The sequence below is a fragment of the Phyllobates terribilis genome, unplaced genomic scaffold (assembly GCF_046119375.1).
Source record: "Phyllobates terribilis strain yellow unplaced genomic scaffold, ASM4611937v1 Scaffold_11__3_contigs__length_659146591, whole genome shotgun sequence".
Classification (NCBI taxonomy): Eukaryota; Metazoa; Chordata; class Amphibia; order Anura; family Dendrobatidae; genus Phyllobates; species Phyllobates terribilis.
This window is the reverse complement of record NW_027362771.1, coordinates 162,151,585-162,295,763: the sequence shown is the minus strand read 5'-3', so window position 1 is coordinate 162,295,763 and position 144,179 is coordinate 162,151,585. Positions and strand designations below refer to the sequence as shown.

Sequence of the window (144,179 nt, the reverse complement as noted above, 5' to 3'; positions counted from 1 at the left end):
GGTATGAGGGCCCGACGTCCACAGATGGGGGTTGTGCTCACAGCCCAACACCATGCAGGATGCTTGGCATTTGCCACAGAACACTAGGATTGGCAAGGTTGCCACTGGCGCCCGGCGCTCTTCACAGATGAAAGCAGGTTCACACTGAGCACGTGACAGACATGACAGAGTCTGGAGATGCCATGGAGAGCGATCTGCTGCCCGCAACATCCTTCAGCATGACCGGTTTGGCAGTGGGTCAGTAATGGTGTGGGATGACATTTCCTTGGATGGCCGCACAGCCCTCCATGTGCTCACCAGAGGTAGCCTAACTTCCATTAGGTACCGAGATGAGATCCTCAGACCCCTTGTGAGACCATATGCTGGTGCGGTTGGCCCTGGGTTCTTCCTAATGCAGGACAATGCCAGACCTCATGTGGCTGGAGTGTGTCAGCAGTTCCTGCAAGATGAAGGCATTGAAGCTATGGACTGGCCCGCCCGTTCCCCAGACCTGAATCTGATTGAGCACATCTGGGACATCATGTCTCGCTCCATCCACCAACGTCACGTTGCACCACAGACTGTCCAGGAGTTGGCGGATGCTTTAGTCCAGGTCTGGGTGGAGATCCCACAGGAGACCATCCGCAACCTCATCAGTAGCATGCCCAGGCATTGTAGGGAGGTCATACAGGCACATGGAGCCACACACAATACTGAGCCTCATTTTGACTTGTTTTAAGGACATTACGTCAAAGTTGGATCAGCCTGTAGTGTGTTTTTTCACTTTAATTTTGGGGGTGACTCCAAATCCAAAATTTGATTTCCATTGATGATTTTTGTGTGATTTTGTTGTCAGCACATTCAACTTTGTACAGAACAAAGTATTCAATGAGAATATTTCATTAAATCAGATCTAGGATGTGCTATTTGAGTGTTCCCTTTATTTTTTTGAGCAGTGTATATATATTAGTAATGAGCGAGCACTAAAATGCTCGGGTGCTCATTGCTCGAGTCGAGCAAATCGTAATGCTCAGGTGCTCGAAGCGAGCAATGAGCCCAATGTAAGTCATTGGGAAACTTGAACATTTTCCCGGCGGCACCCCCCCTTGAAGTCTGCAGGGGGCCTAAAAATTGCCCAAATCGATGGGAACAGTGCTGAAAAGACATGGGAACAGCATGTGGAAGACCCCTGAAAACATCTCTGACTCCCAGGTCACTGATGTGAACAATGTTGTCAGAGTATTACGCTACTTTTACGGACTGACAATAAAACGTACAAAAATAAAACCAAAATGGATTTTCCTGGAAAAACAGTTTTAGGAACATTCTTTCTAGGGTAATGACTTGTAAATGAGGCCAAAAAAACCCCACAAAAAATGCTCCTCCACACCGTGGGCTATGTTCACATGGAGCATTTTTATGCCTTTTTTGCACTTTTGCATTGCTTTCAACGGTGAAAAATACATTCACCGGTAAATGTCATTTTAACATTTTACTACCTTATCTGCCCATGTGGTGTGGGAGACATGATCAGACACATACGGTTTCATTTATGAAGGAGGGACTCTGAAAGTCACAAAACCTATTTTTACAGGGCTATCAGGTGGCCCTTACTATTGTTAAAGTGCCAGCAGTCGGCCCTCACTATTGTTAGAGGGCCATCAGCCCACTATGCTTTGTTGTTCCCATTGTTAAAGAGTAGGTCTTCTATATTGTTATTGCGTATGCAGTGACTGCAAGGGATGGCAAAAATATGGATGCACCCCAATGCCCCTTTGAAGAGAGATAAAGGAGGGGCTCAGTAAAAAAAAATGTTCCCATTATAAAGGAATGGGTCGCCTATAATGGTAATGCCCATGCAGTGACTGCAAGGGCAGCCAAAAAATTGCACGCACTCCAATACCCCTTTGAAGAGACCATAGTTAAGGAGTGGGTGTTCTATACTGGTAATGCCCATGCACTAAGTGAATGGGTTGAAAAACATTTACACCCAGGGGTATACATGAACATACTGTATAACATACAGAGTGTTAGAGGTAGGTCTCATTAACACCCTTAAAAAAATTATGTGTGTGTTGCATCACGTTCACCCTGGTGATATGGTGGTGGAGGATGAGGAGGGGAAGGAGGAGGACAACAGAAAATAGACAAAATCAGGAAGCATATACCCATGTGTGGGTGTGAAGAGGTGCATGGGAATAGACCCCCCAAAATAAAACACTGGATTTGACTTTATGTTTCGCTGCTGTCATCCGGTGGTGTTGAGAAGTCTGGCCCAATCCAGCCCTTATTCATTTTATAGGAGTCAGCCTGTCAGCATTTTCAGTTGACAGACAGTTATAATACCCCCGGCGCCACTAAAAACCCGCTCTGACAAAACGTTATAGGCAGGGCAAAACAGGAACTTCAAGGCGTAGAGAGCCAGTTCATGCCACGTGTCCAGTTTGGATATCCAATAGTTATAAGGCACAGAGGAATCATGGAGGATGTTGGTACGGTCGACAAGGTACTCCTTCAGCATCTTCCAAAACTTTTCCCTCCTTGTGACAGTACTCCGCGCATCAAGGCCTGCGAACTGAGAGGGGCTGGGAAAACTGTCCCAGACCTTTGACAGTGTTCCCCTGCCTTTGCTGCATCGTATTTGTGTCTCCCTCACCTATACTCCTTGGTTGTCCAACGAACTGTGACCCCTGCTGCCAGCGTTTTCAGATGGGAATTTTTTTAATAATTCCATAACAAGGGCCTTCTGGTACTGCAAAATTTTATTAGACCTCTAGGCCACGGGAAGGAGAGATAGAAAGTTCTCCTTGTAGCGTGGGTCTAGAAGTGTGACCAACCAGTAAGTACTGTGACCCAAAATGTGTACAACGCGTGGGTCACGGGAAAGGCAGAACATAAACTCAGCGATGTGTGCCAGACTGCCAACAGGCAAGACTTCCCTGTTCTGACAAAGAGGATGACTGTCCATGCTCTCCTCCTCGTTCTCCCTCTCCTCAGGCCATCCACGCTGAACAGACAATATGACAGTTCTGTGGGTAGTACCGTCTGTAGTGCAGGAAACCAGCTCCAGTTGCTCCTCCTCATCACCCAATCCACGTTGGGATGAGATGAGGCTAGGCTGTGTGTAATCACCCTGTATGGTTCCTTGCTCCATCTCATCGTGCTCCGCCTGCAATGCCTCCTCTTTAATTGTGAGCAGGGAGCGTTTCAGTAGACAGAGAAGCGGGATGGTGACACTAATTATGGCGTCATCACCGCTCACCATCTTGGTGGAGTCCTCAAAGTTTTGGAGGACAGCACAGATGTCTGACATCCATACCCACTCATCAGCTCTTATGTGCGGAGGCTGACCTGAATAACGACGGGCGTGTTGAAACTGGTTCTCAACAAATGCCCTCTGCTGCTCACAAATCCTTTCCAACATCTGCAATGTTGAGTTCCAACTTGTGGGGACATTGCACATCAGTCTGTGAGCTGGAAGCTGCAAACATGACTGAAGCACGGTGAGGGTGGCGGAAGCTGTAGCTGACTTTTGAAAATTGGCACACAAGTGGCGTACTTTGACAAGCAGCTCAGGCAGATCCGGGTAGGTTTTGAGAAACCGCTGAACCACTAGATTGAGCACATGGGCCAGACATGGTACATGTGCAAGCTCGACAAGCTTCAAAGCTGCCACCAGGTTCCGGCCATTGTCACACATGACCATGCCTGGCTGTAGGTTCAGCGGTGAGAGCCACAGATCTGCCTGCTCTTTTACAGCTGTCAACAACTCTGCAGCGGTGTGCGGTTTATCACCTAAGCATATTAGCTTCAGTAAAACCTTTTGTTGCTTGGCCGAGGCAGTACTGCAGTGCTTCCAGCTTCTGATTGATGTGATCATTTCAGAGATGGAGGCCGAGGAAGAGGTGCAGGAGCAGTCGAATGTAGGGGCAACCCTGATTGACCCAGGGCCCGCAATCCTCGGTGTTGGGAGGACATGTTCCGTCCCAGGGTCCGACTGGGTCCCGGCTTCCACTATATTAACCCAGTGTGCCATCAGCAAGATGTACCATCCCTGGCCACAAGCACCTGTCCATGTGTCCGTGGTTAGGTGGACCTTCTCAGTAACTGCGTTGTTGAGGGCACGGGTAATGTTCTGGGACACGTGCTTGTGTATGGTGGGGACGGCACACCGGGGAAATAGTGGCGGCTGAGGACCGAGCACCGAGGGATGGCCGCCGCCATCTGGTTTTCAGAAAGATTCCATCTCCACGAACTTAAAAGGCAACATTTCAAGTGCAAACATTAAAGAAATGTGTGAATTTAGTAGAGTGGCCTGTGGGGCGTTGGCTGTGTATTTGCCCTTGCATTCAAAGGATTGGGGTAGGGACAACTGAACGCTGTGCTGGGACTAGGACATGGACGTGGTTGCTGATCGTGGTGGTTGCAAGTGTGCAGGGCGGGAGGCATCTTCACCTACGCCATGGACAGGGGATTGGCATGCCAGCACAAAAGCGGAACAGGCAGCGGTGTCACTTGCAGACACTGTTTCTGAACCCTGGCATTTGGCCCAATTAGTTGGGTGCTTTGCTGTCATGTGCCTGAGCATACTGGTGGTGATCAGGCTGGTATTTTTGCTGCCCCTGCTGATGTTGGCATGGCAGAGGCTGCAAATGGCCTTTTTGGGGTTATCTGGACAGTCTTTAAAAAAAAGCCAGACTCTGGAAGACCTAACAGTTGGACTGGCAACTTCCCTCGTGTTGGTGTTCCGGGGAACAGTTGCCCGCCTTGTGTCTGTGGCCACCCCACTGCTTGTTCCTGCCTGTTATGGTGCTATGCCTTCCTCCCCCTCTGTGCTGCTGTCCTCGATATGCATGTCACCTTGCCAAGTTGGGTCAGTGATTTCATCGTCCACCACATCGTCTTCCACGTACGCACCCTAGGCTTCCTCCTGACTTGGTGGCAATTCTGTCTCATCATCATCCACCTCTTGCGACAGTAATTGCACTTTTCCACTGTCACCTTGTATCATCGTGGCTGCTCATATATTCGGGCATCGCTACAAGTAATCTCCTCTTGCCCTGTTTGAAGCGGGCCGGGCGAGAGGCCCGAATCTATGAATGGAAAAGTGAACAGCTCTTCGGAGTGTCCAAGTGTGGGATCACTTGTCCCCGGGCACTCAGCATTAGTGATGAGCGAGCATGCTCACTACTGCTCGGTGCTCGCGCATCTCACTGCTCGAGATACTCGGCGCTCGCCGAGTATTTCCGGGGTTGCTTGGTGGGAGCTCGGGTCTCCACCCTGCATGTTTAGCGCTCTTTACAGAGCCAATGAACATGCAGGGATTGCCTGCCACTCATTGTAATGCCATAGCCATGTTGGTTGAGGCATTACAGTGATTGGCTGGCCGCACAGCATCATCAGGTCTATATCAGACCTGGCACCGCCATGCTCGTCACAGTCACTCCGGAATCAGACAGTGTAGGGAGAGGAGCTGCTGAGCTAGGGAGAGATTTGCTTGTTTCTAGTTAGTGTAGGTGTACCAAACTATATTAGAGACACATATTCATCTCAACAAACAGTCCTTCTGAGGACTAATCCATCTGCAGAGATATCAGGCAGGCAGTGTATATAGGCAGGCAGGCAGTGTATATAGCAGACTGCAGTGCATATAGCACAAGAGGCTCCATTCTAGTTTTGTCTGCTGCTGCTGTTAGATATTTCTAGAAATAGGCCCAGGTCTCAGGGGCCAGGAATAATTTTTTTTGAATCTTAATCCTCATTATTTGCTTAAAAATCAATCCAGAGAACACCGTTGTTCGGCGCCATTTGCTTGTTGGCACTGCAGAATACAGCCAGGTCCTTTCGATATTTCAGCACTAAAAATCCAGCTATTTAAAACTGTGGTTTGTCCGTCACACGGATCACATATAATTGCGCTGAAAATACGGCCATTTCTGGCCTCCATTAAATTTTTTTTTTCAGTGTGTCAATGAAGCAATTGACACCAGTTTGCTGTTCAAAATAGTTAACTACAGGCCAGGTATTTAAAACTGGTTTGTCCGTCACACGGATCACATATAACTTCACTCCAAATTCAGCCATTTGTAGTGAGCATGGAAGATATTGTCCTCCATTTAAAATGGGCAAGGCGTGTGGCAAGGGACGGGGAACTGGACGTGATGGTAATGGTGCATGCAGAGGCTGAGGCCATGGGCAAGCTGAAATTGTGCCACAACAAACACTCACATCTTCTCACCCGACCTTCCTGTCCCAATTCCTAGGGGACTGCAGCACACCACTATTGAACCCAGAGCAGTGTCAAATGGTTATTGGTTGGATAGCGGATAATGCTTCCAGTCACTTTGCCACCATTACCACCACCATCCTGTCTTCCACACGGTCAAGTCTCAGTAGCTGTGAGTCTGGACTGCATATTCCTCCTTCCTCCCACCATGCCGAGTGCCCGGAGACAACTGATCCCACACTTGGCTTGGACACTCCGAAGAGCTGTTCACTTTTCCATTTATAGATTCGGGCCTCTCGCCCGGTCCACTTGAAGCGGGGAAGGAGGAGATCACATGTAGCGATGCCCAAATATTTGAGCAGCCACGGTCACATGAAGGCGATGGTGGGAAAGTGTCACAAGAGGTGGACGATGATGAGACACAATTGCCAGAAAGTCAGGAGGAGGACCAGGGTTCGGAAGTGGAAGATGAGGTGATGGATGATATAGTAACTGACCCAACCTGGCAGGGGGACATGCAGAGTGAGGACAGCAGCACACAGGGGGAGGGAGGCAGAGCACTCCAACAGGCAGGAAGAAGCAGATGAGGTTCTACAACTGTTCCCAACAGCCGGAGGACAATGTTCGGGACTATGCCTGGTGTCTACAAGGGGCCCTGCGGCCTCTGAGACAGGTTAGTCCGACCAGCATCGAAAATGAAAATAAAATGCTGAAGGAACAGTTTGTCCGGGGACTGAGGTCTCCAGAGGAGAGCAGGACTGTGCGTTGGTGGTCCTTAGATCATCCAGATGCCACCTTTGACAATCTTAAGGACATGGCTATAAAAGGACTGCAGCCCCTGGAAACAAATGCCATCCAATGTTACCAGGGTGGGGCTACCCCAGTGCCTGCTACACCCACCTTTTCCCCAGTGGCTGCTGAAGCCAATGTTCCATCAACGTCCCCTAGAGAGCTGGACAGTCTGCGCTCTGAAGTGCGCCAGTTGAGCAAAACCCTGACCACTGTGCTGAGTGCTCTGCAGCTGCGGACGGAGCCCGAGGAAGGAGGGAAAATCCTGTTAGCCGAAGCCCTGAGGATGTCCCCTGGATGCGAAGGAGGAGGAGGACAACACCACCCTCTACGAGGATCAGTGACCAGCGCCGTCCACAGAAGGACCCTACCTGCTACCGCAAGACCGGACACACCGTCCAGAATTGTCCTTTAAACGAGAAAACCCTGGGGCTGAGGGCCGACACCCAGGAGTAACTCAGCCAGGCCCCTCAGACTGGTACAACAGGTTCGTCGGAGGAAGACCTTTCCTGTCCATTGTGCTGGACGGCATCCCGACGCACGCTCTGCTGGACAGAGGATCTCAGGTAACCATAGTGCCTGACGTCCTCTACAAGAGGTTCTGGTCCATGGACGACCTACGTCCGCCAGCTCCACATCTTTCTGTTTATGCCTCAAATGGACTCCCCCTTAACCTAATCGGGGTTAAGAATGTGACAGTAAAAGTGGGGAGAGTGGAGCTAAAGGACCAGGGACTAATTGTAGTAGAGACTAATCCTGATGATACCAATCCGTATATGGTACTAGGCACTAACATTGCTGGTAACTGTTTGGGAGAAGTTGTGTTCTTGCTTCAACAGATAGCTGACACTGCCAGACCAGGACAGAGGAGGGCGCTGCAGAAGGAGATCCGAGTCCTGATGTACCAACAGCAAGTAAGGTTAACAGATGGTGAAATCGGTAATGTGCGGGTGACGGACCCCATACCCATTGTGATCCCCCCAATGAGTGAAATGCTTATCTGGTGTAGAGCTGCTATAGGTCTTAGAGGACAGAGCTACCAGGCGGTAGTAGAACCCCTTTGCTCCGAGCACAGACCCACGCTCTTAACCACCAGAGGAGTGGTAGATGTACGCAATGGGAGGTTGCCCGTCCGTCTTCTCAACTGTGGGGAAGATGAGGTCAGATTGCCACGTTATGCCACTGTTGCCAAACTACATGCTGTAAATAACAACTGCATTCACAAGGCGGAGTCCTTAACCTCACCAGACGAAGTGGAGGATGATGACCCTGCAACCCGGGTGGAGGATTGGTGTCAACAGCTCCGTGTTGGGACAGACACCACTCCTGCCCATCAGAAACAGGGTGTACACCGGGTGGTTCAAGAATATGCGCAGGTGTTCAGTAAACATCCACTTGACTTCGGGAGGATTAAGGGGGTTCAACACCATATCCCCACAGGTGACCATCCACCCATCAAAGAACGTTACAGGCCTATACCACCAGCACACTACCAGAAGGCTAAGGAAATGTTGCACGACATGAGAAAGGCGGGGGTAGTAAGGGATAGTTGTAGTCCCTGGGCAGCTCCCCTAGTGCTAGTTAGGAAAAAGGATGTGAACATGAGAATGTGTGTAGATTACCGACAAGTAAATCGCATTACACATAAAGATGCATACCCTTTACCACGCATAGAGGAGTCCCTAGCTGCCTTAAAGTCTGCAAATTACTTTTCCACCCTTGACCTCACTAGTGGGTACTGGAAAGTAGCTGTGGCTGAGGAGGATCGGGAGAAGACGGCCTTCACTACCCCGATGGGACTCTGCGAGTTCAACAGCCTGCCGTTTGGACTCTGCAATGCCCATGGAACGTTCCAGAGATTGATGGAGTGCTGCCTGGGACACCGCAACTTCGAGACTGTGTTACTATACCTGGATGACGTGATAGTGTACTCCAAAACATATGAGGACCACCTGAAGCACCTGGCAGAGGTATTTGAGTCACTGTCCCGGTACGGGATGAAGTTGAAGCCCTCAAAGTGCCACCTGCTCAAGAGAAAGGTACAGTACCTGGGGCACATTGTCAGTCCAGAAGGGGTAGCACCAGACCCGGAGAAGGTCACTGCCATCCAGAAGTGGCCGGAGCCGAAGAACCTCAAAGAGGTGCGTCAGTTCTAGGGACTAGTAGGATACTACCGGAGGTTTGTAAAAGACTACACCAAGAAAGCAGCTCCTCTGCAAGACCTCCTGGTAGGGCAGTCCCCCAAAGGCAGAAATCCCCCATTCCACTGGGGTAAGGAGCAAGCCGAGTCGTTTCAGGAGATGAAGGAGATCCTGACAGGCAATGAGATCCTAGCCTACCCTGACTATAGCCAACCGTTCCTGCTGTATACTGATGCCAGCAAAGAAGGACTGGGAGCTGTCTTAAGTCAGAAGCAGAATGGCCAAGAGAAAGTGATCGCATATGCAAGCAGGAAGCTCCGCCCGACCGAGAGGAACCCAGAGAACTATAGCAGCTTTAAGTTGGAGTTCCTGGTCTTGGTCTGGGCCATCACTGAAAGGTTCAAGCACTATCTAGCCTCCAGTAAGTTCACTGCCTTCACTGATAACAACCCCTTGACCCATCTTGAAACAGCTAAGCTAGGAGCACTGGAACAACGATGGATGGCTCGGCTGTCAAACTATCAATTCACAATTAAATACCGGGCGGGTCGCAAGAACGCCAACGCCGATGCCCTGTCCAGTATGCCTCACCAGTCAGACACAGAAGAAGAAGTGGATGACCTGGAAGAGATTGAGCTACCTGCCTTTCACCGGAATGGGATGATCCACGAGCAACGAGCCTCCAGGAGGCAGCGTGGAAAGATGTTAAACCCCCTGCCTCACCACAGCTGGAAAGAGACCCAGGATAGTGAGCCGGTTGTCAGCCGCATTAAGGAGCTGATAACCCAAGAAGGTTCCTCCCTGGAAAAAGAAGCATCTCTGCAAGCAAAGCAGCTGTGGAAAGAGAGAAGCCGGCTGTTTATCTACCGTGAGAAGCTGTGCCGGAGGTACGTCAATCCAAAAACCCATGAGATGGTATGGCAGATAGTGGTCCCCAAGACAGACATCCAAATGGTGCTGGAGGCCTACCACGATCAGGTGGGGCACTTTGGCTGGAAAAAACTAGAGACCCTGCTGAAGTGTCGATTCTACTGGGTAGGAATAAGCAGCTCCATTGAGCGGTGGTGCCGGGACTGTGGACCCTGTGGCCTCAGAAGAAAAGACTACAGCAGCCAGAAGGCACCCCTGCAATCCATCAAGACGACCCGACCCCTGGAGATCGTGGCCCTGGACCATGTCAAGCTGTCCCCCAGCAGGTCAGGGTACTCTTATGCTCTGACCATGGTGGATCACTACTCACGTTTTCTGGTGGTCGCCCCCGTCAAAGACCTGACGGCAGAGACAGCAGCAAAGACGTTCCAAGCGTATTTCTGTAGACCCCATGGTTATCCTGAGCAGGTGCTGACGGACCAAGGCCCGGCCTTTGAGGCTGAGTTGTTCAAGGAGTTCTGCCATCTATACGGGTGTAAGAAGATAAGAACTACACCGTACCACCCACAAACCAATGGTCTCTGTGAGAAGATGAATAACATCATCATCGACCTGCTAAAACCATACCACTTGAGGAGAGAAATCAGTGGCCAGACCTACTACCTCTGTACAATCACATACCAGTAAGTTCCACCAACTGTACTCCGGCATATCTCATGTGAGCAAGGCCAGGAAAGCTGCCCATGGACCTGGAGCTTTGTGTTGTAGAACCAGAAGCGGATGTGACCACTGAGGACTGGGACGCGACCAGACAGGAGCAGTACAGAAGAGTACAAGCCTGTGTTGAAGACAGTCTCACTCGGGTGAGGGACAAGCAGGAAGCTCAATACAACAGAGGTGCCCAAGCAGAACCCTTCACACCTGATGAAGTAGTAATAAAAAGGAAGAGAAGAAACCACAAACTTGATGACCAGTGGGAGAGGGAACCCTACACTGTTTTGAATTCAAGATTTGATAAGAAGAAGACCTGCATAATTAGTAGAGACGGAGGAAGGACGACTGCAACAGTATCCAGGGATCACCTAAAGTTGTGTCCAGACCTGCTAAAGCCCCAAGGAGAAGTGCCTCTCATTATCCCGGAGGAGCCTAAAGAAGCAGTAATACACACTGACTTAGGATATTTCACGGCACATTGGCCTCTACTAGGAGGAGCAGTAATCATCCCTGTAATCACCTTCTACCCAAAGCAAGAAGAGCCTGAAAGTGCTGAAGAGGAGCCAGCTCAAGAAGGATCCCCGGCAGGAGAAGAGCAAGAAGGCCCAGCCAATGGTGAACTTGTCAGTCCTGTAGAGAGGTCAATGCAGCCTTGTAGCCCCTCCACACCTAGTACTGACAGAAGGGGAGGTAGTGCACCTACTAGTGCTTCATGCATCCCAGTTTTGCGCAGATCAACACGTACCACGCGAGGTCAACCCCCTGTCAGATATACTGTGTAAGATAGCTAAACTCTGACAAATGTAGATAGTTACACCTGGGGTATTGAACTGTATTTCTCTGTGTTTTCATGCATATGTATATTATTTTGTGCTTTGCTTTATTACTGAACAGTTCAAGTTATATGGACACTTTGCCTAATGACTTCCTTATTTATCTAAGAACTCAGTAGCTGAGGACTGTGTGCAGCCCAAAAACTATTTATTGTAAATATTTGCACTCCCTGGAGTGCCCTCCTAGGTGACCTCAGAAGTAAAACCTGTCTGGAGTGGCTCTACTGGAGGTCCAACTCGGGATCTTCATGCCCTGCAGCCACCCCAGGGTCTACGTTGAGGGTTTGGGACAGGTCCCTCAAACCACCAAGTACTCTACCCTGTGATATGGACATCCTGTCTGGGAACCTCACCACAAGAGACTTGAATTCTGAGGACGCTTTGTACCTGTGTATGTTATTATGCAACGTTTAAGAAATGTGTCTCCCATAAAGGGAAGAGTTATTGCATTGTTAATGTTTACTATTGTTGTTTTAAAATGTACTTCAGCCCGGGAGTGCTGAGCTTTGCTAGGGGGGAATGTGGTGCCCAGCTGCGCTTGGTACCACAGATCCTAGAAGGGTGCATTAATGGAATCCTCCACAAGAGGCCCCCATAAACATTCACACATCTCCACCTTCCACCTCAGACCACCAGAGGGAGCCCGTTAGGGATATAAATAGGGAAGGTGGAGCTAGGCAGTTAGTTCCTCTGGAGAGTTCACTAAGTACAGACCTGAATACAGAGTCGAGCTCAGTTAGTCTGGAGTGCACAGAGAGTGAAAAGCTGTGTGTGCGGAGAAGCACGTGGGTTGCTGTGTAGGCAAGCTAGGCCTCCAGCGGTCCTGAAGCCCAGTCTAGATTCAGGAGCTCAAGTAAGTGAGCCCAAGGTGTGCCAACGCCTGTAAGAGTGGTGAAGAGCGGCAAGCTGCCGTTAGTGTGAGTAGCCTAGTGAGGGCCCGAGCGTGGCCAAAGGCGAGTGGAAAGTGAGTAGCAGTGGGGGCAGAGGAGCTTACCCAGCTCACCCCGAAACATATACCGGACACCGGGTCCGAGCTTACCGGGATCTCTACGACCCAGTAAGGCATAACCGGAATCCCTGGAGAACTACAGGTCCCAGGTTCACCAGAGAGCTGATACGTAACAGAGCCAGGAGACACATAGGCCCCGTAAGCTGGGAGCGTGCACTCCAAGAGAAGGACCTACCAAAACGTCAGCCGGTGCAGGACAGAGATAAAGTTAGGCCTAGCTTCAGGCAGGTCAGAAACTTACTACGCAGAGGCAAGAAACAGGAGGCCCTACACCCGCTCATTGGGGAGGATCCTGATATGCACCCTTCACCCTACAGTGCTCCGGGATGTGCCTGAACTACCACCAGTAAAAGGTACTAAAGTGACTACCGTGTCCGTCCCCGTTCTTGCTCTGACCCGGCTGTGTCTTGCCTGTCCTGCATCCCCCTCTCCGTACGCTGCCCTGAGGCCTAGCTCCACCTGTGGGGAGCTATACCATCGAGCTGCCTTGTCACCGGCCTCAGTGGACTGCCGCAGCGCTGGTGATTCTCACCAGAAACCATAGGTGGCGTCACAAACTTTCATAGAGTTAACAAATAATCCCCTTTTAAAAGCTGACCCCAGGGTACGGGCCCGGGAGCCGACCACCGCGACATCCCCAAGGCCAGGCAAAGGCCCGGGTACCGAGTCATCCCCATCCCCCTGGGCGTGTCACGTCCACTTCCCCGTCCCTTGCCACACGACTTGCCCATTTTAAATGGGCTGTAAAGATTTGGCATACTCCAAAAAATGTGACGATTATTACCGCAGTAATATGGGATCACATTTGATGACCACTGTTTTAGGCAGTGGCCTTATAGATGTGGTATTGGTCAGTGACCAAGTGTGAATAGGTTGAACAACACACAAATGGCATACTTTAACTGGAGTGTAATATTTGGGACGCTTGAAAAAATGTGACGATTATTACCGCAGTAATATGGGATCACGTCTGATGGCCATGGTTTTAGGCAGTGGCCTATTAGTATGATATTGGTCAGCGACCATGTGTGAATAGGTTGAACACAAAACTGGCAACTGAAAATATGTCTTATATTCTAGGTTCTTCAAAGTAGCCACCTTTGGCTTTGATGACTGCTTTGCACACTCTTGGTATTCTCTTGAAGAACCTAGAATATAAGACATATTTTCAGTTGTTTCACACTTTTTTGTTAAGTATATAATTCCACATGTGATAATTCATAGTTTTGATGCCTTCAGTGTGAATGTACAATTTTCATAGTCATGAAAATACAGAAAAATCTTTAAATGAGGTGTGTCCAAACTTTTGGTCTGTACTGCATATATATAAATATATATAACAATCCAGGGGCAGACACTGACAGCTTGAGGCCTCTGTGCAAGAAATGTGTCTGGGCCCCCCTTCATTTTATGGCGACAAAGCAACAGATATATACAGTATATACACTACTCAAAAAAATAAAGGGAACACTCAAATAACACATCCTATATCTGAATGAATGAAATATTCTCATTGAATACTTTGTTCTGTACAAAGTTGAATGTGCAGACAACAAAAACACACAAAAATCATCAATGGAAATCAAATTTATTAACCAATGGAGGCCTGGATTTGGAGTTACCCCCAAAATTAAAGTGGAAAAACACACTACAGGCTGATCCAACTTTGATGTAATGTCCTTAAAACAAGTCAAAATGAGGCTCAGTATTGTGTGTGGCTCCATGTGCCTGTATGACCTCCCTACAATGCCTGAGCATGCTCCTGCTGAGGTTGTGGATGGTCTCCTGTGGGATCTCCTCCCAGACCTGGACTAAAGCATCCTCCAACTCCTGGACAGTCTGTGGTGCAACGTGACATTGGTGGATGGAGCGAGACATGATGTCCCAGATGTGCTCAATCGCATTCAGGTCTGGGGAACGGGCGGGCCAGTCCATAGCTTCAATGCCTTCATCTTGCAGGAATAGCTGACACACTCCAGCCACATGAGGTCTGGCATTGTCCTGCATTAGGAGGAACCCAAGGTCAACCGCACCAGCATATAGTCTCACAAGGGGTCTGAGGATCTCATCTCGGTACCTAATGGCAGTCAGGCTACCTCTGGCGAGCACATGAAGGGCTGTGCAGCCCTCCAAAGAAATGCCACCCCACACCATTACTGACCCACTGCCAAACTGGTCAATCCTCCCATGATTCTTCCTCCCAGCAGCGGGGCTCAAAGTGCAAGCGCCGGGCAGATTCAGAACGCTATTAACCTGCAGATTAACTCCATATCTGCAGGTTAATACAGTATTTTTCACAAGACATGTTCTCTTTAAATTAATAAAATCATTTTTTTGGAATCTTTTCCCACAATAAATTTATATCAATTAGTTCAGTTCCTCCTACTCTATAACATCATGCAACACATGAAAGGTTGCACACAGTTTTCCAAAGAATTTTTAGAACAGAAACTCCAAATCCTCCTTAAGAGGAACTGGTCACCATGAAATGCAGTCTAATCTCCAGGCGCCATTTTACAGAGCAGCGGAAGCTGAGTAGATTGATATATAATTTTGTGAGATAAGTTTAAGCATAACTAGTTTTAGTCCTTTCAATCTCCGCTTTTTGTAGGATTTTCAGGCCAGTGGGCGGTCCTATCAGTAACTGAAAGCTTTCTTTGTTGTGTGAATATACAGATAGCTGTCAGTTATTGATAGGACCGCTCACTGGACTGAAAATTCCAGAAAAAGCAGAGGATTATATGAATAAAACACAAGTTATAGTGAATATTTTCTCACAAAATTCTAAATCGATATGCTCAGCTCCTCCTGCTCTATAACATGGTGCCTGCAGATCGGACTGCATTTTCGAGGTGACAGGTTCCCTTTAAAAACTGAAAAATCCTCGAAAGCATGGATGATCTGCTCAGTTTCTGTTCTGAAAATTTTGCAAAAAGACTTCATGTGCACATAGTCTCAAGGTATAGAATGCTGAAGACAATAACAGACACTGGGACTCGGCCCTGGACCTGAGGAGGGTGAGTAAAGCTCAGTTTCTTTCTTTTTTTTTAAATCAAACTACAACTGGGGAAAAGTAGTTTTCTCAAACATGAAAACCCTTTTAAGGCTATGTTCACACTTTTTCTTCACTTTTTGGGTATTGTAGGTCTTCGGTATTCTCTTTACGCTCACACAGTGATAATAGTGTGGTTCAAAATTGCATCAAGAAGAATTCCTGTATAGAAAATCTAAAACTCATGTCACTGAATAAATTCATAGTGGTTTTCACGTTTTTTTTAACTAGTGGTCATTTACAAGTAAATGAATATGTAAAGCAGATGCGTATTCTAGGAAAAGACGCGTGTGTTCTTTCAGCTTCTATGTCACATCTAAGCTATTTGTTTCCACCACCTGCCAATGTTTCATAAATTATTCAGTGTTACTGGATGATTTATGAATTACTCCCAATCAATTAACACCGCACTGATTCTCCGTAGGTAGGGCACTGTACTTAAATGCCATAGTTTCTGGAAAAATAAAGCAAAATCCTTTATCCATCATAACGGGCCACGCTGCTCAAGTCATTGCTGCAAATGTAACAAAGATAAAATGTCTAAAAGCCTCTGGGGAAAGAATTAAAATGATGCCGCATAGGTTAACTCCATTATCTAAAGGCCCTGCTTGGGGAGCTCGCCCAGAGCTGACAGATCCCTCCTATACATATTAAAATGAATCAGCACCAGTTAATCTACATAATAGTGCCGCTCTTTTTGATCTTCCCCTTAACAAAGGCTTTATCCAGTCTCATTATCTGCTATGTAATGTGACAGTATTTACTACAATTTTTGCATGTATGGTTTATAGTAGAATCAGATAATGGATATTGATTTATCTTGTACTGCTGATATAATTGGGTTGGATTTGTGAGTAGGAGTAAATCCTTCCTGCTTGGTGGTCTCCATTTACATGTCTTGCTCCAGCAGCTGAGAGGGTATCATTAATAGAACTGTAATATGTATGCATATAGACTGCGATATAGGAGGGAGATCTGTTCTTCCAGATACTATGAATTTAGGATTATACTACCTATGTAAAAATTACCTTAGGTAACAAATACTCACTTTATCATTATAAATTATTTTCCACTATGGATGTCTGCATTAAATTCTTCTACGTAACATGGAATTACATACAGCCATGTGCCTAAATGACTGCATTATCAATAGTTCTTTAATATATACGAATTCAACGTGTAGCCAATGTGTTCTGCAGTAGATCTGATGTTTGCACACATGTTCTGTTTTTGATCTGCAAAAAAGAAAAATCCCAGATGTCTGATGTTGATCCAATTTGTGGATCAAATTCGCCCATTCAAATAAATTTACCAGCAACAAAAAATGGACAGCATGAGGAAGCCATCCGAGTTGCATTCCTGTTGCTTTTTCATTGAATAATGGTAAGAGAAGCTTGGTAAACCTCCATCAGTTTTTCTTTTTCATAAAAAAAATATGAATGAAAGTTAGATCCAGAAAACTAATGAAAATCAGTGTTTTTTTTGTGAATGAGAAAAAAAGATGTGTCAAATTGACCTTAAAGTTAGGATTCAACATTCCTGTTTAGCCATATTTTGGGAAGGTTATACTTTTAAAAGGGGTTGGCCACAATTAAAAGTCCATTTACAATGTACGACAAGTGGCACTAATCGACCACTGATCGGTAAACAGCGGCGGTCATTTAATAGCCTGCTTACACTGGCAGACCACTGTAGACGAAGCGCAATGAGCGATTTGTAATAGATTGTTCTCGGGGAGAGTCCTGTGGCGCCCCCACTGTTCTGCTGTTTTTAAGCCCTATGGCCAACAAAAGAACACGGTACGGAGCCAGAACATTACAGCTCCGTGTACCGCGTTAGTCTCAGGTACTGCAGAACATCCGCTATTGAAGTTTTCATTCCATTGGTAGGCAAATTCTTTATATATGACCTAACAATAGAAATAAAGGTCCGATATGCACAGCAAGAGACTGATGTTTGACACCAAAATACAGACATTTATTATTCTTCAATAAAAACTTAATTTATGTAGTGTACTGTACACAGAACAAAATACATTGTCAATAAGCAGTAGGACAAGGTAGATGTCATAGAGACAAATTAAAATTCATACAGACATCTCCAGAGAGGGAACATATCACCCTCACATTGAACATATGGGATTAATTATAACTGGGGAAGTGAGAAAGAACTGACACTTCAACCTCCATTGAATTAGAACTTCTTACTGAACATATGGAATTAATTATAACTGGGGAAAACAGAAAGTAATTATAACTGGGGAAGCGAGAGAGAGCGGACACTTCAACCTCCATTGAAGTAGGGACTCATGTAGTGACCAGGTAATTACCACAGGAGTTCGGCTCTGGGAACCAGCCACCAGGACATGGATTCCTTTATGCAGAGGCGGAAAAGTACACTTCCCAGGGAAGAGCCTCCTCTGATCAAAGCACTGTTCTGACACTTTTAGAACCAGTGGTCAGTGATGAATATTGGGGTTAGCAGTGATCCGATATTTATGGGAGATATGATTTTGGCATTGTAGTGAAGGGATGAACATAACGCATTCACTCACATCACCGTAAGGCGATACTAACCCCTCCAACTTAATTTTGGTCTGATGGATGAAGCTATCCATATCATGTTTCATCTCTATAGAAAGGTAAAATCGCAATATGAAACATGATGACAATATCTACCACCTGGGACCTCTAGGGGTGAAGATATCCTGAAAGTTAGGGATCGCATAAAATTCTAACAGACCTAGCACATCCCACAACCAGCCCCCATATGAGCTCACCAAGGGTAGGTATGTGGGTGTAACCATGATCTAATAAAAATGAGAGTTTTAGTGTGTCGTCGTTTATTCTGGAAGACATAGTTCGCTGTGAGTGTTCCATTTTCTAATCGGAGCGCTTCCCTCCATAAAGATAAGAGACAATCCTGCAACATCAGGTTTAGTACTTCTCTTTTGTTATTCCTTTTTATTCTATGTAATTGTATATACCGTATTGTTTTATTTCCATTTCGTATCATCGTTGTATATTTTTCATAAACACTGCCTACCTTTCCGGTTTAATTGAATAGCTCTGTTCCTCTTGTGCTGTATTCCTCACTCTTGAAGCCATATGCTACCTGTAACCAGTGTCCAATCGGCCTGTATAAACGATTGGTGGTGGCAGCTAGTAGCTCATTTTGTTATCGTGGAGTTGGCAGTGACCATAAGGTGTGTGTGTATATATATATATATATATATATATATATATATATATATATATATATATATTCCATGAGCTGGAATCTGAAGTGTATATACCATACAATCACTGTGAGTTCCCTAATAACTGGCCTAGTAGTGCAAGCAGCCATGGCTGTGTCCACCATTTGTCAGTCGATTGCGTGACTGCCTTAATGATTGGAGGCAGCGGAGTTGCGCCCCCTGACAAACTAGTGATGGCGGTGGGATCTGTGTGATTTCCCTGGTGGTGCCATCCGTGACAAACTGGTGGCAGTGGTGGGATCTGCGTGCCCCTCCCCTTCCCGGGCTGTCCTCTTTGACAGTAGATATTGTAGTGGAATAGTGTAATGTCCACACAAGTAAAGCTGGCAGAGACCTAGCTACACAGACTCAATGATCCCGTCATGTATGGGAACCATAAGAGAATACATGATGTTCAGTGGAAACAGTCTGAGCTGCCTATGTTCTGTTCTCAAGATCTCATGGGAGCTCTGTGGAATTTTCAATTTTCTTTGTTTCCCTTCTGTAATCTAATCAGAAGTAACATAATCACTCGTATTATCACACGTTTAGAGCGGTATTGATTTGGAAATCTTTTACACAGTAGACATTGTAGATAGAGCAAGTGATTACATGCAGGAAAAATTACCTGAAAAATTTGTAATGAATTTCACATTGATTTTTATAAGTCTCTTTTGTTCTGGTGACCAGTGTAAAAAAAGTAGTGAAATCTACTTTACATGTTGTTGCATAATAACACACAAAAATTACAACAGGTAAAAACATTTATTAGGCAACGCACACGCCAGAGCCAAAACAATACAAAGAGTCAATTAATATGTTGGAAGACTTTATTTAGATCATTCACTTTTATTAATAACCAAAACAGAATTGAAACCTCATTTTAGATGGTGGTTGAAGATGTGTCAATTGTTCCTTTATTCCTCCCACCTTAAGCTACGTTCCCACGATGAGCCTTTGGTGAGATTTTGATGTTGCAGATTTTCTGCACATATGAAGTTAATTACGTTACTTGCGGGTTTTTTTACATAAGTTTTTATCGTGTTTTTGACGCTGCGTTTTTTGTTTCTTTTTGGTATGTCATATTTTATACAAAGCTGCTTTGTTTTTGATACATCCTGGTATTTGGCTTTCACAAAACTTTACTGATACAGTCATGGGCAGATTACATGCTTTTTTGTTGTGTTTCTGCTGTGTAAATGTACTAAAAACAGATGTGTATTTTTACCTGCAGATTTTCTGCATCTACTGCAAGTCTATGGGGAAAATCTGCACATAAAACGCAGGGTATTTGCAAGAGAAATTGACATGCTGCAGATCTGAAACACGCTCCGCAGGTCAGTTTGATGAGAGAAAAAGAAGAACAATGGGCAGGAGATTTTTATAAATCCCATCCACTTTAATGGAACTGTAAAACGCTGCATTTTTGATGCAGCAAAAATATGCAGCGTCAAAAACGTACTAAAAACTCACCGTGGGCACACAGCCTTAGAGGTCATACACTAGCGCACACACACAGACTTCAATTATGGCTTGTTAGTAATTCTTAGTTATATATGGACACTATTGCTACGAGATGTAAAAAAAACTTTCATGGCTTAACTTACATAGCTTCTTTTTATGATTAGTGGGGTCTTAGTGGTAGGATCTCCAAATATCATACATATAATAGCACCTATATTGTGAATAGGAGATAAATGTTGTTCATGGTCTGACCCTTTTACTTTAAAGCCTATTCTGCAATAGAGCGTGAGAGGAAAATGGAGTGCCTAATAGTGATGAGCGAGTATGTTTTGTTAACCCTTTCGCCGAGTATGCTCGGCCGAGCACTGAGTAGTTACAGCTGCTCGGTGATATGTTTGAATCACTCCCGTGTGAATAATTTGCGACTGTTTGACAACTTTAATACATGTGAGGAATGTGTAAGAAATAGACAATCCTCACATGTATTAAAGCTGTCAGTCGCAAATCATGCACACGGGAGAGATTCAAACATATCACCGAGCAGCTGTAACTACTCTGTTCTCGGCCGAGCATACTCGGCGAAAGGGTTAACAAAACATACTCACTCATCACTAGTGCCTAAAGAAACACAAACAAGCATGGGTAGAACAAATGCATTCCCCGAAGAGGTTGTACACAGAAGATCATCTGCCATACACTGTACCAGTAATAGTGCTATACAATGTCCAGATACATACAGTACAAGTCCAACCACCCAGCGAGATCAAACCGCACAGTAGATAGTTACATGGCACCGCCTCCATTGGCACACCTGAGTTTAGTCCATACAGCATGTTTAGTTTGGCATTTACCCAGAAGGCAAGTTTCGTAGACATTTTTTTGCAGCTAGATGCTGACCTGAATGCTTATGGGTCAAACAGAGTAATTTCCACTGAAACAAAACCTTATTAATTATTACGTGATGACTAGTGATGAGCGAGCATGCTCGCTACTGCTCGGTGCTCGCCCAAGCATCTCACTGCTCGACATGCTCGGCGCTCGCCGTGTATTTCCGGGTTGCTCGGGCAGGAACTCTGGTCCCCTCCCTGCATGTTTGGCGCTCTTTAGAAAGCCAATGAACATGCAGAGACTGCCTGCCATGCACTGTAATGAAGTAGCCATGTTGGTTGTGGGCATTACAGTGATTGGCTGGCCGCACAGCGTCATCAGGTCTATATCAGACCTGGCGCCGACATGCTCGTCACAGTCACTCCGGATCAGACTGTGTAGGGAGAGTTTCTGCTGCATCAGTGACAGATTTGATTGTGTATTAGGTAGTGTAGGGAGAAAAACCGTACATTACACATATCCATCTTAACAAACAGTCCTTCTGAGGACTAATCCATCTGCAGAGATATCAGGCAGGCAGGGTGTATAGGCAGGGAGTGTATATAGCAGACTGCAGTGAATAAAGCACAAGAGGCTTCATTCCAATTTTGCCTTCTGCTGCTGTTAGATATTTTTATACGAAGGCCCAGGTCTTAGGGGCCAGGAATACTTTTCTTTTGATCTTAATCCTCATTATTTGCTTAAAAAGCAATCCAGAGAAAACCATTTTTTCTGCGCCATTTGCTTGTTGGCACTGCAGAATACAGCCAGGTCCTTCCATATTAGAGGGCTAGAAATCTAGCTATTTCAAACTGTGTTTTCTCCGTCAAACGGATCACATATACGTTGTCAGAAAATACTGCCATTTCTGGCCTCCATTAAAAATATCCTTTAGTGTATCATTGAAGCAATTCACACCAGTTTGCTGTTAAAACTACTTACCTACCGGCCAGGTATTTAAAACTCTGTTTTCTCCGTCAAACGGATCACATATACGTTGTCAGAAAATACTGCCATTTCTGGCCTCCATTAAAAATTTCCTTTAGTGTGTCAGTGAAGCAATTCACACCAGTTTGCTGTTCAAACTACTTACCTACAGGCCAGGTATTTAAAACTCTGTTTTCTCCGTCAAAGGGATCACATATATGTTGTCAGAAAATACTGCCATTTCTGGCCTATATTAAAAATTTCCTTTAGTATGTCATTGAAGCAATTCACCGCAGTTTGCTGTTCAAACTACAGTACAGACCAAAAGTTTGGACACACCTTCTCATTTAAAGAAATTTCTGTATTTTCATGACTATGAAAATTGTACATTCACACTGAAGGCATCAAAACTATGAATCAACACATGTGGAATTATATAGCTAACAAAAAAGTGTGAAACAACTGAAAATATGTCTTATATTCTAGGTTCTTCAAAGTAGCTACCTTTTGCTTTGATGACTGCTTTGCACACTCTTGACATTCTCTTGATGAGCTTCAAGAGATAGTCACCGGAAATGGTTTTCACTTCACAGGTGTGCCCTGTCATGTTTAATAAGTGGGATTTCTTGCCTTATAAATGGGGTTGGGACCATCAGTTGTGTTGTGCAGAAGTCTGGTGGATACACAGCTGATAGTCCTACTGAATAGACTGTTAGCTGCTTTTTTCTTGCCATAATACAAATTCTAAGTAAAGAAAAACGAGTGGCCATCATTAATTTAAGAAATGAAGGCCAGTCAGTGCGAAAAATTGGGAAAACTTTTAAAGTGTCCCAAGTGCAGTTGCAAAAACCATCAAGCGCTACAAAGAAACTGGCTCAATGAGGACCGCCCAAGGAAAGGAAGACCAAGAGTCACCTCTGCTTCTGAGGATAAGTTTATCCGAGTCACCAGCCTCAGAAATCGCAGGTTAACAGCAGCTCAGATTAGAGACCAGGTCAATGCCACACAGAGCTCTAGCAGCAGACACATCTCTTCAACAACTGTTAAGAGGAGACTTTGTGCAGCAGGCCTTCATGGTAAAATAGCTGCTAGGAAACCACTGCTAAGGACAGGCAACAAGCAGAAGAGACTTGTTTGGGCTAAAGAACACAAGGAATGGACATTAGACCAGTGGAAATTTGTGCTTTGGTCTGATGAGTCCAAATTTGAGATCTTTGGTTCCAACTACCGTGTCTTTGTGCGATGCAGAAAAGGTGAACGGATGGACTCTACATGCCTGGTTCCCACCGTGAAGCATAGAGGAGGAGGTGTGATGGTGTGGGGGTGCTTTGCTGGTGACACTGTTGGGGATTTATTCAAAACTGAAGGCATACTGAACCAGCATGGCTACCACAGCATCTTGCAGTGGCATGCTATTCCATCCGGTTTGCGTTTAGTTGGACCATCATTTATTTTTCAACAGGACAATGACCCCAAACACACCTCCAGGCTGTGTAAGGGCAATTTGACCAAGCAGGAGAGTGATGGGGTGCTACGCCAGATGACCTGGCCTCCACAGTCACCAGACCTGAACCCAATCGAGATGGTTTGGGGTGAGCTGGACCGCAGAGTGAAGGCAAAAGGGCCAACAAGTGCTAAGCATCTCTGGGAACTCCTTCAAGATTGTTGGAAGACCATTTCCAGTGACTACCTCTTGAAGCTCATCAAGAGAATGCCAAGAGTGTGCAAAGCAGTCATCAAAGCAAAAGGTGGCAACTTTGAAGAACCTAGAATATAAGACATATTTCCAGTTGTTTCACACTTTTTTGTTAAATATATAATTCCACATGTGTTAATTCATAGTTTTGATGCCTTCAGTGTGAATGTACAATTTTCATAGTCATGAAAATACAGAAAAATCTTTAAATGAGAAGATGTGTCCAAACTTTTGGTCTGTACTGTACTTACCTACAGGCCAGGTATTTAAAACTCTGTTTTCTCCGTCACACGGATCACATATAAATTCGCTCCAAACTCATTTGTAGTGAGCATGGAAGATACTGTCCTCCATTTAAAATGGGCAAAGCAAGTGGCAAGGGACGGGGAACTGGACGTGATGGTAATGGTGCATGCAGAGGCTGAGGACAAGGCCGTGGGCAAGCCGAAATTGTGCCACAACAAACACCCACATCTTCTCGCCTGACCTTCCTGTCCCAATTTCTAGGGGACCGCAGCACACCACTATTGAACCCAGAGCAGTGTCAAAAGGTTGTTGGCTGGATAGCGGATAATGCTTCCAGTCACTTAACCACTACCAGCACCACCACCCTGTCTTCCACACGGTCAAGTCTCAGTAGCCGTGAGTCTGGACAGCATATTCCTCACCCTGATCCTCCTTCCTTCCACCATGCCGAGTACCCAGAGACAACTGATCCCACACTTGGACACTCTGAAGAGCTGTTCACTTTTCCATTTATAGATTAGGGCCTCTCGCCCGGTCCACTTGAAGCGGGGCAAGAGGAGATCGCATGTAGCGATGCCCAAATATTTGAGCAGCCACGGTCACACGAAGGCGACGGTGGAAAAGTGTCACAAGAGGTGGACGATGATGAGACACAATTGCCAGAAAGTCAAGAGGAGCACCAGGGTGCGGAAGTGGAAGATGAGGTGGTGGATGATATAGTAGCTGACCCAACCTGGCAGGAGGACATGCAAAGCGAGGACAGCAGCACACAGGGGGAGGGAGGCAGAGCACCCCAACAGGCAGAAAGAAGCAGTGTGGTGGCCGCAGACAGAAGGCAGGCAACCGTTCCCCGTAACACCAACACGAAGGAAGTTGCCAGTACAACTGTTAGGTCTTCCCGAGTCTGGTTGTTTTTTAAAGACTCTGCCGATAACCCCAAAAAGGCCATTTGCACCACCTGCCAGGCCAGCATCAGCAGGGGTGGCAAAACGACCAGCCTGACCACCACCAGCATGATCAGGCACATGGCAGCAAAACACCCGACTTTGTGAGCCGAACCCCAGGGTCCAGGAACAGTGTCTGCGGGTGGCACCATTGCTTCTTCCACTGTTGTGCATGCAAGCCAATCCCCTGTCCATGGTGCATGCGTAGACGCCTCCTGCCCTGCATGTCGTTGCATACTCTCAAGTAGCAGCATCAGGAAGCACGTCCATGTCCTTGTCCAAGCGCAGCGTTCAGTTGTCCATACCCCAGTCCTTGGAACGCAAGCGCAAATATGCAGCCAACGCCCCACAGGCCACACTACTAAATTCTCACATTTCACGACTGCTTGCGCACGAAATGTTGCCTTTTAGACTCGTGGAGACGGAAGCATTCCGCAACCTAATGGCGGTGGCCGTCCCTCGGTACTCGGTCCCCAGCCGCCACTATTTCTCCCGGTGTGCTGTCCCCACATTACACAAGCACGTGTCCCAAAACATTAGCCGTGCTCTCAACAACGCAGTTACCGGTAAAGTCCACCTAACCACGGACACGTGAACAAGTGCTTGTGGGCAGGGACGGTACATCTCGCTGACGGCACACTGGGTTAACATAGTGGAAGCCGAGACCCAGTCGGACCTTGGGATGGAACACATCCTCCCGACGCCAAGGATTGCGGGCCCTAGGTCTATCAGGGTTGCCCCCAAGGTCTACAGCTCCTGCACCTCATCCTCCTCCTCCTCTTCAGCCTCCATCTCCGAAATGACCACATCAGTCACAAGCTGGAAGCACTGCCTCGGCTAAGCGGCAACAGGCTGTGCTGAAGCTAATATGCTTAGGTGAAAAACCGCACAGTGCTGAAGAGTTGTGGACAGCTCTGAAAGTGCAGGCACATCTGTGGCTCACACTGCTGAACCTACAGCCAGGCATGGTCATATGTGACAATGGCCAGAACCTGGTGGCAGCTCTTAGGCAAGGCGAGCGCACACATGTACTATGCCTGGCCCATGTGCTTAACCTCGTGGTTCAGCGGTATCTCAAACCCTACCCGGAGCTGCCGGATCTGCTTGTTAAAGTACGCCACCTGTGTGCCCATTTTAGAAAGTCACCTACAGCTTCCGCCGCCCTTGCCGTGCTTCAGCAGCGTTTGCAGCTTCCGGCTCACAAACTGATGTGTGATGTCCCCACGCGCTGGAACTCTACACTGCAGATGTTGGGAAGGATTTGTGAGCAGAAGAGGGCAGTTGTTGAGTACCAGCATCAACAAGGCCGTCGGTATTCAGTTCAGACTCCACACATAAGACCTAAGGAGTAGACAGGGATGTCAGACATATGTATCATCCTCCAAAACTTTGAGGACTCCACAAGATGGTGAGCGGCGATGACGCCATAATTAGCGTCACTATCCCGCTTCTCTGTCTTCTGAAATGCTGTCTGCTCACAATCAAAGAGGATGCATTGCAGGCGGAGCACGATGAGATGGAGCAAGGAACCATACAGGGTGATTACACACAGCCAAGCCTCATCTCATCCCAACGTGGATTGGGTGACAATGAGGAAGAGGAGGAGGAAGGACAGGAGCTAGTTTCATGCACTATAGATGGCACTACCTGCACAGCTGTCATACCGTCTGTTCAGCGTGGATGGCCAGAGGACAGACAGGAGGAGGAGGAGAGCATGGTCAGTCATCCTCTTGGTGAGGACACGGAAGTCTTGCCTGTTAGTAGTCTGGCACACATGGCTGAGTTTATGTTACGCTGCCTTTCCCATTACCCTTGCGTTCTCAAAATTTTGGGTGACAGTCATTACTGCTTGATGACACTTCTAGACCCACGCTACAAGGAGAACTTTATATCTCTTATTCCTGAGGCGGACAGGTCTACAAAAATGGGGCTGTACCAGAAGGCCCTTGTTGCGGAACTATTAAAGAAATTCCAAGGAGTATAGGCGAGAGAGACACAACTTCAATCCAGCAGAGGCAGGTGAACACTGTCAAAGTTCTGGGAGAGTTTTCTCAGACCCTCCCATCGCACAGGCCCTGAGTCACGGGGTACTGTCACAAGGAGTGCAAAGTTTGGGAAGATGCTGAGGGAGTACCTTGCCAACCGTACCAACGTCCTCCGTGATTCCGCTGTGCCTTATAATTATTGGGTATCCAAGCTGGATATGTGGAATGAACTGGCTCTCTATGCCTGGGAGGTCCTGGCCTGCCCTGCCGCCAGAGGTTTATCAGAGCGGGTTTTTAGTGCCGCTGGTGGAATTATAACTGATAAGCGCATCCGCCTGCCAACTGAAAATGCTGACAGGCTGACTCTTATAAAAATGAACAAGTGCTGGATTGGGCCACACTTCTCAACACCACCGAATGATAGCAGCATAACAAACTCAAATCCAGTTTCTTTTCTTGGGAGGTGTATTCCCATGCACCTTTTCACACCCACACATGGGTATACGCTTCCTGATTTTGTTTTTTTGCTCTTGTTCTCCTCCTTCTCCACCACCATATCACCAGGGTGACCGTGGTCCATGATGCAACACCCACATAATTTTTTTAAAGGGTGTTTGTGATGCCCGTAAAAAAATTTTTTATACAGTATGTTCATGTATACCCCTCAGGGGTAAATGTTTGGGCATCACAAGTATAGGAGGCCCGCTCCTTTCTAATGGGAACATTTTTTATGAGGCCCTCCTTCACGTCTCTTCCAAGGGTCATTGAAGTGCCTCCAAATTTTTGGCAGCCCTTGCATTCACTGCATAAGCCAACACTCTCTCCTTTCTAAATGGAATTTGTCGTTACTGTGGCCCTGCTCTATGTGTCTTTAAATTCTTAGTGGGTTTTTTCCCAAATTTTGGCAGCCCTTGCAGTCACAGCATGGGCATTACCATCCGCTCCTTTATAATGGGAACATTTTTTTTACCAAGACCCTACTCTATGTCTCTTCAAAGGGGTATTGGGTTGTGTCCAAATTTTTGTTAGCCCTTGCACTCACTGGATACGCAATAACAGTTTAGGAGACCCACTTGTTAATAATGGGAACAACAAAGCATAGCCGGCTGATGGCTCTCTAACAATAGCGAGGGCCGACAGCTGGCCTTTTAAGAATAGTAAGGGCCGTCTGATGGCCCTATAAAAATAGGCTTTATGACATTCAGAGTCCCTCCATCATAAATAAAACAGGATGTGTCTGATGATGTGTCACACATCACATTGCCAGATAAAGTTGTAAAATGTTAAACTGACATTTCCCGGTGAATGCATTTGTCTTAAAAAATAACGTAAAAAAAACAAAACAATATAATCTTTCTTTAGTATAAAAAACAGCATCACCAATTTAACAACAATGTAATCACATTATTCAGCTCATGCACCTCCTCCTCCATCTCCAAAATGACTACATCAGTCACAAGCTGACAGCACTGCAGCATTGCCTTGGCCAAGCGGCAACAGGCTGTGCTGAAGATAACATGCTTAATTGACAAACCGCCCAGAGCAGCAGAGTTGTTGAAAGCTGTAACACAGCAGCCTGATCTGTCGCTCTCACCACTGAACATACAGCCAGGCATGGTCGTGTGTGACAATGGGCAGAACCTAGTGACGGAGAAATGACAGCCGGGGTAGATACGGTTTCCCTCTATGCCAATCCTTTCACCGAACTAAACAATATGGCTGTGGTGAAATACAACTCCCACTGAGAAGCTGTTTCAGATTGAAAAATATTGTGCCCACCAGAGGATTTGATTCTGTGGGATAACCTTTCTCACTCGCTCAAGAGCCCCATAGCAGCTGCAAAGTTAGCGCTATCATGAACTCTCCTGAGGTAGAAGCCAAGACACACCAGAGGATTCTCTGGTGGGACCATTCAACCCTGACGAGAAGCAGTCCTTGCTAAGAAAAGCGTGTGGGAAGGTTCCCCCCGGACACTCTATGGCTGCTTTTTTACGGAGGAGGAAACACACGCAAACACGGGGAGAACATACAAAGTCCTTGCAGATGTTGTCCTTGCTGGGATTTGAACCCAGGATCCCAGCGCTGCAAAGAGCTGAAGATAGAGTGGCAGTAGGTGCAAGTTTCTCCAGCCTGTTAGATATTAGAGGGTGAACTGCAGCACATTGGATCAGTGGTTAGCACAACCACTGATCCAATGTGCTGCAGTTCACCCTCTAATATCTAACAGGCTGGAGAAACTTGCACCTACTGCCACTCTATCTTCAGCTCCTTTGTGAGAAAATGTATTTGGGCAGCCACTCAGTCTACCAAATAAAATTCCTGAGAAGGAAATTGGGGATGGCTTCACTACTGGTACTGGGGGCAGTGCTAATACCATGGTGTTGTACCATAGTTTGCTGGAAATATTCCAGGCTGGTAGGAGGCAAGCAAATTCTCACAGAAAAGTACCAGCAGTAATGTTCAGGCCACATTTCAAGTGCAAGCAGTTTCAGAGGACTTCCTGGGAGAAATGACACGCAGGGTAGATACGGTTTACCTCTATGCCAATCCTTTCACCAAGCTAAATACAACTCTCAACAAAAAAAGTTGTGGACTGGCTCCGTACCGTCCCTGGCCACATTCACCTGTCCACGTGTTTGTGGGTAGGTGGTCCTTCCCAGTAAGTGCACTGGGGAGGGCACGGGTAATGTTGTGGGACCCGTGCTTGTGGAAGGCGGAGGCGATACCGGGAAATATAGTGGCGGCTGGGGACAGAGTATGGACACCCGGCTGCCGCCGGCATGAGGTTGTGAAAAGCTTCCACTTCCACGATCTTAAAAGGCCATATTTCAAGTGCAAAGAGCTGCCCAGAAATCTGGCAGTATAGTATTGCAGCCTGTGGATGGGTGGGTGGGTGGCTGTCTGCATACTTGCGCTTGTATTCCAAGGAATGGGGTAGGGACAACTGAACGCTGCAGTGGGACAAGGACGTGGACGTTGATTGTTGAAAGTCTGCAATGACAGGTGCATGGCGGGAGGCATCTTCGCATACGCCAAGGATCACTTATGATGGGCACACCTTTAGTCGGTGACCTGGGAGTCAGAGATGCTTCCAGAGGTCTTCCCCATGCTGTTCCCATGTCTTTTCAGCACTGTATGCATGTATCCGATGATGTGTCATACACCACAAGGCCAGATAAGGTTGTAAAATGTTAAAATGACATTTCCTGGTGAATGCATTTGTCTTGGTTGAAAGCAATGCAAAAGTGCAAAAACGCATCAAAAACGCTACGTGTGAACATAGCCCAAGTTGTGGAGTATTTTTGTTTTTGGTTATTTATTTTGCCTTATATACAAGTCATTACCCTGGAAAGGATGTTCCTTAACATATTTCTCAGAAAAATCCATTTTGGTTTTGTTTTTGTATGTTTTATTGTGAGTCCGTAAAAGTGGCGTAATACTCTGACCACGTTGCTGACAGCAGTGATCTGGGAGTCAGCGATGCTTCCAGGGGTCTTCCCCATGCTGTTCCCATGTCATTTGAGCACTGTTCCCATCGATTTGGGCAATTTTTAAGCCGTCGGCAGACCGCCGGGGGGGGGCACCTGAAAAATGCTCGAGTTTCCCATAGACTTACATTGGGCTCGTTGCTCGGGTCGAGCATCCGAGTATTCCAATTTGCTCGACCCGAGCAACGAGTACCCGAGCATTTTAGCGCTCGCTCATCACTAGTGATGACCTAACACACTCTAAATATAGGGAATAGATTAAGAACATTCAAATCCAAAGAAAAAAAAAAACAACAAAATATAAAAAATCCTGTATCTGACTGCAGCTGCTGCTGCAAAGGGTTAATACAATTGCTTACAAATTCATGTAGGGGATTTTCTCATCATTTGCATTAAGTCTTATTTCCCCAAAAGATGACTTTTTCACACTTTGATCATATATAGCAATTAGTTAGAAGAAAGGAGACTACCGCTCTAGTTCTATGTAAGATATGAAATCTTCATGTCTTATAACAGCAAAGAAATGTCTGACTGAGCTGCCCTGCTTCAGTGTGCCCTGCAAGTAGGTGATTATTTTACATAATGACAGCATATTCATGTGGTAAGAGTTTCTGCTATCTGTTACTCACTGATACTAATGGTTTTACAATTACAGCTAAAATATCGGCTCTCTTGAAATGTATCACACAGGTTAGGTTTTTAAGGCATTAGTATAAAACTTTATTTAACCAGTTCAGGATTAGACTAATTCCCTGCCTTCCTGACAATGCACATTTTTAGGTTTTATCATACATGCGATTTTAACAGTCTAAAATGTTTTTTCATTCGCATATTAAAATAATATTTTCCTCTTTTTTGTCGATACATGGGACTTAGTTTTTATGTTCCTTTTTTTTATATTATCGGGGGAAATTGTAAAAGAAAATAGGATATTCGTATATTTTTCCCATTTTTTATTTTACTATGACGACCACAAAGGGATGTTAAAACATTTTAAATTGTGTTTCCCTTTCCATAGAAATTATTTTTATATATTAGACAAGCTGCTCACTCTGCAGTGACATTTTACATCAGTGCAGAGTAAAGTGTGGACCGTCTGTACGTTTATAACCGATGGTTGGTACACAAGTAAATAAAGAGGTCGTTCATATGCGAGGACTGCAGGGAAGACTGGCTGACCCGCCACTTCCCTCAGCAAAAACAGTTGTTAAGGCAACTCATTTTACCCCTGAGTTACAAGAAAAAGCTGTCCATACACATGAGATAAATGTCAAACAACAGTCCAAAAGGTATGGATTGCATTGACCGTATGGGTGAATTCATTCAAAAAAGCATTTGATTAGCACTATTATATTATCTACTGCTGCGGTCAATCTATTACCACAATTAGGACATTCATTTTGGAAAATGGCAACTTCATATGTGGATTAAGTGATGGTGATCAGCATTTGCAGTAAGCTCAACTACAGTGGTGACCAAAAGTTTTGCATTTTTTTTAAAAGTGTGATTACTTCTGTCAGGTTGTTGTGATGTCATTTTCCTTGTGATTTTAGTAAACCGGAAGCAAATGGTTGTCAGTTACAAGGACGAAAATAGTGTTTGACATTGTTTTATCCCTTCATGTGTTAGTTTTCAACATTTGCTGGGCCAAATGTTTTGCATATTTTATCATGCGTAGTCGAATTTTGCCTAAAATTTTTTTTTTGTGCGTGTGTGGGTTTTTTAGGTTAAAACATGACAAAGACAAAGCCAAATTTATCACCAGATGTCAGGAAGCTTATTATCCTGAGAGTGAAGTCAGGCAAAAGCCAAACAGACGTAGCTATGGAATTAAACTGTTCTCAGAGTCAGGTGCCACATAGAGAAAGAAAAAGGTGGTTATGGAACAACTGACAAACCTAGAACTGGACGACCACGGAAAACTTACTCCAGAGTTGATTACATCATTATTAAGAAAAGGTCAGTATCTAATATCCATAAAGTGTTGTACAGATTTTTCAAGAAATGAACGAAGATTATGGGGTCAAAGTGAGTCGCGAAACTGTGGTGCAACGGCTAAGAGCAGTAGGGTTGAATGCACGAGTTCCAGTCAAGAAGCCTTTCATCTCTGCAAAGAACCGGAAGGTCCGACTTGAGTTTGCCAAAGAACACAGCCAATGGAAAGAGACAAATTGGTCTAAAGTGTTGTGGTCGGATGAATCCAAGTTCAATTTGTTTGGTAGTAATGGCAAGCACTATATATACCGCCCAATTTGAAAACAAAATGATGTAAGGTACCAAACACCTACAGTGAAATATGGTGGTGGCAATGTCATGGTTTGGGGCTGCTTTTCCGCATCTGCCATTGGCCCTCAGCATAGAATGGATGGAAATATGAATGATACCATGTTCAAGGATATACTGGAGAATGTAATGCTGCAACATGGTAAAGCCAAAGTAGGCAGAGGGTGGAAATTCCAGCAAGACAATGATCCTAAGCACACATCCAATTTAGTCAAAAATTGGTTAGCAAAGAAAAATATTTGCCTGTTGCAATGGCCAAGCCAATCACCTGATTTAAACCCTATAGAGCACCTTCGTGATGAGTAATGGTGATGAGTTTGGGCCCATACCCATAGCAATAAAGATGAATTGTTTGCAGATTTGCAAATGGAATGGAGCAAGATCCCTTAAGATGTCTTGAATACCCTAGTGGGTTCAATGCCCCGCCGGTGTAGTGCAGTAATTAAAGCAAGAGGTTATGCTACAAAATACTAAGTTATGGCATTGTAAAAAATGAATTACTCTCTATGTTGTGATCAATAAATAGTATATGCAAAACTTGAACTGGACTGGAAGCAGGTGGCTACAAGGAGAATATAATTTAATTTTCTCTTTGTAGTCTACCGAAAGCCAGCCAGGCATGACTGAAACACTATTTACCTGCAAATTAGCACTATATCTACAGGTAATTAGCATTTCTGGAGGGTACAGGTTTCCTGTAAAAATAACAGTATAACTCTACATCAATTAAGCTTCAAGGATATCAATATTTCCAACTTGGAAGCATACACAATTGTGAATCAATTTCACCTGTTTTACTGCTAATAAAAGTGACAGCAGATGCATTAGAGGGGCAACAGCAAAATAACCCTCAAAGAGGGAATTCTTCTCTAGATTAGCATTTTTTCTAGTGTCTTTGTCACTACTGATTGCATGTGCCGAAACATGCAGTCAATTCAGATTGCATAGGTAATCTAGCATCTCCAGGATGGCACATCCATAGGAAGGTTTGCAAAGCCATACAGGTCCGTAGATGGGCATCAGTCCAGCCGCAGGACCCATACCTACTCTTTTCTGAGAGGATAAGCAGGAAAAGAACTGTTAGAGCCCTTACAAATGAACTACTGAGGGCTACTGGTGCTCGCCAAACTGTCAGAAACAAACTCAATAGTTGATGAACTGTCATCCTGCAGTGGGGCATAGTGCTTACAGCTCAGCACACTGCAGCTTGTCATTTACCAGAGAACACCAGAAATGGTAGGACAGCCATTGGTGTCCCTTTCCATCTACATATAAGTACAGGTTCACAATGAAGGCATGTGAAAGAGTCTGGAGACGCCATAGTGAACATTATGTCGTCGAAAACACTACTGACTGGTTTGGCAGTCAATGATGATCTGGAGATGCATATCCTACATATTTCTGTATGTTTATTAATTAGTTTAATTAAAAACAAGTTCAAGGTTGACAGTGCTGGAAGTTTTCGTTTTTCAAAATCACGTGAGACAACATTGGCCTAAATTATAACAACTTTTTTTTGTAAAATGAACACGATAAGTTATGTTAAATGATATTTGAAAATATTCTTAATAGTTTTTAGGCTCAGAGCAAAAAAGTATTAAAAATATTAAACATATTTTATTCACATTTTCTAAAGTCACCATGAAAGTCACCAGAGCGGGCGTCGTGTATTTATTTACCCTTTTACCAAAAGCAAAATGATTATTTTGAAAAAAAATATTGTTTTCTAACACTTTTCTTCCACTCAAAGTCAAAAATAGAGAGTTAAGTGCGAAGTGTTGAAAAATGATAACAAGATGCTTGCATACTAATCAGCTACAAAATATTCCACAAGTATAACAAAATACACATATTTAACAAATTTCTAACAATGCATAATGTAAATTTGTTTCCATTTAACAGTAACAATATTTGCACATTTGACTTTGTTCTTCATGCTAACACATGCTCATTCATATGATTTATTCAGGCTTTCTGCCAAATTACTGTAAGTTATAAGATTACTTTTATCTAACAATAATCACAACGTTCGCGAATAAATGTTCGGTTCTTCATTTTTTTCAACAACAGAAAACAATGTTGTCCTTCCAAAACTAAATCTAAAAAGGGAGTCTGTCACCCCAAAAATCAATATTAAACAATTTATATAGTAATACACGGGCCCTATAAAATCATACTAGCACTGTACCTTGTTAGTGGTTCAACGCCTGAAAAAACAACAACTTTTATTTTGCATGAACTGTTACGCCCCCTCATTTTGCATGTTAAAGGCCTTCCACGGCTTCTGATTGATCTAACTTACTTCCCAGAGCAAGCACTCTCTGAGCTCATACCAGGTGTGTGCGGATGCACACTGACACTGCCTGAGCTTAGCCGCGCACAGGCAGTGTTAGTGCCGGCACACTCGCAATGTAGGTGGGCGAATTCTCCTACTTGATCCCTCTTTGTAGTTACTGCTTGATACACGTCCGGGTGTCTTTGTAAAATTAATGGCGTCTGTAGAGAGGAGTCAGAGAGAAGCCAGAGAGGAGAAAGCGGCAGCTCACAATATGTGCGCACCAATACTGATGCTGTGTGCATGCTCTGGGAAGCGAGCAATGTCAATGAGAAGCAGGGAAAGCCCCTGAACATGCAAAATGATTGTGTGTAATGGTGCACTGAACTCCTGGCTATGCCAAGGGTGCACTGAATCCCCCTCATTCGCACACACATTAAGAACCAGGGGAGGAGTCCTGAGGAGACAATTTGCATATTCTCACTGCATTTTGGGATAAGTGAAGAGTCTCCGCGAGCTCAAAGAACACTGGATTTTGGCCCTTGGAGCTGAAAGGAGGACATCTGTGAATTTTGGAGCATTTTTCACTGTTTTCATAACATATCAACAATAAGAACATGGAAGAGTCCAGGAGCCATTTGGTGAGCTGCATATCCTGCTACATGTTCACAAGCTTGCCAGTGGAAAAGCCAAACTTCACATGCCAGAAATGCAAGCTTGTGTCCCTATTGGAGGAAAAGTTGCGAAATCTAGAAGAGAGGTTAACTACCTTGAAAATCATTAAGGAAGGTGAAGAGTTCTTAGACAGAGCAGAATTATCTCTTCATGATACAGAAAGAGAAGAAATTCGAACTGCACCTGACGAAACAGAGGAATGGAAGCATGTGACCCACAGAAGCAGGAGGATCGAGAGGCAGTCAGCACCTATACTGCTCAGGAACCAGTACCAGGCTCTCACGCTGAAGAACCACGAAGAAATACAGCAAGATAATACTTTGCCCACAATGAATAACCTTGTAAGCCCTCAGAATCCTCCTGGATGGAGAAAGAAAAATGTTGTGAAGAAAAAACAGAGAGTGGTGGTCATGGGGGATTCCCTGTTGAAAGGAACAGAGGCCGCTATCTGCAGACAAGACATAACCTCAAGAGAAATGTGCTGTCTTCCAGGAGCAAAAATTAAAGATGTGTCTGACAGGATATCAAGACTCTTCAGACCTACAGATCACTACCCATTCCTGCTAATACATGTGGGGACAAATGACACAGCAAGAAAGGACCTGGAAACCATCTGCAGTGACTTTGAAGACTTAGGCAAGAAAGTGAAAGAATTGGGAGCGCAGGTGGTCTTCTCATCCATCCTCCCAGTGGATGGCCATGGAACAATGAGGTGGAATAAGATTCTACAGGTGAACAACTGGCTACGTCGATGGTGCCGTCAACAAAGATTGGATTTCTGGATCATGGAATGAATTACCTATATGATGGACTACTTGCTAGAGATGGGGTGCACCTTACGAAGACTGGAAAACATGTATTTGGAAGTCGTCTTGCTACACTCATCAGGAGAGCTTTAAACTAGAACAATGTGGGAAGGGAAGCAAAAGGCCAGAAAAAGATATACAGCTGACAAATACTATTGAGATCTCTGCTACTGGAAGTGGAAAGGAAGAACAAAGACAAAAAAAATTAAATAATAAAAATATGGGAGGAAGAGAAACCAATCACAAACTAAAATGTTTTTATACAAATGCACAAAGCATGGGCAACAAACAAGGAGAATTGGAACTACTAACGCAGGAAAAGGAATATGATGTCATTGGAATCACTGAAACTTGGTGGGACGATACACATGATTGGAATACAAGGCTAAAAGGATACAACTTATTTGCAAGAAACAGACTTGATAAACGAGGAGGAGGTGTTGCATTGTATGTTAGAAAAGAGTATATCTGCACAGAGATTGAAGCTTCAGAGACTGGGAGTTCTGTGGAAACTGTTTGGGTAAGAATACAAGGAGAGAACAACGGAAAGGACACCATTGTAGGCATTTACTACAGGCCACCTGGGCAAGCTGAAGATATGGATGAACTCTTTATGTATCAAATGACCAAGTTCTCCAAAAAATATGACGTAGTGGTCATGGGAGATTTCAACTATCCAGACATTTGTTGGGAATCTCTCTCAAGTAAAGCTAACAGGTCAAACAAATTCTTATCCTCTCTTGCTGACAACTTTATCTTCCAAAAGGTAGGGGACAAAACAAGGGGATCTGCAACTTTGGATCTAATCCTTATAAACAGGGAGGAAATGGTTGAGGAGGTAAAAGTGGCTGGAACCCTAGGAGGCAGCGATCATGTTATTATAGAATTTTGGATAACTAGAGGAGGAAGACATGTGAAGACTCAAACTTAAATGTTAGATTTCAGAAAGGCAGATTTTAAGCGACTCAGAAAGAGAATAGGAGGGATCCAATGGCTGGATGTCCTTAAGGACAAAAATGTCCAGGAAGGATGGGAAATTTTTAAAAATGAGATTCTCAAAGCACAATCGTTAACAATCCCAAAAAGTAGGAGAATGGGAAGCATTTAAGGAAACCAGGATGGATGAACACAGAACTTAAACACATGCTAAAAAGAAAGAAATGTTTATCAAATGGAAAGAGGGAGGCATATCTAAAGAAGATTATAATGTAGTCTGCAGAACCTGCAGGGCACGTATCAGGTTAGCTAAAGCTGACAATGAATTAAGGCTTGCAAGAGATGTCAAAAGCAATAAAAAAGGATTTTGGGGGTATGTCAAAAGTAAAAGAAAAGTCAAAGATGCTATAGGATTTTTACAGGACGAAAATGGTGAAATGGTAAGAAAGGATGTTGAGAAGGGATAACTTTTTAATTCCTATATTGCATCTGTTTTCTCTCAGAAAGAAAATGTAACATCAACTGATCTTCACTGTCCTATTAAAGGAATAGAAGAATTCAAGTTATCTGTAAACAGAGAGATTGTGAGGGAATATTTAGCTAACATAAATGAGTTCAAGTCTCCAGGTCCAGATGAATTACACCCCAGGGTACTGAAGGAGATCGTAGAAGAAATTTTAGAACCACTCTCCATAATCTTTGAAAATTCTTGGAGAACAGGAGAAGTCCCAGAAGACTGGAGAAGAGCAAATATTGTTCCCATCTTCAAAAAGGGGAAGAAGGTGGACCCAGGGAACTATAGGCCGGTGAGTCTGACTTCTATACCAGGAAAGATCTTTGAACAAATAATTAAACAACATGTATGTAAGTACCTGGATAAGAATGAAGCGATTAACCAGAGTCAGCATGGGTTTGTAACTAACAAGTCATGTCAGACTAACTTAATTTCCTTCTATGACAGAATCACTGACTGGGTGGATCAGGGAAATGCTGTAGATATAGTATATCTTGACTTCAGCAAAGCATTTGACAAAGTATCTCACACCATCCTTATTGAAAAAATTACCAAGTATGGAATGGACAAGGCAACTGTTAGGTGGATTCATAAGTGATCGGACTCAAAGAGTGGTCGTAAATGGCTTCACATCCAGTTGGATGAATGTCTCAAGTGGGGTACAACAGGGCTCTGTCCTGGGACCTGTATTGTTCAACATCTTTATCAATGATTTAGATGAAGGAATTGAGGGTAAACTGATTAAATTTGCTGATGACAAAAAGCTAGGAGGGATATCTAATACTAGAGAAGAGAGAGTGAGGATTCAAAAAGACCTAAATAAACTGGAGCAGTGGGCTGTAACCAACAGAATGGTTTTTAACAGGGAAAAATGCAAAGTACTATATCTGGGCAATAAAAATGAAAAAAGCATATACAAAATGGGAGGAACAGAGCTAAGCAACAGTAATTGTGAAAAAGACAGGTATACTAATAGATCATAGACTGAACATGAGTCAACAGTGTGATGCAGCAGCAAAAAAGGCAAATCCAATTCTGTGATGTATTAACAGAAGCATACAGTCTAGATCACGTGAAGTCATTATCGGACTTTACTCCTCTTTGGTCAGACCTCATCTGGAATACTGCGTCCAGTTTTGGGCACCACATTTTAAAAAAGACCGACAAACTGGAGCAAGTTCAGAGAAGAGCGACCAGAATGGTGACCGGTCTGCAAACCATGTCCTATGAGGAACGGTTACAGGATTTGGGAATGTTTAGCTTGCAAAAAAGAAGACAGAGGAGACTTAATAGCTGTCTACAAATATCTCAAGGGCTGTCACATTGTAGAAGGATCATCTTTATTCTCATTTGCACAAGTAAAGACTAGAAGCAATGGGATGAAACTGAATGGGAGGAGACACAGATTAGATATTAGAAAAAACTTTTTGACAGTTAGGGTGATCAATGAGTGGAACAGGCTGCCACCAGAGGTGGTGAGTTCCCCTTCAATGGACGTCTTCAAACAGAGGCTGGACAGATATCTGTCTGAGATGATTTAGTGAATCCTGCTTTGAGCAGGGGGTTGGACCAGATGACCCAGGAGGTCCCCTCCAACTCTACCATTCTATGATTCTATGAGTATGCAAATCTCACTAATCTAAATCAATGAAGGTAGAGGCGCATTCAAGCACTCTACAAATAACATCACTTCCTTATTCAACCATTCTAATATTCATAAAAAAATATAATATGGCAAGGAGAAAAACATGACCTCCAATGCGTTTCAAACACTCCAGTTCATACTCATGGCTTATTGTACTGCTCAACATGGATTAAAATACTATGATCCACCCATAATAAAAACTTAAACTGGGAGAGGCACAACAAATACAAAAAAAGTAAAATAAGTAAGCAAAAGTCAAATATGTATATGGAAACAACATATTTCACTAAAGTAACATCTAAAAGCTACGAAAAAAACCGCATACAAATTGTAAGTAATGCAAATAATGTCAAATAAGAAGATACACATTGTTAGAATAGCATGCAATGCAATCAAAAAATCAATTTCAATAAATATTCAGATAATTTTTATAATTTAAGATTAAAGGTATTCTAATATCCAAACAAGATCTTTTTCTTTTGCACTATACCACTAACAGAAGCAGTGTCAACATTATTTTTATAGGGGCTAACTTCACTATGTCACTGTATAGATCATTTAATATTGATTTTGGGGAGACAACTCCATTTAAGGCCTCAATGCACATTAAATAACTGCCAAGCAGTCTGATAGGTTATCACTCGTTAAGTCCTGGACTAACCCTTTACCCCTTTAGGTGTTACTCACCTGCCTCAACTCCAGCACTAGGCTCTGCTTCCTTCTTCCCTGGTGGCTGTCTCCGCCTGGTCTTGTGCAGCCAGGTAATCATGGTTATCAGCAAAGTATCGCTTTGATATCACTCTCCTTGGCCTTTATAGGCCCCCTGAGTATTTTGGCAGTTCAGTGTCCCCATGTCTACCTTCTTCCCAGACTATTGTTACTTTATGACATCACACTAACAAAGTTTTTCTGCGTCACGGGGTCCTGCTACATATCTACAAACACACTCATTTTTGTTATACTGCACACTCAGCTCTGCTAATCCAAAGTGCCTGTCCACACACTTGTTTGTGCCACCACAAAATGCCTGTCCACACTCTCAGCTCTGTTTTTCCACGTTCTGTATGGCTTTTTGACTTTATGGCTGCACCAATGCCAATGGCTCATAATTAACAAACAGTTTTTGTTGAGGTAGATTTTTCTGGCAAAAACCCTTACTCAGTTTTTGTGCATGGGGCATATGCCGCAGCCAACAGTTGTTAGTCTTTAATCAGATTTACAGTACAGTTCAGTAAACTAATGAGATAAAGGATAATACACTGCTCAAAAAAATAAAGGGAATACTCAAATAACACATCCTAGATCTGAATGAATGAAATATTCTCATTGAATACTTGGTTCTATACAAAGTTGAAAGTGCTGACAACAAAATCACACAATCATCATCAATGGAAATCAAATTTATTAACCAATGGAGGCCTGGATTTGGAGTCACCCCCAAAATTAAAGTTGAAAAACACACTACAGGCTGATCCAACTTTGATGTAATGTCCTTAAAACAAGTCAAAATGAGGCTCAGTATTGTGTGTGGCCTCCACGTGCCTGTATGACCTCCCTACAACGTCTGGGCATGCTCCTGATGAAGTTGTGGATGGTCTCCTGGGGGATCTCCTCCCAGACCTGGACTAACGCATCCGCCAACTCCTGGACAGTCTGTGGTGCAACGTGACATTGGTGGATGGAGTGAAACATGATGTCCCAGATGTGCTCAATCGGATTCAGGTCTGGGGAACAGGCGGGCCAGTCCTTAGCTTCAATGCCTTCATTTTGCAGGAACTACTGACACACTCCAGCCACATGAGGTCTGGCATTGTCCTGCATTAGGAGGAACCCAGGGCCAACCGCACAAGTATATGGTCTCACAAGTGGTCTGAGGATCTCATCTCGGTACCTAATGGCAGTCAGGCTACCTCTGGCGAGCACATGGAGGGCTGTGCGGCCCTCCAAAGAAATGCCACCGCACACCATTACTGACCCACTGCCAAACCGGTCATGCTGAAGGATGTTGCAGGCAGATCGGCAGATCGCTCTCCACGGCGTCTCCAGACTCTGTCACATATGCTCAGTGTGAACCTGCTTTCATCTGTGAGGAACACAGGGCGCCAGTGGCGACTTTGCCAATCCTGGTATTCTGTGGCAAATGCCAAGAGTCCTGCACGGTGTTGGGCTGTGAGCACAACTCCCATCTGTGGACGTCGGGCCCTCATATCACCCTTATGGAGTCGGTTTCTAACCGTTTGTGCAGACACATGCACATTTGTGGCCTGCTGGAGGTCATTTTGCAGGGCTCTGGCAGTGCTCCTCCTGTTCCTCCTTGCACAAAGGCGGAGGTAGCGGTCCTGCTGCTGGGTTGTTGCCCTCCTACGGCCCCCTTCACGTCTCCTGGTGTACTGGCCTGTCTCCTGGTAGCGCCTCCAGCCTCTGGACACTACGCTGACAGACACAGCAAGCCTTCTTGCCACAGCTCGCATTGATGTGCTATCCTGGATGAGCTGCACAACCTGAGCAACTTCTGTGGCTTGTAGAGTCCGTCTCATGCTACCACGAGTGTGAAAGCACAACCAACATTCAAAAGTGACCAAAACATCAGCCAGAAAGCATTGGTACTGAGATGTGGTCTGTGGTCCCCACCTGCAGAACCACTCCTTTATTGAGTGTGTCTTGATAATTGCCAATAATTTCCATCTATTGTCTATTCCATTTGCACAACAGCATGTGAAATTGATTGTCAATCAGTGTTGCTTCCTAAGTGGACAGTTTGATTTCACAGAAGTTTGATTTACTTGGAGTTATATTCTGTTGTTTAAGTGTTCCCTTTTTTTTTTGAGCAGTGTATATTTGTGAAAAATGCTTCACTTTTTCACACAGGACCCTGTAGGTTTGGATTTTTTTCCCCATAATAATAAAGACCTTAATTTAAAAACTGCATTTTGTGTTACTCGTGTTATCTTTGTCTAATATTAAAATTTGTTTTGTGATCTGAAACATTTAAGTGTGAAAAGCATGCAAAAGCATAAGAAATCAGGAAAGGGGCAAACACTTTTTCACACCGTGTATGTAAATGAGTGGTTGAGATTTATGGACTAGACATGGATCTCAGAGAAAGTCTGTTTAAAAAGATTATTTTAGATGATAGGGGGGCATTTACTAATGTGAAATATGTAGATGAGGAGAGCAGACTGTCAGTAATTACATTTCTCACACTGGTAATGCCTCCCCTTTATTTAAAATAAGTGTTGCAGGCAGGTTTACAGGGAAATCTAGGTCCCCGCAGCCGATGCCCTCACTGAAGAATTCTCAGAGATAGGGAGGGAAACCAAAGCCACTCTGGAGAAGTCCTCCGAACGGATGAAAAGGTATGCCGACAAGAGACTCCTGGATCCACCAACCTTTCAGCTAGGAGAGAAGGTGTGGCTCTCTTCAACGTATATACACCTGAAGATACCGTCCTTCAAGTTGGGTCCCTGCTTCATCTGTCCCTTCGAGATCCTTAACCAGATAAACGCGGTATCCTACAAGTTGAAGCTCCCAGCTTCATTACACGTGCCTAACTCCTTCCACGTATCTCTCCTCAAACCAGTTGTCTTAAGTCCTTTCTTCAAGAATCTGGGTACCACTCCTGCATCCATCAGCTCTGAGGATGTCTTTGAGGTAGAGAGCATCTCGGCCACTAAGAGGGTAAGAGGAAAAACCTTTTTTCTAGTGGAGTGGAAGGAGCTCGGTCCCAAGGAGAGGTTGTGGGAACCCAAGGAGAATATCAATGCCCTTCTTCTGCTGGATAAATTCCTTACAGCTTGAAGAGGGGGAGTAAAGGAAGGGGGGGGGGGTGTACTGTAGCGCTGGTGTTCTTGGGTGCCTCCACTCCCTCCTCCCAGCAAGAACGCCGACTTACTCATCACCCAATCTGCGTCTCCTGCCTCAGCTCCCGCTCCCCAGGGTCTGCGAATGCTTGGCAGATTCCTTGGCAACACATTTAGGGCGCGCGCTCTCTATCTCTTAAAGAGACAGCAATCACTCTCCTAAAGTGTCCCCAGCCGATTGCTAGGAGACACTTATTATTTAAGGCACCTCTACCTGATGGGAGCAACGTTTGTACAAAGTTAGTTAATACTTGCCTGCTTGCTGTTAGGTCCCCTTGTCCACTTTGTCTGCTCCTGTTCTATCTAACCTGTGTCCCGTCTCCATACCCGTCCTGCTATTCAGAAGATGCACAGTCTGTACCCGTACCAGTGGCCATTCTGTCTGTTATCTAGAAGCCGCACAGTCTGTACCAGTACCAGTGGCTGTCCTGTCTTTCCTGGGACACACTATCCAAATCAGCGTTTCTGACCCTTGGGGTCAGCTGCTACTGCTCCGGACACTGCCCTGGAGTGGTATCTGGTAGTTGCCTGCCGCTCAAGCCTGACCTCAATGTGGCGCCCCTGCGGGTCCAGTTGCCACAAAGGTACTGCATCTCATCCAGATGTGTGGTACCCGTCTCTCAGGTAAGGAGGGAGCACTACCCGGGACCCAACCACTCACATCCAACACTACATCACTCCATTAGGGAAGGTCCAGATAGCTCCTAAAGGAGAGCACAGTCCCTGGTCCCTGTCAGGGGGATGGAACTAAGTAGAGGAGGTGGGTGGAGGAAGTAGTTTAGGGGAGCACTGAAGTGAGAGTATAAAAGGAGGGTAGAAACATCTAGAAGGGTCCTTGGAGCAGGAGTTCAGTAAGTGAGGACCGTGGAGGAGTACGGCCCAGTCAGAGGGGCCTAGTAGGAGAGAGAGGAGAGAAGACAGGAGCAGTGAGAAAGACTCCAGAGAGAGAAAGGATCCTAGGGGCATGGGAAGTACAGAGTCCACCCATGCGCTCGAGTTCACGCTGACCGTGAAGGGATCAGGCCGTAGTAGGGGACCGGCCCGAGACTAGTGGAGGACCGCAAGACTCAGCTAGCAAAAAGAGGTTGAGGTATCTTCATGTGCCGTAGCCAAAATCCACACACACTCGCTGAAAATGTGGCTATATAGGACAAAGGGGACAGACAGGACGTCGCCCAACAAGGCCCACGGCCACTGGCTCGGGACACTGTGTGTGAGGTGCAGGGCAGGAGGGCGAGAGTCAGCGCAGACAGATGACCTGGAAAGGTACATAAGAAAGGGGTCCCGTTCAAGTGCACCCAAGTTATCTGAGAGTTGGCTGGATCACTTCATCGGAGGACACAGGACTCGGTGGGCTGTTATAAGCTGGCCATTGTAACCTGTAACTCCATAATAACTGTGAGTAAATACTTGAAGACTGCACCCCGCTGTGTCCTTTACTTAATTGCTGCGTCACCTGGCTTGCACCACAACACCAACATCCTCAATCTCTTATTTAACTGCCCTGAGGCCTAGCTCTACCCGTGGAGAGCTGAAGCATCTTTGCTGCGTCACCAACAGCCCCAGTGGATCTGAATAGCAGCGGCGGCCACATATAGCCGCATACCACAAGTGGCGTCACAAATTTTTGTTCCCCATTTGACTTTTCTTATTGACCACCCTGGGCCACGGACCGGGTCACGGCCACCGTGACTACCCCGGAAAGGACCGGCCCGGCTACCGAGTACCCCACGGCCCCAGGGGGACGGGTCATCAACATCAGAGGCTCCAGTGAATACCAGGTAGATGCTTAGTTACGCCCCTCCAGGGTAAACCCGGCTTTTAGCGCAGTGGGTACATGATCCACAGGCGTTACAGCTGGGATACTCAAACGAGTCATCATCAGGGAGCAGAGGTTGCGGTCACTGCCGAAGCCTCTGTCCTCACCCTGAAAACATCATCAGTGATGTCCATTTCAGGGGCTGAGCTAGTCCTTGCTCTACTGAGCATATGTCTATTGTCTTGCCAATTCCGATGGAAGCTCAATAGGATCTTGTCACTGTGCAATATACACCGTGACAGTGTGCTCCCTCACTAGCTTTGATCATAAGAAACGAGCCGGCAAGAGAGCGCACTGGCTCATTGTAAGGAGAAAACCCAGCAGGCAGAGATCAGCTAGCCCCCTGTAAGTGACATCACTTTCGGGGGCAGAGCTAGTCTCTGTTAGCTCGTTCTCTCCTTACAATGCGCATGGACCACGGAATCTCTCGCTTCTCACTCCTTATGACAAGATCCTCCTGAGCATACATCGGAATTGACAACTGACGCATGCTCAGTAAAGCAGGGGCTAGCCCAGCCCCTAAACCAGAAGTCACTGATGACGCTTTGTTTCAGCGTGGGGGCAGAGGCTGCGACAGTGACGTGGATTATGACTTTAGACAGACATTTAGGATTAAAATAAATGTTAGTTTTGGACCACCCCTTTAAGGAGGTTTGGTGTATCTAATTTTACGTACTAGCATTAATTATTATGCATTTTTAGAAAAAAAAATCACTTTGAAGCACAATTACATAAAGGTGCCTGTGGGTATAAAGTGCTAGGTGGCATGTTGACAATGTGCCAAAACTATTTTCAGAAAATATATAGGTATTGGGGGTTAACATAATTTTACTATTTAGCAATATAGGTTTTATTTGTACATGTCAAAAGTGCAAAAATTGTCCTGGCAACCAGAGGTGCAAAATGTCAAAAAAGGGTTGTTATTATTACATATCTTTAGAGTCTGGCTACAGTTTTGTTTGCTGGATCATACATCTTATACAATGTACCACCTGCAGGACATAATATGTAATTACAGGTGCCAGTAGGATATTTTTTGTGTATTTCTTGCTGGAGGTAAATATTTATTTATGTTACTCACTTATATAGCGCCATTATTCCACAGCACTTTACAGACATTATCAGCACTGTCCCCATCGGGGCTCACAATCGAAATTCCCTATCAGTATGTCATTGAAGTGTAGGAGGAAACCGGAGAATCCGGAGGAAACCCAAGCAAACATGGGGAGAACATACAAATTCCTTATAGATATTGTCCTTGGTGGTAGTATATAATTTATTGTATTGTTAATTTCTCACTTATTAAGGGCAAAATAATAGTTATATCTATCATCTACAAAAAAAAAGATCTTCACATTTGCAACAAATATATAAAAAACACCATTGCATATCAACTATAAGTTTTTGGATGAATCTATAAAAAATGAAGTTGCATACAGTTAGTTATACATGCACAGTTATTGTTAAATGTGACAATAACAACCACTGTAAAAATAATAAAAGTTTTACCTTAAAGGGTTATTCACAGTGGTCACTTGGAGTCCTGGTGGTCAGATGAACAGAGATTAGTCAATTTTATGGATAGGGGAAAACTTACTATATTGAGAATAAAGCTGTGTGCCCATGATGCGTTTTTTAAGCGTTTCCGCAGCGGCAAAAACGCTGCAGAAACTCTTAAAAAACGCTTGGTAGAAGGCCTGCCATGTTCCCCAATGATAATCCGCATGTGCTGTGCGGATTATCATTGCGGAAAAAATCGCAGCACTACCAATTATTTTGCGAAAGCGCTGGGTTTTCGCCATCATTGACTTGCATTGAATCGCTTGGATTCCGCATCACTGCATCTGTACATGCGCATTCCAAGCGTTTCAGTGTGCGGATGGTACCCGGGTGTGGAGGACAGGAGACTCTCCTCCGGACCTTGGTACCATAGAACCTGTAAAAAAAAGAATAAAATAAAAAATAAATATCATATTTACCTTCTGATGGCCCCCGGTCTCCTTGTCTTCGCTTTCCGGCAGATCGCGGTGCACTGAAGGACCTGTGCTGACGTCATAATCATGTGACGGCAGGTCCTTCAGTGTAGTGTACCGCGAGCTGCCGGCAAGCCAGGACGGAGAGAAGCAAGACTGCGGGGGCCATCAGAAGGTAAGTATATATTTATTTTTAAACATTCTTTAAGGTCACAGTATATAAATCCATGCCGGTTGCATGTATTTATATAGTGTGACCAAGTTGTCAAGCACTTTCCAAGTGGAGCTAAAATCGCCTGGAAAGCGCTTGTCAACCCGCATGCGGAAAAGCAAGTGAAGAACGCTTCACATCCGCACGTCCCTGGCAGGAAAAACGCATGTACAATCCGCATGTACAATCCGCATGTACAATCCGCATGTACAATCCACATTAATTTTTTCTGCCAGGGAGATGCAGAAACGCTCAGGAAAAAATCCGGAGCATTTCTGCATCGTGGGCACATAGCCTAAGTCTTTGTTCACATTGCATGTTAGTATACAGTCTGTGGCTCCATCTGTGTTTATGTCTGAAGCCCAGGAAAACAGGATATGATTTGAACATAACAAGTGGGCACCACAATAATACTAAAGGATGCACACTAGGATAAAAACAAAATGCTAAAATACCCTGTAATAAGTAATTTATACCAAGATATGCTCAGGCTCAATTCTTTGGTTTAGTTTTTTATACCTTGTACAAACAGGGGAATGGTTTCCCATTTTTTGGTCTGTTCATTTTGTTTATATAGCTTTCCACAAACAGGTGTCTGAACAGCCAGAACCGACTTTATCTATTTTTACGTCTGTTGACACATAGTGAGGTGAACTACAAGAGTTAGGTACCATCCTGATTGGGGTACACCATGGCAGAAGAGGTATATGGGGAGCTTTAGGGGCATTATCCTTAAGCATTTATGGCAAAACCAGTAACTGAATCAGGGTATTGGGCAATGTCTTTAAGTCCATTGAGTTCTACCTATAGGCTAACATGTTGATACAGAGGAAGGTAAAAACCTCATGGGGCATTTAGTACCAATAACCTGTAATATTATATTTTTCAAGAAAGGCATCCGGGCATTACAATATCATGTGGCAGAGAATGATATAGTCTTACTGCTCTTACAGTAAAGAATCTGCATCTGTGATTATCATTGAACCTTTTTTCCACTAGATCACACATGTCATACTCTGGCCCGCAGGGTGATTATATTTGGCCCGCGACGCTGGCACTAACCCCCCCCCCAGCATTGCACCTTCAACTGTATCGGCATCCTGGATTTCGCGCCCATTGTGTCAAGCAGTGAACAGCTACAGAATACACACTGTAGAGACCGGAGTAGAGGTATTTTATTTTTATGTGGGGCCCATTATACTGCATGGAGGACTGTGTGGGGCCCATTATTCTGTATGGAGGACTGTGTGGGGCCCATTATACCGCACGGAGAACTGTGTGGGGCCCATTATACTGTATGGAGAACTATGTGGGGCCCATTATTCTCTATGGGGGACTATGTGGAGTCCATTATTTTGTATGGGGCTCATTATTCTGTATGGAGGACTATGTGGGGCCCATTATTCTGCATGGAGGACTATGTGAGGCCCAGTATTCTGTATGGAGAACTATGTGAGGCCCATTATTCTGTATGGAGGACTATGTGAGGCCCATTATTCTGTATGGAGGACTATGTGAGGCCCATTATTCTGTATGGAGGACTATGTGAGGCCCATTATTATGTATGGAGGACTATGTGAGGCCCATTATTATGTATGGAGGACTATGTGAAGCCCATTATTCTGTATGGAGGACTATGTGAGGCCCATTATTCTGTATGGAGGACTATGTGAGGCCCATTATTCTGTATGGAGGACTATGTGAGGCCCATTATTCTGTATGAAGGACTATGTGAGGCCCATTATTCTGTATGGAGGACTATGTGAGGCCCATTATTCTGTATGGAGGACTATGTGAGGCCCATTATTCTGTATGGAGGACTATGTGAGGCCCATTATTCTGTATGGAGGACTATGTGAGGCCCATTATTCTGTATGGAGGACTATGTGGGGCTCATTATTCTCTATGGAGGACTATGTGGGGCCCATTATTCTCTATGAAGGACTATGTGGGGCTCATTATTCTCTATGGAGGACTATGTGGGGCTCATTATTCTCTTTGGAGGACTATGTGGGGCTCATTATTCTCTATGGAGGACTATGTGGGGCTCATTATTCTCTATGGAGGACTATGTGGGGCTCATTATTCTCTATGGAGGACTATGTGGGGCTCATTATTCTCTATGGAGGACTATGTGGGGCTCATTATTCTCTATGGAGGACTATGTGGGGCCCGTTATTCTCCATGGTGGACTATGTGGAGCCCATTATTTTGTATGGGGCTCATTTTTCTGTATGGAGGACTATGTGAGGTTCATTATTCTGTATGGAGGACTATGTGAAGCCCATTATTCTGTATGGAGGACTATGTGAGGCCCATTATTCTGTATGGAGGACTATGTGAGGCCCATTATTCTGTATGGAGGACTATGTGAGGCCCATTATTCTGTATGGAGGACTATGTGAGGCCCATTATTCTGTATGGAGGACTATGTGAGGCCCATTATTCTGTATGGAGGACTATGTGAGGCCCATTATTCTGTATGAAGGACTATGTGAGGCCCATTATTCTGTATGGAGGACTATGTGAGGCCCATTATTCTGTATGGAGGACTATGTGAGGCCCATTATTCTGTATGGAGGACTATGTGAGGCCCATTATTCTGTATGGAGGACTATGTGGGGCTCATTATTCTCTATGGAGGACTATGTGGGGCCCATTATTCTCTATGAAGGACTATGTGGGGCTCATTATTCTCTATGGAGGACTATGTGGGGCTCATTATTCTCTATGGAGGACTATGTGGGGCTCATTATTCTCTTTGGAGGACTATGTGGGGCTCATTATTCTCTATGGAGGACTATGTGGGGCTCATTATTCTCTATGGAGGACTATGTGGGGCTCATTATTCTCTATGGAGGACTATGTGGGGCTCATTATTCTCTATGGAGGACTATGTGGGGCCCATTATTTTGTATGGGGCTCATTTTTCTGTATGGAGGACTATGTGAGGCTCATTATTCTGTATGGAGGACTATGTGAGGCTCATTATTCTGTATGGAGGACTATGTGAGGCCCATTATTCTGTATGGAGGACTATGTGAGGCCCATTATTTTATATGGAGGACTATGTGGGGCCCATTATTCTGTAAAGAAAACTTCCTCAATTGTAGACATTTTTTCAATAAATAATAACGTTGGCCCGCGACTTTGTCCAAGTTTTTAATTTTAGCCCTCTGTGTATTTCAGTTTGACATCACTGCTCTAGATATAGAAGATGCCCCCTTGTCACTGTCGCAGGCCTAAGTGTAAAAAGATCATTAGAAAGATCTCTGTACTGTCCCCTCATATATTTGTACATTGTAATAAAATCACCCCTAAGTCTTTTTTTTTTTAAATGGAATAACCCCAAGTTTGATAACCTGGCTTGATATTGCAGTTCACACATTCCCTTAATAACCTTGGTCACTCTTCTCTGTACCCGCTGTAGTTCAGCTATGTCCTTTTTATACAACAGAGACCAAAATTGTACAAGTATTCTAAATGTGGCCGCACTACTGACTTGTATAAAGGCAAAACTATGTTCTCGTCATGAGCATCTATGCCTCTTTTAATGCATCCCTTTGTTTTATTTGTCTAGCAAGCATCAGCTGTGATCCCATGCTGTAATGTCTGGATACTCATTATGTCCTGCCCTGCCCAGAAGATATTGTATGATCAGACCATATTCCTGCACGGTCAGACACAGCCATTACACAGTACACAGCAGGGGCACATTTATAAGATTATCTCAGAACAGGAACATTTTTTTTTAATACGTTCAATTGTGGAGCTTATTTTTATTCCAAGATCTATTGAATAAATAGTACTTTGCTCATGGGACAACCCCGTTAAACTTTAATTGACATTTTTCAGTCCAAGGCTCCAGCTTATATGAATCCTTAAAGCGCTACGGGATATGATGGTGCTACAGTGCCTTGTGAAAGTATTTGACCCCTCAAACTTTTCTACCTTTTGCCACATTTCTGGCTTCAAACATAAAGATATAAAATTCTAATTTTTTGGGGAAGAATCAACAACAAGTGGGACACAATCGTGAAGTGGAACGAAATTTATTGGATATTTTAAACTTTTTCAAAAAATTGAAAACTGAAAAGTGGGGCGTGCAATATTATTCGGCCCCCTTGAGTTAATACTTTGTAGCGCCACCTTTTGCTGCGATTACAGCTGCAAGTCGCTTGGGGTATGTCTCTATCAGTTTTGCACATCGAGAGGCTGAAATTCTTGCCCATTCTTCCTTGCAAAACAGCTCGAGCTCAGTGAGGTTGGGTGGAGAGCGTTTGTGAACAGCAGTTTTCAGCTCTTTCTACAGATTCTCGATTGGATTCAGGTCTGGACTTTGACTTGGCCATTCTAACACCTGGATACGTTTATTTTTGAACCATTCCATTGTAGATTTTGCTTTATGTTTGGGATCATTGTCTTGTTGGAAGATAAATCTCCGTCCCAGTCTCAGGTCTTTTGCAGACTCCAACAGGTTTTCTTCCAGAATGGTCCTGTATTTGGCTCCGTCCATCTTCCCATCAATTTTAATCATCTTACCTGTCCCTGCTGAAGAAAAGCAGGCCCAAACCATGATGCTTCCACCACCATGTTTGACAATGGGGATGGTGTTTTGAGGGTGATGAGCTGTGCTGCGTTTACGCTAAACATATTGTTTTGCATTGTGGCCAAAAAGTTCGATTTTGGTTTTATCTGATCAGAACACCTTATTCCACATGTTTGGTGTGTCTCCCAGGTGGCTTGTGGCAAACTTCAAACAAGAATTTTTATGGATATCTTTGAGAAATGGCTTTCTTCGTGCCACTCTTCCATAAAGGCCAGATTTGTGCAGTGTACGACTGATTGTTGTCCTATGGACAGACTCTCCCACCTCAGCTGTACATCTCTGCAGTTCATACAGAGTGATCATGGGCCTTTTGGCTGCATCTCTGATCAGTCTTCTCCTTGTTCGAGATGAAAGTTTAGAGGGAAGGCCGGGTCTTGTTAGATTCGCAGTGGTCTGATACTTCCATTTCAATATGATCGCTTGCACAGTGCTCCTTGAGATGTTTAAAACTTGGGAAATCTTTTGTATCCAAATCCGGCTTTAAACTTCGCCACAACAGTATCTAGGTCCTGCCTGGTGTGTTCCTTGGTCTTCATGATGCTCTCTGCACTTGAAACAGAAACCTGAGACTATCACAGAACAGGTGCATTTATACGGAGACTTGATTACACACAGGTGGATTCTAGTTATGATTACCAGTCATTTAGGACAACATTGGATCATTCAGTGATCATCACTGAACTTCTGGAGTGAGTCTGCTGCACTGAAAGTAAAGGGACCGAATAATATTGCTTGCCCCACTTTTCAGTATTCAATTTTTTAAAAAGTTTAAAATATCCAATAAATTTCGTTCCACTTCACGATTGTGTCCCACTTGTTGTTGATTCTTCCCAAAAAAATTAGAATTTTATATCTTTATGTTTGAAGCCAGAAATGTGGCAAAAGGTAGAAAAGTTCAAGGGGGCCAAATACTTTCACAAGGCACTGTATATAAGAAACACATAATAGATAAATAATAATAATCCCTCTATAACATTAAATTATCCTCCTCTGTGTTGATAGCTTTGCAGAATTTAGTATCATCTGTAGATATTAAATTCTACTCTGTATGCCCCATACAAGGTCATTAATAAATATGTTAAAAAGAGGAGGTCATTAATAAATATGTTAAAAAGATTAGGGCCTAGAAGTGACCCCTGTGATACCCAACTGTTAACGGTGACCCAATCAGAGTGTATTCCTTTATTTCCTAAGCCAGTTGTTAACTCAGTAACACATTTTCCCCTAATCCCATTACTCTCACCAATCTTTTGTGTGGCATCGTATCAAACGCCTTTAAAAAGTCCATATTTACAACATCCACTGCATTTCCCTGGTCCAGTCCAGAACTTGCCTCCTCTTAGAAGCTGATCAGATTAGTTTGATAGGACCGATCCCTCATAAACCCATGTTGATGCTGGTAGAGTACAGTAGAGGTTTCACCTACTGGCCTATAATTTTGTCCCCATTTTGAATATTGGCACCACATTTGCTATGTGCGAGTTCTGTGGTACAGATCCTATTATTTATTCTCTGAATATTAAAAATAACGGTCTATCACGGTACTTAATTCCTGCAGTACTCGGTGGTGTATGCCATCCGGGCCCGGTGAGCTGGCTACTTTAGTGATGTTGAGACGGCGTCGTACTTCCTGCCGGGTTAAGCAGGTTACATAAAAGGGTGATTTCTTGGTATCCCAGATCATGTTGTCTGTCATGGGATTTTCATGTGTAAATACTTTAAAGTTGCAACCCAAATATAAAATTTACATTTTTATTGAAAATCCATGAAAATGTACATTAGTACTACCAAAAAAGTGGTTGATTAAAAACATTTAAAACAAGCATAAGAGTCCTAACCCAAAGAGGTAAAGTGTGGGACTCACTGTAAATTTTATATTTACATAGCTTGCCTTTTCTCTCAGTTATAAAAAACAGGATATGTACTTTTGCGCTGATACTGATGGGGCCAATGACTAATGAGGCACCTTGTCCATAAAGGGGCGTCAAATTACTGAAATAAAATATGCATGGTTTATTGAGAGAGGCCGTGAGCTAACACGGCGCGACCAAGAATACAGCACAATTTTGCCACAAAGTTCTGGCAGAGAATGTCAGGAAGGTGATGTCATCTGCAGTGAACAGTCTAAAAATGCACCACATTAATCAAATAGCATGATAGACTATGATAAACCATTGCAAAGCTGTCTAATAGACATATGAGAAATGTCAATTATTTACTATTTTATTCCCTATATGTTTATCACAAGCATTACTAGGAACACTATTTTCCCGATAATTGGCCAATAAACAACGTGAAATGATTTTTAAGCTTGCTTAAAAATCATCATTTACAACAGCACATTGTCCTCAGTAAACAGTTTGTGTTCACAGAACAATTTACTGTTGATCGTTCTGTTAGCATTGGCCTATCTAAACAGTCTATTAAACGACTGTCAAACATTTAGCTAATCCGTATTCAGCTAATGTAAACCCCCTTTTCGGGCACTATCAAAAAATTAGACGATAAATAATGATGAATATGCCTCAGTGTTCCAGGAAAAGATGCTTTATCATGCTATTTCATGGTGATAAGTATTTAAAGGGGTTATCCCCATTCAGAAAATCCTGGTCCCCAGGCGCAATTTGTTAAAACACAAACCAAGCATTACTCAACATCTGCTTGTGTCTGGTATTGGTTGCGCATTTGACATCAAGTCGAAAGCCAATCAGTGAGCTCAGCGCCTCTAAGCAGGATGCTCTGTCTACAGTGGCAGAGCTGCTGATCTCACTAATTGGCTACTGCCAATACCAGACACTGGGAACAGCATCGGAGACTCAGTGGTGGACTGGACATGGTAAGTAAAATATGTTTTGTTTTTTATGACAAACTGCGCTCGAGGGCCAAGATTTTCAGAAATGGGACAAACCCTTTAAAGGGAACCTGTCACCAGGTTTTCACAATATAAAGTATGGCCACGACCTTTAAGGCCTCTTTTATAGTATTCTAGTAAGCTGTAAATCTACAATCCCCTCTCCATAGCACAAAAAATACCTTCCATAGTCCCTATATACGGTCCGATGGGCTCAACTGGTCTTGATTCAGCACCTCCTCACAATCGCAGTCCTCCTGCTTACTTCATGTGGATGACGCATCCTACGTCATCCACACAATGTTCCCAATCGTGCATCTGCTTAGGGCAGAGCAAAGCACTCTACTGCACATGTGCAGACTTTACTTCTGGGTCATCATTGCTCTTTGGTCTCTCCCAGCGCACGTGCATTACAGTACTTTGCTCTGACCTGAGGAGGGCAGAGAAAGGTGAACTAGCGCATGAGCGCAATGGGATACATCCATAGAGGATTGGTTACATACATACAGCATAAAAGAATATGGTATAAGAGGCCTTAAAGGTGGTGGCTTTAATTTATATTGGGAAAAATGGCGCAAAAATTACGCAAAACGATCAAATAATGGCCGGGGGCGTCGTCTTAGCCTTTCCATTGACGTGTATTTTATAGTACTGAGCAGTGATTTAAAGGGGCATTCCCACCTATCCCAATATGTAGTAGGTGTAATAATAATAATATTAGCAAATAACTCCAATTAGAAATGTAGTATAGTATTTTTGATTCGCTATGTCTCTTTCCTCTTGTGCAGGCAATACAGAACCTTAGGTATCCATGGTTACGTCCACTGATAAAGTGACAGTTATCTAACTGCTAGTGGTCGTAACCATGGATACCTAAGGTCCTGTATTGCCTGCACATGAGGTAAGTGGCATAGCAAATCAAAAATACTATACTACATGTCTAATTGGAGGTATTTGCTAATATTATTATTATACTTACTACATATTGGGATAGGATCTTGGAGATGGGAATAGCCCTTTAACTAGAATCCAACAGGCAAAATATGGATTTGAGCCCCCATCTACATGTTCGTCAGATGTATGGGCCCTGTAGATCCTGTGAGGACATATGTGTTCACCCCCCATGTAAATATCCCCCATCCTGGTCCCTTCCTGTAATAATGTCCCTCATCCTGGGCCTTTTCATGGTATAATTTCTCAAATCCTGGGGCCTTTCCAGTATTAATGTACCCCACCCTGGGGACCTTCCTGCAATAATGTCCCCCTTTCCTGGGTCCCTTCCAATAATACCCCCCCCCCATCCTGGGCCCCTTTCAGTAATATATTTTCTCCATCCTGGTGTAATGTGCCCCAACCTGGGCTTTTTCCAGTAATAATGTCCGTGTACTGCGGCTCTTCTCCAACAAATATAAAAACGATTCTACTCACCTTCCCCCATGACGCGTCCTCTTCCATAGTCAGAGCAGAAGCCGGCAGTTGACTTCAGCATGCAAGCTGCCATGCGCAGCCACTGACTTGCATGTCAACATCAGCTGCTGGCCTCTGATTGGTTGGCAGCGTGTACCGCAGCGCAGGGACCCGGCGGATGTCTGAGCTGCAATACATTTCAGATGAATGTGCGTTCTGGGATGGACATCCAGCTAAAATAGCTGCTGGCATCGGCGGGCCCCTCTCTTGCACAATCTTAGTCGTGATCACGTTATGCCCCTGGTACTCCTAGCATAAAGCACCAGAAAAACGGACACGTCATTTCTTTTTACCCGTTCATGACATATGACGTATACAGTTATATGAAAAAGTTTGGGCACCCCTATTAATCTTAAGCTTAATGTTTTATAAAAATTGGTGTTTTTGCAACAGCTATTTCAGTTTGATATATGCAATAACTGTTGGACACAGTTATGTTTCTGCCTTGAAATGAGGTTTATTGTACTAACAGAAAATGTGCAATCTGCATTCAAACTAAATTTGACAGGTGCATAAGTATGGGTACCCTTATCATTTTCTTGTTTTAAATACTCCTACCTACTTTTTACTGACTTACTAAAGCACTTATTTTGGTTTTGTAACCTCATTGAGCTTTGAACTTCATAGCCAGGTGTATGCAATCATGAGAAAAGCTACTTAAAGTGGCCACTTGCAAGTTGTTCTCCTGTTTGAATCTCCTCTGAAGAGTGGCATCATGGGCTCCTCAAAACAACTGTCAAATGATGATCTGAAAACAAAGATTATTCAACATAGTTGTTCAGGGGAAGGATACAGAAAGCTGTCTCAGAGATTTAACCTGTCAGTTTCCACTGTGAGGAACATAGTAAGGAAATGGAAGAACACAGGGACAGTTCTTGTTAAGGCCAGAAGTGGCAGGCCAAGAAAAACATCAGAAAGGCAGAGAAAAAGAATGGTGAGATCAGTCAAGGACAATCCTCAGACCACCTCCAGAGAGCTGTAGCATCAACTTGCTGCAGATGGTGTCACTGTGTATCGGTCAACTATACAACGCACTTTGCACAAGGAGAAGCTGTATGGGAGAGTGATGCGAAAGAAGCCGTTTCTGCAAGCACGCCACAAACAGAGTCGGCTGAGGTATGCAAAAGCACATTTGGCGAAGCCAATTTCTTTTTGGAAGAAGGTCCTGTGGACTGATGAAACCAAGATTGAGTTGTTTGGTCATACAAAAAGGCGTTATGCATGGCGGCAAAAAAACACAGCATTCCAAGAAAAACACTTGCTACCCACAGTAAAATTTGGTGGAGGTTCCATCATGCTTTGGGGCTGTGTGGCCAATGCCGGCACCGGGAATCTTGTTAAAGTTGAGGGTCGCATGGATTCCACTCAGTATCAGCAGATTCTTGACGATAATGTTCAAGAATCAGTGACAAAGTTGAAGTTACGCAGGGGATGGATCTTTCAGCAAGACAATGATCCAAAACACCGCTCCAAATCTACTCAGGCATTCATGCAGAGGAACAATTACAATGTTCTGGAATGGCCATCCCAGTCCCCAGACCTGAATATCATTGAACATCTGTGGGATCATTTGAAGAGGGCTGTCCATGCTCGGCGACCATCAAACTTAACTGAACTGGAATTGTTTTGTAAAGAGGAATGGTCAAAAATACCTTCATCCAGGATCCAGGAAATCATTAAAAGCTACAGGAAGCGACTAGAGGCTGTTATTTTTGCAAAAGGAGGATCTACTAAATATTAATGTCACTTTTCTGGTGAGGTGCCCATACTTATGCACCTGTCAAATTTTGTTTGAATGCAGATTGCACATTTTCTGTTAGTACAATAAACCTCATTTCAAGGCAGAAACATTACTGTGTCCAACAGTTATTACATATATCAAACTGAAATAGCTGTTGCAAAAACACAAATTTTTATAAAACATTAAGCTTAAGATTAATAGGGGTGCCCAAACTTTTTCATATAACTGTACTTACGTCTTATATCGTGTCCCTGACTTTAATGCGGGCTCTGGTGCTGAGCCCACATCTTTCCCCACACTTGATGGCTGATTCAATCAGCTTTCATGTGCTTTTAACAGCCGTAGGTGGATCGGAGCTCAACCCGTGGCTGTTAACCAATTAACTCCCACTGTCAATCTCTGACGGCGGGATATAACATGTACTAGCCAGATGCGCAACACAAATCCCGCCCATCGGCGCCTCTGTCATGTGATCGAAGGGCACCGATGTGTTGTCATGACAGCCGTGGGTCTACAGAGGACCCACGTGCCTGTCATTATGATACTCCTGTGGACACGGGCCCGTGGCCAGCGTTCATGGGAGATAGAAATTTCTGCTATACATAACAGGTGTAGCACAGGCGATCGGATGATTGCAGCTTAAAGTCTCCTAAGGGGGCTGTTAAATAAAAGTTAAAAAAAAATGTTTTTAAAAATATAGAAAACAAAAACAAAAACACAAGTTCAAATCACCCCACCTTTTTGCCCCATTGAAAATAAAACATACAAATATTTGGTATCGCTGCATTCAGAAATGTCCGATGTACTAAAATACAAAGTAAATTAATCTGATCAGTAAACAGTGTAACAAGAAAGAAATCGAAACGCCAGAATTACATTTTTTTCGCCGCCATCACACTGCAATAAGAAGTAATCAAAACATCATATCTACCCCAAACTGGTATCAGTAAAGACATCAGCTCAGGGCGCAAAAAATAATCCCTCACCCGGCCGCAGATCCCGAAAAATGGAGACGCTACAGGTGTCGGAAAATGGTGACAAAAGCAAAATCTTTTCTTTATTCAAATTTCAGAATTTTTTTTCACCACTGAAATAAACTAGACATGTTTGGTATCTGCATACCCGTATTGACCTGGGGAATCATTACTAGGTCAGTTTTACCATATAGTCAACATGGTAAATAAAAAAATACAAAAAACAATTGTGGAATTGCAATTTCCTGCACTTGGGAATTTGTTCCCATCTTCCTGTACACTATATAGTAAATATAATATAAGAGTTATGGCTCTGGGAAGAAGGTGATGAAAGAACGAAAACGCTAACTGCCGATCGCGTGAAGGGGTTAAACGGTTGATGTCTTGGAAAGTCTGAAGTGTTTAGCAGAAGCCCAAAAGCCTTATAATTTGAAGAGCAAGTGGTTTTCCTCTAAAAATTTAATTGGACCATTTTTTTTTTTATCATTTTACTGTTTGCGACGTTTTTTTCAAAAGACCTGCTCCAAAAATGGTGGAAACGGACACAGTGTGAACATAACCAACGCTGAGAGCCCAGCCACAGTCAGTGGCGTAACGTGGAGCTGATGGGCCCCAATGCAAAAGGTCAACGGGGCCCCAATTATTGCTAATCTTTAATGGCAAAGCTCTTCTTATATAGGCCAAAGGGAATTTTTGGGCCCTATTGTAGTTACATCCCTGGCCACAAGGCCAGACGTAATGTTACAGGTAAAGCACATGAGAAACCATGCAACACTCTCAGCTCTGCTACATGTGCAGCAGCAGCCCCGCTGACCACATGCAGAGGAGCAGGCAGCATGGCTGTAGAGAGCGGCCAGAGCTCTCCTATCTGCTCAGACTAAACAGTGCAGACAGCAGGGCAGAGGATTACCGTTGTCACCGGGGACTCGGCCATCATGTACAGAGCCCAAGCCTCCAGCGGAGGAGACGCCGGAAGAAGCTCCGTGATTGGTGCCTCCGCACACACAGCCGTTACCACAGCGCAGGCGCAATGCAAGCAGGACGCGGACTGGGATTTACCTAGGTAACGTGTTGTGTTTACAGGTCCCTGACACCCGTCACCGGCGGCTGCAGCGGAGGAAGCTCCGGGGTGCGGAGGAGGAAGATGCCGGTCAGATTCAAGGTGCTGCTAACATTACTGGCTGTGTGAGGCGCCTGGCTGTACGTGGTGTCTGTGTGACTGACAGGACGGAGCAGGGACATGAAAAGTGAAAGTAGGGTGACAGCAGCACACCCGTACACTGTGCACCGGGCGTCAGCCATTGCTGGTCCTATCTCTGCATGCAGTGGTCACTATGTGATTCTCAGGAACCGGCATTATTATTTATATTTTCTGTATATTATCATTATTATTGCTGTATTATTACTGCTATTATAGTTGTCATTATTACTCCGTGTGATCCAGTGTCACTGCATTTCCAGAAAGCCAGGCCAAGGCTCGGTGCCGATCACTTGATCGGTCATCTTATTCACCAATCGGAAAGAATTGACGTGTGCCATACACCATGCATAGGTCAAGTGGTGGACACAGACTGAATAGGGCCCCTGTGCAAGAACAGTACAAGGGCCCCTTTATGTGACTGTGTCAGAAGCTGCTTATGACATTGGAGCTGGTAGTGGCTCCTTTATTTTAGAGCCCTTGTGCAGTTGCACAGGTTGCACCCATGTTATGTCCGCCCCTGCATAGGGCCCCCATATGTAAAGAGCAGACCGCGCCATATTCGGTTTTCACAGTGGCCTACTTTGTAGGAAAATGCAGCAGACTCCATTAGTATCTGTAGGTCTGTAAGATAATCACAGCCAGGGGGTGTCATATCTCAACCCACCCGCTGTTATCTTTGGAGCGACCACCCCTCTGCTGCCCTCTATCATCCAGACAGTTACGTGATTGACCGAAGAACAGAGGAGGAGGAGGCCGCAGGCTGTTTCCACTAATAGGCTGGTTATTGGGAAACTAACAGTGAGCGTATGGTATATACACCTCCGATTCCAATGCATGGAATATGTGTATATACCCCCGTACAGTCACTGCTAACTCCACAATAACCTAGGTACTACTCGGACCACTCCGGTCCATTGCAGAAGTTCGAGATCGTTGCTATATTTTTTTATCAGGATTTTACCGTTACCCAGAGATCAAACATGACATGGCTGTCATCAGTTATCTGGTAACTATTGATTTGGGGCTTATAGGCAGGTGTTACAGTCACGAGAAAACATTTATCTTCTTCCCTGATTCGTCCTGAAGCTGAAAATGTGTGTCCCATCACTATTGGATATATATAAACTCCTATATTCATAATTTTCTTTCAGAAACATACGTCTGGAGTCAATGTATAGCATTTCCCTGAAGGGAACAATTTATTTCCTGTGGACAAAAGCCTCTTCCATTTTGCTATCTATGTGTAAACGCATGTATACTTTTGTTGTCTAACCCTCTGAAAATACTTTTTCTGTCTCAATTACCTGTCTAATCTATATACCTTTGTTTACTTACAATAGACATCCTCTTTGGCACTGCACGGGTCTTTCACTTCAAAAAGGAGCTGCCTGCATGTAATTAAGATTGTCACTTCCCAATTTCCTACTTCTTTATGTCCATTGTACCAGTCTATTTCAAAGCAGCTCAGGTTGCAAGCTCTTGTCCTACTGCTCACGAAAAAGGAGGAGGGAGGGGGATGAATGCCTTCCCTCGCCTGTGGCTTCTGAGATTTTAATGTTTTCTATGACACCTCCCCTTTTTGAGGTAGCATGGGGTGCTGATTTCAGATTGCCCCACAAGCCTACCTTATGGCCTACCCTTCCTGGATCCCAAAATACCCTCTCCTTCGGTGATTCGGAGATGGGCTTCTCCGGGTGGTTACTCATTGTCACCAGACAGGTCTGAAACTCCTGGATAGAGGTAGCCAGAAGTGACGCTAAGGCCCCAACCTCACAGGAACCCTCCAGGATCTTTTCTGGGTCAGTCATTGGTCCTGTTATCCCGCTGTATGGTGAAGGCCCAGAAAGCAGGGTGTTACCTGCGTTCTGGGCTCTCGGGCTGCAGGTGACAGTACCTAGATAGGTTATCTCCATGGAGGATAACCCCATTTTCCTATTTGTCTGACAGGCTGCAGACCAAACGTTCTCACCCCACTGACTTCACAATAGATGCGCCACTTCTGGTGCTTCGTCTTCACTTTTCCCAATTGCCAATGCACCAGGGGCTTGGGGTTGATGTCAGCTGTGAATTGTCCAAAAACACAGCTAGCCTCAAGCCCTGGTGTTAGTAATGGAGAGGTGTCTATCAGGTTCCCCATTACTAACCCTTTAATATTTAAAATACACACACACAAAAATACTTAAAACTGCCGACACTTTCCCTGGTTCATCAAATAAAAACAAGACACTGTCACTCATTCACCAGTTATAAAAAAAAAAAAAAAGTTTCCACGGAGGTATGACTTATTCCAGCACTTTCCACGACGTTCCCCGAATCAGACTCATGCTGCGCTCAGTGAGACCCGGCGACTGTGAAGAACAGTAACTTTACTGACATCACCGCTATTCTGCTATTCACAGTCGCCAGATCTCGTGGGAAGCTCTGGACTACTTTAGACCTGCGTGCTAACTTTTTTTATTACCCAATTTTATTATTGTTAACGTACCAGGGCAGTCGGGAAGATCCGAGGCAAAGCACCAGAATTGGTGCATCTAATGTGATGCGCCACTTCTGGTGCGGCTGCAAACTGCTATCTTTAGGCTGGGAAGGGCCTAATATCCATGGACCTCCCCAGCCTGATAATATCAGCTCACAGCTGTCTGCTTTACCCTTGCTGGTTACCAAAAATGGGGGAGGGGGCTCCATGTCAATTTTTTATTTATTTATTTGGTTAATCCATGTACAGTAAGCTACACACGCATGGCACTAATTATATATATCTCACAGATATCTATCTATCAATCTCTATCTTTGCACATCTTTAACACAGAATAATCTTTCATTTCTATTCTGCATTCTATTCCGTTCCGTGTCACACGGACGGCCCACTAAGGTCACACTTATGATATCTGTGTGTGCGGGACGTATTGTCATCCATACTGAGGAGAAAAAACAGAATGAAAACACAGACTTGTTCATAGATTATAATGTGTCTTCATGTGTATGTGTCTCTGGTTTGTGTGAAGACGCCACACGTACCGGAGACACTGACTTGTGAAGCCCTTAGTAAATATTTGTCTTCCCCATAATGCCACATTTCTCGAGCATCTTTTCTTATAATTCAGAAAATCTAGAATTTGGCCAGCACTACCTATAGTCAGGGCTGTCATCAAGAATTACTTTGCCTCATACATGGCCCTTTGCCCTCCCATCAGGACCAGGGGAGAGGGCAGGGTTGAGACACAGCCTGGCAGAGGCTTTGTGGAAAGCACAGAAAGTACTTGGGCAGAGGCTATCATGGGACAAAGGAAAGCAGGGCTTGGTGACTAGTAACAAAGGGCTGGGAGTGGAGGGCGTGAAGAATGCTAGGGTGAAACTCTGTGGAGGGGTAGGTGGGAGATGCTATATCTGGCCTCTATAGAGTTTAAGTGGGCAACATAAGAAATCCTGGCTTCTTCTACACAGCTAAGTTGCTCACCAAAATGCCATGCTTGCTGCTGCTCCTGGAGACTCTACATTTTCCACCCCTGCAGCACGGATAAATGAAGTCTCTGCCTCCTCTTCTCACACGGCACTCACATCACCTGTGTAGTGCCCAGCGCACGTGGCAAAATTCAAGAAGTTTTCTTTTAGGCACACAAATTTTAAAAGCATTATTAAGGCTACCAGAAAGAAATACATTTCATAATTTACTTGCTCTAAATATTCTTCTGTGTTCCCGAGCTGTCACATGTGGAGATGTGACCTCCAGCTTCTCACTTCCCTGCTACAGTCTGTACAAAGCACAGATTTCCTGCCTGAACAGAAGGTAGCCTGTGAGTAAAGCACAGCCCTGCATGCAGGGGGCAGGAACTCTGACAGCAGTGTGCTCTGACTGGTGATGGATATGGGATCATGACCTGGGATCCTCTGCAAGTTGTGAGTGACTGGGGATTTGTACAGAGAGGGAAGTAGAGCAGGGAGAGCACAGTGACATTACAGGCTCCACACAGTACAAGTAATCTTATCTACTTGTGACTGTTGCCTGAGGGAATGGTGCTGGCTTCCATAGTGCTACATTACATTAGAATACATGACAGCCTTATATGACCCCTTGCTTGCCTACACTGATCCTGTGTGGTGCAATTGTCAGCACCATGTAATATTACTGACTGCAGGAAAGTGTCAGGAGAGTACATACTAAGAGAAGAAGGAAGAGAGGGGGTAGGGATTGTTAGCAGGAAGAAACTGTGTGCAGCAATTTAGCCATCTTGAGACTGTCTAGGAGTCTCAGGATCGTGCTTTATAGGTGTAGCTGTTTGGGCACAGAAAGTGGGAGTGAGTAAGCATTAGGGAAATATAGTCTAGAGGCACAGTCAGGTAGTAAACAATAACCGACCACAAGAATATATGAAGGTGAGATAAAATAATGAAAATAAAGGTAACTTGAGCTAGGGGCACAACTAGATTTACAGTGAAAATCTCTTTAATCCAGAACCCCCAAACCAAATTTCTAAATAAAATTCACTTTCCAACCAGATCCTTTACCAGACCCCTAAATTAGTTTAGAGCCCTGATAATGTAAGATTACCGAATTCTAGAAAACAAATGTAGAACTCAGACTAGACTGCAGCATGTATTTCCTGATTCTTGCACCCATAGTTACCTATTTAAGCTCCCAACATTCTGCTGAATTTGCCAGATATTTTGCTTAGAAGCTCCCTGGACGCTGGTGTTTTGTGTTTTCCAATGTTTTGCATGCACCCAAAGACTTGTATAGACTACCATCTCCTATCTCTGTAATGGGAAAACCTGTCTTCACTGAATACAGATTTTACCTGAGAAGTGAGAATTTTGATAATTAATGATCAATTCTGGCAGAGAAAGAAGCAGATCTCTCTGATAAGATATATTACAAAGTTGCTTATTTTCGTGTGTACTATTTATTTATGAAATAAAAATTAAAACGACGGTTACTCTTTAAAGGGAACCTGTCACTTTTGAAATTGCTATTTACCTGCACATTTGGGGATAATCTGCAGATAAATAGCATTACAATGCGGCCCAGCTGCCTCACTGAAGGTGCAGCTACTGGGAGAAAATGAACTTATTCTTGGGAGTTGCCGGCTATCAGTCATGATGGGGGGTGCACGGAGCGGTTACAATCACTGCTCACTATACTGTATACTATACTGTGAACGGTGTCTGTAAGCAACGGCCACACTTGATTGACAGCTCGCTCTGGACAGATGCGCTGCCACATACGTGCAGATAATATTACACACCCCATCAAAATTTATTGAATGGTTACAGAACTTAGTGCAACAAATATTCTATGTGTGAAAATACCCTAACTCAGATCTTTAGATTATCCTTTCAAAACTAATTTCCCAATTGCTCCTGTATATTGCTCTAAAGGGTTCATGAGGCTTCTCTAAAGCATATCTCTAATATAGTGTTCACATTTAACCCCTTCATGACCCATTTTTTGCGGTGGGCAAGGCAGAGCAGAGAGAAGCCGCCGGAGCGGTGGGCAAGTCGGAGCAGAGAGAAGCCGCCGAAGCGGTGGGTAAGGCAGAGCAGAGGGAAGCCACCGGAGCGGTGGGCAAGTCAGAGCAGAGAGAAACCGCCGAAGCGGTGGGTAAGGCTGAGCAGAGGGAAGCCGCCGAAGCGGTGGGTAAGGCAGAGCAGAGGGAAGCCGCCAGAGCGGTGGGCAAGTCAGAGCAGAGAGAAACCGCCGAAGCGGTGGGCAAGTCAGAGCAGAGAGAAACCGCCGAAGCGGTGGGTAAGGCAGAGCAGAGGGAAGCCGCTGGAGTGGTGGGCAAGTCAGAGCAGAGAGAAACCGCCGAAGCGGTGGGCAAGTCAGAGCAGAGAGAAACCGCCGAAGCGGTGGGCAAGTCAGAGCAGAGAGAAACCGCCGAAGCGGTGGGTAAGGCAGAGCAGAGGGAAGCCACCGGAGCGGTGGGCAAGTCAGAGCAGAGAGAAACCGCCGAAGCGGTGGGCAAGTCAGAGCAGAGAGAAACCGCCGAAGTGGTGGGTAAGGCAGAGCAGAGGGAAGCCGCCGGAGCGGTGGGCAAGTCAGAGCAGAGAGAAACCGCCGGAGCGGTGGGCAAGACAGAGCGGAGCGAAACCGCAGGTGCGGTGGACAAGGCAGAGAGGACAGGGCTCTGTTCACATGGAACGGACTGGAAAATACAGGAAGATGGCTAGAACACAGGAGAAAGATACGGAGGAAGGGAAAAGGGACAAGCAGAACCAGATACACACAAGGTACTTCCTATGAAGTAGCGAGTGGACACAAAACTCACAAACAGAAGTACAGAGACAACGAGTTGGAGTAGGTGCAGGTTCAGATACTGCAGGAAAAGGGAAGGTACGGACATAGAGACAAACAGGTAAAAGGCTAGGATACAGTTCAGCCAGGAACTGCTACTGCAATGGGATACAAGAATGAGCCTGGGTATACAGCCCCCAGAGTGGCGGAACAGACTAGAAGTCAGAGATAACAGGCCTGGGTATACAGCCCCCAGAGATGGCAGAAACGGAAAAGAAGTCACAGATAACAGGTCTGGGTATGCAGCCCCCAGAGATGGCGGAAACAGACAAGAAGCAGAACTGGACCTGGCAACTTCAGAGTAAAGGCGCACACTGAATGTTAGTGTTGCTCAGGCACCTCCTACTGGGTGGAGGGGGTTTAAATATCCAGAGACTCACAGAAATAGGCTGGAGACGCATTAGGGGTGTGCCCACAGCCGTTATAAGAATCAGGAAGTAACCGGGCCGCCGCCCTAAGCAGTCAGTCAAGAGACATGCACACAGCATGAACTGGAGCAAGATTTGCAGGCAGGGCTGACAGGTAAGATTGCGGTCTTGCATAGTGGGAGGTGGTGCACTATGCAAGCACGCCGCCAGGGATGTTACAGGGCAAAAGGGGGGTGATTTAAACTTTTATATTTTTTTAGTTTTTTAAATATTTAAAAACATTTTTTTACACTTTTTGCTTGCTTCAATAGTCTCCATAGGAGACTAGAAGCAGCAGCAGTCCGATGGCCTCTGCTACATAGAGAGGCTACATAGAGGCGATGAGCAGATCGCCTCTATGTAGTAGAAATGCTCATGTACTATGAGCGCCGACCACTAGGGGGCGCTCATAGCAATCTTTACATGGTCACCACAGGGGATCGTGATTCCACCAGTGGCTGTTGCGGGCACATGTCAGCTGTATAAATCAGCTGACATGTGCCCAGTTCAGTGCGGGCTCAGCGCCGGAGCCCGCGCTGAACAGGGGGTGCCGACGTGGTGCGTACTATTACGTACCACGTCGGAAAGGGGTTAATATAATATATAATTTAATTTTTATATTATATTTTGGCAATTCTTATTTGCCTGTTGTATACCTAAAGGACACATTTTTATCATATACTGGATCCATTGAACCATATACAGTATGAAACCAGAAGTTTACATACACTATATAAAAAGACACATATGCAAGTTTTTCTTAATATCTGACATGAAAACAGAATAAACCTTTCCCCTTTTAGGTCAATTAGGATTACCATAATTTTTAATATTTGCCAAATGCCAAAATAATGAGAGAGAGAGAATGGTTTAAGGCATTTTTATTAGTTACTGCAAAGTCAAAAGTTTACAAACACTAAGATTACTATGCCTTTAAACAATTCTGGACTGCCCATATCATGTGTTTGGAAGCTTCTGATAGTTTTTTTTGTGGCAACCTCTGAGTTAATTAGAGACACACCTGTGGATGTATTTTAATGCACACCTGAAACACACTGCTTCTTTGTGTAGCATCATGGGAAAGTCTAAAGAAATCAGTCAAGATATCAGGAAGAGAATTGTGGACTTGCACAAGTCTGGCTCATCCTTGGGTACAATTTCAAGATACATGAAGGTGACTCGTTCATCTGTACAAACAATTAAACGTAAGTACAAACAAGATGATGGGAATGTCCAGCCATCATAACGCTCAGGAAGGAGATGGGTTCTGTGTCTCAGAGATGAATGTGCTTTGGTCCGACATGTGCATATCAACCCAAGGACAAAAGCAAAAGGCCTTGTGAAGATGATGGCAGAAGCTGGTAAGATTGTGTCAATATCCACAGTGAAACGAGTACTGTGTCAACATGGGCTGAAAGGCCACTGTGCCAGGAAGCAGCCATTACTCCAAAAGAAAGATAAAAAAGCCAGATTAATGTTTGAAAATGCACACAGGAACAAAGACCTTAATTTTTGGAGACATGTCCTGTGGTCTGATGAAACTAAAATGTAACTTTTTGAGTATAATGACCATTGTTACGTTTGGAGGAAAAAGGGAGAAGCTTGGAAGCCTAAGAACACCATCCCAACTGTGAAACACGGGGGTGGCAGCATCATGTTGTGGGGTTGTTTTGCTGCAGGAGGGGTTGGCGCACTTCACAAAATAGATAGCATCATGAGAAAAGAAGATTATGTGGCAATACTGAAGCAACATCTCAATACATCAGCCAGAAAGTTAAAGCTTGGGCGGAAATGGGTGGCTTAATGATACCAAAGTCAATGTTTTGGAGTGGCCATCACAAAGCCCTGATCTCAATCCTATTGAAAATTTTTGGGCAAAGCTGAAAAAGCAGGTGCGAGCAAGACGACGTACAAACCTGGATCAGTTACACCTGTTTTGTGAGGAGGAATGGGCCCAAATTCCGACCAACTATTGTGAGAAGCTTGTGGAAGGATATCCCAAACGTTTGACCCAAGTCATCCAGTTTAAGGGCAATGGTACCAAATACTAATGAAACGTATGTAAACTGTTGACTTTGCAGTAAGTAATAAAAATGCCTTAAAACATTCTCTCTCTCTCTCTCTCTCTCTCTCATTATTCTGGCGTTTGGCAAATATTAAAAATTATGGTAATCCTAGTTGACCTAAAATAGGAAAGGTTTAATCTGATTTCATGTCAGATATTGAGAAAAATATGCATATGTGTCTTTTTATATAGTGTATGTAAACTTCTGGTTTCAACTGTATATACACTACTCACAAAAAGTTAGAGATATTTGGCTTTCTGGTGAAATTTATGGAAAACGTAAAAAGTTCACGCTACAGTGATATTTCATCATGAAAGTAGAGCATTTAAGTAGAAGCATGCAATGGTGATTTCCTCATATCATACAATGTATTGAAACATAAGCCAACAAAAGTGGTGGGTATTTCCCAACAAAAAATGTCAGTGTCTCACTAACTTGTGATGTGGCCTTGAGCATCAATTACAGGTGGACTGTAGCGTCGGCGTCCCTGCCTCCTGCTAGACAGGGACGCTGTTCCCCTCACCTCTCTGCTCCGTGCCCGGCGGCTTCCTCCCGCTCTGCTTGCAGCGCCCGCTCTCCCCCGGTCACTGTGCTTAGGGCTCGCGCGCGCGCGCTCCCCCTCTCTTAAAGGGGCCGCGCGCGTCGCCCTAAGGAGTCCCCGGTCAATGGCCGGAGGATCCCTCCATATATAAGGCACCTCCTCCAAAATGGAGGTGCCCGAGCAATGTTGTTGCACTGTTCACTACTCTGCTTCAGCCCTCAGGTCCCGTTGCCTGTTACCTGCCTGTTACCTGCCTGTTACCTGCCTGTTACCTGCCAGTTGCCTGCCAGTTGCCTGCCAGTTTGCTGCCTGATTCCTGCCTCTCATCCGCTTTCCTGCTTGCTAGCCTGAGGTCCGACGGTCTGCCTTCCGACACCTGTCAGTCTGTCTATGGACCAGCTTGCCCGCTCACCTGGGAGCGCTCACCTGCTACCTGTCTGCTAGCCTACCTGGAGGCTCTGCCGTCATGTGCTGTGACCACCTGCCAGTCCAGAGACTCTTGCCCGCTCACCTGGGAGCGCTCACCTGCTACCTGTCTGCTAGCCTACCTGGAGGCTCCGCCGTCACGTGCTGTGACCACCTGCCAGCCCAGAGACTCTTGCCCGCTCACCTGGGAGCGCTCACCTGCTACCTGTCTGCTAGCCTACCTGGAGGCTCCGCCATCACATGCTGTGACCACCTGCTTATCCTGAGACTCTCGCCTGCTCACCTGGGAGCACTCATCTGCCATCTGCCTGCTAGCCTACCTGGGGGCTCAGCCGTCACAGGTCGTACCTGCCCGTTTACCCAGAGACTGCCCCGGTCACTTGCCGTGATTTCCTGCCCGTTTACCCAGAGACTGTCCCGGTCACTTGCTGTGACCTCCTGCCCGTTTACCCAGAGACTGTCCCGGTCACTTGCTGTGACCTCCTGCCCGTTTACCCAGAGACTGTCCCGGTCACTTGCTGTGACCTCCTGCCCGTTTACCCAGAGACTGTCCCGGTCACTTGCCGTGACCTCCTGCCCGTTTGCCCAGAGACTGTCCCGGTCACCTGCTGTGACTGCCTGCCTGTCTTCCCTGGTCGCCACCCGCTTCCTTACAAGGACTGCCCCCTTGTATAAGTTGCTCAGAGGTTCCGCCTCCCAGACCCGTTACAGTTTGCTCGGGCCATGGAACCCGGTGGCACCCAAGCTCCCTCGCTCTCGGACCTTTGTCATGAACTGTCCCGACAGAGGTCCCAACAGGAGTCCATCCTGGGTCACCTGCGGAATGTCAATACTCGCCTGGACACTTTGACTGCCCCACCAGCAACCACCAATACCATAGTATCCTGCTCTGGAATCCGGCTTTCTGCACCTCCTCGCTTCGGAGGCGACTCCGCTCAAGCTCGGGGCTTCATTAAACAGTGCACCCTGCACTTTGAACACCAGTCCCACCAGTTTAATTCCGACCGGGCCAAAGTAGCCTTCATCATGTCCCATCTCACGGGAGAGGCACTGGCTTGGCTAAATCCTCTATGGGAGAGAGGAGACCCCCTGGTGTCCGACCTGCCAGCCTTTCTCACGGCTTTCCGGAAGGTCTTCGACGAACCCGGACGGAGGACCTCATCCGCCTCATCTCTGCTACGCCTCCGTCAAGGGAGTCTCACCATGGGCCAATATGCCATACGGTTCCGTACCCTTGCTTCGGAGCTGGCCTGGGATAACGACGCCCTGGTGTCCGTCTTCTGGGAGGGTCTGTCCGGTCGGCGGTCGGGACATTCCTACCACTCTCGACGACTTGATTACACTTGCCACCTGGATTGACATCCGGTTCCAGGAGCGCGCTAGGGAGGTCACCCGTGAGAGGAGGATTCCACGTCTAGTCCCTACCTCCCAGAGACCCGTCACTCTCCAGGCACACTCACCTGAGCCTATACAGGTCGACCAGACCAAGATGGTCAAGACCCGTCAAGACTTACGTCGTGCCGAGGGGAGCTGTTTCTACTGTGGCAGTAAGGACCACCGGATCCGTTCCTGCCCTGAGAGGTCGGGAAACGCCTGTGTCTAGGATCGCTCGGAGAGGTCGCCCTAGACAAAAGTAAACCCTCTCCATCCCTGATGCTGTCTGTTTCTATCTTCTGCGGAGAGAACCGCTATTTTGAACTGGCTCAACTTGACTCTGGAGCTGCTGGAAATCTCATCTCTCAATCCCTGGTAGAAAAATACCACATTCCCACCAAACCTCTGGCCGTACCTTTATCTGTCGCCGCCGTGGATGGGGGCCTCTTACCACATCCCATCCAACTCATCACCGAATCTCTGACTCTGCAGGTGGGAATGCTGCATTCTGAGAGCATCTCCTTTCATGTTCTGCCTGGACTCTCTCACGCACTATTGCTTGGCCTGCCTTGGCTCCAGAAACATGCACCCGTGCTTGACTGGCAGACCGGAGAGGTCCTTCGCTGGGGACAGGACTGCCATAAGACTTGTCTAGTTCCCGTTCGTCCTGCCCGTCCTTCTCCTACCCCAGCCAATCTGCCCGGTCTTCCGGTTCCCTATTGGTCTTATGCGGATGTCTTCAATAAAAAAGAGGCAGAGACTTTACCTCCTCATAGACCATACGACTGCCCAATCGACCTGATGCCCGGCTCTACTCCTCCCCATGGGCGAATCTACCCTTTGTCCGCTGCTGAAACCCGGTCCATGTCTGAATATATTGAGGAGAACCTGGCCCGGGGATTTATCCGGAAATCTACCTCCCCGGCGGGAGCAGGCTTCTTCTTTGTCAAAAAGAAGGACGGCTCACTCCGTCCATGTATAGACTATAGAGGCCTAAACCAGATTACTGTGAAGAATAAATACCCCCTTCCGCTTATTCCTGAATTATTTGACCGTCTGAGGGGGGCTAGAATCTTCACCAAACTGGATCTCTGTGGGGCGTATAACCTGGTCCGTATCCGTCAGGGGGATGAGTGGAAGACGGCATTCAATACCCGGGACGGCCACTATGAGTACCTTGTGATGCCCTTCGGTCTCTGTAACGCTCCTGCCGTCTTTCAAGAGTTGGTCAATGACATCTTCCGTGATCTTCTCTACTCCTGCGTGGTGGTGTACCTGGACGATATCTTGGTCTTCTCTCCGGATGTTCCTACTCACCGGAGGGACGTTCGTCAGGTCCTGCTCAGGCTCAGGCAGAACCACCTCTACGCTAAATATGAGAAGTGCATCTTTGAGCAGACCTCTCTTCCATTTCTAGGCTACATAATCTCTCAGACTGGTCTACAAATGGATCCTGAGAAACTGTCTGCCATCCAGAAGTGGCCCCGACCAGAGGGGTTGAAGGCTATTCAGCGGTTCCTGGGCTACGCCGACTATTACCGCCTGTTCATACCGCACTTCTCTTCCCGGACCGCCCCTATCTCTGCTCTCACCCGTAAAGGTACGAACCCCAGAGAATGGCCGCCCGAAGCAGAGGAGGCATTTCTTTCCTTAAAACAGGCCTTCCTCTCCGCCTCGGTGCTGCATCGTCCGGACGGCAACAAACAATTCTTCCTAGAAGTTGACGCCTCCTCCTCCGGAGCTGGGGCGGTACTTACCCAAAAATCTTCTTTCGGAAGAAAGGTAACCTGCATCTTTTTCTCCAAACTTTTCTCCTCTTCTGAGCGCAATTATTCTATAGGAGACCGAGAATTGTTGGCCATTAAGATGGCACTGGAGGAGTGGCGTTACCTGCTCGAGGGGGCTCTCCACCCGGTAATAATTTACACTGACCACAAGAACTTGGCATATCTCCAGAGCGCCCAGAGACTTAACCCGCGCCAAGCCCGGTGGTCTTTGTTTTTTGCCCGCTTTGATTTCATTCTTCATTTTCGTCCGGCTGACAAAAACATCAAAGCTGACGCCCTGTCCCGATCCTTTCTGGTGTCTGATCTTGAGGAGGAGCCTAAACACATCATTGATCCCGCCAGAGTAATGCAGGTAGCCCCCGTGGGCCTAAATCGTCTCCCTCCCGGTAAGACGTTCGTAACGGAGTCCGATTGGGAGAAGATTCTACACTGGGGTCACTCGTCTAAGCTAGCTGGGCACGCCGGTCAGAAAAAGACCCTCCAGCTTATTACCCGGCACTACTGGTGGCCTACCCTGCACAAGGATGTAATTGACTTTGTTTCTGCTTGTGTGTCCTGCGCCCGCAACAAAGTTCCGAGACACCTGCCTGCCGGCCGCCTTCTTCCTCTGCCTGTGCCTGCTGCCCCGTGGCAACATATAGCTATGGACTTCATAACAGATCTCCCCGTCTCTGCCGGTTGTATGGTCATTTGGGTGGTCGCTGACCGCTTTTCCAAAATGGCTCATTAAATTCCCCTGCCAGGCCTCCCGTCTGCTCCCGAGCTAGCTAAAGACTTTATCCGCCACATCTTCCGTCTCCATGGTCTGCCTCTCCACATCGTGTCGGATCGTGGGGTTCAGTTCACCTCACGCTTCTGGAGAGCCACATGTAAACTGCTCGACGTCACCCTGGACTTCTCCTCCGCTTACCACCCACAGTCTAATGGTCAAGTGGAGCGGATCAATCAGAATTTGACCAGTTACCTCCGGCACTTCGTTAATGCCCACCATTCTGACTGGGTGGATCTCCTACCATGGGCCGAGTTCTCTTACAACAATCACGAGAGCGAATCTTCTTCTAAATCCCCGTTTTTTGTAGTCTTCGGTCAGCATCCTCGGATCCCTTTTCCTGTCTCCACCTCTGTGGACAACCCGGCCGCGGAATCTCTCGTTAGCAAATTGTCCTCCATTTGGGAGAGTACCCGATCCGCACTCCTTCAGTCGTCTGAGCGGATGAAGAGACACGCCGACAAAAAACGCCTGGATCCTCCACAATTCCGTCCCGGAGATAAAGTCTGGCTCTCATCCAAATATGTCCGGCTCAAGATTCCTTCCTATAAGTTTGGGCCTCGGTTCATCGGCCCACTGGAGGTTATCAAACAGATCAACCCGGTGGCCTATAAATTGAAACTCCCGGCCAACTTACGGATCCCTAACTCCTTCCATGTATCTCTTCTCAAACCCGTGGTACTTAACTCCTTTTCCAAGTCTACAGGTACGCCTCCTGCTCCGGTTTCTGCTGAAGACGAGTTTGAGGTAGAGAACATTCTGGCCACCAAAAGGGTAAGAGGAAAGACCTTTTTTCTAGTGCATTGGAAGGGGTTTGGTCCTGAGGAGAGAACATGGGAGCCCTGGGAGAACATCCATGCCCCTCTCATCCTTGCTAAATTTCTGTCTGGCCTAAAAAAGGGGGGGCCTAAAGGGGGGGGTACTGTAGCGTCGGCGTCCCTGCCTCCTGCCAGGCAGGGACGCTGTTCCCCTCACCTCTCTGCTCCGTGCCCGGCGGCTTCCTCCCGCTCTGCTTGCAGCGCCCGCTCTCCCCCGGTCACTGTGCTTAGGGCGCGCGCGCTCCCCCTCTCTTAAAGGGGCCGCGCGCGTCGCCCTAAGGAGTCCCCGGCCAATGGCTGGAGGATCCCTCCATATATAAGGCACCTCCTCCAAAATGGAGGTGCCCGAGCAATGTTGTTGCACTGTTCACTACTCTGCTTCAGCCCTCAGGTCCCGTTGCCTGTTACCTGCCTGTTACCTGCCTGTTACCTGCCAGTTACCTGCCAGTTGCCTGCCAGTTTGCTGCCTGATTCCTGCCTGTCATCCACTTTCCTGCTTGCTAGCCTGAGGTCCGACGGTCTGCCTTCCGACACCTGTCAGTCTGTCTATGGACCAGCTTGCCCGCTCACCTGGGAGCGCTCACCTGCTACCTGTCTGCTAGCCTACCTGGAGGCTCCGCCGTCACGTGCTGTGACCACCTGCCAGCCCAGAGACTCTTGCCCGCTCACCTGGGAGCGCTCACCTGCTACCTGTCTGCTAGCCTACCTGGAGGCTCCGCCGTCACGTGCTGTGACCACCTGCCAGCCCAGAGACTCTTGCCCGCTCACCTGGGAGCGCTCACCTGCTACCTGTCTGCTAGCCTACCTGGAGGCTCCGCCGTCACATGCTGTGACCACCTGCCAGTCCAGAGACTCTTGCCCGCTCACCTGGGAGCGCTCACCTGCTACCTGTCTGTTAGCCTACCTGGAGGCTCCGCCGTCACATGCTGTGACCACCTGCTTATCCTGAGACTCTCGCCTGCTCACCTGGGAGCACTCATCTGCCATCTGCCTGCTAGCCTACCTGGAGGCTCAGCCGTCACAGGTCGTACCTGCCCGTTTACCCAGAGACTGCCCCGGTCACTTGCCGTGACTTCCTGCCCGTTTACCCAGAGACTGTCCCGGTCACTTGCTGTGACCTCCTGCCCGTTTACCCAGAGACTGTCCCGGTCACTTGCTGTGACCTCCTGCCCGTTTACCCAGAGACTGTCCCGGTCACTTGCTGTGACCTCCTGCCCGTTTACCCAGAGACTGTCCCGGTCACTTGCTGTGACCTCCTGCCCGTTTACCCAGAGACTGTCCCGGTCACTTGCCGTGACCTCCTGCCCGTTTACCCAGAGACTGTCCCGGTCACTTGCCGTGACCTCCTGCCCGTTTGACCAGAGACTGTCCCGGTCACCTGCTGTGACTGCCTGCCTGTCTTCCCTGGTCGCCACCCGCTTCCTTACAAGGATTGCCCCCTTGTATAAGTTGCTCAGAGGTTCCGCCTCCCAGACCCGTTACATGGACAACAATGTCTCATGCTATTCACAAGTTGGGTTATTGTCTGCTGAGGCATGGCAATCCCACTCTTCTTGAAGGGCGGCCCTCAGGTCATTGAGGTTCTGGGGTACAGAGTTACGAGACTCTACATGGCGACTCAGCTGATCTCATAGGATTTCTATCGCATTCACGTATGGAGAAACTGCAGACTACTCCATTTGAGGTACCCCAGTCTCCAGCAGCCATTCCTAATGATACGACCTTGATGAGCTTGAGCATTGTTGTCCATGATTATGAAATTAGGGCTGTGTTGACTGGATTAATGATGTTATTCAAGTAGTAGGGGCTTGTCCCTGTACCACTCACAAAGTGTAGGACAGTTCTGTATAGACTAGACATACCTGTGCAAAATGTAATACCACCACCAAAGGCTCATCTGGTGACAACATAGTGCTCTCCTTGATGTCTCCAAAATCATTGGTGGAAATCATTTCTGCTTAGCATAAATCGACTTTCATCAGTAAACAGCACTGAGGCCCACTGGTCCCTCGTCCAGCAAGATGATGACGCCTGTGCCTGGTGGTGTGGTCAGGTACCTTTTGCAGGTTGTCAAGCACGCAGACCACGGTGATGTAAATGGTTCCGAATGGTATGAGGTGACAATTGGGTGCCTCTCGCCTTAAATCTTACTGGAATTGTGTGGCATTCGTCATCCGGTTCCGAAGGGCATTGTTCACAATACGGCTGTCATCAGTGTGGGATGTTGCCAAAGGACGTCCACTTCTCTGTCTTTCTGTGACTCTTCCGATCTCTTTGTATCTCTGTTGCAACCTGCTGATGACACTCTATGCTCATTAGCTACTTCCATCTGAGTACATCCTGCTTGAAACCTTGTAATGGCAAGGTACTGTTGTTCCATTGTTATGTGTCATCTTGGTCTCATGATGTCAAAATGTGAACAGCATGATGAGGACGACTGTTTAAATACCAATTCTAATTGAACCCTGAAATATATTGGCCTATTCATGGATCAAATACTTGTTGTGAATTTTGCCATTAAGCAGAAACATTGAACAACTGGACATGTGTTTTCAAAAGTTTGGAGAAGGTCATATTAAGTTCATCTGAAAAGGTTAGAGTGCATTTTAAGTTCATCCTGAACTTTTGCCGAAAGCCAAATATCCCTAACGTTTTGTGAGTTGTATTTGTTTGGCATATGCGCTATAAGTTTACTGTTATGATCTGCAAGAAGTACTAAGGAAAGATAGGGGAAAGCTGTCCCTACAGTAAGACTAAGCTGAATCCCTACGATGTAGCGGGCTGCCTGTTCCTAGCGAACAGACCCGCCTTAGTCCTCGGCTAGTCTGAATGAAGACCTATAGCATAAGGGGAGGGGTCCCTAAAAGAACTAAGGACTGGGACAAAAATGGGACACCTCCTAAATAGAGAAGTTGTTGCAGAACACAAAAATACAAACTGACAAAAATGTACTACAGGTCCCAGAAGGACCAAGCGAACTTGACAGAGAAAGGCACCGAGGCATCAGGCTAGAGAAACAGTCAAACAATGAAGTCCAGCACAGCCGCAAGGGCGGAGCTGGAATATAAAGGCAGGTGGTCACGTGACCGCAAAACACAAGATGGAAAAAACAAACAGGAGGGTTCTAACATTTACATTGAATACACCAGTGGTATTTCGAGAATGACATGGTTAGAGATATTTCCTCTGCAGCCAGATGTTTGCTCAAGTACTTGAAAACCACACAGTTTACTGTCTCCGGCAAACATCTACTACTGTCACTGTAGGAGGCAAATGAATAGATTTAGATAAAAGCAAAAATGTAAATTTTTTTTGTTTAACTTGAACATTGGACTTTACATTCATTCACATCATTTGATATCTTATTTTAATATAGGGTCTATCAGAATATGATAGGAATTTCAAGTGGAAATCCTGTGATGAAGATCAAAATGAGATGTCTAGATGGGCAGGACTTCCTTCTGATGAACTTGGTGAGAAGTAGTATTCATTAAAGAGACTCACAAGGTTTTTTTTTTGAGTTTTCATGTATTAACTCACAGTGTTAGGCTGTGTGCCCACGTAGCATTTTTCAAGCGTATATGCTGCGGAATTTCCGCAGCGTAAACGCTTGAAAAACGCATGTATATCCGCACCCCATGGTCCCCAATGGGATTCCGCAAGTTCTATGCACATGCTGCGGATTTTTCCGCAGCGTTTATGCCGCATTCAAAAATCCGCAGCATGTCATTTAATTTTGCGTTTCCGCAAGCGGAATTGCCTTAGTCCAATGCATAAAAAACGCAAGGCAATTCCGCATGTGGAAAACGCGTGATAAACGCGCGAAAAATGCGCGATAAACGCGTGCGGAATTCCGCATGCGTTTTTCCGGGAGAGGACTTGCATTTATGCAGCAGAAATTTTCTGCTTCATAAATGCAACGTGGGCACATAGCCTAAGCGTAAAGCGTGGTAGCAAGACCTGACCCTGACTTCACAGATTGTATAGCTTATGCAATGTGTTGTTGTACAGCCAGAAGTCCTGGCTGTGATGCTGTCAATATGATGATGCTGTCAATATGATGATGCTTTCAAAAAGGCAAGTGCAGTTGACTAACCATACATGTTTTCACAGTGCGTTTTCGGACTGCGTGTTGTGTAGCTGGTCATTACTACATTTGTTTAATTTTAATTGAACTTGTCTATTAAAAGTGGGTCATACAGCCAAACAAATATACAGAGAAAATACAGTACAGACCAAAAGTTTGGACACACATTCTCATTTAAAGATTTTTCTGTATTTTCTTGACTATGAAAATTGTACATTCACACTGAAGGCATCAAAACTATGAATTAACAAAAAAGTGTGAAACAACTGAAAATATGTCTTATATTCTAGGTTCTTCAAAGTAGCCACCTTTTGCTTTGATGACTGCTTTGCACACTCTTGGCATTCTCTTGATGAGCTTCAAGAGGTAGTCACCGGAAATGGTCTTCCAACAATCTTGCAGGAGTTCCCAGAGATGCTTAGCACTTGTTGGCCCTTTTGCCTTCACTCTGCGGTCCAGCTCACCCCAAACCATCTCGATTGGGTTCAGGTCTGGTGACTGTGGAGGCCAGGTCATATGGCGTAGCACCCCATCACTCTCCTTCTTGGTCAAATAGCCCTTACACAGCCTGGAGGTGTGTTTGGGGTCATTGTCCTGTTGAAAAATAAATGATGGTCCAACTAAACGCAAACCGGATGGAATAGCATGCCGCTGCAAGATGCTGTGGTAGCCATGCTGGTTCAGTATGCTTTCAATTTTGAATAAATCCCCAACAGTGTCACCAGCAAAGCACCCCCACACCATCACACCTCCTCCTCCATGCTTCACGGTGGGAACAAGGCATGTAGAGTCCATTCGTTCACCTTTTCTGCGTCGCACAAAGACACGATGGTTGGAACCAAAGATCTCAAATTTGGACTCATCAGACCAAAGCACAGATTTCCACTGGTCTAATGTCCATTCCTTGTGTTCTTTAGCCCAAACAAGTCTCTTCTGCTTGTTGCCTGTCCTTAGCAGTGGTTTCCTAGCAACTATTTTACCATGAAGGCCTGCTGCACAAAGTCTCCTCTAAACAGTTGTTGAAGAGATGTGTCTGCTGCTAGAACTCTGTGGCATTGACCTGGTCTCTAATCTGAGCTGCTGTTAACCTTTGATTTCTGAGGCTGGTGACTCGGATAAACTTATCCTCAGAAACAGAGGTGACTCTTGGTCTTCCTTTCCTGGGGCGGTCCTCATGTGAGCCAGTTTCTTTGTAGCGCTTGATGGTTTTTGCAACTGCACTTGGGGACACTTTCAAAGTTTTCCCAATTTTTCGAACTGACTGACCTTCATTTCTTAAAGTAATGATGGCCACTCGTTTTTCTTTACTTAGCTGCTTTTTTCTTGCCATAATACAAATTCTAACAGTCTATTCAGTAGGACTATCAGCTGTGTATTCACCAGACTTCTGCACAACACAACTGATGGTCCCAACCCCATTTATAAGGCAAGAAATCCCACTTATTAAACCTGACAGGGCACACCTGTGAAGTGAAAACCATTTCCGGTGACTACCTCTTGAAGCTCATCAAGAGAATGCCAACAGTGTGCAAAGCAGTCATCAAAGCAAAAGGTGGCTACTTTGAAGAACCTAGAATATAAGACATATTTTCAGTTGTTTCACACTTTTTTGTTAAGTATATAATTCCACATGTGTTAATTCATAGTTTTGATGCCTTCAGTGTGAATGTACAATTTTCATAGTCATGAAAATACAGAAAAATCTTTAAATGAGAAGGTGTGTCCAAACTTTTGGTCTTTACTGTAGTTTTTTCAAAAACGTATCAGTCTCATTTTTTTAACCACATCAAGACTTTATCACAACCTTTACTTCTTGGCCTTTCTCTTTAAAAGGGTATTCTCAAGTTTAAAAGTCATCAGCTATTCATCAGAATAAGTTCTCGATTCCTAGGGGGACGTCCACTGGGACCACCACCAATCCCAAGGGTGATAATGCACACTGGCGCTCTATTTATTCTTAATGGGACTTCCAAGTATAGACAAGCCCTGCCCTTGGCCAGTCTTCAGCATTCCCATAAGAATGAATCAAGCATTAGTGCACATGATCAACCACTGCTCCATTCACACGGGGTTCTTCAGAGCCCTGGTTCTCAGGATCAGTGGGGGTCCCTGCTATTGGAAAGTTATTCCCTATCTTATTGATAGGAGATAACTTCCAAACAGAATACGCCTTAATAATTGCTTGTTAGGCTTTGATTAAAGACTTTGGTTTAGGAAATTCATTGTTGATTGATTTATAAGGTCGTTACCCTGAATAGAATAGCATAATATGCTATTCTTTCTAGCAAAATTTGGTATATTTTTGACTGCTTACTGAATTTTGAAACACTCAAATTATTCTAAGGAATATATGTCAGGTTCAGATTTACTTATTTAAACCTGTTACATAGCCAATCACTGGCTGCAGCGGTGATCCGCAGCGACCTGCTACAGCCAATGCTTGGCTACTGTGTTCATGTAGCTGTGTCGGTACACCATTACTACAGCTGAAAGTAGAGACCTAAGGGTATGTGCGCATGTGCATACGTTAAGTATTCGGTACAGAAATTTTGGCACCATTTCTGCATCTCTGGGCAGGGAAGACGCTGCATAAAATAGGATAGTATTTGCCTTGTTTTTAATGTTTTGTACATGCGTATTTGGTGCAGATCTTTCCCCACTCATTAGTATGGGTGAAACTTGCAGCAAAGACGCTGAAAGAATTGACATGCATCAGATTTAAATCTGCACCAAAAGACTTCAGGATCTCATTCACTTTGCTGGAATCAGTAATCCCTACTGGTGTTGTGACAAATATGCGCAGAAAAATCACGACAAATTGAAATGTGTGCACAGGCCCTAAGGGATTGGTGAGGCAATTATTGCTTCTTTTAATTTTTAACCCATTCTGACTATTTTGTAAAAAATAATTACTATCCAGACAAACCACTTTAAATTTGTGCTATGTTTCTTAATGGTCAAAATTGCAACATTCTAGTAAAAACAAGCAACTTATTTCCATGTATTTCTTATTGAACATCCTCTCCGTTCTCAAGAACAGAGGGATTTTTGATTCTGTTCTATTGATTAGGCTACCTCAAGGTGGACGGTTTCCTAGGCAAGAAGCACACACAAGTGTGCTTGCAGGCGCCACTCTGAAGCTGGCCAGATCACTGGTTTCAGCCAGTTAAAGTGCCCATTGAACTCCTACAATGCTGCAAAGGTAAAGCTTCCTTATGCTAGCAACATCAAAGAGTGCTAATTTCGGACCACGTCCAGGTCCATTCTGCTGGTGTGAACTGTCAATCTTCAGGAGTGCACCACCCATCAGCATCCAAGAGGCAGGGGAAAGGCGCGCTCCTGAAGAAAGTTTAGTTTACACCCTCAATCCTAAATATACCAGATGTTTTACAACTATAAGATGTGTTTTGGTGATTACTTGTCTATTTTAATATTTTATACTTGTTTCTTTATAAAGGTATTACTAGAGAACCCAACTTTTCTTCAAAACGAAGAGTTCAATATTATAATCCTCAGGTTGCGAAATCATTTCATTGGAAGGAAAATAATGCTTTAAACTCGGAAACGTCAAACCTTGCACAAAATGGGAAAACGCATTCCATGGTTGAAGAGAAATTACACACGCCTGATGCACCAAGGTTGCAAAAAAAATCTAGATCTCAATCAGCCGTGCCTAGAAAGGTTTCCGACAATGGCAGCTCTGCCGTCCTTAGAACTAAGTCTGTGGATGATATTGCAGCAGCGCCTGTAAAGCAACCGGTGAATGACAGTGCGCCCAAGAACAAAGAAAGGGAGAAAATGAAAAGTCCACAAGTTCCCGGTGATACAAGGCAACCAAAGGACACAAATGGGGTAGGAGCAGAAATAAGCATATATTGACATGGTATATTATAGTTGTATAGTAAGATTTATATTGCTTATTCTGCTTGTTTATTTAGGACTTTCCCAGTTACTTCTCTAGGGCCTATTCACAAATCTGTGTTATCTCTCAGTACAACCTTCTTGCTGTATGAGTCCTCAGTGCCCTTACTGTATATACTATTCTGCTGTGTGCATTAGTCCTTAGTTTGTACAGTAGGTTTACTGATTGTATTAATAGTATATTTGAAAATTCAGATTTTACTTGTAAGTACTCTGAGAAGTGAACCTTATAAAGACTGATGAAGTTATGTTATATGTGAAGATCCACAGGGTTCTTCAGAAGAAGGCAGGCTTGACTGTAGCGCCTGCGCACCATCCGCTGAAGATATCGGAGTACAGAAGGCAATTTGAAAGAAAGAGTCCCACAGAAAACTCCCCATTGCTTGCTGCTGAACATGTATGTCTTCATATATGGTTACTAAAGGGGTTTTCCGATTTTTTAAATATTTTGTATCAAGATTTATTATTCATAGCTTACTTTAGGCACTATATCAGTAATAATAAATTAAAGGGGTTTTCTGGTTAGGGAAAACCTCTCTCCCCTGCTGCAGTTTGTTTAAAAAAACAAACAAAAGCAAAACAAACTGTGCTTTACTTACCTTCACCAGGTCCAGCGATGAATCTCCACCGCAGCTTCCTGTGTCTATTATTGTTTGCAGTGCTAATGTCCTGTTGACAGCGCTGCAGCCAATAACTGTCATGTTGACAGCGCTGCAGCCAACATCTGTCATGTTGACAGCGCTGCAGCCAATAACTGGCACGTTGACAGCCCTGCAGCCAATAACTGAGCTTACTGTTTGTTTGCAGTACTGTCCACATGACAGACAATAACATACACTAGGAGCAGCGGCAGAGACTCAGTGCTGGACCCAGGGAGGATGAATAAAGCATAGTTTGTGTTCTTTTAAATAACTTACATCCTGGCAAAGTAGTTTTCCTCAACTGGAAAACCCCTTTAAATTCTTATTACTAACAAGAGCCAACATATAAGCTATGAATGATAAACCTTGATATACCTGCATTAGAATTGTTGGGGGTGGTATACCCAGTCAAGGGGATGTATTTAATATCTTTTCATTTAATTACATAATGGCATTTAATTGAATAAGCTGCTGCCTTTTATCACAGCTTATGCTATTCTTATGTGTTTAGGATGACATGTTAGGTTCTAGGATGTAGACATAATGATCCAGAGCCTGGGCACAATGGTTGCGTGGCCTCCTTTATTTGAATGTGGCTTGGATTATGTTGCTTTTATGGAAACTCCATAATGTTAGTGAAAATGTTGTGCAAGAGAAACAAAATTCTTACATAAATTGGGACATTTTAGGGAATTGAGAGGAAACGATGCAGAAATTACATACAATTATGGAAACCTTACTTGTTTTCTTATGCATACTGTCTGCTGCTATTTCTTTTACTAGGTCATACATAACAAGAATCAATCAGTCCCGCCGTTTAAGACAATAAATGTCAAGACAGATACTGAATATAAAAGTCAGTTTAAAGGGCCACCACCTGCAAAAGGACCTAAATTAAGAAAAAACTGGGAAGACAAACCTTCCTTACGGTATGACCAAGAACATGCATCTCTAAAGAGGAAGGTAAGGCTTGATTGTACTAGCTGCAAAAATCCCTACTTGTGCACACAGGCAGTCTGCTTCTGTACACTGCTTTTTACATAATATACTACAGAAACAAATGTTCAAGTGAACCTGATGGCTGATACATGCTGCCCGATCCACGAGCAGCATGTATCAAATACTGGCTGTATGATTTCAGCCACTTTTGTTTAACTGACGCGTTGCAGCATTTTCTGAGAAAAACATACTTTAAAAGCCGCTCAACCGCTTCTCCCTGCCCGCTCTTCTTCAGTGACAGGTCTCTCCCTGCGTGCATGTATAGGGAGAGACCTGTCGCTCCAAAGGAGCTGTTGGGGAGAACCAAGTCGCACAAGAGACCAGGCAGGTTTTAAAGTTGCTTTTCTCTAAACGTTGCAACGTTTTAGAGTCAAACATACCTGGCTGAAAGAATGCAGCCAGCGTCTGAGCTGCCTTGTGGATCTATGTATCAGCTGTCAGGTTCCCTTTAACCCCTTCATGACTAATGACGTACATGTACATCTTCGGCCTTATCCCTGCCTTTGATGTACGTCAAAGGTATTGAAGGGATTAAATTTTTAGTTAAAAAACGTCAAAGTTTCATGCTTTCATATGAGTTGCGCCTATCACAACGCCCACAGGTGAGCCTAACCACTTACCTACTCTCCTCTGTAGGGTATCGTCACCCTATTGTTCTGCTCTCTGTTCCCACTCTAGCTATGCCCAAGCTCAGATACTACTTGCCTTTTCCCCGGATCCAGCGCTGGTTCTTCTTTGCTGCTCCGATCTCTGTGTTTTGTCTGCAGCTTTGACATCATTTTTAAAAACCACATTACCACTGCTGCAAATAACTCGTGCCATTTACAACAGTAGAGCCAAAGAGCTCAGTTAGGCTATGTGTCCACGATGCAGAAATGAAGCAGAAAATTTCTGCAGCATTTCTGCAAGTCCTCTCCCTGAAAAACGCATGCGGAATTCCGCAAGCGTTTATCGCGCGTTTTTCGCGCTTTTTCGACATGCGGAATTGCCTTGCGTCTTTTCATGCATTGAATAAGGCAATTCCGCTTGCGGAAACGCAAAATTAATGAACATGCTGCGGATTTTTGAACGCAGCATAAACGCTGCGGAAAAATCCGCAGCATGGGCATAGAGCTTGCGGATTCTCATTGGGGACCATGGGGTGCGGATTACCAAGCGTTTTACAAGCGTTTCCGCTGCTTAAATTCCGCATCAAAAACGCTTGTAATCCGCAACGTGGGGACGCAGCCTTATTGGCTGGAGTGGGGATGTGCACTATTGGCTTGACGTCACCGCTGCAGCCAAAATACAGAGACCGAAGCAGTAGTGGAGAGCTATCGCTGGACCTAGGGAGGGTGAGTACTATCTGAATCTGTTGCTTTACAATTTTTCATTTCTTCTGGACCATTTTTCTCAAATAGGAAAACCCCTTTAATTATATTAAATATAAAGCACAACTCTTGTGTGAAGGCTTTCTTAATCCGTGTTACATCATTTTGTATAGGATAAAAAGAAAGACATTAGTTCAATTGAAACTGGCCTTGGTTACATGGATACATCTGAAAAAGAACAAGAAGAAAAAGTTAACCAAAAGATTCTCAAAGAAAAAATTATTCAACAAGTCAAAATGCCAAAGTATTATAGGTATGAGCCATATTCATTCTTTAAGTGTTAAAGTGATGATCCTTTTATTTTGTCTTCAGTACTTTACTCATTCTCAGCTCTTTCCATATCTCAAATTTGCTTTCTTAGAGCGTAGCCATTGCTTCTCTGTAAAATAGATTCTGGTATTCCTCATTGAAAATTTGTGCATAAATTGACAACTGGGTGCTAAAATTCCCCTTGTGAAATGTGTGTGTCCTTACAGAGACCCAAAAGATAACTTATGCCCTATATTCTGGCTTGGGATAAAAGTAAACTATCACAGATTGTCCTAAGGCAAAAAATATTGTCCCTAAATGTAAGACTGTGATAAAACTTAGCTTTTATTTGGCTCTCTTAAAATAAAATTAGCTAAAGGGAACCTGTCACCTGACTTGCACATCCCAAGCCATGGGCAGCATGAATCAGAGCCTAGCTGCATGATTGCACCCAGGTATATACTGTATTTTTTTTAAACGCTCCACATTTCAGAGAAAATATTGTTAGGGACCTGGCTGGGGATAGCCAGGGATGAGCCTAGTTAGGCGCCACCCCTGGCTATCTCTTCTCAGCGCCACTCCAGGTGATGGACAGGTCTCTCGCTATGTACTCACGAGGGAAAGACCTGTCATTCAGCTCTACCCTTGCTGGGAATAGCCGGTCAGGGATGGAGCCGAACTAGTCTCATCTCTCCCTGTGGTCCCCGGCTGCTTTGTGTAACTATATTTCAATTGTGCAACTATAATTCAATCATGTAGCCAGGCTGCGATTCATGCTGCCCACGGTTTGGGCAGCATGAATCAGAAGACAGCTTTCCTAAAAAATACAGCAATGATCGAGTATATATAAATGTGATTTTTAAAAACACGACTGCAAATGTGAGATTTGCGATGTATTCAATAGACAAGTCTGAGCAGCAGTATTTATTCAGGATGACTTATATATACACAGATATATATATACACAAGTCAGCCTGAATATACACATGTGTATGTAATTGTTGGTGCCTTTCCAAAAATGTGGGCAGCAACTTTGTTTCAAGCATGTGATGCTTGTTCAAACTCACCTGTGGCAAGTAACACAAAGGAAACAAACGTGTATAACAAAACATGAGTAATTACAATAATTTTATGGGAGAAATACTTCATTTTCTGCAATAATTTCAAGGGTGCCAACACTTTTGGCCATGACAGTATATACACTGTGTGCAGAATTATTAGGCAAGTTGTATTTTAGAGGATTATTTTTATTATTTATCAACAACTATGTTCTCAATCAACCCAAAAGACTCTTAAATATCCAAGATTAATATTTTTGGAAGTTGGAGTGGGTTTTTTTTAGATTTGGCTATCTTAAGAGGATATCTGTTTGTGCAGGTAACTATTACTGTGCCGAATTATTAGGCAACTTAATAAAAACCGAATCTAATCTCATCTCACTTGTTTATTTTCACCAGGTAAACCAATATCAGTGCACAAAATTTAGAAATAAACATTTCTGACATGCAAAAACGAAAACCAAAAAAAAATAGTGATCAATATAGCCACCTTTCTTTATGCTGACACTCAACAGCCTTCCATCCATAGATTCTGTCAGTTGCTTGATCTGTTTTCGATCAACATTGCGTGCAGCAGCCACCACAGCTTCCCAGACACTGCTCCGAGAGGTGTACTGTTTTCCCTCCCTGTAGATCTCACATTTTATGATGGACCACAGGTTCTCTATCGGGTTCAGATCAGGTGAACAAGGGGGCCATGTCATTATTTTTTCTTCTTTTAGACCTTTACTGGCCAGCCACACTGTGGAGTAGTTGGATGCATGTGATGGAGTATTGTCCTGCATGAAAATTATGTTTTTCTTGAACGATACCGACTTCTTCCTGTACCACTGCTTGAAGAAGTTGTCTTCCAGAAACTGGCAGTAGGTCTGGGAGTTGAGCTCCACTCCATCCTCAACCTGAAAAGGTCCCATAAGTTCATCTTTGATGATACCATCCCATACCAGTACCCCACCTCCACCTTGCTGGCGTCTGAGTCGGAGTGGAGCTCTCTGCCCTTTACTGATCCAGCCTCTGGCTCATCCATCTGGCCCATCACGAGTCACTCTCATTTCATCAGTCCATAAAACCTTTGAAAAATCAGTCTTAAGATATTTCTTGGCCCATTCTTGACGTTTTATCTTATGTTTCTTGTTCAAAGGTGGTTGTTTTTCAGCCTTCCTTACCTTGGCCATGTCCCTGAGTATCGCACAACTTCTGCTTTTTGATACTCCAGTAACGTTGCTTCTCTGAAATATGGCAAAACTGGTGGCGAATGGCATCTTGGCAGCTTCACGCTTGATTTTCCTCAATTCATGGGCAGTTATTTTGCGCCTTTTTTGGCCAACACGCTTCTTGCGACCCTGTTAGCTATTTGCCATGAAACGCTTGATTGTTCGGTGATCACGCTTCAAAAGTTTGGAAATTTCAAGACTGCTGCATCCCTCTGCCAGACATCTCACAATTTTGGACTTTTCAGAGCCCGTCAAATCTCTCTTCTGACCCATTTTGCCAAAGGAAAGGAAGTTGTCTAATAATTAAGCACACCTTATATAGGGTGTTGATGTCATTAGTCAACACCCCTCCTCATTACAGAGATGCACATCACCAGATTTACTTAATTGGTAGTTGGCTCTATGCAGCTTGGAGTAGGACAACATGTATAAAAAGTATCATGTGATCAAAATACGCATTTGCCTAATAATTCTGCACACAGTGTATATGCTCCTAGTGAGATAAATGCTATCATCACAATATAAAACAGTCAGTTGTGGAAAGAATGTCTGATAATTATTTCTTGCATTCCAGGAAAGTGAAAACTGAGTATTCTGCAAACTTTTTATCACCTTCAGAATATAAATACAGGGATGGTGCATGGGTGAGGACAAAGAACCAAGTACATGCTCAGGTGAGTAACATAGATGAGGAAGAGCTGAGGTTAATAACCTTTTACCGTTTTGATGAATATCCTTTTCACAGATTGTCCAAAGATTATGAACTAATTGCACTGAACCATGTTCTTAAAGACAAACATTTAAAGGAAAGGGTTTGCACTTGTTGGTTCTGAGAACTCCATATAATTATATTTTGCGAACCTAGATTATTTTTTATGTATGATGTAAATAAGAGTCACGTGTAGGATAATAATAAAGAGGCAATTAGAACTGGCACTGCTGAGGAGTGTCTTGCTGTAGAAAAAACGGTTCCAGTCTAGCTTGGAGCAGCACCGTAATGGTCAGCTGTTCAAATGCTCTTCAGTATATAATTACATAGATAATAAGACCGTGGTACTCACCAAAAAGTCATCAGATATTCATTATTATAGTTACATGGTCACAAGATGTAGATGCAAGCTTCAGCCTATGGTCGTTTCATGTGCAGTCACACTTTGTCAAAGCCGTGTTAGAAGCTCCCTTCTAACTTTAAGCCACAATCTATAATGTTTTTAAAGCGGTATTCCCATCTCTAAGATCCTATCCCAATATGTAGTAAGTGTAATAATAATATTAGCAAATACCTCCAATTAGAAATGTAGGATAGTTTTTTTGATTCGTTATGTTGCTCACCCCATGTGCAGGGCATTGCAGTAGCTTAAATATCCATGGTTACGACCACTCATATAGTGACAGTTAGGTATCTATGGTTACGACCACTAACAGCTAACTAAGGTCCTGCAATGCCTGCACATGGGGAAAGTGACATCGCAAATCAGAAGAACTATGCTACATTTCTAATTGGAGGTATTTGCTAATATTATTATTATTATACTTACTAGATATTGGGACCTTGGAGATGGGAATAACCCTTTAAAAACATTACACATTGTGGCTTAAAGTTAGAAGGGAGCTTTGACCATTTTACAAGAACACAGAGTGGACCCTAAAATTGCAAGTCTTTGGCAGCTGAGTGCAAATGTAATTTTCCTCCATATAGTCCATCGCTTATCAAATTTTGTCCCCAGTTGTCACTTTAAAATTGTATTGTGTAAGCAAGGGTTTAAAACCAGTTCGCTGTTTGAATTTCGAAGTATTTTTACAAAGAGTTATTTCCCAAAAAAAATAAGTTATCCCTTATCCGTGTGAAAGCTTTTGTACAGTACTGTACTTTATTATCTTATTTTGCTTCTGTCGCTCACAAACACTATGCCGCATTGCTATCTTAATGCCATGTTGATGCTTCTTAAGATTTGTACAGTAATCAGAATGCTTTACTTTCTGCAGCTCACTCTGTACTCAGACAGCAATTCCTATATGCTGATTGTTTGAATGTAGTGTACTAAACTTTGCTTAGCAGCAGTTAAAAGAACCTTTTAAAGAAGCATTAACTGAGTATTGACATAGCATTACAGCATAGTGTTATGGAGAGAAGAAATCAATGTTAGGTAATTAAAGATATATTCCCATTTCCAAGAGCCTATCCCAATATGTAGTAGGTGTAGTAGTAGTAATAATAATAATAATAATATTAGCAAATACCTCCAATTAAAAAGATGGTGTAGTTTTTCTGATTCGCTATGTTTTTTTAATCATGTGCAGGCATTGCAGGACCTTAGGTATCCATGGATACATCCACTGATATAGTGACAGTTAGCTAGTTGCTAGTGGTCGTAACCATGGATACCTAAGGTACAATGGCTGCACATGAGGAAAGAGACATAGCGAATCAGAAAAACTATACTACATTTCTAATTGGAGGTAAACATTCATTACTTTACCATGCCTGGAACGTAATTAAATAAAAATGTCTGTATGAGAAAATTGCAGCATGCTCCATTAGATGCCGTATTTCAGACCATGATAAATGGGTAAAAGAGTTTGAGTTACAACATTGTACAGTTTAGACTCCAGTATAGCACTAGATATAATACTGTAATTGTGCACTACATGACTCATCTAAGTACTCTGGTGATTTGCATTCTGGGAATTTTCACTTTAGAGCAATCTGATTTAGGATAAACTGTCCCATGACAGAGCATTGCATTTTATGATCTCAGATAGTTGTAAGATGTGTGTATATGTAGGCTAAATATGAATACATGTAATGGTTGAGTGCTTCCACACTTGATGGGATTGTCCATATTATCTTTATTTCAAAAAATGAGTTGGTGACATGATTTTGCGGCACTCTGTAGTTACCGTATGTAAGAAATAATGCATTATCAAGGGGGTGGCATTTAGCTGAGATGTAGTTCAGCACTGAACCAGTAATACCTATAATACCTATATATTGGTAAATGCCATAAAGTTATGCTCAAAATACACTGATAAAGTGAACAACCTCAGTAAGCTCACACATGACACATCTGAGTCCTGCTACTCAGACAACCAACAGCAATTCACAATTATAGGATATCTTGGAGCTGTCAAATCCCATCAGTTAAAGCGTAACCTTCATTTTATTTTTTATATTTTCATTTATTTTTTAATATTTTTATTTTATAAATCAGTAGTGAACATAAGATATATTACAAAGTTATATTATTTTATCAGAGAATAAATCTTCATCTTTCTCCTCAAGGACTGTTAATTTATTCTCAAAATTTTCAATTTGTTTGGTAAAATGGGTATTTAATGAAGACAGATTTTTACATTACTGAGATAGGAGATGGCAGCTACTACTGATAAGATTGATATGATTCTATGTAAATGGGAGGAAGCGTTTAAGGGCGGACCAAGAGGCAGAACTCCACCCTTCACTTCCCCCTCCCTTTTACATAGAATCTTATAAAAACCAAATGCCATCTCCTATCTCAGTAATGTAATAATCTGTCTTCACTGAATACAGATTTTACACGAGAATTGAATTTTAAAAAGAAATGATCAATTCTGAGGAAGAAAGAAGCACGGTAGATTTCTCTGATAAGATTTATTACACAGTTTCTTATTTTTATGTGTACTGTTGATTTCTATAGTAAAAATTGAAATGATGGTTACGATTTAAATTTAAAAAAGTGATTCCCAATAAGAGCCACAGCTGAGTCTAAAAACCAGTATATTATGGTGATAATCTGCTTCTAGGCAGTTCACATTTTCCACAATTTCACGTTCCTCTTCACTCAGGATAGATTCTTTTCAGCTTAGCCGCTGTTCTTGATCTGGAGAACTTCTGGAGAATTTCCTCTAGCGTACAACGCAAGAATAACCTCTGGGGTCAAAAGCATGTACATTGGGGAAAAAAAGTATTTAGTCAGCCACCAATTGTGCAAGTTCTCCCACTTAAGAAGATGGTAGAGGCCTGTAAGTGACATCATAGGTAGACCTCAACTATGAGAGACAAAATGAGAAAATCCTGAAAATCACATTGTCTGATTTGGAAATAATTTTTTTTCTAATTTTGGTGGAAAATAAGTATTTGGTCAATTACAAAAGTTCATCTCAATACTTTGTTATATATTCTTTGTTGGCAATGACAGAGGTCAAACGTCTTCACAAGGTTGGCACACACTGTTGCTGGTATGTTGGCCTATTCCTCCATGCAGATCTCATCTAGAGTAGTGATGTTTTGGGGCTGTTGCTGGGAAACACGGACTTTCATCTCCCTCCAAAGGTTTTCTATAGGGTTTAGATCTGGAGACTGGCTCCAGGACCTTGAAATGCTTCTTACGAAGCCACTCCTTCGTTGCCCTGGCTGTGTGCTTGGGATCATTGTCATGCTGAAAGACCCAGCCACGTTTCATCTTCAATGCCCTTGCTGATGGAAGGAGGTTTGTAATCAAAATCTCACGATACATGGCCCCATTCATTCTTTCATATACACGGATCAGTCGTCCTGGTCCCTTGGCAGAGAAACAGACCCAAAGTATGATGTTGCCACCCCCATGCTTCACAGTAGGTATGGTGTTCTTTGGATGCAACTCAGCATTCTTTCTCCTCCAAACACGACGAGTTGTGTTTCTACCAAACAGTTCTACTTTGGTTTCATCTGACCATATGACATTCTCCCAATACTCTTCTGGATCATCCAAATTCTCCCTAGCAAACTTTAGACGGGCCAGGACATGTAATGGCTTAAGCATGTCTGGCACTGCAGGTTCTGAGTCCCTGGCGGCGTAGTGTGTTACTGATGGTAGCCTGTGTAACGTTGGTCCCAGCTCTCTGCAGGTCATTCACTAGGTCCCCCAGTGTGGTTCCGGGATTTTTGCTTACCGTTCTTGAGATCATTTTGACCCTACGGGGTGAGATCTTGTGTGGAGCCCCTGATCGAGGGAGATTATTAGTGGTCTTATATGTCTTCCATTTTCTAATTATTGCTCCCACAGTTGATTTCTTCACACCAAGCTGCTTGCCTGTTGCAGATTCAGTCATCCCAGCCTGGTGCAGGGCTACAATTCTGTTTCAGGTGTCCATCGACAGCTCTTTGGTCTTCACCATAGTGGAGTTTGGAGTGTGACTGTTTGAGGTTGCGGACAGCTGTCTTTTATACTGATAACAAGTTGAAACAGGTGCCAGTAGTACAGGTAATGAGTGGAGGACAGAGGAGCCTCTTAAAGAAAAAGTTACAGGTCTGTGAAAGCCATAAATCTTGCTTGTTTGTAACTGACCAAATACTTATTTTCCACCAAAATTTGAAAAAAAATTCTTTCCAAATCAGACAATGTGATTTTCAGGATTTGTTTTCTCATTTTGTCTCTCATAGTTGAGGTCTACCTATGATGTCAATTACAGGCCTCTCTCATCTTTTTAAGTGTGAGAGCTTGCACAATTGGTGGCTGACTAAATACTTTTTTTCCCCACTGTATATTTAGATCAAAGTGTGAACTTTGAGGTGAAAAAAACAGAAATAAAATCAGTGCAATAGGGTTTTGTCTGAGTAACAGAGACCAAATGCAATGGTACTCACCTGGTAAGGCCTCCTTCACACATCCTTATATTTCCGGTACTGGAAAAAACAGTATTAGAGATATCCGTGTCCGTGTGTGGCACATGTGTGGCAACTGTACGCCGCATCAGTGTGACACGTACCGGCTCCTGGGAAACAGCGGTACCATTCGCGCTGTTCCCAGGCGCCGGTGCTGGAGGCAAGTCTCATCATGCTGAGAGCGCAAGCAGGGGACAATGTTGAGAGTTGTATTCAGCTCCCTCACCTGTCTGAAGTTGAAACTATCCATAGTTCTCATGCCATGATACATCTGTGCGGTATTGGCTTATCACCATGAGCGGTGACTTGAGGCAATCGCTCATGCTGAAGAGCAGGGGAAAGTGACTCACTGCAGCGAGAGTGGGCCCCTGAACTTCGGTGAACTCACTGAGGTCGCTGCAGTTCAGGGGCCTGCTCTCGCTGCATCGAGTCATTCGCCTTTGCTCTTCAACATGAGCGGTTGCCTCAAGCCACCGTTTATGCTGACGAGCAATTGTTGCACCAATGGATTATGGCGTGGGACACTACAGATACTTTAAACTTCGGACAGGTGAGGGATATTGTGTTTTTTTAAAATTTTATTCTTATTTTCACACTTGATGTATTCAACGGGGGCTAAATACAACTCTCAACACTGTCCCCTGCTAGCACTGATCTCAGCGTGAGCAGGGGACAATGATGAGACTTCCCTTCAGCACCCGGCGCCTGGAAACAGCGCAAACTGTACTACTGTTTCCCAGGCGCCGGTATGTGTCACACTGATGACACACGGATGTCATCAGTGTGCTCTTGTGTGGGACCTTTTGCGACCCGTGTTATAGGTAAAAAATGGACATGTCAGCGTGTTTTGTCCACGGACAAACGGTCCATGGTAAAACACACTGACTTGTGCACACACCCATTCATTTGAATGGGTGTACGTGTGTAAGTGTCTCCAGTACGTGCGAAAACTGTCACCACACGTACCAGAGACATCGACTTGTGAATGAGGCCTAAGGTTGTGTGACCACAACCACTAATAATCTTAAGGCTGTTGCAGACCCACAAATGATATAAACTAAAATGGAAAGAAGGTTAATTCTGCGCCATTAGATCAAGGATGGAAGATAATTGGTATGCAGAAATGCAGTTTATTTGTCAACGCGTTTCGAAGTTCAAAACCTCTTCATCGGGACAAACCACAATGTGACACTGTGATCTACTGACGGCGCAGAATCAATCCTTTTATTCCATTTGAGTTTAAACTTTGACATTTTCCTCAACCTGTGCTTTAAGGAGGTTTCAGAAAACACCTGTCTTGTTTAAAAAAAAACAACAATAAAATGTGTTTTACTAACCTTCCCCAGGTCCAGAGCTGAGTCTCCGCCGCCAGCTGCTTCTGGTGTCTGAAGTTCTCACATCAGCAGCACTGCAGCCAATCACTGAGCTCAATGGTACTGAGTAGATGGCATTAGCTGTTCACAGGCTTTGAGCTCACCGATTGGCTGCAGTACCAGAAATCCTCTTTAAATAGTTAATGTTAACTTTTAATACTTTGGAATTACAGGTGGCAATGTTTTCTGTTGAGTAAGACTAACCAAAATAAATAGTTGCATTGGTAATCTAAAGCTTGCTGGAAAGCAGATTCTGGAGATGAGTTTTATGCGAGTTAGAAGTTCCAAGTTTGATTATAACCACATACATGTTTCCCCAAAGGCTCGTGCATATGAGCTTATCTTTCATCCAAGTGCTATTCGTATACAAAACAGATAGCAAACAAACCAATGGTGATTATTTTTTATTATTGAACCACTACAGTGCTGTCATGCAATCCAAACCTGAATATTTAGGAAAGTAAAAGTGAGTTTTTGTCTTTCTTAGGAGAATATCTCTGTGAAATATTGGGCAGCTATTTTCGCAGTATATTCCCTAAAGTCAATTCATGAGACTGTGGTGAAATTTTGGTAAATAAAACGATTACAAAACTGAGGCGGATTTAATGGTTGCGAAATTTGTGAACTAGGGGTATAATGTAGAAAAATTGAAAAAAAAACACAAAATGGAAATTATGGAAATCCCTAAAGAAAACCTATTGGGAGATGAACCTTAGATACTAAATGAATATAAAGCAACACATTTAATAATCTAATTGGGTTATAGTTCCAATTCTAACCCAATATAATGCTAAAATAGAAATTCTTAAAAATATAATGAAAAGGTACTGGAGTATGCAACAGAATGATAAAATAATAAGAAATCTTTTACTTACTAAATTTAAATTTATTTATAAGAAAGCATGGAATTTAGTAGCCCCCCTCGGTGCAAAATGATTTGGAATATATTAATGTTTTTGTTTTTTTCCACGCAAAAAATGGAAGGCATGTCATATGTTGAAAACTAATAAAACATACAAGAATTTAGTAACAATGAAGGGAATGTGAAGTTCAAAATTAAGGAACACATAACATGCAGTACGAAAGGGGTTATATATTGTATTGTGTGTCCATGCCAAAACAAATCTGTAGGAAGAACAAAATGTCCACTACAGAAAAAGACTGGTGAACATATTAACATTACAAAAAAAGTCAAAGAGATCCATTGTTACACATCATTATTATTACAGTCAATATATAACTGAACATGGAGGATCATTTATATTTTGGGACATACAAAACCCACTGGAGATGGGGAGACAACATTACACACATGTGGCGTAATAAAAACTGGTGGATGTTTGATCTAGATACACTTTCACCAAGGAATCTAAATAATGAAATAGAACGATTTGCCTTCCAATAAAGTAACTTTGTATGAGGATGGGTTCCCAAGACCGGTAGTTGTATAAATAACTTAATTCATGGACTAATGGTATCCCCTATGATTGAAAACATATTTTCCGTAAGGCGCAGGATCATATTTTGGTGTCTGTTTCTTTTCGTTGTTGTGACGTCACTCAGCAAAGTACTCGGGAAGAAAGTTTGAATACAAGCGGTATTTGCAGAACGTGCGCCTCCATCCTGGACGCACCAGGCACTACGCTTCTTATCATCCGATCTACAATAAAATACAATAAAATAAAAGATTTTATTCTATCTATATTTATTCTACGGATTACTACTTGACATACCAACACCAAGTAGACTAAACGGCCCTCTATTCAAGGTCGGTACCGACAAGAGACTGTAGTTAACAATTTACATTCCATATGCACCAATATTATCAGTTTCTTAATTTGGTAATAATCAACTTTTTGGGCAGCACCAACCACTGTTTCCCAGACACTGTTAAAAAGGGCCCACAAGTTCTCAATAGCGTTTAGGTCAGATGAGGAAGGGGGTCTTGTCATTATTCTTTCTTCTTCAAGGCCTTTACTGGCTAGCCAAGCAGTGGAGACTTTGATCGATTCGATAGAGCATTCTCCTACATAAAAATCGTAGTTTTCTGAAAAGATGCAGACTTTTTCTTGTACCAAAGTGTCTTCTAAAAACTGGCAGTAGGTTTGGGAGTTTATTTTAGTCACCTTCAACCTGAAAATGTCCAACTAGCTCATCTTTAATACCAACCCATAGCAGTAACCCACCTCCACCATGCTGGTGTCTGAATTGAAGTGAAGGTGTGTGCCCATTACTGATCCAGCCATGGGCTCATCCATCAGGTCCATCAGCAGTCACTCTCATCTGATCAATCATGTCTTTTCTGTTTCGTAGAGATCACTCTCCAGACGATATTACTGGAAGGATTATAATGAATAGTAACACCTCTGTTAAGCTGGAGGCAGATTACACACTGTAGGATTCATCAGTGACAGTAGATGATGGCGAGAGCGCCCACCTCCCTTTTGCACAAAGCATGCTCAGAACACTATCCTATAGGTTTATATTTCCCCTGAGCTTTCACCTTTGCATATTGCTGCTTTTAAGCAGCTCTTCAAATTCTCCAAACTTCTGCTCACGGGACAAAGCAGGATCTCTGCCAAGATGGCTGCCCCCACAATTGCATATAAAATACAATAAAAAAAAACATTGCATGCAAAAAAATAAAAACTGTATAAAGAAAACAACAGGTACAATTAAGGGATGTTTCATATTCCTTAAGAAATTAAGGTTTCTTTGCAGCTTTGTATGGTGAAGTAATCATAGTTTACAGCTAGGGGGCAGCATTGAGCTGTTTTGCTGATTTCACCAAGAATGATATTACATTGCTGTATACTGAACTGTTCTTTGTTCCTTCCTTTAGGATTCCTCTCTCAGTGTAGGCTCCATGTGGGTTTCTGAGGTTGGTTCCTATGTGCTCTACTTATTCTATAAGTTATACTATTGTCTAACTGTAATTGTAATTTAACAATTAACTGCAAAGTAATGGCGATCTAATGATTCAGGTACATTTCCTGGGAATTGTGCCATCCCATTTATAATGCTGTGCCATAAATGTACTGGGACAAAGTACTGAAAAGTTTGCATGCAAACAGCTTTGATTTCTGCTATAAAAATGTTGCTTGCTGTGAAAATGGCAACTTTTTAACTTTATGTTTAATTCCTTACTTTTAACCTTACACTGTTACCTTTTGCAGGCATTGCTTTAAAGGAACCTGACCGCCAGTTCATGCTGCCTAAATGATAGGCCATGTGCAACGTCATTTCAGAAGCAAAACCACACACTTTTAAAGGGAATTTGTTAGCAGGTTGTTGCTATGTAATCGGAGGACAGCATGATTTAAGTGTTAAAACACTGAATTCAACCATGTGTCACATGTCAGGCTGTGTGCTGTTGTTTACTTACACTGAAGGTTTTATCACTTGGTGATTATCATTGTCTAGACTGCAGCATCTACAGCAGTGCTAGCATGCTAGACTGTTGCCGCCTCTTGTGATAAGTAGCTCACTGTCTATAGACTATGTACATAAAGAACTGAAAAAAAAACTGGAGTATAAGTTGGTATGCATGCAAAATATTAGTGTACACTGGCCATTAAACAGTCAAAACCTAAGACAGAAACAAAATGAACATATACCCTGCTAGAAGTAAAATAAGTAAGAGCAATAGTGCATATAAATAACATGGGGTACTTAGTAAACACCGTTTTTCATTTAAAAAAGCATGAAAGCCATTCCACCAGCGTCAAGGTGTACCCAAATCAGGATGGTCCTAACCTCTAGTATTAAAACCTTACCATGTGTCATAGTGACATCTGTGTGAATAAGGACTGAGCAGGACCAGGTCCTGAATATGGATACCCAGCAAGCTATATAAACGTTATGTCCAGGTCAAAGAAAGGGAGACCACACCCTTACCTGCATTAAGTGTAGAAACCCGAAACAAAACCGAAAAAAATGAACCTGAGTATACAGAGCCTGGAGTGGGCAGGATTAGCTTTCTCAGCTCTGCTACATGCTAAATCTAAAACTCTGATAGTGCCGGAACCGCTGCACCCAGCAATCTGAGTGATACATCGTTGAATTCAGGGTCTCTTTGTCTACATCATGCTACTCTCAGATGATGTAGCAAAAACCTGCCTACAGATTCCCTTTAAAAGACATCCAATTAACAGTACGACTTGGACGATTGGTCCAAGAGATATATTCCCGGCGGCTACTCGCTGTGGCTTCTCACCATCTTCTATCAGTAAGGGGAGCAGGACAGGGAGAAGCCGCCAGGGATCATCCTCTTGGATTAGTCCTAGTTGCATCGTCCCTGGCCGACTTTCAAAATTACGTTTTCTCTGAACATGCTTGACTGTAATAACAGAGTCTGTGTCTGATTTCTGAATCACCTGTCGGGTTTCCTTCAAGCATAAATCTCGGCATTTTCAAGTCAGTTTATTTATTCGTTTTTCAAGATTATGATCCAAACTGTATTTAATGTAACCAGGTGAAAGAACTACGAGAGAAGGCTGAATACTATAGACGTCGTGCCCAGGGAACTCACTTCTCCCGTGAACATCTCAACCAGATAATCTCCAATAACAACAGAATGTGGGATATGTCTACAAACTCCAGTAGTGAGGAAGATCTGAGTAGGGATATTAAGGCTTTAGATCTGGCAGGGTAAGTTTTACGTCATAGCTCATCATTGTGTTTGGCTTAGATAAATATTTAACATTTCCCCTTATATTACCACCTCAGGGCTTTGAGACTTCGTTACGTTTGAGTTGCCAATAGGCAGTTTAGCAGGGACAGACATATCATCGGTGCAACCTGTGCAGCTGCATAGGGGCCCAAGAAGCAAGGGGCCCACTACCAGCTCCAAAGCAGGTGGAATTTTGCATTATGATGAGCAATTTAACTACAAAAGGCAAATATACTATTCTTAAACAGGGGACCTTTTCTGTGTCCGCCAGTGTATAGTTGAGTTATGCAACAGGGCAGAATCTGTGTGCATTGCAGGGAAATTACCAGATGCCCACTTTAGCCAGAATGAGCTAAAATGTTCTAGGCCTTTAGTTCAGCCTTTATACTATCAGTATTCAACAATATGGAAGCAAATCTGATGTTGAGCTTGGACATAAATATTATTACATAATTTAATTGAGTTCTTTCATGTTTAAAAGCATTGGCCTTCTATAAAAATATTTCCAAAAAGTCCCTCAAGTGGTCATTTTTGAAACATAAATCTAAAAATTAGCTCTTAAATTATTCCATCTGCTCATGTATGCGCTACGTGAACATTGCAGAGCCGTGGTCTCTGCATCCATAGTTCTGATTTTTAATAACATGACTTTACTAACTTTTTCAGCAGTCCATGGCTGCTTTTGCACAGGTAACTGAACACATTCAATGCATGCACAGATCCAGGAGGTTCTGATGTCTGTATGCATCTGTGCATGTGCTGAAAGCGTTCAGTTACTGCTCACTGCCATTGCAGAGGAGGATGCAGCCAGGGACTGCTGAGTAAATCAGGTGTCCAACCACTGCCTTCCTGCAATCTCTGGACATGGAGGCCTTGTCTCTGCAATGATTATATAGCTCATACATGGGCAGCCGAGGGCCTTCGGGTAAAGTATCAGCTCATTTATAGATTTATTTATCATGACCAACCAGTTCAGGGCTGTTTTTGGGAAATATTTTTAAAAAGTGATCAACACCTTTAAATGCTACTACAGCCTCATGTCCACTAGCACAAGAAAAAATATTGCTTAAACAGGAACGTTACTTTCAAGAAACTTTGCATAAATGAATAGCACAGGCGATTATAAGAAACTTTATAATGTATCTTATCTGAGAAATCAACCCCTTCCCCACATAGCATAGAGATGTAACTAGAGGCGAATAAAGACACAGAGGTACAAGAAGGAAATGTTATCGTGGTCTTAGTCTTGTATATTAACAATAAGAATGCATTTACTGTGCTTTGTGAAAAAGAATGTGATTGTGGGAAAAACCTTTTAATTCATACAAAACTATACGTAACTAAACTCTGTGTCCCTTCCTCTATCATATGCTTGCATCAAATATGGAAGTATAGGGAACTGTCTTAACTTGACAAATAGACTAGCTCATTGTTTTATTCCCTTCCTGCATTGTATATTTACATACAGTACAGACCAAAAGTTTGGACACACCTCATTTAAAGATTTTTCTGTATTTTCATGACTTTGAAAATTGTACATTCACACTGAAGGCATCAAAACTATGAATTAACACATGTGGAATTATATATTTAACAAAAAAGTGTGAAACAACTGAAAATATGTCTTATATTCTAGGTTCTTCAAAGTAGCCACCTTTTGCTTTGATGACTGCTTTGCACACTCTTGGCATTCTCTTGATGAGCTTCAAGAGGTAGTCACCGGAAATGGTCTTCCAACAATCTTGAAGGAGTTCCCAGAGATGCTTAGCCCTTGTTGGCCCTTTTGCCTTCACTCTGCGGTCCAGCTCACCCCAAACCATCTCGATTAGGTTCAGGTCTGGTGACTGTGGAGGCCAGGTCATCTGGCGTAGCACCCCATCACTCTCCTTCTTGGTCAAATAGCCCTTACACAGCCTGGAGGTGTGTTTGGGGTCATTGTCCTGTTGAAAAATAAATGATGGTCCAACTAAACGCAAACCGGATGGAATAGCATGCTGCTGCAAGATGCTGTGGTAGCCATGCTGGTTCAGTATGCCTTTAATTTTGAATAAATCCCCAACAGTGTCACCAGCTAAGCACCGCTACACTATCACACCTCCTCCTCCATGCTTCACGGTGGGAACCAGGCATGTAGAGTCCATCCGTTCACCTTTTCTGCATCGCACAAAGACACGGTGGTTGGAACTAAAGATCTCAAATTTGGACTCATCAGACCAAAGCAGAGATTTCCACTGGTCTAATATCCATTCCTTGTGTTCTTTAGCCCAAACAAGTTTCTTCTGCTTGTTGCCTGTCCTTAGCAGTGGTTTCCTAGCAGCTATTTTACCATGAAGGCCTGCTGCACAAAGTCTCCTCTTAACAGTTGTTGAAGAGATGTGTCAGCTGCTAGAACTCTGTGTGGCATTGACCTGGTCTCTAATCTGAGCTGCTGTTAACCTGCGATTTCTGAGGCTGGTGACTCGGATAAACTTATCCTCAGAAGCAGAGGTGACTCTTTGTCTTCCTTTCCTGGGGCGGTCCTCATGTGAGCCAGTTTCTTTGTAGTTCTTGATGGTTTTTGCAACTGCACTTGGGGACACTTTCAAAGTTTTCCCAATTTTTCAGACTGACTGACCTTCATTTCTTAAAGTAATGATGGCCACTCGTTTTTCTTTACTTAGCTGCTTTTTTCTTGCCATAATACAAATTCTAACAGTCTATTCAGTAGGACTATCAGCTGTGTATCCACCAGACTCCTGCACAACACAACTGATGGCCCCAACCCCATTTATAAGGCAAGAAATCCCACTTATTAAACCTGACAGGGCACACCTGTGAAGTGAAAACCATTTCCGGTGACTACCTCTTGAAGCTCATCAAGAGAATGCCAAGAGTGTGCAAAGCAGTTATCAAAGCAAAAGGTGGCTACTTTGAAGAACCTAGAATATAAGACATATTTTCAGTTGTTTCACACATTTTTGTTAAGTATATAATTCCACATGTGTTAATTCATAGTTTTGATGCCTTCAGTGTGAATGTACAATTTTCATAGTCATGCAAATACAGAAAAATCTTTAAATGAGGTGTGTCCAAACTTTTGGTCTGTACTGTATATGGCACTATGATTATGTGGGCACAGAATCTGTGCCCATGTGATTAACAGAGCATGCCTGCTGAAACCCAATTCCCCCACTGTAATGGTCAAGACCTATTACAGAACTAACAGGTCGAACTTGATGGACGCAAGTCTTTATTCGGCTTTACTAACTATGTAACTATGTAACTATGAATCTGCCAACCCTAGCCATTTAACTTGCTAACTTTAATCCCTTCAGTGTTCAAGTGGGGGAGGACTAAAATCTTCCTTTTTAATGATCCATGAGAGTCCCAACAGTTACAACCCCACCAATAAAACCGTGAATTGGGGTTAATTGTTTACACTAAAATATTTTTTTATGATCCATGACCTATGTTTGCCTTCTATAAGTTCTTATCATCATATATTCATATAACTATTGTTTGTTTGTTTTTTTGCATCGGTTGTATAGATTGCAAACATCTTCGAAGAAAGAAAAATTACAACCATCACCTACCAAACTGAAAATGCAATCTAATACTGGGAATCTGGGGGGATCAGATGCTTCCACACTGCCAGTTAGGAGGAAATTGGTTTGGGATGACTATGATGATGCAGCACCAACAGAAAATATAGAACCTTTGCAAATCGAGGAATTGGATGATGAAATGGAAGAAGAAGACTATGAAGAAGAAGATAAGACAAAAGAGCAACACTTAGAAAACAACAATGGAGAAAGAAGCATGAAGAAGTGGGTATTTATTAGTTATATCATCCGTTTTTAAAAGGCTTCACTGTATGTTGAATTGACATATGCAGTTTTCTGCCTATGAAATTATATTCATCTGCCATGCTGTGTATCCAGGGTGCTTCTGTCTTTACTAGTTTATATATCGGCACAGCTTCTATCCTGCACTTATTTCCTCTTTATGTGTTTTCCTCCTTTTCCTTTTCAGCCTATTTTCTCTACCCTTCCGGAGACTGTAGATAGGGGAAACGATCTCCATACTATGGAGATCTGTGTACCACACCCTCAATAGAGAGAGCGGTGAGAAGCGAGCAGGAGCTCTGATGGATACATAACTTTTTGTTGCAGATCACTCATATAGCCGGAAAATGGTGGAAAATAATCTTGAATTAAGTCTGTTTGGAAAGTTGCTTAACTTAGTTTGATTTTTCATTATTACACACAATTCTAAGTGTTCTATGCATTTGATAAAATTCCCTGCCTTATGATTTAAATATATCCCCTTGTAACCGAAGAGCAATGAAGCAATTGATTTTCCTCTACAGGGACAAAGTTGCAGAAAAGCAAAGGGCATTCTGCATTGTCACAATTTCCATTAGTAACCTTAGTTGCAGCCGTTAATTTGCCAGTATCGGTGTTAGTATGCACAGCTTATATCACAGGGTTGTTGGAGCAGAGAAGTGACTCAGCAGGAAGCTGTGAGCTCAGCATTCACCAGAACACGTAGCGGAACAGCTCTTCTAGCCACAAATGCTCTTCTACTGTCATAGGGAACCTGGAGTTTTTCTCTGAGTTCCAAGTTTCTTTGGTTGGCAAGAAGAAGTGAGCTCAGTATTCTCCATGATACGTAGAGGAACTACTCCCCTGACCACAAACGTTACTCTTATGTCAGAGTTTTTTCTTATTTCTAGGTCTCTAGATGTTAGGAATGTCTTTAAGATGAGTGAGATCTTCTTACTTCTTTTTTCTGTTGCTGTTTGCTTAATAATGAGTAGAAAGAGGAAGGTGAACAACTTTACACCATCTCACATCCTAATCTTTAAAAAACTAAAGTCTTCTTAACACAACTTCTTCTTTGATGAAAGGTATAATTTATGTTATTTTAATGTAATTCCGTTTTATTTGGCATTCTCCATTGTAGAACATGTGCAATAAAACAAGTATAACAAACACATAGAGTCAATGCTACAGGCAGTGCAGTCTAATTTTCCCTCACCTCTGCAGCCATTTTTCATTTTTTTCGCTTGCATTTTTTCCCTCCCCTACTTCGAAGAGCCTTAACTTTTTTTAATTGTCCGTTATCATAGCTGTATGAGAGGTTTTTTTTTTGTGGGACGGGTTGTCATGTTGAATGACGCCATCCATTTTACCATACAGTGGACTGAAATATGGGGAAAAAAATTCCAATGGGACATGAAATGGTGAAAAAATATGAAGTTCTGTCATTAAGTTTTATTTATTTCTTGTCTTTTTTTGTAGCATTCATTGTATGGTATAAATGACCTGGAAACATGATTGCCCGGGTCAGTATGATAACAGCGATATTCAACCTGCATAGATTTTTTTTTTTATAGTAGTGCCAAAAAAAAAATCAAAGTTTGTAAAAAAATATATATATATTTTGTGTCACCATTTTTCTGAGACTTGTAATGTTATTATTCTCTGCCAATGGAGCTGAAAGAGGGTTTGGTTTTATGCGCGGAAAACTGACAGTTTTCTTGATATCAATTTGGGTTACATGCTAAATTTTGAACACTTTTTATTTTCATTTTTTTAGGAAGGTATAGTGACCATAAATCCACAATTCTGGCGTTTTTTTTTCTCTTTACGGTGTTTACCATGTGAGTTAATTTATTTTATATTTTGATAGTCCGGATTATACATATGATGCGATACCAAATATGTTTCATTTTTTTATTTTTAATACTGGGAAAGTGGGGGAGGGGGTGAGAGTTGATTAAAATTTTTACATTTTCTAAAGTGTTCTTTTTATAAAATTAAAAACTTTTTTTTTTAGTTTACTTAAAAGGGTTGTCCAGTACTATTCAAAATAGCCCAATGTGTTTTTATGATGAAAAGAAGCTTCTTTCTAATTACCTCCCTCTGTTGTTTCTGCCTGTGAGCGGCGCTATCGCTGGCCGCTCATAGGCGGCACTTGATCTCCCGCTGATGTCACGTCAAGTGAGGCGTGACTCAGCGCTGGGCGTCCCCACGGTGGCTGCTGGGTTGTGGGCGGGGTTACCCTGCGCATCACACCCAGCATCCACCATTCGCTTTCCCAATGAATAGGGAGAGGGAGAGCGCGCGGTGGATGCCGGGTGTGACGTGCGGGGTAACCCTGCCCACAACCCAGCGGCCACCGAGGAATGCGGAAGAGAGACCCCCAGCTGCATCCGGAATCATGACGTGACATCAGCGGATGTCAGAGCCGGCTGCAGCCGGTTGTCACTTGATGCCTGTGAGCCGCCAGCGATAGCGCCGCTCACAGGCAGAAACAGCAGTGAGAGGTAATTAGAAAGAAGCTGCTTTTCATCATAAAAACACATTGGGATATTTTGAATAGTACTGGACAACCCCTTTAAGAGACTTTGAACCTGATCACTAATATTATATACTGCAATATTACACTATTGCATTATGTAGTGAAAATAGCAGTCTCACATGAACCTCAGCCTGATACTGTGTACCAAGATGGCAGTGAAGGGGGTCCACTCGCTATTGTGTGATGGGGGCTAGTGGCAGCCAGTGCGCATGTGCGCACTGACCGGAAACCGCTTAATTTAAATGTCATTGTCAGACACTGACAACAGCATCTAAATGGTTAACAGCAGAGATCGGAACTCATCTCTTGCTGCTGCTGTTAGAGACAGATGCTGGCTATGTAACATACCTGAAAACTACCATATGTGGAGAGAGCTGAGCTCCTGAGCCCTCCACACATACGGTGACCCCTCGGTGATGTACATGTATGTCATTTTGCGCTAAGGGGTTCAATTATAAACTAGATTTATTATGAGAAAAAGGCCTGCTTATAAAGCCTCTGCACCACTTTCCCTGGCACAAATTTAAGTTTCAAGAACAACTTACAGAGCATCATAATCCCTTCAAAAGCAACTAATTTGTGCACATTTTCTGCCACTTTTTTACTTTAAATTTGGTATTATTTTCGCGTAATTCATTAGCATGTTACACAAAATGTGCCGGACAGTAGGGAGCTAGTGGCACCTTGCTCACATGGTGTGCTAGTATTAGGAAATCTGCTACTTTCAGGGTGCTACAGTCATACATACAAGGCAATGGTCCTGATCTGTATGATTTCAGAGGGTGTTGCCAGGTTAACATTTGTATATGTAATTTCAGTTACTAGTACAGACCCTCGACATCTATTTTTGTTTTCCAGAAAAGGTAATCATTATCCTCATTGTAAATTGGAATTCGGTGTATTGTATGTAACATACATTACATAAATTTATGTAAATCTCAGGACGTAAACATAGAATTAAAAATGTACATATTCCGTGTCATGTTCCTTTTACAATCTACTTCTCCATTTTTTTTAGAACTTTTGATGCTAAATCTAGTCCTTCAGAGGATCCTTCAGTGGTTGAGGGAAGGCTTCCAACCCCAAAACTAAAAACATACGGACTAGTGCAGAGAACTCACCATGACTTAACTACTCCAGCGACAGGTAACATTTTACTCAAGACTGCAATAGCATCCATTGCTACTACACCTTATAGCTTTTTTTTATTCCTGAGATTTGTAGATATTGGAGCTAAACAGCTTCAGTTATAAACTTCAGTTTTTCAAGACTTAATCTGATCCCCAACAATTCATATTCTTATACAGTGCATTGTGAAAGTATTTACCCCCGTGAACTTTTCTACCTTTTGCCACATTTCTGGCTTCAAACATAAAGATATAAAATTCTAATTTTTTTGGGAAGAATCAACAACAAGTGGGACACAATCGTGAAGTGGAGCGAAATTTATTGGATATTTTAAACTTTTTTAACAAATTCAAAACTGAAAAGTGGGGCGTGCAATATTATTCGGCCCCTCTACTTTCAGTGCAGCAAACTCACTCCAGAAGTTCAGTGAAGATCTCTGAATGATCCAATGTTGTCCTAAATGACTGGTAATGATAACTAGAATCCACCTGTGTGTAATCAAGTCTCAGTATAAATGCACCTGCTCTGTGATAGTCTCAGGGTTCTGTTTCAAGTGCAGAGAGCATCATGAAGACCAAGGAACACACCAGGCAGGTCCGAGATACTGTTGTGGCGAAGTTTAAAGCCGGATTTGGATACAAAAATATTTCCCAAGTTTTAAACATCTCAAGGAGCACTATGCAAGCGATCATATTGAAATGGAAGTAGTATCAGACCACTGCAAATCTACCAAGACCCGGCTGTCCCTCTAAACTTTCATCTCGAACAAGGAGAATACTGATCAGAGATGCAGCCAAAAGGCCCATGATCACTCTGGATGAACTGCAGAGATCTACTGCTGAGGTGGGAGAGTCTGTCCATAGGACAACAATCAGTCGTACACTGCACAAATCTGGCCTTTATGGAAGAGTGGCAAGAAGAAAGCCATTTCTCGAAGATATCCGTAAAAAGTGTTGTTTGAAGTTTGCCACAAGCCACCTGGGAGACACACCAAACATGTGGAATAAAGTGCTCTGGTCAGATGAAACCAAAATTGAACTTTTTGCCCACAATGCAAAACGATATGTTTGGCGTAAAAGCAACACAGCTCATCACCCTCAAAATACCATCCCCACTGTCAAACATGGTGGTGGCTGCATCATGGTTTGGGCCTGGCCTGCTTTTCTTCAGCAGAGACAGGGAAGATGGTTAAATTGATGGAAAGATGGATGGAACCAAATACAGGACCATTCTGGAAGAAAACCTGTTGGAGTCTGCAAAAAACCTGAGACTGGGACGGAGATTTATCTTTCAACAAGACAATGATCCCAAACATAAAGCAAAATCTACCATGGAGTGGTTAAAAAATAAACGTATCCAGGTGTTAGAATGGCCAAGTCAAAGTACAGACCTGAATCCAATCGAGAAACTGTGGAAAGAGCTGAAAACTGCTGTTCACAAACGCTCTCCACCCAACCTCATTGAGCTCGAGCTGTTTTGCAAGGAAGAATGGGCAAGAATTTCAGCCTCTCGATGTGCAAAACTGATAGAGACATACCCCAAGCGACTTGCTGCTGTAATCGCAGCAAAAGGTGGCGCTACAAAGTATTAACTCAAGGGGGTCGAATAATATTGCACGCCCCACTTTTCAGTTTTTAATTTGTTAAAAAAGTTTAAAATATCCAAAAAATTTCATTCCACTTCATGACTGTGTCCCACTTGTTGTTGATTCTTCCCAAAAAAATTAGAATTTTATATCTTTATGTTTGAAGCCAGAAATGTGGCAAAAGGTAGAAAAGTTCAAGGGGGCCAAATACTTTCACAATGCACTGTATAACGCTAGAAAAACTACAGGGCACAATACAAATATATGGTTTATTTTTGATTCATCAAAAAAAGACATTATTTAAAAGACACCTAGTAAAAAGACAATATGGTACAGAAAGGTCTGTGCCACCCATGAATGACCAAAACCAGAAAAAAATATTCAATTCACTTTAATTTAAAGGGGGTTTCCACTACTCAGACAACCGAGTTTCAATCAGCATGTTTGCCCCCAGTAAAATAACAACACTTATATTTGCCTCTAGTGTTGGCGCCGTTCCTGCACTCATTCTCCCAGGACCCGTGTCACATTGTTTTGTCACACTATCCCTGTGCCCAATCAGCGCTGGCTTCACTCCCCTCACCTTCGGACAAATCAATAATCAAGAGGAAGTGAGCGGCCAGCCGCAACTCTTGACTTCCTCTTAATGTCTGATTTGTTGAAAGGAGGGGAGAGTGAAGCCAGCGCTGATTGGGCTCACGGATCGCATGGCATAATAATGTGATGGGAGGGCTAGTGCCGACAATGCTGGAACGGTACTGGCACTGGAGGTGAGTATAAGTGTTGCTACTTTAATGGGGGCAAACATGCTGATTGAGATGGGGTTGTCTGGGTAGTGGACAATCCTTTTAATATATATCCCTTTGCTCATTGCGTTTTTTTTTTTTCTAGTTTTGGTTATTCTTGGGTGGCACAGACAATTCCGTGCCATATTCTGAGCCGAGATCTAAATCCGCGCATGTGTCGCCACCGCCACCATTTTACTGAAGACCACAGGCAGATCAGTCGGCTCAAGCGCCGTCTATGGTAAGGACGGGGCCGGCACGAACTTTAAAAAATGAGGAAGATACAGACACCAGAGGCAGGCTTAGAGGCCGGGCAGGAGCTGAAAACCCTACCAACAGTCCCACCCCTATGCACTGAAAGTTTATTTAACCCAAACCTCAAATGTATACAAAACAGCAACCAGGATGCTGATTTCTTCACTGAAGATATATATTGAATCTGTATAACAGTGCCATTTATGCCATGCCTTTACTTCAATATGCAAAATCATGATTGACGGGTTCTCTTTAAATATGGCTTTTTTTGATGAATCATAATTAAGTTATATATTTTTATTGGGCATAGGCTTTTGTGATTAATAGTTTTTTTAATTAATATTCTTTTTGTTATGCATTGATTTAACAAAGTAATTCATGGCAACAAGTTCAATTAAGTCTCTCATCGGTCCATTGATTGCTGGAACAAAATTAGCTTTTTTTTAATATAACTCTTTCAACTGCTGTATTTGTTATCTAAGTCAGAGAAAAGTACCTGATACCTATGCATGAAGGTCACACATTACTCATTTGCACTTCAATTTGCCTCTGGCAATGATACATGATTCTAGGATACAATATATACAGTGTCATCCAGTATCATCCAGAAGCCATTCTTACCAATATCAGCAGTGTTGCTAGTAAAGGATATTGAGGCTTTGAGACAGCAGTGAAAACAGACCTACAAGCCCCAAGTTGTCTGACTAACAGGATGAAAGCCATGCCCCCCAAAGTTGTACATACCACTGAAAGTCTTACTCCACCGATGGCCTCATTGAGTCACATCGTGAGGCAGAGGCCACCGAAGAAAACTTTAGACTTGAGGTGGCACGCTATTCAAAAACTACAAAATGTCCAGAAAACTTTCAGGCATGCCAAACATGAGACATGAGGTGGCCTACCCCAACACATAAGACATGAAGCCAGTCATGAGGTGGCAGGCCCAACACACGAGACAGGAACCCAGACATGAGGCGGCAGGCCCAACACACAAAACATAAGGCCAGACATGAGGCAGGCAGCCCAACATACAAGACATGAGGCTAGACACTACTGAGATTTTAATACAGGATCTGTTGACAAGACAGGCGTTTTAACCAACTAAGTCACAACACCTAAACGAGAAATGCCAGGCTGCAAGGCCACACGCCATCCTGCAGGCCACACGCCAGGCTGCAAGCCACACGCCAGGCTGTAAGCCACATGCCAGGCTGCGATACATGCAAATATCACAAGGCCTTAGGAATACTGAAACACAAGGCCCCAGGCCAGACACCAGGCTCTGGTAGGTACTGGAGCATTAAATGTAGATTCTCCCAAACTGATGTTAGCATCATCATAATAATAATAATAATAATAATAATAATAATAATAATAGTTTATTTTTATAGCGCCAACATATTCCGCAGCACTTTACAAATTTTAGGGGGGACTTATACAGACAATACAGAATAAGCATATCTCATATCGAACGGAGTGAGGGCCCTGCTCGCGAGCTTACAGTCTATGAGGAAGTGGGGGAGACACAAAAGGTAAAAAGTACATATATTGTATAATGCAGCCTTGATATACTGAATAGGATAAATAATAATACATGGACTAGTCGCCAGCCAGTATGTGTGCAGTCCTGACAGAGGCTTTTATGTGCATGGTTGGTTTGAACCCGAAGTTGAAGAAGATTTTAATATGGGGGAAAGCTGGGATGGACAGAGTGTGTTTAGGTGATACGCCAGTCTAAAGAAATGTGTTTTTAGGGTTCGCTTGAAACTGTGGGTATTGGGAATTAATCGAACTGTCCTGGGTAGTGCATTCCAGAGAATTGGCGCAGCACGCGAGAAATCTTGGAGACGGGAGTGGGAAGTTCGGATTATGGAGGATTTTAGTTTCAAGTCATTTGCAGAACGGAGGGCACGTGTAGGGTGGTAGACTGAGACAAGGGAGGAGATGTAGGGGGGTACTGAAGCATGGAGCGCTTTGTGGGTAAGCGTGATAAGTTTAAAACGAACTCTATATTGGATGGGCAACCAATGCAATGACTGGCACAGGGAAGAGGCATCTGAGTAGCGGTTGGCGAGGAATATGATCCTGGCTGCTGCGTTCAGGACGGATTGGAGAGGGGAGAGTTTAGTAAGAGGGAGACCGATTAGTAGAGCGTTGCAATAGTCAAGACGAGAATGAATAAGAGCGACAGTAAGAGTTTTTGCCGAGTCAAAGGTGAGAAAAGTCCTGATTCTTGAGATGTTTTTGAGGTGTAGATGACATGAACGAGCGAGTGATTTGATGTGAGGAGTGAAAGAAAGATCTGAATCAAAAATGACCCCAAGACAGCGGGCTTGTAGCTGGGGAGTAATGGTTGAGCCACAAACGGAGATGGCAATATCGGGCACAGGTAGATTAATGGAGGGAGGAAAGACGAGTAGTTCAGTTTTTGACAGATTCAGTTTTAGGTAGAGGGAGGACATAATGTTAGACACAGCAGAAAGACAATCACTGGTCTTTTGTAGTAATGCAGGGGTGATGTCCGGAGCAGAGGTGTATAATTGGGTGTCATCAGCATAGAGATGGTACTGAAAACCGAATCTACTGATTGTTTGTCCAATAGGAGCGGTGTATAAGGAGAAAAGAAGGAGGCCTAGGACTGATCCTTGAGGAACCCCGACAGTAAGAGGAAGTAGGGAGGAGGAGGAGCCGGCAAAAGACACAGAGAAGGAGCGGTCAGAGAGATAAGAGGAGAACCAGGAGAGAACCGTGTCCTTGAGGCCAATAGTGCGGAGCATAGTGAGGAGGAGCTGGTGATCCACAGTGTCAAATGCTGCAGAGAGATCCAGGAGAATCAGCAGGGAGTAGTGACCATTAGATTTAGCTGTTAGTAGATCATTAGAGACTTTAGTGAGGGCAGTTTCAGTAGAATGTAAAAAGCGGAAACCAGATTGTAAAGGGTCAAGAAGAGAGTTGTCTGAGAGATAGCGGATTAGACGGGAGTGGACCAGGCGTTCCAGGAGTTTAGAGATAAAGGGAAGATTGGAAACAGGTCTGTAGTTGGCCGTGCAGTTCTGGTCGAGGGATGTTTTTTTAAGTAATGGTTGTATGCTGGCGTGTTTAAAAGAAGAGGGAAAGATACCAGATGAGAGGGAAAGGTTGAAAATTTTAGTTAGGTGAGAGGTGACAGCTGGAGCAAGGGACTGAAGGAGATGTGAGGGAATAGGGTCGCTGGTGCAGGTGGTAGGGCGAGAAGATGCAAGGAGCCTGATCACTTCATCTTCCGTGACTGGTTCGAAGTCAGAAAATGAGCAAGATACAATGTGGTGGGGGGGAGCATGCATAACATTTGGGGATTGGGAGAAAATTTCCTGTCGGATATGGTCAATTTTTTCTTTGAAATAGTTAGCCAGATCGTCAGCGCTGAGGTCGGTGGTCGGGGCCTGTGCTGTTTGATTGAGGAGAGAATGAAACGTGTCAAAGAGTCGTTTAGGATTATTGGAAAGTGAGATGATGAGGTTGTTAAAGTAGGTTTGTTTGGAGAGGTGAAGGGCAGAGTTATATGTTTTCAGCATAAATTTATAGTGGAGGAAATCTTCGGGCAGATTTGATTTTCTCCACAGCCGTTCAGCGCACCTGGAGTACCTCTGGAGAAGACGTGTTTGAGGCGTGTGCCAGGGTTGTCGCCGTCTATGCCGAATTGTTCTTTGTGTAGGAGGTGCGGCTTCATCCAGGGCGCATAGCATTATTTTGTTATAATGCTTCAATGCAGATTCGGGACATGAGAGGGAGGAGATTGGGGCCAATGATGATTGCAACCTTTTTATAAATTTCTGGGTGTTAATGGCGCGTAAATTTCTATAAGTGTGGACGGTGGGAGTGTCTTGAGTAGAGTCATCAGTTAGTTGGTGCTGTCATGGGTTTTAGGAAAATCAAATTACCGGTAAGTAAGTATCATTTTCCAGTCTGTTATTTGCTATGATTCATATACAGTTAGGTCTAGGAATATTTGGACAGTGACACAGGTTTTGGCATTATAGCTGTTTACCAAAACATATTTAAGATACAGTTATATAATCAGTGTGAGCTTAAAGTGCAGACTGTCAGCTTTAATTTGAGGGTATTCACATCATAATTGGAGTAAGGGTTTAGGAATTTTAAAAAAAGTAATTAAACAATTATCTCAAAGCTCTTTAATTGGCTATTCCAGTGTTAATACATCATGCCTAGGGAGCCCTCACTCCACAATTGATATATATGGTATGGATATGTGGGGGAGGTCACCAGCTGTTTAGTGCTGCTATTCCCTGACCCTATGGTTCTCTATCTTTAAAATGCTGTGATTTTCACTACTCTTTTTGATATTTATGTATTAATAAAGATTATCTTTCTAAATAAGGCACTCCATGTTTTCTCCTTGCTTTTAAGATGTTTTTTGGAGTGGAGCTCATGCTGACCTAGATTATATGGTTTAACAGCTATGTTTGCTCTTGTGCATTTAATTAAGGCTGCTGTATGTATGTTAATTATTAATTTTTAGCTGTGTCTAAGCTAATGGGTGGGGACTGACTGCTGCCTTGTCCCCCATACATAGCACTAAGTACACAGAGACATGAGGGATTCCTGATATCCTGTCTCTTTGTAGTAACAGCATGGAGGACATTATACAACAGTACTGAGCCATGTAGCTGTACATCTAGGACTGTGTTGGGATAAAACACTTACTAGAAAGCTGCAGCCATGTCTTTTTGCCCTCGCTGTCCATCTGCTTTTTCACCCTCTCTCCATAGACTTCAATAAGCAGCTGTAATCTGATCTCTCAGTGAGCTGGCAACCTGTCTCGTCTTCAGCAAGATGAATTCATCAGGTTTTCAGAGTGACTGAATGGTAATACCCATGCTTCATTTATTAATTAACTTATTTTATAAAATATCATTATTTTTAGGTGGTGCTCTTTTGGTATCTCCAAGTAAAGATCATGACAATTCAGAACTTAAGCATAAAAAGTCCCCAAAAAAGGATTATTCTCCCAAGAAATATATATCCAATGGTTTAAATGAAAGAAAAGCCAATAAGGTAATCAAACATTTTTTTGAAATATAACATTTGATGATTAAGTAAAACATTTTTAATGAGCATGTAAATTTTCATTATTAATATGAATTCTAATTTGTAATTCAGTCTGTAGCTTTCAGACTAATTTAGATAAGAGTGGTCAACTTTGCAGAAAAGGAAACATGTTGTCATACACTGAGAGGCCCCAGTACTTTGGCGGTGATGGAAATATATGAAATATGTATCACGCATTGAATAATTTTAATGCGCAGACAGAGTGACTTGGAATTTATGAGTCATTTTTCCTGGTATTGTAGAGTCGTCTCTCACTTATATATTTAGCATTATCCTTATATATTCCAAATGGTTCTTGCTGCTTGAGGTGTATTAAAGACCAAAATGAACAGAGAAAAACAGAATTAAAGGCTTTATCATTTGTGATTTTTTTATTGTGATCTACAAAAATTTTTAGGCACCTAATTAAGTTGAGAAAAATGTCTGTCAAAAAATATATATTATCTAACAAATTGTATGTTATTGCTTTCTGTAAGCAATTTAATACACCTTTTATATAAAATCTATAAAAACAAAGCTTTGGCAAATTGCAAAGTTGCTTGTTTTTACAAGCACTTTGCAATTTTAACAATTTAAGTACTTGAGGCAGCCCCTTTAACCAAAAACAGTATAACATTATTTTGACTTCCTTCGATACCACCGATATGCCCTCAAACAAGTTTCCAGGTAGCAAGCCGATGGCTCATGTACTGTTTTGAACAATAGGATGACACTGTGCACCCCTGTAGCGTTCATATTATACTGTGAATAGGCCATAGAAAAAACTTCTGTATACAGACCCTTCAAGAAGGTCCAGAGCCACTGTCACCTAATCGTATCAAACGCATCAAGCACCCTCTCTAACTCCACCAGAACCATGTGACTGTTTTAGCTACAACCCAATCTCTCAAAACTCCTACTTGGTGCAATGGTGGCTATTATTTTATCAAAAAGTTTGGTATCAAAGTTTTCAAGGAATAACCTGCAATCTGCACTTATGATCCTGGCAACACTTTGGGAATTAGTTTTAGGGCTCGCTAACACCAGCGTATGTATCAGATGAGTGCTATCCAATTTCTTATTGATCTCATGTGATGCGCCAATTCTGGGACGTCTTGTATTTTTAGACTGGGAAGGGACCAATAACCAGGGACCTTCCCAGCCTGATAATATAAGCCTGCAGCTGTCTGCTTTACCTTGGCTGGTTATCAAAAATAGGGGGTGTTAGGACAGCGCCGGTTTCCCTGCATGATTCCCCTTCCTCCTCTCTTCACGGATGTCAGTGTGTTCACCTACCCTCCTGCGCTGCTCTGGTCCCCGCAGCGTCTGCTTCCTCCTAGGACCTGTGCACAGCACGCAGGTCTCTTAGGAATGTGCTTAGGGCGTGTGCTCCCTGTATTTTAAAGGGGCAGCGCATGCACTTCTGAAAATGTCCCCAGCCAATGGCTGGGAGACATCACGTATTTAAGCTCCCCATTCATAGGGAGGTGCTATAGCTGCTCTAGTCCATTAGTGTTGTACATATCTAGTGTAAGGTCACTGTACCCGTGCTCCCTGATTCTGAATCTGTCTACCCGGTCTGTACCTGATCCTGCCTGATTCTGATCCTGAACCAGCCCGTCCTGTCGGAACCAGCTACTGATCCGGTCCTGCCCATACCAAGTCCTAATCCTGACCAACCTCCCTTTTCCATCTAGTCTGAACCAGGTAGATGTGTTGCTGTAAATTGCTCCGTCTGTTCCTGTGTTTCAGTTCCAGTCCTGTTTACCAGCCGAGCAGTATCCATCCTTCTGCTATCTAGTTCCTGGATTTCCTGACTCTCCGAGTCCATCCCTATTTCCCTACTTCCCTTAGTGGGTCAGCTGCTGCGGCTCCGGGGTCTGTCCCCTGGGTCCAAGTGTAACCACACCATCAGCGGCTCTAGTGAAGAACCAAGTGGTTGCTTAGTTAGGCCCCTTCAGGCTCTCTCCAGACCATGGCTCAGTGGTTCCACAACCATGTGCGTAACAGGAGGAACCCCATGTCATTTTCTTAAATTATTTATTTATTAGGTTAAACCAAGCTAAAAACACCTGCGTAAATGCACTTACAACTACAAGTCTACGGGGAAATTCCGTACAGGAGACTGAGCTTTGACATGCTGTGGCTCAGAAGCACGCACCGTAGGTGATTTTACGCTGGGTTAAAAAGAAGCACAGTGGGCATGAGATTTCTATTAATCCCATCTACAGTGCTTGTACTGTTTAATGCAGCATTTTGGATGCAGCGAAAATGAGCTGCGTCCAGAATGCTAGTATTACTGGTCGTGGGAACGCAGCCTTAAGGCATAGACACACTGCCGTATTTTTCGTGCGAGGATCGCATCATAAACCACCTACTGGCCAGCACCTCTCCTAACCTGACCTTGACAGCTGAATAGAAATCCATCATGCTGTCATGTTCAGGTCAGGAGGGGTGCCGGCCAGTCCATGCAGTGTGATGCGATTCTCGCACAAGTTATACCATAGTGTGTCTCTGCCCGAAGCATTTGCGGAGGAGTATGGTCCAATACCAATTAATACCTCATTCAACACATAGGCTATGTTCACACATTGCTTTTTTGCTGCTTTTTTTCTGCAACCAAAACTTGATCTCTTGCCAGTAAAAAAAACTGCAGACTAAAAGCAGGTTTTGCTGGCTTTTTAGATACTTTCCTTGCAGTGTTTTCATTATGTTCTTTGCTTCATGGATCCCAAAGTTCAGCTTTACTTCTATCATGCAAACATGAATAATGCAAAATGTTAGGCCACCAATTCAAGAGGTATGTGAAATCATAAAACCATTCTGGAAAAAAGGGCAATTTGATCAAATTATTTAATGGAAAAAGATTTTTATGTCTGAAAAAATTATGACTATTCTGAACAAAAAAGTTCATAGGATTTCATTAAAAAATACACAATTACAGTGGCTTGACCCCCTTGGGTTTTTACCTATTTTTTACATTCCAACCTGTGTTTAAATATTTTTTTAATTTGTGTGTGATGCATCAGCACTAAATAGTCTAAGTTGGTGAAGTGAGAAGAATATAAGCAAATATTACATTTATGGGATAAAATAAATAAAAATTGGCATGTGCATATGCATTCATCTCTTTTTCTATGAAGCCCCTAAAAATTTTGGGTGCAAGCAATTGCCTTCATAAGTCACATACTTAGTGAAAGGAAGTCCAACCTGTGTGCAATCTAAGTGTCACATGGTCTGTCAGTATATACTCCCCATTTCTGAAATGCCACAGAGGCTGCAACACCACGAAACAAGAGGCACCACTAACAAAACAACACCATGAAGACCAAGGAGATATTAGTTAGTGTTGGGTTATAAAAAAATAACCCAATCTCTGATGATCCCCCAGAGCACCATCAAATCCATTATCATCAAATGGAAAGAACATGGTACCACAACAAACCTGCCAAGACAGGGCCGCCCACCAGAATTCTGAGCCCGGGCAAAGAGGGCATTAATCAGAGAGGCAGCATAGAGATGAAAGATAACCCAGAAGGGGCTGCAGAGTTCCCAAGCAGAGACTGGAGTATCTGTCCATACTACCACAATAAGCCGTACACTCCATAGAGGTGGCCTTTATGGAAGAGTGGGCAGAAAAAATCCTTTACTTACACACAAAAATTGTAAGGCTCATTTTGAGTTTGTCAGAATATATTTGAGAGAATCCCCAAATGTATGAAGGAAGGTGCTATGGTCAGATGAGACCAAAATTGAACATTTTGGCCACCAAAGTAAACGCTATGTCTGGCGCCAAACCAACACAGCTCATCACCCCAAGAACACGATCCCCACAGTGAAACATGGTGGAGGCAGAATGATGTTGTAGGGATGTTTTTAGGCAACAGGGACAGGGAAAATGGTCCAAGTCAAGGGGAAGATGGATGGACCAAAATACAGGGATATTCTTGAGCAAAACCTGTTTGTCAGTGATTTGAGACCGGGATGGAGGTTCACTTTCCAACAACACAATGACCCAAAGCATACTACTAAAGCAACACTGGTTTAAGGTGAAACGTGTAAATGTTTTGGAGCGGCCTAGTCAAAGCCCAGACCTTAATTCAATTGAGAATCTATGGTCAGACTTGAAGATTGCTGTTCACCAGAGGAAACCATCTAACTTGAAGGAGCTGGAGCAGTTTTGCCTTGAGAAATGGGCAAAAATCCCAGTGGCAAGATGTGGAAAGCTCATAGAAACTTATCCAGAGCGACTTGCAGCTGTAATGTCACAAAAGGAGGCTCTACAAAGTATTGACTTTAGGGGGGTGAATAGTAATGCACACTGAAGTTTTCAGTTATTTTGTCCTATTTGTTGCTTGCTTGTAAATAAAAAGAAAACCAAATGTTCACAGTTGTAGGAACGTTCTTACATGAACTAGTACAAACTCTAAAAAAAAAAGTGAAATTCAAGGTTGTGAGGTAGCAAAACAAGGAAAATGCCAAGGGGAGTTGAATACTTTCGCAAGCCACTGTATGTACAAATGTCTAAAATACTCTGCTGCAATGGCTGGATAGCACAATTCTGTTCTCGGAGCAGCTCACATTCATTTTACGGTCTGCCTCCGGCTGCAGCTGATTTTAGATCCCTCACAATCCAATAATGACCTAATCTCACAATAAGTCATGAATATCAAAGTACTGGACAACCCCACCTTAGGTTTGACCATTAATATCAAAATATCAGAAAATGTGTTCAAAAACCCTTTCAATTTCATTACCAATATGTATTGATTCATACTGGGAATTAGGCATTCAATTAAAGGGGTTTCCCAGCAAACAAATATATCACCTATCCTCAGTATTGTGCACTTCACCACCAATGATCCTGAGTTAATAATATAATAATAATAATCATTTTTATTTATATAGCGCCAACATATTCCACAGAACTTTACAATTAAGTAGGGACATGTACAGACAATAAAAACAATACAATGTATCACATTTCAACAGTTACAGGAGGATTGAGGGCCCTGCTCGCAAGTTTACAATCTGTATGGAAATAGGGGGACACATTAGGTAGAACATGGTCATCAGCCAGTATCTGTGCTGTTTCCATGTGCTATTGGGTGCATGGAGGATGTGGAGACAGATGAATGGGCAGGAGCAGATTAAGATTAACATTTAGGAGGGAACAGGGGAGAGTTAAGTTATTGAGTTGAGGTGATAGGCTTGTCTAAACAGATGTGTTTTTAAAGCACGTTTAAAAACATGGGGGCTAGATATTAGTCACATCGTTTGGGGTAGTGCATTCCAGAAAACTGGCGCAGCACAAGAGAAGTCTTGGAGATGGAGGCGTGAGGTTCGGATTAAGGAGAATATTAGTCTTAGATCAGTTGCAGAACGGAGGGCACAGGAAGGGTGAGGGATGAGATATAGGGCGGTGCATAACTGTCGAGACCTTTCTGGGTGAGAGAGATGAGTTTGTATTGTATTTTGTAGTGAATGGGTAACCAGTGCATTGACTGACACAGGGTAGAGGCATCAGTGAAGCGGCCTGATAGAAATACGACCCTGGCTGCTGCATTCAGGATGGATTGGAGAGGAGAGAGTTTGTTTAGAGGGAAACCAATTAGAAGAGAGTTGTAGTAGTCCAGATGAGAGTGAATAAGAGCGACAGTAAGAGTTTTTGCAGTGTCAAAGGTGAGAAAAGGTCGGATTCTGGAGATGTTTTGAAGGTGCAGGTGACATGAGCGAGTGAGTGATTGTATATGGGGAGTAAAGGAAAGTTGTGTGTCAAATATGACTCCCAAGTTATGGTGACACCACCCAAGGAAATTGCAAAGTCAGGTATAGGTAGGTTAGTAGAGGGAGGAAACACAAGGAGTTCAGTTTTGGAGAGATTCCATTTCAGATAGAGCGAGGACATGTTAGAGACAGCAGAAAGACAAGCACTGGTATTTTGTATTCAAGTGGGGGTGATGTCAGGTGAAGAGGTGTACAGTTGGGTGTCATCAGCATAGAGCTGATAATGAAAACAAAATCTGCTGATGGTTTGTCCAATAGGGGCAGTATACAAAGAGAAGAGGAGGGGGCCTAGGAATGAGCCTTGAGGAACCCCGATAGTAAGGGGAAGGTTAGAAGAGCCGGCAAAAGATACAGTGAAGGAGTGGTCAGAGAGATAGGAGGAGAACCAGGAGAGAACCTTGTCCTTGAGACCTATAGAGGGGAGCATAGCGAGGAAGAACTGATGATCCAAGGTGTCAAATGCAGCAGTGAGATCCAGGAGAAACAGCAGGGAGCAGTGGCCATTAGATTTAGCTGTTAGTAGATCATTAGAGACTTTAGTGAGGGCAGTTTCAGTAGAGTGCGAAGAGCAGAAACCAGATTGTAAAGGGTCGAGAAGAGTGTTACCTGAAATATAGCGGATGAGACGGGAGTGGACCAAGCATTCCAGGAGTTTAGAGATGAAAGGAAGATTCTCCACATTCCTCCTCACCCAAGCAAAGCAGTTTGAATGGAGCAAGGGTCAAGCTTGTGTGCTCTTGCTCCATTTAGATGGCTGTCTTGTAACTACTATGTAGTGAGTGTGTGGCATAACAGAGCAATCAGGACAGCTATTCTAGTGTTCTAATCTTGGTCCCATTGGTGGGGTCCGTAAGAGCCAAACATTTTTCACTTATCCTGTGGACAGATGATAAAAGTATTAAAGTATTTTATTGGAAGCCAGCAGCATTTTTCACCTTTTAAAGGGGTTGTATACTACTTGGGCAACCCATTCTCAATTACAGTATCCTCTCATGTAAAATAAAAAACAGCCTGTACTCGCCTTTGGTGTCGGCGATGTTCAAGTGATGTCATTACCGAGGCTCCCGGGGCTCGTGTGACATTGTTATGTCTTGTCAGCCCTGCAACCAATTAATGGCCACTGATGGGCTGCTTCACTCTCGCTTTCTTCAGACCACTGACATCCGGAAGAAGTGAGAGCTGCTGCTGCTCTATCACTTCCTCCGGATGCCAGTTTAGTCTTAAGAATAATAATAATGTCACGCGATCCCGAGAGCTTCAGCGCTGACATCACTGGAACAGCATCGACACCAGAGGTGAGTACATCCTGGTTTTTATTTTACAAGGGAGAATATAATAATTGAGAAGGGGTTGTCCGAGTAGTTAACAACCCCTTTAAATCCTTTAAAATTAAATGGGTTTAGAACATCTTTGATATTGATTACCCTTTTTTAAGCTGGGTTTAAACCATGTATGCGTTTCTGTGGTCATTTATTTGCCCATTTAGACAGGCAGACCATGCTTCATGTGCTCACAGTATGATCGGTAATAGATTATTCCCTGAGCATAGGCTGCCATTGTTCTTGGCGGCAATGAGCGATTTGCTCATTCATCCGGTGACCGGCCGCCTGTTTACACTGCACGATTATCAGAAACAATAATTGTGGAATATAAATGCACCTTTAGAATAGGTCATCAATAACGGATCTGTGGACTGACTACAGGTGACTGCATCTTATCAAGTTTAGCTATCTGTTAAATCACTAAATCATATACAGTATACTTACTTACACATGCAAATATACTTTAAAATGTGTAGGAATATGTGTTATTAATTACTAACTTCATTATTTATCTATATTTCAGAATGAGGAAGATCAGCCTATAAAATCTCCCCCAGTTGCTGGTCTGATGACTGTTGATCCATTGCCATTGAGAGAGGATCCATGGCCAACTCCACAAATTTGCAGTAAAACTTCTCCAGCAGGTATATCATATCCGACCAGCAAGCCGGTGGAGAAACCTTTTGTGCAATCATCTTGGCAATGGAGTCCATCATGTCGAATACATGGAACATTGCGAGATCCTGAGTTTCAGCATAATGGTAGGATCATAAGTTGCAAAGCTTTTCACACTTTTTCCTAAAGCCGATTAGAAAGCCAGCAAGCTTTCTGTCACTAATTACTCTTTGTATTAGATTCCAATTTAATTAAATTCCAATGCTAACATATTTACATCTTTTCAAAGTTGATCTGTCACAAAATTTTGTGACAACTGCACGCATTACTAAGTAGACCTCTTTGACCTGATAAAGCTGGTGTACTTTTTTTGAATGGCTGAATGATCCTTTAAGAAAGGAAACTCATTCTCCACCCACCTTGCCTGTTTGACAGCTCCTCAGTATCCCTCATGCTGCTGAGATCTCACCCTGCTCCGCACAAGCTGCGGCTGTCAGTCAGGCTGGATGAGCAGAGACCAAGTGCACTTGCTCTCATGAGCTATTTTCATTCAATAGCTGAACTCGGATTATACAGATATTCTGACATGGATAGTCAAAGTAAATTTACCAGTCTCATCATGTCTAAGGGATCTGCTTAATAATGTATACAGTCTATATTGTAAAATCTGGTAACAGATCTGCTGTGAAACAGTACATTAGAAAACTTTTTGAAGGGACTACAAATTATCTAAACCAACTTTGAATCTGCAGTGCAAACACAGGACAATGTAAATTCCCACACTGTCATTTTATATTGGTATTAAGGGTGTGTTATGGAATTGCACATTAGAACAGTTTCTAAGATTTTCTGTTTAGTGGCCCCAGAGTGGCACTTCATGGTTGTGCAATTTATCTTTATTTCAAAGAAGCAGTCCCATCAAAGTTTTTATCGTCTTAATATATTGCAATCATCATGTAACATAGCACTGTGTAGTTACAATTGCCCATTTTGCCCTTCTACCCAGTTAATTCTTCTGTTTTCCATTAGGTCTATGACCTCATGTGATTAAAAACAGACTAGTTGAATCCTTCTAAGCTCTATGTAGAAACAGGAGGTCAATTTTCCCGGTTAAGAGTCATGAGTCGCTGCAAAAGTCCCTGGCAGGGGGGATGAACGGAGCAGCTGGGTCAGGAGTTGAAGAGGGGAATGAGTCATACAGGGAAAAGAGACATCCTGTTTCCACATAGAGCAGAGAAAAGAGAAGAATTATCTGGGTAGAAAGGCAAAATGTGCAATTGTAAATACACAGTGCTATATAATATGATGACTGCAATATATTAAGGGGAGTCAAACTTTGATGGGAGTGCTTCTTTAACATGGGGACATGTTGAGGACATGTTTTTTTTGTCATACACTGATATAGCAGTATTACAGGGTCTCTTGTACTTGTTAGTGCAGTCTCCCTCACCTGTTCTCATAATGTTCACCGATCAAGGAGCATATGACCAGACCTGTCCATCAGCCATAGAAAAACACTACACATGGAAAATTTGTTGGACAGGTCTGGTCACATGACACTCTATCTACCCCCACCCCCACCCCCAAAAAAACATAAAAAAGGGCCAGCACACCTGGAGCATAATTCCCTTCTTGACATGAGACATACTGGTGCATCATATACAAATGCATGTCACAATAATTAGAAAACCATGTATCATTACCTTTACACTTCACAACTACTTGCAACTTTATGTTGGTATATACCATAAAATCCCAGTAAAATACATTTAACTTTGTGGGTGCAACATGAAAAAATGTGGAAAAGTTCACGGCTTATGAATACTTTTTTTTAAGGCACATTATATGTGGTATCGCTATAGGTCCAATTTATCAAACTATAAAGATAATTAGCCCAATGGTAAACTGCATAATGAGAAACAAAAATCAAAATTGCAAAATTCTTGATTTTCCTCCGCCATATCACTCAAAAAAATGTAATAAGAAGCAATCAAAACATTGCATGTATCTCAAAATGGGATCAATAAACATGTTGGCTCAGACCGCAAAAAAACCATGCCCTCACAAGCTCAGTCAATCAAAAATTAAAAACGTTACTCGCCTTGGAAAATGGTGACGCAAGCAAATTTTTTTAGTTATTTTTACGAATTTCCAACCCTTTTTTTTCACCACTTAAATAAAAAAAAAAACTATGCATCTCATAATTGCACTTACCTGGAGAATTATTTTACTAGGTCATTTTTACCATATAATGAATGATTTAAAAACAAAACCCAAGAAATACAATTGCGGAATTTCTCCACTCTTGGAAAATTTTTATCCCACTTTTCAATATATCACATGATAAATCAGATGCGATTAATGAATACATGAACTCCATTATTGTCTGCTATGGAGTCTGTGAGGAAGGCAGTAATTACAGGATGGGGAACCTGTAATAGGTATATATTAGTAAGTGCCACAAAATTATTTGCTAACATAAAGCTAAAAGTGGACAACCCACGTAAATTGAAATTTAATTTAATGTTAGCGTTGATTTTAAAGTAAAGTTTTACCTCTTTTTTCTTTTCAGGAAACTTTAACACTTCCAGCTATTACAATCCAGGATTTAATGAGAATACTGGCATTGAAGGTATGGTGTGTGATAAAACTTACACTTACTGTGTGAACTGTCCGATTGCTGCCAAATTTTATTTTTTCTATCTGAGCCATTGAGTTAATGGAACTATTCAGACATCCATCAAAATAACGAATCTGAGAATGAGATTTGGGAAACTTAGAGCAATTTTGAGGGTCTGAGCAGGACATATTCAATGGGTCAGCTTGCTCTCCGATAAAAAAAATCAGGCAGCACCCGACACTTCACACATGGATGTGAATGTAGCCTATGTTTTCTTTTATATTAACAGTAAAAATAAATTCTAACATGTTAAAGAGTATATTTGGTGATGTCCCCTGCCCTGTATCCATATCAGAGCTTTCAAGTGTTGGCGAGAGACTTGGCCTGATGGTCATGGTTGTTTTATCAGAGTCCTCATAGTCGATGCTTGCCTCAGGAACCGAATATCAGTCTCTCTGTCATATCTCATGCCGACACTTTCCAAATTCTGTAATACAATGTGGCTGGCAGCATCACTGCCGGTACCCTATAAAATAAAAAAAAGTTTATGAAATATAGCAATTATACTGTATAATTATGCTGTTTATACTCCTAGCCATAACAACACCATATACAGTGCATTGTGAAAGTATTTGGCCCCCTTGAACTTTTCTACCTTTTGCCACATTTCTGGCTTCAAACATAAAGATATAAAATTCTAATTTTTTTGGAAAGAATCAACAACAAGTGGGACACAATCGTGAAGTGGAACGAAATTTATTGGATATTTTAAACTTTTTTTTAACAAATTAAAAACTGAAAAGTGGGGCGTGCAATATTATTCGGCCCCTTTACCTTCAGTGCAGCAGACTCACTTCAGAAGTTCAGTGAGGATCTCTGAATGATCCAATGTTGTCCTAAATGACTGGTAATAATAACTAGAATCCACCTGTGTGTAATCAAGTCTCCGTATAAATGCACCTGCTCTGTGATAGTCTCAGGGTTCTGTTTCAAGTGCAGAGAGCATCATGAAGACCAAGGAACACACCAGGCAGGTCCGAGATACTGTTGTGGCAAAGTTTAAAGCCGGGTTTGGATACAAAAAGATTTCCCAAGTTTTAAACATCTCAAGGAGCACTGTGCAAGCGATCATATTGAAATGGAAGGAGTATCAGACCACTGCAAATCAACAAGACCCGGCCGTCCCTCTAAACGTTCATCTCGAACAAGGAGAAGACTGATCAGAGATGCAGCCAAAAGGCCCATGATCACTCTGGACGAACTGCAGAAATCTACAGCTGAGGTGGGAGAGTCTGTCCATAGGACAACAATCAGTCGTATACTGCACAAATCTGGCCTTTATGGAAGAGTGGCAAGAAGAAAGCCATTTCTCAAAGATATCCATAAAACGTCTCGTTTGAAGTTTGGCACAAGCCACCTGGGAGACACACCAAACATGTAGAATAAGGTGCTCTGGTCAGATGAAACCAAAATCGAACTTTTTGGCCACAATGCAAAACGATATGTTTGGCGTAAACGCAACACAGCTCATCACCCTCAAAACACCATCCCCACTGTCAAACATGGTGGTGGCAACATCATGGTTTGGGCCTGCTTTCCTTCAGCAGGGACAGGGAAGATGGTTAAAATTGATGGGAAGATGGATAGAGCCAAATACAGGACCATTCTGGAAGAAAACATGTTGGAGTCTGCAAAAGACCTGAGACTGGGAAGGAGATTTATCTTCCAACAAGACAATGATCCCAAACATAAAGCAAAATCTACAATGGAATGGTTCAAAAATAAACGTATCCAGGTGTTAGAATGGCCAAGTCAAAGTCCAGACCTGAATCCAATCGAGAATCTGTGGAAAGAGCTGAAAACTGCTGTTCACAAACGCCCTCCATCCAACCTCAATGAGCTCGAGCTGTTTTGCAAGGAAGTATGGGCAAGAATTTCAGCCTCTTGATGTGCAAAACTGATAGAGACATACCCCAAGTGACTTGTAGCTGTAATCGCAGCAAAAGGTGGCGCTACAAAGTATTAACTCAAGGGGGCCGAATAATATTGAATGCCCCACTTTTCAGTTTTTAATTTGTTAAAAAAGTTTAAAATATCCAAGAAATTTTATTCCACTTCACGATTGTGTCCCACTTGTTGTTGATTCTTCCCCAAAAAAATAGAATTTTATATCTTTATGTTTGAAGCCAGAAATGTGGCAAAAGGTAGAAAAGTTCAAGGAGACCAAATACTTTCACAAGGCACTGTACAATACATTTAACACATTGTTTACTACTGCTTTACTGTTACTGAATATTATGGAAGTAACTGTAGAATATAAATCTATTTAAAATAAAGCTCAATGTTTATGTAACCTAAATTCTGCCAGAAAAAAAAACTAATTTTAAAAACAAAAAAAAAACAAAACACAAATCCAGATGTGGCTACATTGCCATAAAAATTATAAAAAAATTATCATGGTTAGGGCTCATGCAGACGCCCGTATTATATCGGTCTTAGTGCGATCCGACAAAACATTGGATCTCACCTGGACTAATGTTATTCTATGGGCCGTGCACATGTCAGATTTTGTACTCAGACAGGCTCTGAATCAATGCATGCTTGAGTTTAATCCGATATGCAGATCACACTCAGCCATGCAAGTCAATGAGTCCATGGAAACCACCGGACAGCACTCGGATGACATCTAAGTGCAGTCCGATTTTCACGGACTGATAGAATAGAGAAGATGGAGAAATTTGTTTGTCCATCTTCTCCTCATCCAAGAGAAACGAATCACACTATGATCACATTGTGATCAAACTTAGAGTTTGATCAGAGTGTGATTAGCATAATTGATCCGATTTTTCACAGATGACAAAAAATACTGTCATCTGCACCTAGCCTAAGCATGTGGAAAATTCTGGTCCTGAAACTGTCCGTCAATATTGAAGATCTACAAGCAAATTAATATAATTTTATAAATGTTGTAGATTTTACTTTGTGATGCTAGAGAAGCTAGAGGTGCTCTGAATTTAGTAAGAGGCTTTCAATATAATAGGCACCTTTTACTCCAGGGGACTAAATATTAATAGTGGCAAATAACATGACAGTCTTAATAAATTCCTTTGTAGGAGCTGTTTGTATTTAATTATTTAACAAATTCTCGCTCAATTACGTATTATTACGTCATGAAGCAAGTGCAGGGTATGTAGTGGGCTCAGGAGATGGGCCCACTCCACACAGGGCAGGTGTCGGCAGTGTTATACAGCTAGCACCTGCCTTTGACAGCAGCGATTGGAACTAGCTCTGATCACTGCTATTTAACCACTTAAATGTCGCTGGCAGTCTCTGACCGCTGCATTTAAGTCGCGGAATCCTAGTGGTATATCTCTTTGCACATCGACCTATCCGCGGCATCATCACAGATGCTGATGGGATGCTATTGTAGCCATGGGCCTATTGAAGCCACCATCATTGCCATCTTTGATACTCCTATGAGGCCCAGCCACAGGCTATGTTTCATAGGAAACCTTGATTTTCACCATATACTGCAATACTGAAGTTTTGCATTAGCAAGTACAAACAATCACAGGTTCAAAGTTCCATATATGACTAAAAAATGCAGTGTAAAGAAAAGTTATTAAAAAATTAATTAATTAACCCACTTTTCAAAATGAAAAAATAAAATGAAAGGAGCATGTTCAGTATCGTCAAGTCTTTTAAAGTCCAATCTATCAAAACATAATGTAAACATTGTAAAGAAAAGAAAAATGCTATAAAAGGCGATCCAAACATTGTAAGTAAATGTTACCTTTAAAAACTACAGCTTAGCATGCAAAAAAACAAAAATACAGTTCAATCAATTGAAAAAAAATTAAGAATTTATGGGTCTTGAAAAAATTAACATAAACCATTAAAAAAAAGATTGTAGGTTTGATATTTCCGTAATCATATTAAACCGGAGAACCATGTCGCCATGTTCTTTTTATTTCATAATGAACACCATAAACGCGAAGACCAAAAAAACAAAAACTTTTTTTTTCTTTAAACATTTCACCTGACTTTCATCTTTTCCCATTTTTCAGTACATTACAGGTGCATCTCACTAAATTAGAATACTTTATTAATTGTTAGCCATAATCATCAACATTAACAGAAATAAACACTTGACATAGATCACTCTGTAATGACTCTATATAATATACGAGTTTCACTTTTTGTATTGAAGAACTGAAATAAATTAACTTTTTGATGATATTCTAATTTAGTGAGATGCTCCTGTATATGGCAAAATGAATGGTATCATTCAAAACTGCAACTCTTCCTGAAAAATAGCAAGCACTTAAACAGCGATGTTGACAGAAAAATAAATAAGTTATTAATAAGTGGAAGAAAAAATGAAATCTTAAAAATGAAAATGGGCTGCCTCCTTTACGGGTTAAACTCTTTCTCCTTGTACACGTGTTGAGTATTGCAGTCTGCAGAATGGATTTTTATGTCTTATTCAGAAATTAACAGTAAACTCTACTTACAGTCATGGCCGAAAGTGTTGGCACCCTTGAAATTGTTCCAGAAAATGAAGTATTTTTCCTAGAAAATTATTACAATTACATGTTTTGTTATACACATGTTTATTTCCTTTGTGTGTATTGGAACAACACAAAAAAAACAGAGGAAAAAAAGGCAAATTGGACAGAATTTTACACAAAATCCCAAAAATGACCCGGACATAATTGTTGGCACCCTCAACTTAATATTTGGTTGCACACCCAAAAGAACATCAAGATCTCTGGAAATGGACTTGTAACCTTGAGATTGTTGATATTTTTCAACAATTTTGGTACTCAAGTCAAAAGACCGTTTCTTCTCCTCTTTCTGTTCTCCATGCTTAGTGTGGCACACACAGACACACAATGCAAAGTTTGAGTCAACTTCTCCACTTTTTAACTGGTTTCAGGTGTGACTTTCATATTGCCCACACCTGTTACTTGCCACAGGGGAGTTTGAACGAGTATTACATGCTTGAAAAAAAATTGTTTACCCACAATTTTGGAAAGGTGCCAACAATTTTGGCCAGACCATTTTTGGGGTTTTGTGTAAAATTATGTCCAATTTTCCGTTTTCTCTGTTTTTTTTTTTTTGTGTTGTTCCAATACACACAAAGAAAATAAATGTGTGTATAACAAAACATATTTAATTTCAATAATTTTCTGGGAGAAATACTTCATTTTCTGGAACAATTTCAAGGGTGCCAACATTTTTGGCCATGACTGTATGTTTGTATTTATATAACTCACTTATATAGCGCTATTAATTCCACAATGCTTTACAGACATTATCATCACTGTCCCCATTGGGGTTCAAAATCTAATTTCCCTATCAGTATGTCTTTGGACTGTGGGAGGAAACCGGAGAACCCGGAGGAAACATAGGGAGAACATACAAATCAGCTTTATATTACCCCTATGTGCATTCCCCTAGAAGCAGTTACCTCTAGCATTGCAAGCAGTTTCCATCCAACTCTCACGATCTCATAGCACAAATTTCACAAGTGCACTATCCTTTATTTTAATACTTTCACTGAGCTCTGACAGCAACATTTTTTGTTTCACAGATGACCGACTTTCACAAATCTCTGCTAGGTCAGCTGCCTCAAGTTCTCTGGCATCTGAAGTCTTAGAGCGTGCACAGAAAAGAAAGGAGGACTTCTGGGGAAAGAAGTGACGGAGCAAGTCAGCCTCTGAATGTTGTATACATTTTTTCTAACAGCAGTCGAGACTGATCTGAAAGAAGTGTGCTAATGTTTTTTTGTATTTTTATATTTAAATGTTGATTTTTACTCCAGTATCTATTTTTACATTTCTATCTGTAAGTATGCTGCAATTTTCGTGGTATTAACTTTTTTAAAGTCTTTGAATTGGGCTGTCTTTTGTACATGAAGGATTAGATGACCATTATATCAGAAAGAAAGCATAGCCATCTCCAGGATTTTTAAGGCTAAAAGGCTTTAATAAGCTAAAAAATACATACACTGCATTACTTAAAAAAAGAATCAAAGTTCTTTAAATTAGTCTGTGATAAACATGCATGACACAGCCATATTTCTTTGTGGGTGAAAGGGGCAGCCACTTATTTATTTAACATGTGAACAAGGAAAAAAATATAAAACTTTACCCCCACAGATGACTTTATTACCATTAAACACGCTATCTTGCATGCTAGCATGCTGTTTGTGATAGCTGTGTTTTAGTTGTCCACTTGGGTTGAGTAAGGGTCTTGAACCCCCATGTTGTGACCCACTAATAAAGCACTCCCACTAATTAAGCACATTTTTATTTGTTAAACCTTTGTGTATATATATACAGTACAGACCAAAAGTTTGGACACACCTTCTCATTTAAAGATTTTTCTGTATTTTCTTGACTATGGAAATTGTACATTCACACTGAAGGCATCAAAACTATGAATTAACACATGTGGAATTATATACTTAACAAAAAAGTGTGAAACAACTGAAAATATGTCTTATATTCTAGGTTCTTCAAAGTAGCCACCTTTTGCTTTGATGACTGCTTAGCACACTCTTGGCATTCTCTTGATGAGCTTCAAGAGGTAGTCACCGGAAATGGTCTTCCAACAATCTTGAAGGAGTTCCCAGAGATGCTTAGCACTTGTTGGCCCTTTTGCCTTCACTCTGCTGTCCAGCTCACCCCAAACCATCTCGATTGGGTTCAGGTCTGGTGACTGTGGAGGCCAGGTCATCTGGCGTAGCACACCATCACTCTCCTTCTTGGTCAAATAGCCCTTACACAGCCTGGAGGTATGTTTGGGGTCATTGTCCTGTTGAAAAATAAATGATGGTCCAACTAAACGCAAACCGGATGGAATAGCATGCCGCTGCAAGATGCTGTGGTAGCCATGCTGGTTCAGTATGCCTTCAATTTTGAATAAATCCCCAACCGTGTCACCAGCAAAGCACCCCCACACCATCACACCTCCTCTTCCATGCTTCATGGTGGGAACCAGGCATGTAGAGTCCATCCGTTCACCTTTTCTGCGTCGCATAAAGACACGGTGGTTGGAACCAAAGATCTCAAATTTGGACTCATCAGACCAAAGCACAGATTTCCACTGGTCTAATGTCCATTTCTTGTGTTCTTTAGCCCAAACAAGTCTCTTCTGCTTGTTGCCTGTCCTTAGCAGTGGTTTCCTAGCAGCTATTTTACCATGAAGGCCTGCTGCACAAAGTCTCCTCTTAACAGTTGTTGAAGAGATGTGTCTACTGCTAGAACTCTGTGTGGCATTGACCTGGTCTCTAATCTGAGCTGCTGTTAACCTGCGATTTCTGAGGCTGGTGACTTGGATAATCTTATCCTCAGAAGCAGAGGTGACTCTTGGTCTTCCTTTCCTGGGGCGGTCCTCATGTGAGCCAGTTTCTTTGTAGCGATTGATGGTTTTTGCAACTGCACTTGGGGACACTTTCAAAGTTTTCCCAATTTTTCGGACTGACTGACCTTCATTTTTTAAAGTAATGATGGCCACTCATTTTCTTTACTTAGCTGCTTTTTTCTTGCCATAATACAAATTTTAACAGCCTATTCAGTAGGACTATCCGCTGTGTATCCACCAGAGTTCTGCACAACACAACTGATGGTCCCAACCCTATTTATAAGGCAAGAAATCCCACTTATTAAACCTGACAGGGCACACCTGTGAAGTGAAAACCATTTCCGGTGACTACCTCTTGAAGCTCATCAAGAGAATGCCCAGAGTGTGCAAAGCAGTCATCAAAGCAAAAGGTGGCTACTTTGAAGAACCTAGAATATAAGACATATTTTCAGTTGTTTCACTCTTTTTTGTTAAGTATATAATTCCACATGTCTTAATTCATAGTTTTGATGTCTTCAGTGTGAATGTACAATTTTCATAGTCATGAAAATACAGAAAAATCTTTAAATGAGAAGGTGTGTCCAAACTTTTGGTCTGTACTGTATGTACCAGTGCAGGTGTATTAATTTTGCTGATCACAGTCTTCCCCGGTTTCCAGTGTCGATTCCATCCTCTTCTGGATCACGTAACGACTATTCTGACTTGCTGGCTCACACTGCTGTCTATGTGTGAGCCAGAAGACGCTATTACATTGTAAGTCTGTGTGTCCTCATTCTGACGCTCCATAGGCTTACATTGTTAAAGCGACTTGCGGCTCACACTTAGAGCTCTGTGTGATCTGGAGAGTCAGAACTTCAGTCACATGACTCAGAAGAAGACCAGACCGGCGCTGGAGACCAGAGAAGACTGCAATCGGTGCGTATATTAATACTCCTACACTACATATACATTTACACAGGTTTAGCCTGTACAGTTTTAATGGGAGGGTTTCTTTAAGCAGAGTAAGGCATATTAACAATGGGTTCAAACACTTGCAAGCTTCTAGTTATCCTTATACTGGCCAATTGTTTTAGTTACACTCTAATGTCTGTCTAAAGAATGTCTTCTCAGATGTCACCTTTTTGCTGTTGCTCACTGTTCCATACCGTTTTATTAACATTTTGATCTTATTTTGATCCTATTTTGTAATTTGTAAAGCAACGATAAAACAATTATAAAGAAAATGAGATATATCACATAGAACATCATAAATCTCACAAAATTAAATAGAAAGCACATATTCATACTGTGGGCATGTGCTGGCTTCTTACAGCCAGAATTAATGCTGGGTGAGGAGAACATGCTTAGTGCAGAAAATTTTAAAAGCTGTGGTGTAGCCATCTACTCCCACTATTGAAAAAAAAAAAAACAACAATCCTGCTGTTGAGTTGCCTCCACTTCCTCTGTTTTAGAGCCCATCAGAGATTTCAGAGATATTATTCATTAGTAAATTATGTCCTGTGTTTAAAGAAGCTCATTTCATCACTACACCCTTCACCTAACTGTTTATTACTCTAGTCTTACATGTATATCGTATTCCTTATAGTTCAGTCCTATATTGAATTTCATATTAAACTTATTTTTCTACTCTAATTCTGCTATCTATTCTATGATGCATTAATGCCTCATGGGCAACTAGCTCCAGTATCATTTCTGCCTCCTCTCGGGAGATTGTGATTATACTTCCCTCTATATTCTCATAAATAATCTAATACTTTATAAATCTACAATCAAGGAGGCTGAAGTGTCAACTTTATAATAACAGTGTGACTAGAGCTGTCTAATCATCATAAGTAACTGTAATAGAAGTTTCTGTTTGCCAGTGTGAACAACTTATATGGAGCAGTCCATTCACTTTTATTATGGGGTGACAGACATTTTCAGGTGTATTAGAGCATGACATTAATGGCAGATGTCTGGGCTATCAGGGTGAGACTTGTTGAATATGAATAAGTCTTTGTTGCTATAGGAAGTAAGCTGCTGTAAGACAGCTCATGTTCCCCTTTTCCCACTGAAATAAACAGGCATGCTTGGACGAGCATTTATTTTTAAAACGGAGTTGACAAAAATATACACAGATCAGTGGGTTGAACTTTATGTTTGTTATATGTATGGCTTTGCATTTACTCCTGTGTATGTCTGACTTCAGTGGTCAAAATATTCTACCGGCATTGAGATTTGCGATGTGATTTAAAACATTTACTGAATCTAGACTACTGGTTGGTTTATATCAGTGTTCCTCAATTCCAGTCCTCGAGCAACCAACAGGTCATATTTTCAGGATTTCCTTAGTATTGCACATGTGATTGAATTATCGCCTATGCAGGTGATGGATTTATCACCTGTGTAATACTAAAGAAATCCTAAAAATATGACCTGCTGGTGGCTGTTGAGGACTGGAGTTGGGGAACACTGGTTTAGATTCTGCAGTATTCTGCACCTGAAATACCGTTCCTTGAGGCTAAGTTCCCACGATAAGCTTTTTGGTGAGTTTTTGATGTTGCAGATTTTCTGCACCCACTAAGTAAGATAGGTTACTTGCATTCTTTAAAAAATGTACAACGTCAAATACTCACCAAAAACACATTGTGGGAACGTAGCCTGAAAGTGTTTTACAATGATATGTATTTAAAGAGGTTGTCCACTGCTTTTACATTGATGACCTTTCCTTAGAATAGGTCATCCATGTCTGATCGGCCGGGGTCCGACACCCGGCACCCCCACCTATCAGCTGTCATCGGTGTAGGCGGCCACCAACTGGAAGTACTCACTTGCGGAGCTGCTCCGTCTACTTGTAGTGGCTGGGGCTTGGTACTGCACATCCACCTCTTATTCAAATCAATAGGAGGCGGATGTGCAGTACCCTGCGGCGGCCACTACAAGTAGATAGAGCAGCTCGGCAAGTAAGTACTTGCAGCCGGCGACATCGATTACAGCTGATCGGCGGGAGTGCCGGGTGTCGGGCCCCGGCCGATCAGACATCGATCACCTATCTTAAGTATAGGTCATCAATGTAAAAGTAGTGGATAACCTCATTATGGAAGTACTATAATGGGGTAAATTGTTAATAAAAAGTAATTTTTAGGTGATATAAATTTGTTGTTGAACAACTTATTTTTTATATGTGTGATAAATGTTTTACATACATTTAATATAATTTTTCTAATATATAATTCTACATTGTATTTGTCGTTTTGTGGAGTGAGTTTTGTCCCTACATGTACCTTGTGGGGAAAAAAAACATCCCCTAAGATTTGATGGTTACATTGATCTACCAATTTACTGGATGTATTATTACTTGTAAATATCCACTCATACCTAGAATACATGACTGCTCATTTTCTTGTTAAAATCATAGCTGACCACAAACCATATTGAAACCAATAAAAAAAATCTTATTTAAATAAATGTGGTCATAGTTAAAAAAAATAAATAAATAAAAAAAAACAACTAATGATTGTTTCCGCTGATTATACATTTTCTCATAAATAAAAGGACAGTAGCTTTTGATATGGTGGCTGCAGATTTCATTTTTATTTTTTTGTACTTGCGCACCTTTCTAAACAAAATTGTGTTCGCATTGTAAAATCAACTTGAATATATTGTACTCCAGTTTTTATTTATATGATAAGACTAATACGATTTTTATGTGGGTTTCAATATTCTTGATTGTTTTTATTGTTTTTTAAATATTTGTCTTAATTAAAACTACACTCTTCATAATATTCTTGTATGATATTTTATGAACTATAAAGGCTGTAGACCTTTTGGGGACGTTTCTTTTAACTTGGATTTGGTCATAATTCAGTTTAAGAGGAAACTGAGTAAGTGCAGTATACATAAGACACTGGTTGAATGATTTTAGCCATGTGCGTTTGTCCAAGAGGCCAGTCCCTGTCGGCTTCTCCCCACCCATTGTGAATGACTGACTGGGGTCTCCCTATACACGCATGATGGGACAGACCTGACAATCAAAGGGAGCGGGCGGGGAGAAGCCGCAGGGTATCAGACTTTTCGACTAGTCATCCGTTCGGCTTGGTCCCTCTTTGGCTTTTAAAGTATGTTAGATTATAACATACCTGGCTAAAATCATACAGCCAATGTCTGATACATGCTGACCTTTTACAGATTTAACAAAAATAACACATAAAAACAAACAAAAGAAAAAGATAAGCACTATCTAGCTCAGCGAATAAATGTACATCAAAATCAGATACAAATATAAATGATTATACGAATCGTTTCTTGTTTACCAATTATCGGCCTGTCTACAAAGGCTTGCAATTATTTACAAATGAGAAAAACGCTCATTCTTCAGGTGAAATAATTTTGCTTAAAAAGCTGGTTTAAAAATCATTGGCCTCGGAAGTAAATCATCCTGTGCCGAGAACAATGATATATTATACTATACGCACAGAACGATCGGGTTGACAATCGTTCTGCGCACATAAATGTATGTTCAGGCTATCTGAACAGTCTATTAAAATGTAAGCAGGTGAACTATATGCAACAGCGGAGACACCAGACGGAACAACAATCTATTTTTTTATTCTTTATTTGCTTAACAGAATAATATGAATACAAGATTATTGGAAGCAGATTATACAGACCCAGTATACACAGAATCAATGGCAAAACAATTAAATAAACAGGAATATATTGGTTAATGTACAGTGGGGAATATCAGGATAAACTATGTGTCTACAGTACAATCTAATTCTAGTTGGGAGGGGGTAAACGCTGTACTTGGTGGGAACAGTCCCTAAGAACTTCCGCGGCTTTCTGGACCCGACAAGGGCCGCTGCTCCGTCTCACTAGCCGCATGTTTTCCTAACAAAGTCTATCAGTTCTCTCTGGACCTCTCTAGGGTCAGCTGGACCCCTTCTGGCCTCCAGCCCTCCCTCTGCCCTCGCCCGGTATCGTAAGTCTCTGCTGAAAGTGACGGCCCATCCCACACGTCTCCTCCGATCACCGGCCCAGGCATGAGTCTCTGGCCGAGTATCCTCATGGCTTCTTCAATACTTGACCGCTGATGAGTGTCTCCTTGGTCCGTATCGATGGGGGCTGGTTCTTGGCTGTTGACCGGCGTCGTCTGGGTCGTAAGCCTTGACCAGCGTCGTTCGGGTCTTTGGTGCTTGACCATCGACGGGTGAAGTCTGGACCTTGACTGGCGTAGCTCTGGTCTTCGGTGCTTGACCGCCATTGTCTTAGCCTGGGCCTTGCTGGTACACACGGCTGCAGCAAACTATCACGGCTGCTGGAGCTGCAGCAGGACCAACTGTCATTTCCTTTGGTGCCCAATCCTCTTCTGTTTTGGCGCACTGGCCTTTTGTATCCAAGACTGGCTCCGTCTCCGTCACCTGACTCTGAGCATTGGCTAATTCCATCCCTCCTGCAACTTCTCTCCTTGAATGTAACCAAATGAAAGTTTTTAAAAATCTTTGATTGGGCTGTGTAAAGCATGCTTTCACATTCAAATCCCGTTTTTTGGGAGTTCGGACCAGGGGTGGATTAAGAATAGCCAGGGCCCTGGGCAGTTTAGAAGGTTTGCCTCCCCCTCCCACCATGTACCTGATGTACCACGTAACATGTCACGATTCCCTTTTGATAGATCATGTGATAGGTCATGTGAGTAACACTCAGGTGCTCTGGTGCACATCTGTAGATGGAAAATGACAGCATTGTGCACATTTTTACATTATGTACAGCACTATACATGACATAGCACTAGCATAGTGCATGGCTAGAAGATTAATTTTACCGAGGAGCCACATGAGACATCATAACTGTTGTGGAGGCTTCACCAATAGGCTGAAATTCATTCTGCTCAGTATTAATATTAGCATATTCTAATTATTTTTTTATATTAATTGTAGAACTTAATATTGAGCAGAATTACATATGCTGACATCCTCCTATATACAGTATGAGCCCCCACATAGCCCCCTCTATCAACAACCAAAGCGATCCACCTATGGGGCCCTTATACAATGGTGTAAAAAAGTGTTTGCCCCCTTCTTGATTTCTTATTCTTTTGCATGTTTGTCACCCTTAAATGTTTTAGATCACAAAACAAATTTAAATATTTGACAGAGATAATACAAGTAAATGCAAAATGCAGTTTTTAAATGAAGGTCTTTATTATTAAGGGAAAAAGAAATCCAAACCTACAGGGCCCTGTGTGAAAAAGCGATTGCCCCCTTAACCTAATAGCTGGTTGGGCCACCCTTAGCAGCAACAACTGCAATCACGCATTTGTGATAACTGGCAATGAGTCTTTTACAACGCTCTGTAGGAATTTTGGCCCACTAATCTTTGCAAAATTGTTGCAATTCAGCCACATTGGAGGGTCTCTGAGCATGAACTGCCTTTTTAAAGTCACGCCACAGCAAATCAATCAGATTAAGGTCAGGACTTTGACTAGGCCACTCCAAAGTCTTAATTTTGTTTTTCTTAAGCCATCCAGAGGTGGACTTGCTGGTATGTTTTGAATCATTGTCCTGCAGCATAACCCAAGTACACTTCAGCTTGAGGTCACGAACAGATGGTCGGACATTCTTCTTAAGGATTATTTGGTATACAGCAGAATTCATGATTCCATTTACCACAGCAAGTCTTCCAAGTCCTGAAGCAGCAAAAGAGTCCCAGACCATCACACTACCACCACACTTTACTGTTGGTATGAGGTTCCTTTTCTGAAATGCTGTGTTACTTCTATGACAGATGTAATGGGACATACACCTTCCAAAAAGGTCAACTTTTGTCTCGTCAGTCCACAGAATTTTCTCCCAAAAGTCTTGGCGACCATTAAGACGTTTTCTGGCAAAACTGAGACGAGCCTTTGTCCTTTTTGCTGAGCAGTGGTTTTCGTCTTGGAATTTTGCCATACATTCCATTTTTACCCAGTCTTTTTCTTATGGTGAAGTCATGAACACTGACCTTAACTGAGGCAAGTGAGGCCTGCAGTTCTTTGGATGTTGTTGTGGGTTTTTTTGTGACCTCTTGGATGAGTCGTCGCTGCGCTCTTGGGGTAATTTTGGTCCGCTGGCCACTCCTGGGAAGGTTCACCTCTGTTCCATGTTTTTGCCATTTGTGGATAATGGCTCTCACTGTGGTTCGCTGGAGTCCTAAAGCTTTAAAAATGGCTTTATAACCTTTTGCAGACTAATAGATCTCAATTACTTTGTTTTTCATTTGTTCCTGAGTTTCTTTGCATCGCAGCATGATGTGTATCTTTTGAGGCTCTATTGGTCTACTTCACTTTGTCAGGTAGGTTCTACTTAAGTCATTTCTTGATTGAGAACAGGTGTGGCAGCAATCAGGCCTGTGTGTGGCTAGGGAAGTTGAACTCCGCTTCCCAAGGATGTGATAAACCACAGCTAATTTATGTTTTAGGGGGGAACACTTTTTCACACTGGGTCCTGTAGGTTTGGATTTCTTTTTTCCCCTAATAATAAAGACCTTCATTTAAAAACTGCCTTTTGTGTTTACTTGTGTTATCTTTGTCTAATATTTAAATTTGTTTTGTGATCTGAAACATTTAAGTGTGAAAAACATGCAAAGGAATCAGAAATCAGAAAGGGATCAAACACTTTTTCACACCACTGTACATGTAAACCATAACAAAAAAAAACCTTAAAAATTCTCTTTATTTAGTTATACAGTATATCACAAAAGTGAGTATACCCCTCACATTTTTGTAAATATTTTATATCTTTTCATGGGACAACACTGAAGATATGACGCTTTGATACAATGTAAAGTATTCAGTGTATTGCTTGTATGACAATGTAAATTTGGTGCGCCCTCTAAATATCTCAACACACAGTCATTAATGTCTAAACTGCTAGCCTCCTATATACAGTATGAGCCACCATATAGCTGTCACGGGTGTGTCAGGTTTAACAGTCATACTGGATCTGGCTGTAGAAGGTCGCTGCGCTTGGCCTTGCAAACATCTTCTTGATCCTTTCATCATCACTCTCTCTCTAGGACCCAGCGGTGATCCTCACCTTGCTTGAGGATTAGACCTTCAGGACCCAGAGGATCTCCACCTTCTGCTGCTAATTAACACAGCCTTGCTGGATCCTTGCATACACTCAGTTTCTCCAGAGAGTTGCTGGTGATAGAGTAAATTCCTCTGTTCAGGTCTATGGAATTCCAGTAGACGGCTAGGTTCCCCTTGGAGTTCCTTTGTGGATTGTAGTTGTGATCTCTCTGGTTTCTTCTCAGAGCTAAGTGTATCCCCTTGTCTGTTTCCCTTGTTTGTCTTTAGTTGCAGTGGAGCTGACTAGAGCTCACCCCTCCCCCTCCCTACCTAGCGCCTAGCTTTAGGTTCAGTCAGGGCTAAGGTATCCTGCTCGGTGATAGGTGCGGAACCTATTTAGGAACGATAGGGAGTCAGGGTGTCGTTAAATCTTCTTCGGGGTCTCCACTCTCCCTTTCCCTAGTTGCAGGGCTTCTTCCCTTTTCCGTTGTACTCTGGGTTCTTCCCATACCTAGCATGATAATAGCCTTCTATATACAGTATAAACATGAAAACCTATCAGCCAACCATATGATATATGGTCCGTAATCCCTATATAACTAGAAAAACCGACATATGATCCGTTTTGGAAAGAGGAGATTAAGTGTGAGGGAAAACCGTCCCTGATTACACCTGTAATCTCTGCCCACTTGTCAGTAGCCTAAAATGACAGAGAGGGATTTAGTGTCATAAAATATATAAACTTTATTAGACAATATTTATAAGATTATACATATACAATAAATAAGATTGAGAAATATGAAAAAAGTGGGGAAAGGAGTTTGTGAAGAGAGGACAGCTATAAAGCAGGATAAGATAGAAAAGATCCTGTAAAGAGACTACATCCCTAATCAGCATAAATTATATATCTGGTGTAAATATCAATAGCCACTTAATCTCCTCTTTCCAAAATGGATCATATGTCGGTTTTTCTTATATACAGTATAAACCTGCACATAACCTCCTATATACAATGTGAGCCCTCACATAGCCCCCTATATACAGTATGAGCCCCCACATTGCTGCCAATATACAGTATGAGCCCGCACATAGCCTCCTATATACACTATGAGCCCACATATAACCTCCTATATATAGTAAGTGCCCGAACATAGCCTCCTATAAACAGTATGAGCCCCCATATAGCCTCCTATATACAGTATGTGCCCCCATATAACCTATATACAGTATGAGCCCGCACATAGCCTCTTATATACAGTATGAGCCCCCACATAGCTGCCTATATACAGTATGAGCCCCACATAGCCTCCCTTATACAGTATGAGCCCCCACATAGCTGCCTATACACAATATGAGCCCCCACATAGATCCTTATATACATTATGAGCCCCACATAACCTCATATATATAGTATGAGTCCCCACATAGCTGCCTTTATACAGTATGAGCCACCTTATAGCCTCCTATATACAGTATGAGCCCCCACATAGCTCCCAACATACAATATGAGCCGCCCCCACATAGCTCCCTATATACAGTAAGAGCCCCACATAGCCTCCTATATACAATATGAGCCCCCACATAGCTGCCTATTTACAGTATGAGCCCCCATATAGCTGCCTATTTACAGTATGAGCCCCCATATAGCCTCCTATACACATTATGAGCCCTCACATAGGCCCCTAAATACAGTATGAGCCCCATATAGCCTCCAATATATAATATGAGCCCCGATATAGCTGCCTATGTAAGGTGCCCCAGCGAGGTAGTCGTGGGCGAGCTGTAATCCCCACTCGCTATGGCACCCTACAGACAATACGTGTCCTCCCTCTGAAGTGTGGCTGTGTATGTGGTGCTCTTCACTTACTTCAAGCCATCCGATCGCGGCTGTCTCCAGGCATTTCTCTTCTGGGACCAGGGCAGCATTAAATTCAGAGGACACAAGGTTCTTAACCAGAACTTGAACTTTACTTGGGGAAGAGGAATATTTACAGTATTTACAGGCAGATATAATGGATAAGGCCCGACAGGCTATCATCTCTCTCACAGGCACTGGCAACATCTTCAGCCCTGGTTCCCTCTTTGAGTGAAGCATCTTTGTGACTCACTCTTCTGTAACATTAACAGTGACCTGGATCAAATATCTCCCCCATGTCCTAGCCTGGAGTCCTATTTATCTTCTTCTGCTTCCTGCAGACTAGAAGTGCCTCGGGTCCTCACTATGTTTGATGAGTTTCTCTGACCAGCTAACAGGACTCTTGCTCTTGCGTGAGGAGACTTGCACAGTAGTGATCCCACTGTCTGAGGGTGTAGAGCTCCCGTCTACCCTAGCAGCCACTATAGTCAGGCTGCCCGCACGATTCCCCGTACTGTCTCTTAATGGCCTCTGGACACTAAAACCGAGGCTTTTTGCCAATGTGCCCACCCTCTGTGAGCTGTCATCACACAGCATTAACTCATCACTGCCTGTAACCCTGCTAGCAGACTCAACCTGACATCTGCACCCAGGACAGTGGCATCTTGTGGCCGTTTACAGGTACTGCAGCCCACAACGAATTATGCCAGGAACAAGCTCTATATCACTCAAGGCTTGATCCGGGCACTAAGTTCCCCCTCTACTGTACTGACTGGACCACTAAAGCTAACCCCTTAGCTTGGTCTACCAACAGTTAGAGAGGTCTGACTTTAGGAACACTTCCTTTAACTATCTCAGTACCAAGGGAAGGCTACGCCCTTCCCCACTATTACACCTATATACAGTGTGAGCACAATATAGCCTCCTATATATAATGAGACACAACATAGCTGCCTATATACAGTATGAGCCCCCATATAGCCTTCTACATACAGTATTATCCCTCACATAGCCCCCTATATACAATATGAGCCCCCACATAGCTCCCTATATACAATATGAGCCCCCACATAGCCTCCTATATACAGTATGAGCCCCCACATAGCCTGCTATATACAGTATGAGCCCCCACATAGCCCTCTATATACAATATGAGCCTCCACATAGCTCCCTATATACAGTATGAGCCCCCATATAGCCTCCTATATATAATATGAGCCCCAACATAGCTGCCTATATACAGTATGAGCCCCCATATAGAATCTTATATACAGTATGAGCTCCCACATAGCTCCCTATATACAGTATAAGCCCCCTTATAGCATCCTATATACAGTATAAGCCCCACATAGCCTCGTATATACAGTATGAGCCCCCAAATAGCTGCCTATATGCAGTATAA

At 43.1% G+C, this 144,179-nt stretch overlaps 1 protein-coding gene across 3 annotated transcripts; it reads left to right on the top strand.

Annotated features, from left to right (window-relative positions):
• The first annotated feature begins 60,077 nt into the window (after positions 1–60,077).
• On the top strand, positions 60,078–131,934 carry MDM1 (Mdm1 nuclear protein). 3 transcript variants are annotated; one of them, XM_073651749.1, is made up of 15 exons: positions 60,078–60,170; positions 78,165–78,261; positions 82,333–82,727; positions 83,059–83,193; positions 84,221–84,400; positions 85,920–86,059; positions 88,902–89,001; positions 98,166–98,204; positions 99,798–99,973; positions 103,523–103,801; positions 107,359–107,486; positions 115,018–115,148; positions 122,814–123,051; positions 125,478–125,537; positions 131,122–131,932. In XM_073651749.1, exons 2-15 carry the CDS (start codon positions 78,225–78,227, stop codon positions 131,229–131,231), a joined length of 2,148 nt encoding a protein of 715 aa, XP_073507850.1. In that variant the 5' UTR covers positions 60,078–60,170; positions 78,165–78,224; the 3' UTR covers positions 131,232–131,932. The 3 variants fall into 3 exon arrangements, with proteins under 3 accessions (XP_073507850.1, XP_073507848.1, XP_073507849.1); XM_073651747.1 differs by having other exon boundaries at positions 60,116–60,269; XM_073651748.1 differs by lacking the exon at positions 98,166–98,204 and having other exon boundaries at positions 60,116–60,269; positions 131,122–131,934.
• The last annotated feature ends 12,245 nt before the right edge of the window (positions 131,935–144,179 follow it).

What these genes read in the sequence shown, in the direction of transcription:
- MDM1 (XM_073651747.1), top strand. An exon ending in AACCAAAGGACACAAATGGG is followed by an intron (nt 82,728 to 83,058) that starts GTAGGAGCAGAA and finishes TTATATGTGAAG; the next exon opens with ATCCACAGGGTTCTTCAGAA. An exon ending in ATGAAAGAAAAGCCAATAAG is followed by an intron (nt 115,149 to 122,813) that starts GTAATCAAACAT and finishes TCTATATTTCAG; the next exon opens with AATGAGGAAGATCAGCCTAT.